Source organism: Pan paniscus, chromosome 13 (genome assembly GCF_029289425.2).
Source record: "Pan paniscus chromosome 13, NHGRI_mPanPan1-v2.0_pri, whole genome shotgun sequence".
NCBI classification, from domain to species: domain Eukaryota; kingdom Metazoa; phylum Chordata; class Mammalia; order Primates; family Hominidae; genus Pan; species Pan paniscus.
In genome coordinates this window covers 85,781,583-85,925,761 of record NC_073262.2, presented here as the reverse complement: position 1 = coordinate 85,925,761, position 144,179 = coordinate 85,781,583, and the positions used below count along the sequence as shown (strand labels likewise).

General features: G+C 37.7%; 2 protein-coding genes and 1 long non-coding RNA gene across 5 annotated transcripts; all 3 read right to left on the bottom strand.

Annotated features, from left to right (window-relative positions):
• Nucleotides 1-5,656: 5,656 nt before the first annotated feature.
• Nucleotides 5,657-6,977, bottom strand: LOC100972075 (protein lin-28 homolog A-like). The gene is given in 3 exon segments (XM_034953879.2): nucleotides 5,657-5,890; nucleotides 5,892-6,392; nucleotides 6,912-6,977. Coding segments are annotated over 3 exon segments (801 nt in total).
• A 56,407-nt stretch (nucleotides 6,978-63,384) lies between these two features.
• Nucleotides 63,385-100,188, bottom strand: LOC129397289 (uncharacterized). 2 transcript variants are annotated; one of them, XR_010109402.1, is made up of 3 exons: nucleotides 99,677-100,188; nucleotides 88,135-88,235; nucleotides 63,385-87,817 (listed from the first exon to the last, which is right to left on the bottom strand). It is a non-coding gene; the product is annotated as an uncharacterized LOC129397289 (long non-coding RNA). The 2 variants fall into 2 exon arrangements; XR_008624552.2 differs by having other exon boundaries at nucleotides 63,385-88,235.
• A 5,188-nt stretch (nucleotides 100,189-105,376) lies between these two features.
• NUP35 (nucleoporin 35) lies at nucleotides 105,377-143,425 on the bottom strand. 2 transcript variants are annotated; one of them, XM_034954616.3, is made up of 9 exons: nucleotides 143,164-143,425; nucleotides 138,540-138,710; nucleotides 136,458-136,585; nucleotides 133,380-133,437; nucleotides 115,370-115,511; nucleotides 109,538-109,607; nucleotides 108,638-108,766; nucleotides 107,401-107,565; nucleotides 105,377-106,003 (listed from the first exon to the last, which is right to left on the bottom strand). In XM_034954616.3, exons 1-9 carry the CDS (start codon nucleotides 143,210-143,212, stop codon nucleotides 105,926-105,928), a joined length of 990 nt encoding a protein of 329 aa, XP_034810507.2. In that variant the 5' UTR covers nucleotides 143,213-143,425; the 3' UTR covers nucleotides 105,377-105,925. The 2 variants fall into 2 exon arrangements, with proteins under 2 accessions (XP_034810507.2, XP_003823570.3); XM_003823522.5 differs by lacking the exon at nucleotides 143,164-143,425 and adding an exon at nucleotides 142,493-142,689.
• Nucleotides 143,426-144,179: the final 754 nt, after the last annotated feature.

Genomic DNA, 144,179 nt, shown 5'->3' with positions numbered 1-144,179 from the left:
CTGTTCATTCATTGAACCTAAATATAAAAATAAAGGTTTTCCCTGGGTTTAAAAAAAAAAAAAAGAAAAGAAAAGAAAACATGGTATGTACATACTATGGAATACTACACAATAATAAAAAATAATGAAATCAATCATGTCCTTTGTGGTAGTGGATGCAGCTGGAGGCCATTATCCTAAGCAAATTAATGCAGAAACAGAAAACCAAATACCGCATGTTCTCACTTATAAGAGGGAGCTAAGTATTGGGTACACATGGACATAAAGATGGAAACAATAGATACTGGAGACTACTAGAGCAAGGAGGGAAGTGGGGTAAGGGATGAGAAACTACCTACTGGATACTATGCTCACTATCTGGATAACGGGTTCAGTTGTTCCCCAAGTCTCAGCACCATGAAGTATACCCTTATAACAATCTTGTACATGTATACCCTAAATCAAAAACAAAAGTTGAAAGTTTTTTTTAAATGAATACAGTTTTTACTGTATTGTTAGCTGAACACTTTAATAATTTTCATGTGTCTGTTTTAAATGTATCTAGTTTTTAGTGTTTTGGGAATTTTTTCTTTTTTTTAGAGAGTACAAGTGCAGGTTTCACATTCATTGTGTCGTGGTGAAGTCTGGGCTTTTAGCATACCCATCTTCTGAATAGCAAACGTTGTACCCAACAGGTAATTTTTTTGAGCCTGACCCTCCTTTTACCCTCCCACCTTCTGTAATCGCCAGTGTCTATTATTTCACTCTGTAGGACCACATGTACCCATTGTTTAGCTCCCACTTATAAGTGGAAACATGAAGTATTTGACTTTCTGTTTCTGAGATATTTCAGTTAGGATAATGGCCTCCAGTTCCATTAACTAAAATATTTGTACATATGTTCATATGTTTGACCTTGCTAACTCCTTGGGGGAAAATTTGACTGTTTTATAATATATTAGAAGTTTTTTAACATCTGAATTTTTTTTTACAGTATGAGTACCAATAAGCCTTTATTTATTCATTGTATTTTCCCAGGGAAAGGAGAAGGAAATGGAAGCGTCAGCATGTGTTAAAAAAAATGACTAGAAAATGGGAAAGGAAATACCCAGTACAGCAAAATCAACCATCAAATAAACACACCCCAGTGATGGGGTCACCAAAGCCCAAAGGGGCTCAGTCTCCTGCAGTTCAGGAACGAGGGAAAGGGATCAGGAAAAGAACAGACAGCTACAGGCTTTCCTACCCTCCCTCCCCATAAATTCAAGATTTTACACAAAGCTTTGGTTTCTAGCAGTAAACATAGAGTTACATTCATTTGTCTCCTATTAAACAATCTTGTGGCCACTTTGACATAAGTTTCTGTATAAAAGTTCCTGAGTGACTTGTATATACATTCATATTCTCTTTCTTGGCCTGCTGACCTCAATTTCTACATGGAAGGCCCCCAGTTGCATCTCTCTACTTTAGGAGTAAAAATTAAGTAGGTTTGAGCCATCCAAAATACAGCAGTGTCTTTTTTTTTTTTTTTTTGAGACGGAATCCCGCTCTGTTGCCAAGCTGGAGTGCGGTGGCGCGAACTCAGCCCACTGCAACCTCCATGCGCCTACCCTCCACCGCCTGGCCCAAGCGATTCCCCTGCCCCAGCCTCCCTCCCGAGCAGCTGAGACCACAGGCATGCGCCACCACACCTGGCTAATCTGCTGTATTTTAGCAGAGATGGGGTTTCACCATGCTGGCCAGGATGGTCCCGAACTCCTGAACACATGATCCGCCCACCTCAGCCTGCGAAAGTGCTGGGACCACAGGTGTGAGCCACCATGCCCGGGCTATAGCAGTGTCTTAAGTGTTTGGCATGAATACATCAAGAAATGGTCAGCCCGGCACGGTGGCTCACACCTGCAATCCCAGCACCCCGGGAGGCTGAGGCGGGCAGATCACTTGAGGTCAGGAGCTCAAGACCAGCCTGGACAACACGATGAAACCCCATCTCCACTAAAAATACAAAAATTAGCTGGGTGTGGCGGGTGCGTGTAATCCCAGCCACTCAGGAGGCTGAGGCAGGAGAACCACCTGAACCCAAGAGGCGGAGGCTGCAGTGAGCCAAGAGCATGCCACTGCACTCCAGCCTGGGCAACAGAGCAAGATGAAGGGAAGGGAAGGGGAAGGGGAAAGGGAAGGGAAAGGATGGGTAATGGTCTTGACTCAGGAAGTTGGGAACAAGGGATGGAGGGTTTTCTTAGCTTCTTCAGGATTTTTGCATACATCGTTTAAGAGTTGTGGAGACACTCCAAGCATTAAATGTGTATGTGTGTGGGTGTGTACGTTTTCTTTTGGGGATGAAGAGAAAAGAGGGCAGGATAGAAGACAAGTTTTTAGGACAGAAGATCTGGTCTAATAGGTAATAGGGGAAGGGGAATACAAAACAAAGGACAGTTCAAGATCCCCACTTTAAGAAGAGGGCCCCCCCAAACTAATGTTTCAGATCTTTTTGCCTGGTATAGAACCTTCTGTCAAAGATGCTTTAGCTATTTTTCTTTCAATACAAAAAGAAGTTTGTAAACAAAACCCCCAAAGAACACGGAGAAAGACTTATACATTATACTTATACAAACTAGGCCACCTAGCAATCACCAATTTAGTGAAATCCTATAAAGCCCAGACAAATACAATAACTGGGGGGGGCAGCATTTAGGGGAGACAAGAACCCAGGATCAGACACACACCACCCAATGCGTTCTATTGCATTTGTCCTGTTTCAACACAGTGAGGTAGGTTTGCGGTGATCTCACAGCATATAAACGAAATCCCCTTTTTCTCCTTTAGCTACCGTGACAATATTAATCACTACTGCAGCAGGGCGGGACGCAGGTCCCAGGCACCACAAAGCCCTTGCTTATGTGTCTACCTGGAACCCATGAATTTTGAAAGGTTAAGGATACCTTACTTCATATATCCATCCCTTGACAGCACAGGATTAAGTATAAGGGTATTGGTCTTAAAACTTATCCTTACCAACTCCAGTTTTATGAGCACACATACCCTGTTGTGCATGGAAGGCCTAGCCTAATCTGGTGAAGAATGGAACTGGGGTGTAAAGCATGTCCTGTGCCCTAGGATTAGTCAACCCTCACCTAATCGTGGCTTCCTCTCTGGGCCTTTCACCTGGCCCAGTCTCTCCTAGCCTCTCTGTACCACCATTTACTGTTTAGACTAATTCCCAATCTTCCAGTAGGAGGCAATCAAGTCATGGGGCAACCCAGTTAAAACCTAGTCTCCCATAAAACATTTTCAAGGCAGAGGGGGTTTCAAGAGGACACTATGGCAGAAAAGCCAGCTCTCATTGGTAGAAATGAGGTAGTTCAATAGGCTGTGCACTCCAAATAATCAATCTCCACAGTGGCAAAAACAACAAAAAGTATAGTTTTAGTCTCTGGTGTATGATGTTCCCCTTCCTGTATCCAAGTGTTCTCATTGTTCAATTCCCACCTATGAGTGAGAATACGTGGTGTTTGGTTTTTTGTCCTTGTGATAGTTTGCTGAGAATGATGGTTTCCAGCTTCATCCATGTCCCTACAAAGGACATGAACTCATCATTTTTTATGGCTGCATAGTATACCATGGAGTATATATGCCACATTTTCTTAATCCAGTCTATCATTTTTGGGCATTTGGGTTGATTCCAAGTCTTTGCTATTGTAAATACTGCCACAATAAACATACGTGTACATGTGTCTTTATAGTAGCATGATTTATAATCCTTTGGGTATATACCCAGTAATGGGATGGCTGGGTCAAATGGTATTTCTAGTTCTAGATCCTTGAGGAATTGCCACACTGACTTCCACAATGGTTGAACTAGTCTACAGTCCCACCAACGGTGTAAAAGTGTTCCTATTTCTCCACATCCTCTCCAGTACCTGTTGTTTCCTGACTTTTTAATGGCCATTCTAACTGGTATGAGATGGTATCTCATTGTGGTTTTGATTTGCATTTCTCTGATGGCCAGTGATGATGAGCATTTTTTCATGTGTCTGTTGGCTTCATAAATGTCTTCTTTTGAGACGTGTCTGTTCATACCCTTCGCCCACTTGTTGATGAGGTTGTTTGATTTTTTCTTGTAAATGTTTTTAAGTTCTTTGTAGATTCTGGATATTAGCCATTTGTCAGATGGGTAGACTGCAAAAATTTTCTCCCATTCTGTAGGTTGCCTGTTCACTCTGATGGTAGTTTCTTTTGCTGTGCAGAAGCTCTTTAGTTTAATTAGATCCCATTTGTCAATTTTGGCTTTTGCTGCCATTGCTTTTGGTGTTTTAGACATGAAGTCCTTGCCCATGCCTATGTCCTGAATGGTATTGCCTAGGTTTTCTTCTAGGGTTTTTATGGTTGTAGGTCTAATATTTAAGTCTTTAATCCTGAATTAATTTTTGTATCAGGTGTAAGGAAGGGATCCAGTTTCAGCTTTCTACATATGGCTAGCCAGTTTTCCCAGCACCATTTATTAAATAGGGAATCCTTTCCCCATTTCTTGTTTTTGTCAGGTTTGTCCAAGATCAGATGGTTGTAGATGTGTGGTATTATTTCTGAGGGCTCTGTTCTGTTCCATTGGTCATATTATCTCTGTTTTGGTACCAGAAGCATGCTGTTTTGGTTACTGTAGCCTTGTAGTATAGTTGGGTCAGGAGAGGGGCAAGGGATAGCATTAGGAGATATACCTAATGTAAATGACAAGTTAACAGGTGCAGCACACCAACATGGCACATGTATACATATGTAACAAACCTGCACGTTGTGCATATGTACCCTAGAACTTAAAGTATAATAATAAGTATTCCTGCTGTGCAGAACTCAAGCTGCTGCCGACTTATCCCTGAGATTGCTCATGCACCTGAGAATACAGTGCAGGAAATGATGGCCTCAGACTAAAATATACAAAAATACAAAACCAGAATATTTATATTAAGGAAAAAAAAGTTAAACTGCACAAGATACATCATTTGCACACAGCTAGTTCAGTTGGCATCCTGGAGAAAGTGGGACTCAAGGTGCAGTATCAAAGGGAGCAAATAAATAAAATCACATTGGCCTAGAATGGGGCAGGGGTAAGCATAGGAGCAGCAGGTCTGCAGCTGTTCCCCCAAACATCCTTTCTGCCATCATCACTACCCATTGCTTGGGACAGTTGCCAGCACCCTATCCCAAAAGTGGGTATATGGATACAAGATGTTAAAAAAACACTGCCTTACTCCTGATAGATTTCCTTCCACAGGATGCAGTGGCTTGGCTCCATCAATCTGGTCTTATACTTAATCATTTCACTCTGGCATGGGAATTATTACATATCCTTCTTTAAAGGAAAACAACTTCCCTATCCAGGCCACTTTCAAAAGCTGGAAATTCTGGGGATGGAGCCTCAGATAAAGCATGCAGATTGTAGGGTGGTTCCCACCTCCTGGTTGCCCCCAGAACCCTCACTTGTATTTGGACAGAGCACGGTTGGAGTTCCTTTGACTCACCCTTTCCCCCAACAGAGGGAAGAAAGGGTGATGGTGTGAACCCCAGCCTGAGAAACATGGCAGTGCCAACTAGCCCCAATGTACCCTATTCCCACTTTCTCCACTCTGCCTGCTCCTCAAAACTTCCTGATAGCAAAAGAATAGCCCCCACCCATTGTGGCTCAATTCTGCGCCTCCGGGAGCAGGGCAGGGCTGTGGATTTCTTCTTCCTCCCGAAAGTAGGTTGGCTTTCCCTGTGCGCTAGGGCCCTGCTGGGCCTTCAGTGGACATGAAGCTACCATATGACTGATGCTCTGGCAGAAGTGGCACTTCTTGGCCTGGGGTGGCATCTTGCATTCCTTGGCATGATGGTCTAGACCTCCACAGTTGTAGCACCTGTCTTTTGATCTGCGCTTCTTGCATGTTCTTCCCCTTTGGCTACCTCTCACTCCCAATACGGAACGCCCCACCAGGTCCGGTGACACGGATGGATTCCAGACCCTTGGCTGACTTCTTAAAGGTGAATTCCACTGCTTCACCCTCCTTCAAGCTCCGGAAGCCTTCCATGGGCAGCTTACTCTGGTGCACAAAGACGTCCACTGGCGGGTCGAGCGCGACCACGGCGCGGGCGGTCACGGACAGTAAGCCGAATCCCATGTGCAAGTTGAACCACTTACAGATGCCCTCACCGTGCAGCAGCTGAGCCTCGTCCGCCGCCCGGGCCGCATCCTCCGGCGCCTCCTCGGGTGCCTCTTCTGCCGCCTTGGCGCAGCCACCTGCAAACTGCTGGGTGGACACGGAGCCTATGGTCGTCGGCTGAGCCCGTGGCCCCGGGCCCCTGGTCAGGCAGCTGCTGGCCCCGGAGAACTCCGAAGACCAACATCTGAATTTACTAGAATCCTGATTGTTAAGTATATACTGTCAGGAACAAATTTTTTATTACAGAGTTCATAGAACAATGCTGAATTTACCAAACTTAGTATTTTGCTGCAACTAGAAGCTCCAAGGGTTAAGAGGAGGCACGGTTGATCTAGCTAATCTCAGATTTAAAAGGTAAGAATGTCCTATTTAGGAGACCCTTCCTTATACACCTATCACTCATTAATTTTCCCAAATAATTTTTGATTTATTAAATAGACATTTTCTTACTTTTATACACAGTTCCCATAAAGTATACACAAAAGTCAAAAAATAAATTTTCTTGTCACAAATGGTTAGGTATAATATTAATCATATCTCATGTTACACAAAATCTGTGAATTTTGCTTGTTCCCTTTACAACTGAACCTACAGACAACTGATTAAGTCCTGTGGGCACCAAGTTGTGGTTAGTTTCTATTCTTCATTCCTAATCTTTTTACACCTTTGAGTCAATTGTGTTATATTTATAAGACATGAGCTTTCATCACTTCTATCAGTACCTTTAATTTTCCTCACTTTCACTCTCCTTCTTGTACTTGTCCATTCTTGTCCAGAAGGTTCAAAGCGGTTGTTTATAGCCATGGCTTCTTTGGGGCCACCAGCTTTAAAGATCACACAAGCTTGGATCTGTCAGGGCCCACCATCCCAACAGATAGAGAATGACTAAAAGTGAAGATAATGTGGGGAAGGTCAATGGACAGAGTCAAACAATTATGAGAAAAAGACTTCATCCTAGTGTGATCATTTGAACCCCGGAATTCAGACAATTCTATGACCTACTCCTGGAATATTTGGATATATAGTACATAAAAAAAATCCCTTTTTTGCTTAAATCTTAACCTTTTTATTTTAAAATAAAACAGATACAGAGAGTCACACAAAATACCACTCTTGAAATCACCCGCGAAGTCAAGAAATAAAAATTTGCCAATTGTCTCAGAAGCCCCTTGTATTAGTCTGTTTTCACTCTGCTAATAAAAACACACCCGAGACTGGCCAATTTATAAAGAAAAATAGGTTTAATGGACTCACTGTTCCACATGGCTGGGGAGGCCTCACAATCATGGTGGAAGGAGAAAAGTTTGTCTTACATGGTAGCAGACGAGAGACAATGAGAGCCAAGTGAAAGCAGAAAACTCTTATAAAACCATCAGATCTCAAGAGACTTATTCACTACCAGGAGAACAGTATGGGGGAAACTACCCCCATGATTCAATTATCTCCCACTGGGTCCTCCCCACATGTGGGAATTATGGGAGCTACAATTCAAGATGAGATTTGGGTGGGGACACAGCCAAACTGCATCACCCCTCTATGTGCCCTTCCTCTATCTCAAAAAAGTAATCACTATCTTGACTTTTATAGCAATAATTTCCTCATTTCTTTATAGTTTTGCCACCCAAATGTGCATCCCAAGCCACTATAGTTTATTGTTGTCCATTAAATTTTATTATCATTTAAATCCCTTTCATCTATGTGTTCTCCCCACCCTCTTTCTTTACATTTGATCTGTATTCGACCTGTCTGCTTTCCCAGTGAAGTTTGCCAATTACATATTCATGACACAGTTCAGCATGTTCCTCTGTACTCTGTTTTCTGTCTTCTGTTTCCAATTTCCAGCAAATTGGCAGCTAGAGTGAAAGGCTTGATCAGACTCAGGTTCAATGCCTTTAGCAAGACCACAGGTGGTATGGATCTTTAGTGAAATATAATGTCTAGTGGTCTCTTTCAATTGTGATACAAGCAGCTATTGTGGTTCAGTCTCATGTTGTAAGCAGACAATTTCTCCAAAGAAACCCTGGTTTCAAGACGACATATTTGACATTAGGAATACACATTACTACTGAGCTGGTCATTGTTTCTAGAATTCATCTCAGTCTTTCTCTCCATATTCATGAGTTCATGCTGACACTTCGAATTCAAATTCAAAGCTACAGAGTTTTTATTGTTGTTGTTTTAACTCAATCTTTTCTCAAACTTCTCTTTTCTAGTCTCAGATGTCTCTATTTTGCTTGACTTGCTCTGACTCTATTCCAAGCTGTTTCATCTTAGAGTGGGGCACTGTCCTGGAAAAGAATCCTTGCAAGTCTGTTTCAGTGGTGAATCGAGAAGCTAAACGATTCCAGATCCTTCAGCACACACTGTCATTCCCTTGCAGTCACCCAATACCAGATTGAACAAAACCCTCTCAGTATTCATTGCTGTTCTCAAATTGGTCTGCTCACTTTATGGTGAACTTCTGTGACTATTTGGTTCTCCTCTTCTCCACTGATTCCTCTGCTCTGTCTCACTGTACAGGTCTTGGGTCAAGTGGTTTGTCTTCATATACTGACTGTCTTTGGTTTGTGGGGATAGCCTGTCTCCCGGTTTTGTGGTAAATATTGTCAATAGGTTTTTAGTGTTGCTATCTAGCTGTCTACTTTTATGTAGGCATTTGGAGACACAACAACGCCTTCACTGCTGCCATATTCCCGGGATCACCCAAACTATTTTAAGTAGATTTTTGCCATTGTAAGTCAAGAGCATATTGACTAACACAGCCCCCAGTTCTTTTTTTTTTTTTTTTTTTTTTTTTTTTTTGAGACGGAGTCTCACTCTGTCGCCCAGGCTGGAGTGCAGTGGCGCGATCTCGGCTCACTGCAGGCTCCGCCTCCCGGGTTCACGCCATTCTCCTGCCTCAGCCTCCGGAGTAGCTGGGACTACAGGCGCCCGCCACCACGGCCGGCTAATTTTTTTTGTATTCTTAGTAGAGACAGGGTTTCACCATGTTAGCCAGGATGGTCTCGATCTCCTGACCTTGTGATCCACCCTCCTCGGCCTCCCAAAGTGCTGGGATTACAGGCGTGAGCCACCGCGCCCGGCCTCACAGCCCCCAATCATTTATCTCATTAAAAGCTACCTTACATACACTAACATCAAACCATTAAATTAAAAGAAAATAGCATAATGATAATTTTAAATGTTTATAGTAAATATAGACTCTAAATGAATGGCTAAAAGTGAACAATATACTTTGAAATAAACCTTTTTGTTAGCTATTTTTTTATGGTCTTTAGTCCTTTAGTGGGTGCTCCTAACATTTTAAAGAAAAATGTCCAGCAGCAGATTTGCAAGTTTTCTTTAGCATAAGGCCCATGCCCTAGTTCTGTTAATCAATAGATTTGAGAACACAAACTCAAATCATGTTAAATTATTTCCCTAACACAACGTTTACAGCAGTTATCTCATCTATTGATTAAAGAAATAAACTGAAAACTTACTCTACTGTGATCCGTAGAGTCAATGCTGCAGGTGAAACAACTTTATAAGGAAGTATTCAGGAAGAGAACCTCCTCAGACATGGTTCAAAATCGCTGGCTTTATATTAAGCTATGGTAAGTTTTTAGTACAAAATATGAACTAATTTTGAAAATTATCAGTGTTATTAATGAGGAAATGAGTAACCCACTGGTTCTATTTTATTAAATAGTAATTTAAAGTAACTTGAAATAAATCCAATGATCCTAAAGTCAAGTGCTACTGCCTAGGCTTATCTTTTTTCATTGGGCCAAAAATGGCCACCACTGCTGTTTACAAACAAAAACAGGTTATATTGTGAAAGCTTATAAGCCTCTATCGTCTTAAAATCAATAACATTTAAATAATATTGTTGGGTGAAATTGAGAGAAAAGCCCTGCAGTTAACTCACCATCTCTGCTTTAATTTGTGAAGGAAGTTTCATGCTTGTAGGAATTCAATTGCAACAATCATGAGATTATTACTCTCCATTAATATATTCTTCAGAGCTTCTCATAGGCTTTAGTTAAAAGGAGCTACACAGATGTAGGAAATGACAAGATACTGCTTGGTCTCCATCACAACAGAATACTCCAAAGACCTCTCAAACGACACATGTCCCATTACATTATCCCTCGCACCCTTCCACGTTTATTTGTGGTGTTGAGACACTATATAGCTTCTTGTTGACTTTGCCCTTTTTGCTCAGGGCAAACCTCACCTTTTTTAAGATCTCTGCAGCAACTGCTGCAATAAACTGCTGCCTGCTGGGCCATCAAATCGAGATGCCTTGTGAAAAAGAAATGTTTTTTTCTTTTTCAGCTCTTCATTCACATTCCATTATGTGCCATACACAAGACAATTTTTATTTTTAGGCTCGCCCATTATATTAAAAGTAAAGGGCTAATGGTGGAGAGAAAGAACTGAAACAATAGGAACTTTGTAAGAGTGGCTTTTTCTAATTGTTGGTTATAAGAAAATGAAATATAAAAATCGTAACTCTTTTTAAGAAAAGTGCAGAAGGAAATGGGGCTTAATAGCAAGAAAATGATGTTTTAAACACTTGACTTATTTTCTGCCATTTTAATGTACTGAATTATGTCAAAGACCTTGTAGAAAACTTTAAAAAATCATTTTCTGATGTTACTAAATGAAAACTAATTTCTGCCTATGCATTTGGAACTGTGCCTCGCACACAGTAAGCAGTCAGTAAATATTAGCTATTATTATTTATATTATTATGACAAACTTAGTTGTATTTTTTTGTTTTTGTGCCTCTAATCTCAGAAGCAGCAGCAGTCCAATCAATTTTGTATTCCGTGTCATCTCACCAACTCAGGCCCTTGCATTCTCCCCCTCTTTTCTCTGCTGGCTATCTCCTCTCTGCTGTAATCCTAATTAGTTCTAATTTCAAGCCCTACTCTTTATCTCCATTCTATCTACCACCCAACTTCTCATCTTCTTTTCAAGACCAAGCTGGTTCTAATTTCTCACCACCTATACACTCCATAGACCACCAAAATAAACAGTTGGTCATAGAAAGAGGAGCTAGCAGTGCCTGAGATGCAATTGTGAAGTTGGATCACTTTCCAGCCAGATGGCAACTAGGACACCCTCTCTAGTGTGAAATGAGTATTGAAGGCCTCTGGCACGCTGCAGCACGGCAATTACCAAGAATTTCACCTGTGGTGACTTGGAATGGATGACAGGTTGAAGGGATGCAATGGCTTCTGTGATATCTTTGGCATTGTGAAGTATGATAGAAATAGTAATTATAAGGGCTGGGGGATCTGTTTGGTTGTTGCTAAGTGTTACTGATGCACCGAAGAGAGAAAATAACAAGCTCCATTCAGCCAATTAGCCACGTAAGGCAAAATGTGAAAGTTAGAAGGCTCCCAGGGCAGTGTTTACAGACACCTTCCTCTCTTACGACCAAAAAACAGACCATGCTAGAGACAAGGCCTTCATCCTAATTGTTAGAGAAGTAAGAGTTGAGATAATCCTGAATTCAGAGCCCCAACAAGTCTCCTACATTATCAGGGAAGGAGTGGGACCCCAAGGCTAGGGGTAGAGATATCCAGGTGGATACACTCAAGAACATTGAACTCTCAGACTCTCCAGAACACTCTGGGCTTGCAGAGGCAGCCCCCTCCCGCTTGTTAGACGACGGTAGACCTTACTGCATTGCGTAGACTACGCAGAGACCTCAACTTAGGCAGATGCTACATAAGACAATATCAGCTCTCCTCAAGAACCGTCCATTTTTTTCCTTCTGACCAAGATGAATAGCTAGAGTCACAGATCACTATGGCTCTGGCTAAAGGAATAAAAGGGATTATTCACTGAAAGTGCTGAAGGATGTGGTTAATATGTAGCAGGAGAATCCAGAAAAGCCATTTGTAAGTGCAGCTTCTGGAGGACCCAATATGAGGCAAATATAGACATTTTGCAGATCCCCCAAATCAAATGTGGGCATAATAACTAAGCATATGAGAAGAATCATTGAACTTGGAAATGGAATGATTCAAATCTAACCTTGACTTCCACTGTCGGTTTTGTTTCGTTTTTTTCTTTTGAGACAGACTCTCTGTCACCCAGGCTGGAGTGCAGTGACACGATCTCAGCTCACTGCAACCTCCGCCTCCCGGGTTCAAGCTATTCATGTACCTCAGCCACCGGAGTAGCTGGGATTACAGGCATGTGCCATCACACCTGGCTAATTTTTTGTACTTTTAGTACAGACAAGGTTTTGCCATGTTGGCGAGGTTAGTCTCGAACTCCTGGCCTCATGTGATCTGCCCACCTTGACCTCCCAAAGTTCTGGGATTACAGGCATGAGCCACCACGCCTGGCCCCTACTGCCTTTTTTGTTTTGTTAACAAGAAACAATTTGGCAAGTAGTACATACTTAATAAATGTTTGTTGAAAGAAATAAAGAATAAACATACATCATTTTAAATCATAAAATATTCCCCAAATCAGTCATTAAGGCAATACCTGCTTTTTATAAATTCATATTTTCATGTTCAATTATATGCAGACTAAATATCCTAATTAATGAAAACTAAGAAGGACAGATGCGTCAGGCTCTTCTGACTGCAAGTTTGGTAGGCAGAAAATCACTCGGGCTACCTCAAGAAAGATGGATTTGTTCTCGGGAAACACATGGAAGCAGAGGAAATCGGAATCGCACGGAAACCCTGCTCAGCGTTCAACTGAGCCTCACAGAGGGGGAAATGCAGCGGTAAAATGAAATGCTCTGATACATTTCCAGGCCTGAATTATCTTGCTGCCCCCTCAGCAGCAAGAGGCGGGAGAACATATGCCATGATGACTCAGTCCTCTTTGCCCCTGCTTCTGCTACTCTCCCAACTGACCAACTTCCTCTACATGTATAGCATCTGCTTATTCGTAACTTTGTCTCCTACCTCAGGTCCGTCTCGCCGTGTCTCTTTTTACTTCTGCTCCCGCAGCCAAATGTCAGCTTTCCATATATATCTCTCACATCCAAATCCTCAATAAAGTAGAATGTTGTTGGTCAGAAAAACTCTCTCTTTGAGCAGCCTTTTGTACTCGGCACCTTAATGCTGATTGGATAGTTCTGTGACAGATGACCCTTGTCTGATTAGCCACGGGAAAGAAGACAGCTGCTTGATTGGTGGTTGATAACTGATGAGTGCATGGATGCCCCTGGATGCAAAAGGGCCTAAGAAAAGCAGCACCTGGCTGGGAAGCTGACCCCCAGCAATAACCCCAGGCCAGGAAATGAGAAAATGAGTTTTCAGTGTATAGTTGATCGTCTCTGCCCGTTTGTTTCAGCTTGTTTGTGTTGCTGTCCGTTCATTAATTTGTTCATTTGTTTTTAAGTGTAGAAGATGAGAGCAGGGGAGCTCCCAGAACAGAGTTTAAGTAAATTAAAGGAAGTTTCTATCTGGAACTAATAAGGATTATGGAGATGAAGATGAATTGTCAGGGCAAAGCAAAATAATTAGGAAAAGACTAGACTAAAACTGGCAGGAGTTTTTGCATCAAACCCTGGTTTTGTCTTCAACTAGTTATATGTTTTGGGGGCATTCTGGGGGGTAGGTACCTATCAGAATAATTGCTAAAGTAGTTTAGCAAACAACCCAGGTGCTCACTCACCTCCCGTCCCCCCTCACTCCCACTGCCACTGTAACATGGTTGCCATACCAGAATTCTTCCAGAAGATAGGGAGGCTGTTATTGGAAAAGTGCTTCAGAAGTGATTTAGATAAATCCACTACCACTCCACCATCCTGGTTTACAGTCATTGAACTAGCTGACATCTCAGATAATGCTTTGATTCTTTTATAACTTACGAGTTTCAGAAGTAATAAAAAATTAAAAACTCTTTGGAAGATAATCATGAGACTGTACAGGCCGGGGATGGTGACTCATGCCTGTAATCCTAGGACTCTAGGAGGCCGAGGCAGGTGGATCACCTGAAGTCAGGGGTTCGAGACCAGCCTGGCCAACATGGCAAACCTGTCTCTACTAAAAATACAAAAATTAGCCAGGAATGGTGGTGGGTGCCTATAATCCCAGCTACTTGGGAGACTGAGGCAAGAGAATCACTTGAACCCAGGGGACAGAGGTTGCAGTGAGCTGAGATTGCACCACTACACTCCAGCCTGGGCAAAAGAGCAAAACTCTTCTTTTAAAAATGTGTAATATAAATTATAAACATAATTTTATAATAGTAAGAAGTTTAGAAACCATCTGAATGTCTATCATAACAATATAGCTGGATCTCTATGATACATTAAATGAGAGAAAAAATAAACACTATAATACTTAAGCAAATATTTATTAAATATGCAAAACAATAATTTAGAGTTCCAACATTTTCTATATATACATATCTAAATATATTAACAAAGCCTGGAAGGATCTTTGAGGAGTGGAAAGGAGGAAACAAAGATGGGGAAGTGGCCCAAAGGAACTCTATTCTCTCTAGATCAGAGCTTTATGTTTTTAAAAAGGAGAATGTACTCATGCAGTGTATGTATAATTTAGTTAATTTGTAAAGGAAACAGATTAAAATAAGTTATTTGGAGGCTCCTGCCTGACTGGCACACCTGAGCTTCTTAGAGGATATGTCACACCCACAGCCCCTGCTGAAAATTTTCATTCACTATTCCACCCATATTTAGTGAGCACCTGCCATGTACTAGGCTTTGTTCAATCTGGGCAGTGGTGGTGCTGCTGCGAGCAACTGCTCGGTGTTCTTCCCCATAAACTTGCTTCTTCTGCTAACTCATCATTCTGCCTCTCCTACTCCATAACTTTGAGTTGCGTGTGGCTTTGGTTTGCTATAGAACCAGCTCCCCACTCTAACACTTTGAAGACAGTGTCATATAGTGGCTAGGCACAGGCTCTGGAGTCAGACTGACTGGGTTCCAGTACCAGCTCTACTACATCTTTTGTCAACTTGTATAAGCTATTTTACTTTTTAGTCATGCCTCCATTTCTTTATTTGTAAAAGGGAATCACACTGATCCATATCATACAGTTGTGACGATTAATGCATTAAAACATGAAAAAAGCCTAGGACAAGAGCTGACGCACAGTAAGCTCTTGACAAATATTAAATGTTATTACCAGTATTTTAAGAGCCAGTCACAAATAACCAATGTCTCAGGTCAATTTTTTTAGAGAAAATCCAATCAGCTCAGTTCATTTGAGGGCTTTACTTCTCCTTCTCATGTTGTTCACATATGGCCACAAGATTATCCCTGACCATAACCTCAAGACCTTATATGATCCAGCTTTGGCTGGTGTGATGGTTAATACTGAGTGCCAACTTGATTGGACTGAAGGATGCGAAGTATTGATCCTGGGTGTGTCTGTGAGGGTGTTGCCAAAGGAGATTCACATTTGAGTCAGTGGGCTGGGGAAGGCAGACCCACCCTCAGTCTGGGTGGACACCATCTAATCAGCTGCCAGCACAGCCAGAATATAAAGCAGAAAAACGTGAAAAGGCTAGACTGGCTTAGCCTCCCAGCCTACATCTTTCTCCCATAGTGGATGCTTCCTGCCCTCGAACATTGGACTCCAAGTTCTTCAGCTTTGGGATTCAGACTGGCTTCCTTGCTCCTCAGCCTGCATAAGGCCTATATTGTGGGACCTTGTGATCATGTGAATTAATACTACTTAATAAACTCATAAATATATATAATATCATATATATATATATATATATATCTCCATCCTATTAGTTCTGTACCTCTAGAGAATCCTGACTAATACAGCTGGCCCCGCCTGACCTCCTCAAGTTCACCTGGGACCATTTGTTTAAAGTAACTTACAAAATAAAAAGAGAAAGAAAATAGCATTCTGACATTCATTATAAAACCTGACTATTGTTCTTGTATTTTCTATTCATGAATTTCTCTCTTTTTTAAATAATCACTTTTTTCTTGAACCATTTGAGTGGGTTCCTGTTCCTTGCAACCAAAGAGCCTAGAATAGAACAATTCCTTCAAGTAAATGGGTCACACACAAAATATCCTCATACTCATTGCTTATGCACAAGTGTTGTACAAGTGACTTATTATATAGGAATGATGTTCGAGAGAAGTAAAAGCAGAAAGCCAAGTCTTTTTTGTGGTTCAAGAAGAGAAAAGATGCTCTGGGTGGTAACAGCAGAGTGTCATTCAGATGCAAAATCTAACTAACCCTTTGTGTGAGAATCTGTTTTATTACCTTAAGTTCTATTCTGTCTTCATTAAATTGAACCCTGAAGGGACTTCGATTTTGCAATATTTCATTAGTTACAATGCTAACCTGAAAGTCAAAACTATATTTTGTTTCAGAGTATTCTATAATTCTAATTTCTCAGAAATTTAAACTGTGTTTCTTTGCAGTCTGATAAAGTGAAATTTTTATCTGTTTACTAGGATGATAGGAATGATGTGGGCATCCCCTACCTGTTCAAACCTGCACATAACCTGCGCCATGGCAACTTTGCCCATACTGAAGAAATAAAAACACTTCTCCCTGGAGTCAGCAATTGGCAGCTGCTTTGCCTCAAGGACAAGGTCTATGTCTTTTTTAACTCAATCAGCTCAGCACCACGCCAGTGCCCTGCACAGACAGATGCTCCATAAATGCTTTTGAATCGACTAAGATGGCCAGAAAATGTAGTGTCTTCTCTCCTTTCTTCACCTGCTGCCTAAAGTGAGCTGAGAATTGGTAGGAACATGTTGGGAGAGAGAATGATAAAGGCAGAACTTAGATGCTGAGCCTAGCATTTAGAATAATAATGAAATTTTCTGAGAAGATTCTTCCTAAAATCCACATGTATTCAGATAATCCCACCAGGAAATATTACAGGTGATAAATTCAGCACAATCGCATTTTCCCCAGGTTCCCAGGAACATTTTATCCATCTCAGTGTGGTAGCCAGAAATCAAAAGAAGAGAGTGCAGAATTAACACCTGCACATTTTTAAGGATTTAATGAAATATTTATAGACTATTTCAGGCTTCTAATAAAAGTTATTACCCTTTGGTTGGTAAGTGTGACCTCCAGGGGACAATAACATTCTATTACATCTTAAAATTCTATAAAGTTATTAGTTATCTCCTATGGAAAACAATCCTTTATTGACGAGATAGGATGGATAGTCTAATAACTGAAATGATTCCATAAATAAATTTCAACTTGAAAGCTCTGTTGGATACACTTACCAAATCAGAACTTTAACATTTGTTATTACAGGACTCTGAAAATTATAGCTAAGTATTGCTGAATTACATGGGCACATCAGAACCAGCTTTACTCTTGTCTTGCAGGACATGTGATTATGAATTGTGTAAGAAAACTGATGAAAAAGAAATTATATATTTCCTGTCATGACTAATAGTCTCCTCTCATGTCTTCCTTTTAGGTCTATAAAGCTAATAAAATATAAGTCTGAATCATTAACAAAACTCTAAAAAATGAACACTGCTTTTCTAAAAGGAGATAAATTATGTTAAATAGGTTGTTTCCGAATAGATAAAAAGTTTTGAAACATACACTTAAATTTGTACATATGAATGAGATTGAAACATATTATGTGTGTGTATGTATATAAAATAGTCTAATGCTTTTTCATTTGAGATGGAGTATAAATAAAGTAAATTGCACCATCTGCTGGCTATATTTGGAAACAGACTCTAATTCTAAGCTCCAAGGAAAGGAGGTAAGAATTGAGAGTTACCTCCAAATATCAGGAAAAAGGCTACATCGAGCAAACAATGAAAAACATCAGTGCACTTCCATTCAAAGCCTTGAGGGTTCACTAGAAAGCCACTCAATATTGCAGAATCAGTTGCCATCTCAGTCCTACCAAGTGTTTCTGCCCTGGTGCTGGCATTATCAAAACAGTGAAATTCATGTCAGTATTTCTCATCATACACTGCAGACCCAACAATAAATACTAAACTTTAATGTTGGGAAATCCAAAGCCCATTCACACAAACAGAATTGCCAGGCTCACAGCATTTGGAGCTCACATTTTGGTAAAAGAAGTTCGCAACTCATCAAATTTATAAATCTTTTAGCCAGCCAAATTCTGAGTAATGTAGTACATTTGAATACACTTTAATAAAAAGAAGAGAGTCTCCAAATTTGGAACTGGAGGCCTGTTGAGTCCTACCTATGAGCTGAGATTTATAGTTATATTTCCTAAGTTTTAATCCAGCACTCTTAAAAAAAATACATCCATACCACAGCTTTCAGCGACTTCACTAAGTTTATCATTCCAAAGGTAAAATATTGTCCTATATTCTCCTTGCTCACTAGTCCTCTTACTCAGCCTGGTATTATTTTCTCTTTCACTGTTAAATTAGGGGAGTGAGGAGCTTTCCTATCTCAAGATGTCTGAACACTACCCCGTATTAATATTCACTCCCTACTAATTTTTCTAACTTGTTCAATCACTGTTGCATTTGAAACATTTTATCCTTGTTCCATCTACTACACTAAATCACATCTTGAAAAATTCAATTACAAGTTCAGGTGAATGATTTGAACTTGGGTTTTGTTGTTTATGATGCCACTGGAACACATCAACTGTGCTGCATTCAATACAGGGAGCACATTACTCTTTACACAGTAATAGCTTCTTGTGAGGCTCTGGCTTACTGTAGACCTGGAGCTTATCTGTAAAATCTTTTTCTTTCCTAGTGTATTTTTCATGTTGTGAACCGGAATCATTTTTCTATTCTATTATGAAGTACTAAAGTAACTTGTATCTTGTTGTAAAGAGGAAAATCAACTTATCTTTTGAAGGAGTCCAAGTTTTATATTGAATGTAAACTATTAAATGCAGTTTTCCAACTGGATATGACAATGTAGGACAAACGTTCTTGCCAATGATTATTTTCAAGGTGATTTAATCTTTCTCAAAAAGCAAGTTATATTTAGCCATTACTTTGGGGGAAAGGTAATTTTTTCAGTTAACATTTCCTCAACCCTGACATTTTCTTGCTTTTATGTATTTATTATTTGAAATCTCTCCATTATTTCAACAGTTCTTTGAATACACAATTCAACCCAACAATTTAATAAATGTTACTAAAGTCTTCTTGGCAGGAGCTTGTAATCTAATAGGGAAAAAATACAAAAACAGCTATTACAGCACAATGTGGTAAGAACAATAGTGGAGATATACTGTGTGCAAAGGCCCTTGTCGCATCCTTTACAGACTGAGAAAGACATCAGGCAAGAAGTGACTTGAGCTGAGCTGGCCCCTGAAGGATGGACAAGAATTTACCACCTGGCAAGGGACAGATGGGGAAGAGATTTCAGGCAAAGAAAAAGCATGTGAAAAACTCAAGATGTGAAAGAATGTGTAAAGTTTCCTTTTTTCAATTCCCAGTTCCTGTGACATTTTAGATGAAAAGTTCCACATGGAGAACTGATTTTCTAATAATGTCAAATATAAACTAAGGAAAGTTTAATTTTTTATAAATGAAATACCTTTTAGTAAACATGTCTTCAAATATAAAATCTTTATTACCAAAAAATATATATTCAACTGTATTTTATAAATGTTTTCAGATTTCTATACATGGTCAGTGGCAGGGAAGGAGGGGTTCCTGAAGGAATAATTAGGTGCCATGGAGTCAAGTTTAGCGTGATTACAAAATAACCTGAGAAAGATCAGTATAGGTATATCCTTGTAGAGTTCGCTGGCAAGAAAAAAAAAACTAGCTTTGCTTTGTACTCAGAATAATCCATAGTCAGGTTGGATAGCAGGGCTATGACCTTGTCAATGACTTTATTTTCTAAAATAAGATAGGTAATTAGTTGTTCCTTTTGCTTTTATTAGGATAGACACAATTGGGAATTTCTGCATTTATTTTCATAGGAAGTTTCACCTGATTCTTAGCTTGTGGCACCCTGTGCTATTGAAATTGAGATTTAATGATGAGGAAATGAATAGAAACATGGGCTAAATACTCCTGGAAATAAATGCATGCACTTTAGTGCCACTGAGCGATTGGAAGTTTTGACAACATAGGGCTTGAGGGTCACACGTTTACACTGCAGGAGATCTGCATTTTATTTCCACCAATTTTCCCTATGAGTGTGGGGGCAGAGGACAGAAGTATATGTGTTTCAAACATATGGGTATTTTTTAATTAGGAAAATTTCAAATGTATACAGAAAAATTAAGATTATTATCAACATAATCAAGTTTGTTTCATCTATAACTTCCCTCCTCTTGCCCAGATCATTTTTGAACCAGTCCCAAACGTCAGATTATTTTCTCTGTAAACATATTAGTATGTATCTCTAAAATATAACTCTTTGAAAACAAGACCACAATACTCTCAAGAGATATTTTTACAGTATTAGAGATTAAACTTTATATAACTTCTATATCCAATTTATGTTATGTAATTACTAAATAACCTCTAGAAACATATATTTTGTCTTTTTCATGAATGAAAAGAAACTTACTAGCTAAACAGATCTTCAATAACAAAGTATTTTTAGACTACATATAGAGTATATATTTATAGGAAGAGAAAGTGTAGTATAACATATATGTGCGTGTATACATATTCATTATACATGTATATACACATATGTGTGTACATACATGTATATTCATTTACTCTTTACTTAAAATATATCCTAAATGACAAATAGTAACTCTTTAAGAATTTTCCTCAGTGGGACTTAGAATAAATTGGCAGAGTTTATGGGTCACTCATAGAGCAGAAACCAGAACCGTGCTCCCAGAGTGCCAGGAGAATTAGCAGAACCTTAGACGAAAGTGAACCTTCTGAGAAGGTTCTGAGAAGATGGAACACAAGAGGCCCAGAGTTTCAGCCCTAGCAAAAATTCCCACTCTGAGCTTAGTACAAAATGTATAGAGCTACTCTCTTTAAGGAATCAAATGGGATTGGACTGAAGAGCAAAGGATTGCCCCCCAAAAGCTATGAATGCATTAATTCAAGTACTGTGGACAAAATTTATACCTGCTGCAGGTATTCCCATATTTATTTGGCTAAAGCTGGAATGGCCGTCTACAACAGAAGGAAGCTTCCCTACTGTCTGAAGTCAGTCTACTGTAGAAGTAGAAGTAGAAGTCTGTCTACTGTACCCTGCAAGCTTACACAGTCTATTAAAAAGGGCTGAGAAACACTGGCCTGACATATAAATTCTCCCCTCCCAAAAGAGTTATGAATATGTGTGGATGATAAATTTATATATCATACCCAATTATAATAAATTGAATTGTACTTTGACCATTTAATTCAATATTAAGTTGGCTAATTTTGAGAAGTGGAGTATTCTCACCTTATAAATTAATATTTAGAACAGATGAAACTGATTGAGCATTAAAGTAATAGTCCTCTCAGCCCTGCTTTGAGGACACCAGGAAGCTATATAGAAAGTTTATCAATCTGTGAATTGCTTTTTATATAAATTCAGCTTTGTAACTATAGATTATTCAGTAAATCTATAGATGAAACCATAATAATGATTAAATTGTCCTATAGATTCAAAATCTGTGCATATGGGAAAAGAAAGTAGGTGACACCATTTAAAATATCCACTTATGAAAAGTAGTTTTTGAAATAACTGTTACAGAAAAGTAGGAGTCATATATTGCAGAAGTTAGTTAAATGAATCTTGATGGGATGGGAGTCAGTCACTAAACAGGATAAGGATAGCAAGAGGAGAGGGAAGAGAGCTCTGTGTGCTATTAATCTCCCTAACCAGATGTCTTCATCTCATTGGAAAACAGGTACCATGGTGTTTTATGTCAAAAAAAAAAAAAAAGTGTGGTTCTTTCTCCATCTTTCTTTATTATGAGCTAAAAAGGGAAAAATTAAAATACCAAAAATGAAATTTTGGAAATGTAACCAAAAAGTCATTGTAGTGTGGTGGAATACATTTTAGATAAAGAATCAAGAGACCTGAGCTCAGCCCTGACACAGATCCTTCCCTTAAAACAGTCAATTTTCCCTGGTGAAAGAATTTCACTCAGCTGTCAGTAACTATGTGGGAACCTAGCTCTCTGGCCTGGCCTGCTTGCTCCACTGAGCCTCCTGCTGGGCCTTTCCATCTGCTTTCTCTATCAGCAGGGCTATACCAAATTAGCGAATTTTATATGTATCTGAATCTCCTCCTTGCAAAGAACCAGGTGAGCCATTAAGGGTGCCATCTGTTTGGGTCTTCATGTACTCATTCATCAATATTTACTCAATTGAGCATCTACTATGTGCCAGGAACTCTGTTAGGTGCTGGGAATACAGAAGTAAACAAGACAGACACAGTCTCTGCTTTAATGTGGTTTACAGTTTAACAAGGGAGGCTATTATAATTGTGATATCTGCTACAAAGAAAACTACAAAAATATAACAGAAGTGCCAACTGTAATTATAAGAGCTACAAAGGAAAACAATATAAAGACCAGTGCTTTTGAAACTAAAGTTGCAAATCATTAGTGAATCATGAAATCAATTATGTTAGCCAAGACCACCACACTTTTATTTAATGGAATGAATTGAGATAGAAATAAATAAAAAAAGGAAATATGAGAGTGTATCACATGTAATAAGGGAAAGTACTGTTTCAAGAATTTATACATAGATGAATGCTGGAATGGGATTTAAAAACGTATTTATTCCTCTGGGTTGTGGTGGAAAAAGTTTTAAGGCCATGGATTTAGACACAGCATAGGGACTGTAATAGACACAAGTATGAATGTCTACTCAAACCACAACTACTTCAATAGAGACTACCTCATTCAAGTCTGCATGACCATACTTGTTAATCCTTGAACACGTCGGAGTAGTCAGGGAGGGGCTCCTGAGCTAAGCTCAGCTGCATATTGCTAACAATTAATAACATTTATCTGTAAGGATTTTAGAATTGAGGCACTGGAAGTCTGAGTCCATCTGACACAAGGATTTAAGCTAAAAGATCATGTATCGTCAATGTTGAGATGGCCGTATAGCCTTCTGTGCAAGAGGAATATACTCAGGAAACTAACTGTGAGAAAGAAGAATGGAGAAAACACTGAAAAAGAAGGAGCAAGGAAACTCAGTTCTTGACTTCAGTTATAAAAGCCCAAATCTTCATTTGCTCTTCTCAGATTCATAAGATCTTAGCATTTTTCAGTAAATACCATCCCCCCTTCAGTTGAGCTATTTGAATAGGTTAATTTTCGTACAACTAAGAATCTCCTCTAGGAAAAAACAATTGGCAAAAAGTTTATGTTACCTTATTTCTAATGTCGGTAACAATGTGTCCAGAAAAAACAAAGCAAGCCGCATAACATTCGTTTAAAGACATCAAGGAAAGAATATTAGTCCTTTAGCCAAGAATGCTCTGCAAATAAGTCCTCAGTCATTTACAGTCTAATGTCTAGATTGAGAATTTTTCAGCCTAAAGACTGTACCTTTCCAAAAGAAGTGATTTTCTACATTGGCTTCACAGTATTCTCAGCGGTACAGTCATCCATTTTTAGATAGAGCAGAGAATCTGGCTCTCTTCCAGGTCACTCTCATGTTAATGACACATCAACAATATCTGAACGAACTAAACTGAGAGATTCAGTGTTCACTTATAACAGAGTCTGTCTGTTGCCTTTATTTTGAATGGCATAATAACTCAAATATGGAGATGCCACTGATAGATGACACCCTTGTGTTCATTCACATTGAGCTTTGTTTGCTACTTGAACTTGATTACAACAGACATCCATTGAGGAATATAAAAACATCCATGCTCCCTTTAGTCATTCAGGCACATAATGAGTTTCAATGAAACACAGAGGAATCCAAGAATCTGCATCGCCCAGACAGTGCCCTTGAAACGAAGCCTTACCTTTCATTAGAACAAAATGTTATCCACATTAAGAGGAAAGCTGGAAATGCGTATGCAGCAGTTGAGGTTTTAATTAGACTTGTCCTATTTTTCCTGTGCCTATAAAATGTAAATCAAAGACATCAAAATTATTAAGTAAAATACAGAGAATGTTGTTTCTTAAGGGTAAAGGATGAGATGGAGTGGGGTATGAATTAGTCCCAAATTTAAAAAGACAAATTTTTCAAGCTGACTTCAGAAAATAATTTCTTTTCAACCTAAAAGAAGCAAAGGAATGTAAGGACACAAAATAAAGAATAGAAAGCCTGAAATCCCAGCACTTTGGGAAGCCAAAGTGGGCCAATCTCTTGAGCCCAGGAGTTCAAGACCAGCCTGGGCAACATGGTGAAAACCTGTCTCTGCCAAAAAAAAAAAAAAAAAAAAAAAATATATATATATATATATATACATATATATATATATATACAAAAATTAACTAGCATGGTGGCATGCACCTGCAGTCCCAGTTACTGGGGAAGTTGAGGTGGGAGGATTGCTTGAATCCAGGAGGGATTGGCTGCAGTAAGCCGAGATCATGCCACTGCACTCCAGCATGGGTGGCAGAGCAAGACACTTTCTCAAAAAATAAATAAATAAATAATAGAAAAGTGTAAGAAAGAAAAAGAAATATCAATCTAGAAAAACATATATGTCCAGATGGACTAGCAACTAGTTGCATTAGAGAGACAGCCACAGACTGTGTAGACCCTGATGCTAATATGCTAATATGACCAAGACTGGAGAAGTCCACATTCTCAGACAAAATCTCAACCCATACTAGCCATCCTCCAACCACATGTAAGGATATAAAAATAAATGAAAACCTTAATGCTGTTATCAAAAAATAATTAAACTTACCCCATCATCAGGGCCCCAAAGCAATATCTTAGTGTATAATAAAAGCCAATTATGGTTAGAGCAAAATAAAGCTTTATAATCTTATTTGTCACTTATTAAGCATCAAGAAGAACCTGAGAAATATCCATAATTGCATATTATTTTGATGCCCCTTGTTTTTTTCTAATTGATGTATTCTGAAGAAGCAATGGGGAAACCAAGTGCCTAATTACCCTGGTGCAGGACTAATAGTTCAACTAGGCAATGTGGTTCTGCGGAGCCTCAGTTTAAACGGAGGAAAGATCTTATTAGCCCGGAGTCTCTTTCAACCCATTTCCTTTTTCTCTTATTCTCAGGATTTATTCTAAGCCTGGTCTGAATGTTATACTATACTCAGAAAAGAATTAAAGGTCTTTGGATTCCTAGTTGATTATAATGAACTCAGTATCCAGTATCAATCATGTTTGATCAATGCTACTACTCAGACCTACTAAAGGCCATTTAACTAAGTCAGGGAAGGGTCTGTGAAACTCAGGCTTGGGCTTTCTTTTCTAGCAGTAGACCTCTTAAGTTGGGTCCGGAAGTGAAACGAAAGCTGAGAAATATCCAATGTCAATCAGATATCATTTTAATATTTATAAGGGGATTAAAAAGAAAATGGAGATTCTAAGCTTTCATCAGGTTCAAACGCCTTAAAATTTACTTGGAAAAACATTTTATACCTTAGAATTTCGTTAAGTTCAAAAGTCTTTAGAGTTGAAATGATATATACAAGTAATCATCCTGATTAGAGTTTGTAGATTTCTCTAACACACCAAAGAATTAAGCAATGTATAAAACTCAAACAACTCAAATCCAGGGTGGTGGGCTATGTGATCACCTGTTGGAATTATTGATACAGAAACTACAAATGTGGTTCACTGTGCCCCTCAGCGTCTCCAACAAGAATCTGGACAGTGAGCAGACACAAGTATCTAGTCATAAATAAATTCAATGCTATGAACTAAATGTTCGTGTCTCCCAAGATTATATGTTGAAATCCTAACTTCCGATGTGATGATATTATAAGGTAAGGCTTCAGGGAGGTGATTAGGTCATGAGACCAGAGCCATACAATTAGTGCCTTATAAAACAGATCCCAGAGAGCACCCTCATCCTTTTCTTCATGTGAGAACATGAACCAGAATGTGGCCCCTGACCAAACACCTAAATCTGACAGCAACTTGATTTTGACCTTTGCAGACTTCCAGAACTGTGAGAAATAAAATTCTGTTGTTTAAGCCACCTAGTCTATGATAGTTTGTTACTGCAGCCCCAAATTGACTGAGACACTCAGTTAACTGGGGTGATAACCACCTGACTTAAGGAGTTCACATTTTTCAGCTCCAAGAAGATTTAAAAGTATAGAAAGTTATTTAAGAAAATCAAAACCATAATATTAATATTTTTATGTTAGAAAGTAGTCTAAACATATTTGCCATTTTCTGTGCTTGTTTAAAAATGGCCTATTAGAGTGACAGCCTCATGATTCTAATTTAAAATGTATAACTGAATGATTGACTTAGATTAATAATTTTCAGTCAATGCTTTATACAAAGCATTGAACATATATGTTTACCATATTTTTAAGTTTAATTAGAGAGTTTTTAAAAAACAGTGCTTTGGAAGACTTTATTAAGTCAAAGAATTATTTTTAAAGGAAATAAAGTATATCAAATATATAAAAACACTTGGAAATAAATATGTTTAAATTGAACTAAATATTATTCAAAGGGTCTTTAAATATATGTAACCTTTTCTAGACTTATAAACAAAATAATAAGATATGGAAGCTAAACTTAAGAGGCTAAGAACTAGGTATTACTAATTTTTTAAACTAAAAGTAAACTCTGAATAGTCTTCTCTGAACACAAAAAGTCACACTGAATAACACAAAAAATCACATATCCACATTTTATTCAGGGCTGTAAGTATAGACATTGGGAGGTGCTTATAACCCCGACAACTATTTATATCAGAGTTTAAGAGTGAGCCTCTCATACCAAAGAATGGACAGGGTGATTATGCATGCTTATTTAATATCTCACGTGTAAAACCAATGCTTTCTCTTTATGGGAGTTCAGTCTAATATTCACAAACTGAGGGAAATGAAGCAAACTGAAATTGCATAGAACATAGTGACTTCTGAGAACGCTAAGTAGCTTAGTGAGGCTGACCATAAAGTACAGTGCAGCACAACTTTAAATCTCATAACATATTTGAACACAGAGATCAGAAATCGAGGAACACAGTTTGTTTTTTGTTTTGGGAGAGGTTTTCTTAGAGCTAGAAGCAACTCTAGAGAGATTACCTGTTTCATTTTACCAATAGCAGAACTGCCTATGTCCAGTCTAACAGCCAATTAAATGCAAAGCCCAAATAAGCTATAGCTCTGTTATATGTTGTTAAAAATTTTTTCAGTGACTGGAATAACTTTCCCATGTGACTGGAATAACTTTCCCATAGAACACTTGACAATTCTTGATTGGAAGGCAAATACAATTACAGTATCATGATTAACAAATAAAAACAAAGGAACAGCAAAAGATGCTTGAAAAGATGTTGAGAATAACTAGTTGAGTCCTCCAAGTAGAATGAAAAAGAGCCCTCAGATCTGCCGAACATTAGTGAAAGCAGCTGGAAATTTAAAGAATATTTTCTTTCTCTTTTTCTTTTTCTTTTTTTTTTTTTTTTTGAGACAGAGTCTCGCTCTGTCGCCCAGGCTGGAGTGCAGTGGTGCGATCTCGGTTCACTGCAGGCTCCGCCTCCCGGGTTCACGCCATTCTCCTGCCTCAGCCTCCCGAGTAGCTGGGACTACAGGCGCCCGCCACCGAGCCCAGCTAAGAATATTTTCAAACTGGAATAATCTACATAAAGAAACTAAGTACTTGCCACTTGGTAGAAATGTAAATTAATAGAGTCATTATGGAAAACAGTATAGAGATTCCTCAAAAAATTAAAAACAGAACTACCATATGATCCGGCATGCTCACTATTGGGTAAACATCCTAAGGAGATAAAAATCAGTATGTCAAAGAGATCTTTGCACTCCCATGTTCATTGCAGCATTATTCACAGTAGCCAAGATATCTAATCAAACTAACTGTCCATCAGTGAATCAATGGATAAAAGAAACACAATGGAATACTATTCAGCCTTTAAAAGGAAGGAAACCCTGCCATTTAAGACAATATGGATGGACCTAGAGGACATTATATTGAGTGAAATAAACCAGTCAAAAGACAACTAATGCATTATCTTATTTAAATGTGGAATCTGAAAAAGCCTAAGTTATAGAAGCAGAGAATAGTCTAACAGCTAATTAAATGCAAAGCCTAAATAAGAAGCTATAGCGCTGTTATATGTTGTTTAAAAAATTTTTAACAAAAAAACAGGGAATGGGAATGGGGAGTGCGGATTGAAGAGATTTTGGTCAAAGGTTTAAAAATTTCAGTTAGACAGGAGGAATAAATTCAGGAGATATATTGTACAACATGGTAACAATAGTTAATAACAATGTATGGTATACTTGAAAATGTCAAGAGAATAGATTTTAAATGTTCCCACCACAAAACAAGGTTACGTACGTGAAGTAATTAGCTGTTAATTAGCTTCTTTTATCCATTCCACAATGTACACATATATTAAAACATTATGAGCTGTGCGTGGTGGCTCATGCCTATAATCCCAGCACGTTGGGAGGCCGAGGCAGGTGGATCACTTGCGCTAGGAGTTCAAGACCAGTCTGTGCAACATGGAGAAACCCTGTCTCTACATAAAAAATTAAAAATTAGCCAGGCATGGTGGTGCATGCCTGTAACCCTAGCTACTTGGGAGGCTGAGATGGAAGGATCACTTGAGCCCAGAAGGTCAAGGCTGCATTGAACAGTATTTGCCTCACTGTATTCCAGCGCTGGGTAACAAAGCAAGACCTCGTCTCAAAAAAAACCACAAAACATTATGTTGTACACCATAAATATATATATATATAATTTCATCAACTAACAATTTAAAAATAAAAAGTAATTTTTAAAAAGAAATTAAGTACTTGCTTCTACATGAAAGGAAGTAAGAAAAAAGGTAGAAAAGGTACTGACACCCCTTGCCCATTCCAGGAAATCTGACAAAGTTGTGTTTTCAAACCTTTGTCATTCAGGTTCAACTTCTACAGTGTTTGATGTATCCTAATAACATTTGTCTCATTATTTACTTAATCTTTTTCTTTACATTGAATTTGGCCTTTTTCTATACAGTAATATTCTTGGGATCACAACTCTGATGTGTTAGTTATATTATTTTTACTAATACACATTAAAATAAATACATTTCTATTAGTTTGTCCTATTTTATCCATGCCTCAGCTGAAATCACCATACATGCCTCTAGTGATAATTATACATTACCACACACAGGAAAACACTAGCAAGTAGAAAAATGGTGCCTTTGATCAGGAATTTCCAAATACACAGAAGTTTTCTCTAGCTCCCAGCAAGAAAAATTTTCTGCATTTGGCCTTCCTCTAAAAGAATTATTCATCCTAAAAGTGTAGTTCAACAAGCATGAGCATTTACTCCATGTCAAGTCCAATACTGTGCCCTGGTGGTACCAGACTCATCCTTGCCCTCCAGGAACCTAGAATTTAATGCCAAGGGAACAAATGCCACCCCTACCACTGAAAAAATTACTTATCATATCCTAACAAATATTCCTATCATGACCCAACCTTAGCAACTACTTCCTCTTGTGACCACTTAAAGTACCATTTGAACAAAACTAATTCCTGACAAAACAGACTGGGGAGCATAGAATCAAATGTTCCCCAAAAGGAGCCAGGTCAGATCAATCCTGTTTTTTTTATTTTTTGGGTTTCTTATTTTTATTAAATAAAATAGAGACAAGGTCTCACTATATTGCCCAGGCTGGTCTCAAACTCCTGGACTTAAGCAATCCGCCTGCCTCAGCCTCCCAAAGTGCTGGAATTACAGGTGTGAGTCACTGCACCCAGCCTGGATCAATCCTGTTTGACACATTAAATTCTAAAACAGACCATAAAATAATATGTACAATAGGAGCATCATAGTATGAATGTGTGTATATTTATGTGTAAAATGAAAGTTAGAAGGAAGTACACCAAAATCAAAATATTAACAGTAACTATCTCTGCATGTTGGAATTGCAATGGTTTTATTTTCTTATAATTGTTGTATTGTGCAAATTTTCTTCGATGGGCTTATAATTTTTTGGATATCAGAAATAAAATCTCTCTGTAGTTTAATATTTGATTCCCATTTACTTAAGACTTTTTAATCACAGAGATGTGTTTCTTATAAAGGCTACTTTGGAAAAGAAAAATTAGAAAAGCTTTTAAAAAGTGTAATCACTTGTTCTTTGTAAAGGCTTCATCATATATCTTTATGTCTTTGCAGTTCCCTCTGATCCAAATGCATTTCCCCTAATTTCCACATGTGAAATTCATACCTATGAATTTCCATGAAATTCAAAGTTAGAAGCAATTTCTTCTTCTGAAATGCTGTAGCACCTTATGTATAACATACATATGACAATCACTTTCTAACATTTTGAACATGAAACGCAGAATCACAGAATTTTAGAACTCAAAGAGATCATCAAGATTAACTCATTCAACCTACTTTGCAAGTGGAGAAATTGAGGCTCAATTAAATTATATGATATACTCCAATTTTCACAGTGAGTTAAATGTAGCATCAGGACCAGACTCTTGGTTCCATCCAGGAACCTAGAACCCTATTCTTTCTGTTTACACTGAGTTGTACCTTTTTGGAGCCACTGGTAAACTTTTTTTTTTCTAAGTTGAATGGAAACTTTGTCAACTAAGAGTCTTACACTTCTTGTCCCCCGGTGAGTTTACCAAATATTTGATGATTATGTCTGGCACAAAATGAGGCAGCTGTGAATTCACTGGGGTTTCCCTTTGTCTTTCTTCTTGCTCTTGTGTGCCCACTGTTGTGTCTCATGAAAAGGAGAAAAATAGTCCATAAAGTTGATGACATAAATTTGAGTATCAAACATAGGTGAGCACTCCATTTTGAGCAATAAGATAGTTTTTAAATCTGATATTGTCAGCATTGACTTTTTCTGTAGTTTCCTAGTAAGATACGTAAATCTCTTCTCCACCCATCCATTCCCAATTATTTCATTTAAATGTTAATATACTGGAAATACTTCACTTTATTGGCTGCCAAACAATGCTGATTTTCAAATCTAGCAAGCAATTCACTCAAGCATTTTGTAGGAAGTTATCTTACAAATCATTAGGGATCCTCTTAAAGGGATTCCTTCACTTTCATTCAACCCATAATTCCTTACATCATATTTTTACCTCTCTAAAACACCTTCCACACATAAAATCCAGATTTTTTGGCAATATTTAGATGAACATTTCAAGTTAGCTAATGGTGGTGCAAATTTTCAAACAATAGTTCTGTTTCTTTATAATTGTGCAATCATTTAAAGATTGTATTACATTTCCTTTCGTACAGTATGGAAAATGAGAAAATAAAAACACACACATAACTCTAGTATTATTAATGCAATTGAGGGGGAAAAACAGCAATTTCTAGGTATACTGAAAATAACATATTTTAGCCTCAGTCAGACACTCTTTAGACTTACAGGAGACCTCCTGTGTTTATAATTGTGAAGGAAAAGAAGGAAATCAAAGAATATGTTCAAAAGATTGCAGATATGTTATCAAATATTTTCTGAAAGGCAATATTTTATAACATTGTTTCAACTATCTGGAAAAAGAAACCTCTTTAGAATATGTAAATCTTTCTCAGATACCACTCAGGTTCCAGTAAATCGTTTATTAATTCTCTTTGCCTTTTTGTTCTTGGATAAAGGAACTTCCTTCTGCACCAGCTCTGTAGGCTTTCTTCTCTTTCTAAAATATTGGTTCTTTCCCCGTTTTGTTCAGAAGCCAGATGATTAGCTTCAGGCTCATGACTGATTTCCCATTGTTCCATTCACTTTAACCTCTCTCATTGCGCCAACAATCTGGACCCCAGAGGGATTTGTCACAGTTCTCCAATTCTCTTTCTCCCTTGGCAGCAATTTTTTATTTGATTTTCCTTTTTCTTTACTTTCATAAAAAGGAAAATTCTCACTTTAACCCTTTCTTTTAAATTATCCTTTGGTTATGAGAGGCAGAAAGGGCCTTAATTTCTTGAAACTCATGCAACGTTCACAGTGAACACTGGTGCTCATTTCTTTTTGTTATGACCCAGAGAAGTGAAAATGATATTCTTAAAAATGGTGTCACCCTTCAGTCTATATTTGAATCTATTCATCATAATGACACACTTTAGTCTGATTCCATCATAGAATAATCTATCTTTTAAATCACCTACAAAGTAAGAACAATCAACAATTAAAGGAAGGCAAAACCTATACCTTCATCTCAAAGAAATATTAATAGTATGGCTTTCAACTAACAAAGTACATTCAATGATAAGACAAACATAGCCATTGAAGTCATTCTGAATAGAGAAATGTATTGTTATTGTTAGTGGTAGCAACAATAAAAATAACAACAGCTACTATTTGTTGAGACCTTTCCATCATCCATACAGTATACACTGGAGATATTTAATCTTCAAGACACTCTAGAGGCATATAGTTCTTATCCTCCTTTTATATATATACACCTCAGGAAACAGCCTCAGAGAGGTTGCTTAATGCTCAGTATCACATAGCAGAGCCCAAATTCAAACTCATATATAACTGGAAGGCCAGGATACAAGACACAAGTCAGACAAATGAATTTTGCATGGGATTCCATATGATTTGGAATCTGTAAGTTTTCACCAAAGATAAGAAACAAAATCAAATATCTTACTTCACTGAAATCACATCAGTACTTCTGGTGCAGTTTCTGAGCCTGTGTTTTGTAAGACAAGACAAGTGGAAATATTTACCAATAACACTGATTTTTGTGAATTGTGAATACAATTATACACAAAAACTGGTTCAGTTAAGGAGAAAACTCCAAGGTATTATAAGAAACATCTGATCAATAGTTATCAACACTATTAAGAACTTTATTAGGTTTAAAGTTTACTTATAAACTTTATTTATAACTTTATTTATTAATTATTTATTACTTTTGCCATTAGAAGTAATGGCAAAACCCGCAATTACCTTTGCACCAATCTAACATTTTTATATTTGAAAATGTTTATATATATATTTGTTTATTCCATAATTCAATCCATATAAACAATTTTTGTTTTATTTAACTCATTCACATGTATTATCACACTATTTGAAAATTTTTTTTAATATTTGTATATAAGAAAGGTATCAAGGGTGGACTAAACTTAAAGTAGAAATTGGAAAGCTATTAGTTGTCTGAAGTTCTAATTCTGATTTTCTTTACATAAATTGGCAGTAAGATGAAATGGATATGAGAGTATTGTTTTGGAAGCAATCCCAATGACTACAGGATAGTTTTTAATCCATAACTAATTCTTTTATTTTACATCACAGAACACAAAGGGTGGGTGGGCATTCACATTATTGCAAACCAACTCTGAAATATAAAATATTATTCTTAATTTTCACCATGATTTTTAAGTTCCTTCTGCACTGTTTACAATTATTAAATAAGAGACTCCTTCTCTGGAGTAAGAGACACATCCCTACAAATTGAGAATATATACCATGGAATACTATGCAGCCATAAAAAAGAATGAGTTCATGTCCTTTGCAGGGACATGGATGAAGCTGGAAACCATCATTCTCAGCAAACTAACACAGGAACAGAAAACCAAACACTGCATGTCCTCACTCGTAAATGGGAGTTGAACGATGAGAACATATGGGCACAGGGAGGGGAAGAAACATCACACACTGGGGCCTGTTGAGGGTTGGGGGGCAATGGGAGGGATCGCATTGGGAGAAATACCTAATGTAGATGATGGGTTGATGGGTGCAGCAAACCACCATGGCACATGTATATCTATGTAACAAACCTGTATGTTCTGCACATGTATGCCAGAACATAAGTAAAAATAAATTATTAACCTCTTCATTTAAAAAAAGCATAATTTAAAAACTTTTTTCTTCTTTCCCCTGAGGATCTCCAAGTCAACATAGTAGTGCCACTACTCCCTCCCTCTATCTCCTTTCTTACTTATATGCCTGTAACATCAGTCCTTTTTTAATAATATGAAAACAAATTTGTGTCTTAAATCTCTTGATTTGGAGAACGATTAGAAACAGCTAAATGTTGAGAAACAGAGGGCTTAGATGGCAGACAGAGCCTCTTTTACTTGCCAAAACGTGATTTCCTGTTGCACAAGCAAATGAGGAGGCTTTAAAAGGTTTAACTGATGTCCTGGGCACCTCTGAGCTTAACATGACATTTTGATAAGAAAAGTTTGTAAATAAATGAGATACATAAGGACTATGTTTCCCTGGAAATTCTCAGGGTTTTAAAATCTAACAGATAATGTGTTTTGAGCTTTCATCTAATTCTCCATTCTTGTGAAATGCAGTGACCCTGAACACTGAAGATCTCTCCCTCACCTAGGATTACGAATCTGTCTGGAAACACTAGCCACATATTGCCGCAGATCAGTAACTGGGACACATAAACAGATCTGATGCACCAGATCCACACTGTACATTCAGACTTGTAATCCAAGCCCATGAGACACATGAGAAAGCAAAAGGAGTAAAGTATCAAAAGAGGCCAATGAAACAAAGATGGCACAAGAGCATTGTAAGAACTTTATTGCACTAACAGTGAGTTGACAATTCTCCATCTTGAAAAATCCCCGCACATTAATACTATAAGAATCAATCTCATTAGCCTACGAAACAACATTAAAAGAGAGAATTTTTTTCCTATATTCATTGGCCACAAATAACACATTTAATCAGCTGAAAGGGATGTATCTCTATAGAGAAAAAAAATCCTTCAAGCATATCATTCTATTAAACAGTGTCATGCAGAAACTAATCTCAAGATTTTAATAATTTTTTAATGTAAGAGAATCCTTAGGAGAGGAATTTTACAAACCAGTGACCTAAAAATAAGCTGGTGGCATAGGGAGCTATATACAAAAGCACTTCAGGAAGCGGGGGGCGGCTAAGTGGGCATTGCAGTCACCGTAATAGTGAACTATGCTAAGCGCATAGTTGCCAGAGACCTAAAAATGCTATAGGACTTAGCACTGGACAAAAACAAATGAATATTTTCAGAGCATCTACTATATTCTAGGTGCTATAGTTGCATTACATATTTGGTCTCTTTTTATCTTAAAAAGCTGTGATATAAGGAGTAGCAGCGGCATCTCTAATGTATAAATGAAAGGCCCAGGATTCAGAAAAGACAAGGCAAGTCACATCTAAGTGTCAAGATTGTTCAAAAGACTCAGAAACAACATATACAATGTTTCTTTACAAATATAAACCACATATAGAAATGCAGATATATAGTACTTTAAGATTTTATAGTTAGCTTCTGGTTCAATAATGCCATACAAAGCATACATATTCCTCTTCTCCCTTCCAAAATCCCTTTGAAACAACAGTGAAGGGAGACAAAAAAGAATAAATTCATGGCACTGTGAAATCAAGAGAGGATGCCTTCTACAGATATGACATTCAGATATTTTCACAAACTTCTGGTAGATAAAGAATTATATTTATACAGTCAGCCTTACAAAACTAAAACAGTTCAGCTTACATATATGAGAAGGCTGTAATAGAGAATGCCATTCATTCTGTTGGAACAGATGCACATTCAGGAGGGCTGTAGCATTCATCTCCAGCTGGAGCCCCAAGAACTTTCAATGAAAAAAACAGCGAAATATTTATTTGGTAAGGACTATTAGTGTAAGTGTTTGGCTGAAGACTTAGAGAAAGCCTGCAAGAACTCCAAAATACTTCAATGAACCTGAAAAGTAAAACAAGAATGACTTCCTCCAAGAAGTAAAATTCCCTAGAGGTCACCGTTATAGGTGGCTTTTGTCCTCCCTCAAATTCGTATGTTAAGTTTCTAACTCCCCAAACCTCATAATGTTCCTATAGTGTTTGCAGATGAGGTCTCTAAAGTGGTAAGTTAAAATGAAGCCATTTGTGTGGGACCTAATCCAATATAGTTGGCCTCTTTACAAGAAGAGATTAGGAGGCAGATAGGCACACAGGGAAAAACATGTGAAGACAAAGGAAAAAGATGGCCATCTATAAGCCAAGGACAGGGGCCTCAGAAGAAAGCAACCCTGACAAAAACTTGGTCATGGACTTCCTGCCTCTAGAGTTATGAGAAAATTATTTTTTGTTGTTTAAGCCACCCAGTCTGTGACATTTTGCAATGACAGCCCTGGCAAACTAATACAATCTCATATCACCCACAGTAAAACCTTACTTGAAAAATAGTGGGAGTTCCAGGATAGCCTACCAATCTCCACTGATGGACCCTAAAGGGAAGTCTATAGTCAATCACGCCATTCAAGACAGACCTTCTGCAAAGATCCTATACCAGCTATTTCCCTGAATCTTTAAAAATTCTCATTTTAAAGATATGATAGTTCAACAAAAACTCAACAGACATCTAAGGAAAACAGGATGAAATAGAAAAATGTGACCCTGGATGGATTAAAAATAATACATCGCAGAGATGCAATCTCAAAAGTAAAAATTCTAATTAGTATTTTTGGAGTGCTTCAAGCTATTATGAAATGGAAAGCCAGTCTCAGAACAGAGAGCTATTTCATTTGGAATTTAGAAAATCCTTTCTGAGGCTGAGCATCATGGCTCACTCCCGCAACCCCAGCACTTTGGGAGTCCAAGGCGGGCAGATTGCTTGAGGTCTGGAGTTTGAGACCAGCTTGGGCAACATGATGAAACCCCACCTCTACAAAAAATACAAAAATTAGCCTGAAGTGGTGCTGCATACCTGTAATCCCAGCTACTCAGGAGGCTGAGGTGAAAGAATCGCTTGAGACAGGGAGACAGAGGTTACAGTGAGCCAAGATTGTGCCACTGCACTCCAGTCTAGGTGACAGAGCAAGACTGTCTTATAAAAAAAAAAAAAAAAAAAAAATCCTTTCTCAAGACAACAGCCTGCTTTTAAAATCTGCAAAATCTTAATTTTGAACATGGGCAGTTAAATATTGTCTTTGTTCTTTTTGCATTTTTTTCTTATTCTTCCCAAACCAAACCCAGACCAATGGATGCTCAGGGACAACTGAGGTCATCAGGTATTTAAAAAAAAAAAAAAAAGAAGAAAGAAAGAAAGAAAAAAGAAAACCACTCTTCCTAAATAACTGATTTACTTATAAATGTTTTTTAAATGCTTTAGTCATATTTCACAGTAGTGATTCATTCACTGTGGTCTTTGCATGCCAACTAGGGCTTCCCTGCATCTAAAGATGTACATAAATACCACTGAAACTTTTGTGAATGATTTGTGGAATTTCCAGTGCCTTCCCTACAAGTGTAATAAAGTCTCAAGACTTTACTGGGTTGTCTCTGATTAACTTCCTACTTCTTCTGAAATTTTGTTCTCTTCTCTGCTTTCTGTGATTCCTGTAAGTCTTGTTCACTGGTGTCAACCCAAACATGGAACATGGCCCCATCTCCTGGATTTCTTCCTCATTCTCTCAACAAATTTACATGTCAGCTGTCAGTGGCTGAATTCAGTAGAGATTCGGAGGTAAGAGCAAGGGAGACAGCATATCAATACTATAGAAAGTTTACAATTGAGTATTAGACATTTGTTTTCTTTAAAAAAAATCATTGACTTTTTACAACTCAGATTCAATTTTCCACTCTTTTGCTCAACCATTTTACTCTCTCTCTCTCTGTTCAAGCTGCAGCACAACTTTAAAAATGTTGCTTCCATTTTATTACAAAGTCCAGCACTTACCTCCAATTTCATCAACTGATAGACTTTTAAAATGTGATATATTCATACAACAGACTATTATTAGGCAATAAAAAGGAATGAAGGGCCGGGCACAGTGGCTCACACCTGTAATCCCAACACTTTAGAAGGCCGAGGTGGGCCAGATCACCTGAGATCAGAAGTTCAAGACCAGCCTGGCCAATGTGGCAAAACCCCATCTCTATTAAAAAAAGAAAAAAAAATTAGCCGGGCATGGTGCCGGGCACCTGTAATCCCAGCTACTCTATTCAGGAGGCTGAGGCAGGAGAATCACTTGAACCTGGGAGGCGGAGGTCGCAGTGAGCCAAGATCGTGCCACTGCACTCCAGGCTAGACAAAAACAGTGAGACTCCATCAAAAAAAAAAAAAAAAAAAGGAATGAAGTACTGACATATACTACAACATGTATGAACCTTGAAAACATTATGTCAAGTAAAAGAAGCCAATCCCAGAACACCACATATTCTATGATACCATTTATGTGGAAAGTCAAAAATAGGGAAATCTATAGAGACAGAAAATAGATTAACGGTTGCCTAGGAGTGGGAAAATTGAAAGGAAATGGGAAGTGACTGCTCTATGGACATTGAATTTTGCTTATAAATGATAAAACATTCTAAAATTGATTGTGCTAATGGCTGCAGGACTCTATAAGAATATTAAAAGTGATTGAATTGTACACTTTAAGTGGGTAAAATTTATGGCTTGTAAATTAATCTGAATAAAGCTATTATAAAATGAACAAACAAAATGTACTCGCACCTAGCAGTCCCTGCTGACAATTGCAATCAATATTTTGTGGCCAGAGGGGGTGCAGCAGGTGAGCAACAACCTTTAAAAAAGAGTGTCTTAAAAGGGTTTTTTCCTGTCCAGGAGTATGATATGCAATGATGGCTTCCACATTGATTGATATCTGTGATTTAGTAACATCACCAACCTTCTTTTGGCATACTGATTGTAGTTCATTGCCACCTGTTCTCCACTTATCTCTTGCTGTGATTCCTATTGTTCTGTTCACTCTATTACTAAATAAATCTGTTTCATTTTGTAAGGCTGTGTTTTGGCTCATACTACACAACAATAAGCCCTTGGAAACTTGGCTCTTCACACTTACTTCTGATATCATTTTAATGGATTTTGGCACACACAGGCAAACTACAGGTAGTCCATTTTCTAAAGGATTATTTTTTCAGAATTGATGAGAAGATATTAAAATCTTAGATAAGGTTTTTTCTTAAAGTTTCTTTTCGAGCTCTTCAAAACTGTAAGATGATGAGTAAAAAAAAAATAAAATTAGTAAAGCCAAAGTACCTCCTCCCATGAGCAGTTATTTCAAGTGAACTAATATTTGAACTGGTCATTTTCTTAGTCATAAAAAGTATGAACAAATATATTTTCAAATTTATGTCCATCAATGTAGGCTTATTTTTGGCTTATATGGGTCCAGGAGGACAAGGAGTAGACCCAGGTCTTTGTCCTAGATCAGGATTGCCAGAAAAATTAAAATCTGAGTCCATGTGAAGGTGCTCTCAGGACATAGAGGACAATACTAGGTTGCAGAAGGGAAAAGAACTGCATCTGAAGCAAGGAATCTGCAAAGGACACTCAAAGCAGATGATTGGGTCCCTGCGGCAGAGCCTTGAGAGATTCCCTAAGGTAATTAGATACATGAAGTGAGATGTAGTGGGACAGAGCTTTCCAGGAGCTGCTGCAGCCAGCCTATAAATAGGAAAGTGTTGTGAAGGATACTGGCATTCTGATTCCTTAAGCTTCATTTTTTCTTGCATACTTAAAATGTAGTAGATTCTATGCCCATGCATATTTCCCAAAATTGTAAGTGAGAATTGGAAATGCAACTCCCAAATCTTCAAATCTGAAAATTATTCAATCTCAAAACTCATATTCATACTATATATAATAACTTATACCTCTTCCCTCCTGTGACTCACATATCAGCTGGAGTTCGGGGAGAGGAGACTAAAGCACCCTCCAGGCACAATTTACCACAAGTTCCCAAATAAACCTTTCACCAACTCACTATGAGAAAGCATAGATGAGAGAAATAACAGCATGCCAGGTTCAACCGAGTCCATAGGTGAGTGTAGCTGCTCAGTAAGTGTTTGTTGATTAAAATTAAGGATGACTAAATCCATGCCCAAACTGAGTCCTTACAAAATGCCACCATAAAATATAAATTTTAGAAGAGTTAGTAAAAGACTTCTGAATACTAACTGCAATGGAGATACTACACAAAACCAGTCATATTAATTCCTACAACCCTTCAGAACAAAGAGCCCAACTGAAAGTAAGATACGCTGTAATTATGTTGATCCTGGCTTTTGCAAATTCCCAAAGCACAGATTACTATCCACTAGGGCCACTTAAACCATTTACTCATTCAGTTACTCTGAGGCTTCCAGAATGAATAGGCAACCAGTCATGGTAATTCCATGAACACTTTATGATAGTCCACAAAAATAAAAATAAAAATAAAAATGTGGGACTCTTTTTGAAGATGTCAAAGAACATAGAAATCTCATTATGTTAGTAATTATGCATGACATCTCTGGAAGAATTTATTTAGAAAAGAGAGTTTCAGTGTTCTCTCAGTAAATTAATAAAAAAAGATTTATCAAATTAATATGAAATGCAAATTTCCTGAATAAAGTCTTAATTCTATTGACAGTATTAACCATTTATGCACAATTAATTATTCTCACACAAAGTTCATTTGTGACATTGTTCCATATTTGTAAAATATAAGGAATTTTGGCTGATAAGTTTTCATGGGGATGTATTCAATAAACCTGCTACTTTTCTAACAGGTACTGATATGGTTTGGCTCTGTGTTCCCACCCAAGTCTCATCTTGAATTGTAATCATGTGTCAAGGGAAGGACCTGTAATCCCAACATGTCAAGGGAAGGAGGTGTTTGGATCATGGAGGCGGTTTCTTCCATACTGTTCTCTTGATAGTAAGTGAGTTCTCACAAGACCTGATGGTTTTATAAGTGTTTGGTAGTTCCTCTCTTGTCCATTCTCTCTTCTGCTGCTCTGTGAAGAGGTGCCTGCTTCTTCTTCACCTTGCATCATGACTGTAAGTTTCCTGAGGCCTCTTAAGCCATGCAGAACTGTGAGTCAATTAAACCTCTTTTGTTTACAAATCACCCAGTCTTGGGTAGTAGTATCTTTATAATGATTTGAGAATGAACTAATACAGGTACTTATTGATTATAGGCATTGAACTATCACATATTCCAATAAATAATCATGCATTCTGCAAGCTTAGTGAGTATAGGGCAAGATAATGAGAAACAAGATGGGAAAGCTTTTAAGCAGAGAAGGAAATAAAAATGTGTAACTGTGAGGTGAGTATTTCAAAATCAGGCCAATATTTAAGATTAATCCCAACACAAATACAGTAAAATAATTTTTTAATCACAAAAAAGATCAAGTTCAATGTTTGTAATTAATAAAGACAACTACAACTATTGAAGGTGCCAATTTTTTAACTATAGCTAACATAATTGACCTATAAGAGTTATTTGAACAGTTTCTGACACTTTTTAAAAAATCTAATTTTATTAGCTGCTGCTGCCAAGGAAGGCACCAAGTTAAAATGAAAATGTCATACAAAGTGCCCTTCAGCATAAAATCACCAAAATGTTCCATGCTATTAACAAAAAGCACCTTGATTATTCACAGAGAACTTCATTTCAGTGCCTTTGACTGAAAAGGGGTTAACTTAGTGAACAGTGTCCTCCATTTATTGCATACTTTCTCTAAAGCCCTGGACATTTCCAGCTGACAAATACAGACACAGTTTTCATTTTCAGAAACAACATTAGTTTGCTGCACCATTGGGTGAAATCCAAGCATTTAGTCAGGCTTGTTTCCCTTGCTGCCTGGCTTAGCACATGTAATGAGAATTAGGTCTTTCACTTCCATGCCAACTTGAATACATTAGAAGCAAGAATAACAGAGTCAGCACTATATCCAGATAGACATGCCCACAGAAAATAATCTAATGTGTCCTTACTCAGGTGGCATTCAACTTCTAAACACTGTAACTAATGGACCACAAAAAGCTAATGACAAACTACAGTTTTACATTAGCCTCAGAAAATTTCATAATTTAAACTATTAAACCCATTTGTCCTCTTTTTTAACCCATTTGTTCTTTTAAGCAGAATAACCTTAAGATTGCCCAATAATATACTCAATTATTTTTTGCCATTTTGAAAATAAGTTATAAAAGTAACATAGAAAGAAGATTAGACTTTATTTGAAATGTTAAAAGGGTAAAATATCACAACAAACAGAATATAATTTTCTAAAGAACAGTTAGGATCATGAAAAGTAAATCTGGATACCCATAATTTTTCACTTAGTTTATATATAAATTTTGGACTTCTTTTCAGTAAAGTGCTAGGATGTAGACTATATTATTTTGCATATGTTTTCTAATTTTAGTTTTATAGTCCTAAATGAAGTAGATACTTCATTATCTTAAAATAAGGATTTTAAAAACTGAGCCTTAGAGAAATTAAGTAACTTACATGGATGGTCTAGAATCCAAATTTTCTGCTGAGTTATTTAATCACTAGGCTGTATGACCTCCCTAGGAAGTTTTGTCCTTTACAAACAATGACCACATGCTTCTATCATTTTCATTCTATTATATTAATTTTATTTTATATTATTCTGTTTCATTTGTTATAATTTTTCATTGTATTTGATTCCTAGTGCTTATACTCTCCAAAGATAAGATTTTTCTTATAGGAGTTAATATTGATAAACCCAAATTTACACCGTTTCTTGCATTTTGTTTTTCTGAGACAGAGTCTTGCTCTGTTGCCCAGTCTGGAGTGCAGTGGCATGATCTTGGCGCACTGCAACCTTCCCCTCCTGAGTTCAAGCAATTCTCCCACCTCAGCCTCTGAGTAGCTGGGATTACAGGCACGTGTCACCAAGCCCGGCTAATTTTTGCATTTTTTTTTAGTAGAGACGGGCCTTTGCCATGCTGGCCAGGCTGGTCTGCAACTCCTGACCTCACGTGATCCATTTGCCTCAGCCTCCCAAAGTGCTGGGATTACAGGTGTGAGCCACCACACCTGGCCTCTTGCATTCTTGAGCTAACACAACTCTTGCTGTTAGATTAATATTCATTTATTAATTCAGCAATTTTTTTTTTTTTTTTTTTTTTTTTTTGGCTACTGTGATAGATACTAGCTATCCCAATGGCCACTCACATGCCCCTTCCCCTTGGCTCACCTCTGCTTTAGAATTTAGATATTTTCAATATTCACTTTCCAGAATTCCTTTCCAGTAGGGGTGGCTATATGACACGGTTCTATTCAATGAGAGGTAAGTACCAGTCAGCTGAGGAGTTTAGAGAAACATCTCTGCTGCCTCATAAAAGTGATAAATATTGCTAGTACCACCCCTTACCTTCTCTTTCTGCTTCACTTGTAAACATAATGCCTGAAACTGAGGCAGCCATCTTATGTCCATGAGTCAAAAACATAAGGACAAAGAACAACACACCAAAGCTGGCAGTGCGGATATAGAAAAAAAGTCTTGAGACTTTTCCTTAACCATGTGACAACTGACAACTGAGATTCTTCTAAAGTATCAGTGAAGATTATCTAGTTAAAGTCTCTCTTGGTTGTATTTTCTGTATCCCAGAATCAAAAAGCAATTCTTTTTTTTTTTAATTATTATTACACTTTAAGTTTTAGGGTACATGTGCACAATGTGCAGTTTAGTTACATATGTATACATGTGCCATGCTGGTGTGCTGCACCCCTTAACTCGTCAATTCTAACTCACCCCGGTGCTGACCATATTCCAGAGGATACAGCAGACGTTCTCAGGAAGCTCACATTCTGGAAAAGGCATTCGACAATAAACAAGTAAAGAACGTTAAGCACCATGGAGAACAATAAGTATTCAGGATAAGGAAGTAAAGAGTGACAAGAAGAGCCTAAGTGAAGTTTCTCTAAGGAGGTGGCATTGAGCTGAATAAATACGGGACCAAAAAACATGCTTTGGAGAAAATTATTGCAAGCTGAGGAAACAACATCTACAAAGGCTATGAGACAAAGAAATGCCTTACATATTTGAGGACACACAAATGGTCAGTATGTCTAAAGCCCAGTGAATTAGAAAGAACAAAACGTTGCCACAAAAGTAAGCAATTCAGTTAATATCCATGTAAATTTATTTGAAAGCCTTTTGTTTATCTGGAAGCATTAAACTTCTTAAATCGTCATTCACTTGACTTTTGGCAATTTGCTTCCCTGCACTAAAAGTTTTTTGTAGAACATTATTTTATCTCAAATGTCATTTATCCATGACAACCTTGCAACAGTTTCAAACACACAAACATTCACCTGTTTTTAAGGACAATAATGATACCAAAAACTTTCTTCAAAGTTTGACTTTAGAGATGCAGGAGATGAATAATGGTGCTGGCTGGTACCATAAAATCAGCTCTCTGAACAGAGGTCTGGCATTTTTTTCACACTTATTTCTCTAAGACACTGTCGATACTAACCTACAGCACTTCTTCTTGGTTTTTCTTTTTAACTGAGTTAGCACCAAAGAAGAGAAAAAATTAAACAATTTCCTCACAGCATGTTCAGAAATTTTGACATCCACATTTAATGATGAACTATGGGATTCCTTCAAGCCACCATCTGTGAGCAGAGCTGCTTTAGGAGCAGCAGTGCAAAGATGTTGGATATTTCACTCCGTGAAGAGACAGCTGGTAGGATTAAAAAAAAGAGAGAGAGAGATGAACTAATCTAATCAATTAATCTGGTTCCCATATTCCTTTGTATTTGCATTATGGAAATAAGCTAAGGATGATTGCCTTTCACCTTGCCTCTAAGAGGGAAAAAATGATAGACTTGCAAAAGAATGTAACAGTTCTACAAATGGAATCGGAGGGAAACAATGTATCAAGTGGCGAGATGGGATTCTCTTTTAAGTATTCTCTTTTCATGCGGTTTGAAATTTTAATATTAATGTGCAGGTGATCAAATAAGTCTTCAGTAAAAGCATCATAAGGCTAAATGTTGAATCAGAGGATAAACAAAGACACATCCATAGAAATAAAAAATATCATATTATGTTTTCCCTTACATTGGATTGAAATATTTATGAAAGTTTCATTCCATCGTAGGAGAAAGTTTTTCTTTACAGAGGAATTTCAACTAATAAATGAAGGAATTGTAATATTAGAATATGACCATTTTGCAACGCAAATGAAAGCATTGATTCAAGCAATAACCATCAATATATAAAACCATTAGGTAACAGGTCGATGGCAAACTTTTCAATGGGAGGCATCAGGCTGTCACCACCAGAAATCACTGATCAATTTGTGTTACAACTAGTGGGGCCACCTGGCATAGTACCTCCCAATGTGATGAATAGAAAGCATGTAGACCCACCTAAGCAATATTCTGACCAAGAAGTTGAATCTGAATCTAATCAAACTCCCAGAACTTTCATTTACAGGAAATAGGTGGAAAGGAGGAAAAATGATAACATCGAAAGAAAGCAGGCGGGGCACAGTGGCTCCACCCTGTAATTCCAGCACTTTGGGAGGCCGAGGAAGATGGATTACCTGAGGTCAGGAGTTCGAGACCAGCCTGACCAACATGGTGTAAACCCCGTCTCTACTAAAAATACAAAAAATTAGCCAGGCATGGTGGCACGCACCTGTAAACCCAGTTACTTGGGAGGCTGAGGCAAGAGAATCGCTTGAACCCGGAAGGCGGACGTTACGGTGAGCGGAGATCTTGCCATTGCACTCCAGCCTGGGGGACAGAGCGAGACTCTAAAAAAACAGAAACAAAAACGCCAAATCCAGAGCATGAGCATTTTATAGAACATCTATAGCAAGTCAATAGCCTGGAGAAAAAGCTAACGAGAAGAGTGCTTTTCGTGAAAAGAGACTTCCGAGGTATGACCCCTCCAAACGTGTCGACTTCTTTGAATCCTTATTCTGAAAAATCATTTCTAAGAGACTTTTTAAAATTAGGGAAGGGTAATTCTGAGCTGCGTATAAGGTGATAGCAAATAATTATTTTTAATGTTCATTGTGCTAGTAGCACTATGGGAAAATAGTTTTGGGTTTTTTTTTCCCCTTTAGAAAGGCATACTGAAGTTTACAGGGAATAATTGATATTAGGTTTGGAATTTGCCTTAAACTAAATCAGCAAAGAAGTAGGGGGTAGATGCAGCAAACACAGCAAAATCCTCATAATCGAGTGATGGGTATAGCTTATTGAATTATTTGTCCTATTTTTTCCTATTTGAAAGTTTTCATAATGATTTTTAATGCTTATTAATCAGAGCTTCATTAGGTACTTTGTATGAAAATGTCTTTCTAGGACAAATGATATTAGCAAAAGGCAATTAAAAAGAAAATATATGGCTGTTGAAAATGCAGTAATAAATACAAGCTGTCCTGTATCCATGGCGCACCACAGGTAAAAAGCCATTTGCATTTATATATGACATCTTTTCATTAACTATGTATGAAATGTATCTATTATCAATCCTGCTTAATAAAAGAAATAAAACATTAAAAAAATTAAAGAAGGGCTCAGAACTGATCCTCAGTTCATATCATTTTTAAGAAAAAAAGTCATATCATCGCATTAACATGCAAATAAGTTTTACCCATTTAGAATTTCTTACAGAGCCATATAGCCAACTATCTACAGACTTCCACAGATTTAAACATCAGTCCTTTTTTAATAGCTCTGGAATTTTGTCTGTTTAAAAGGGATCGTTGTAAATCATTGCAGTCTTTTTAGAGAGAAATCTGGCAGTGTATGGCAAAATATTAAAATATTCAAATGCTTACATTTTGAAATCCTACTCCTGGCTCTACATCCCAAGAGGAAATTGTTCAAAAGAATTTTTAAAATAGCTGCGTCATAGCCAAGTATTTATGATAGCAAAACTTGGAAATAATGTCTAACCATTAGAAATACTTAAGTGAACCAACTCATTGAAATACTATGGAAAATATGAAGATTATATAGATATATACAGTAGTGTATATTCATACTATTAAGTTGATGGAAAGTATAACTGTAAATTCACTATGCTTAAAGTGATGTTGTTCTAACACCATTTTAGTTGTGACTGAATATGCGAAGGTCGTGCTATGCAACACTGTAGCTTAGTTTCCTTCAGAGGGTTATCATCAAATTTTATCAAAAGCAATAGATAAATATTAGCTCTTATTCTGATTACTATCATTATTTATCTTATTAGAAGGGGTCAAAAAGAAATGTAAAGAATACTATGTTTGAGACAAAGGAAAAATAGGTATCACTTTTATAAATATTTTTTTTAATCCTATATTGTTTAAAATTTAAACTCAAAGGTTAAAGCTGAATCATACACTTCTCAAATTTAGGATGACTTCCTTCTCTAGATGTATTTGATTTACCCAGGCAGTGTCTGTGTCTGACACTTCTGTCAATCAAAATCTGGTAATTAAATTTAACAATACAGTTAATGTGATAAATTATAGTCAAAGATTTTCTGTTAACCCATTCCTATATTTCTAGGGGAAATAATTGTCTGTGATTTATTTATATATTGCTTTATTTTTGCAAATATTAAATTTATATGTTTGTCTTCGTGTTCATGAAGTGTGTTATCCTGCAACATTTCTTTCTCATATATTTCTTTTCAATTTTTTTAATGTTTATTTTTTGTAGAGATGAAGTCTCACTTTTTTGCCCAAGCTGGCCTCAAATCCTCTTGCCTTGGCCTCCCATAGTTCTAGGATGACAGGTCTGAGCCACTGTACCCGGGTCTTTTCATTGTTTTTAATCAAGGTATATTAGCATCATAAAGTGACCTAGAGAGCATTAAATTTTGAAAAGTTTAGAAAAGTTTCCACAAATTAAAGATCATTTGTACTTTTTTCTTTTTTTCCAGTTTTATGATTATTAGTTTTTTGAAGGATTGTTATAACTCATCTGTAAAACCATCTGGGTCTGGATGAGTGTATGTGTGTGTGTATATCATAGTGTGTGTGTGTATATCATATGGTGTGTGTATTTCATAGTATGTATGTCTGTGTTGTGTAGACTTTTAACTACTGATTCAGTTTCTTTTTACATATTTATACTTATATATTTATACTATAGTTAGATTTTCTATATCTTCATAAACCAATTTTCTAGAAAAGTGTCTATGTTTTCTAACTATTCTAGTTTACCAGCATATATTTGTTTATGCTATTCTCTTATGATGTTTAAATCTCTGTCGTATCTGTAGTTCTACCCACTTTTGTTCCTAATATTAATTATACATGGCTTCTCTCTATCATTCTTGTCAAAGACTGTCTATTTAATTCATCTTTTAATATAATCAGCTTTTGGCTTTTTGAAGTTCTCTATAATTTGTTTTCTAATTCACCAATTCTGCTCTTTTCTTTACCGTTTCCTTCTTTCACTCCTTTATGTTTGCTCCATTGTTCTGACTTAAGTTGAATACTTGGCTTATTAATTAGTCTCTTTTTTTCTATGATAAGCAGTTAAGCTATAAGATTGAAAATAGCTTCAAGGCAAAACTTGTTACTGATTAAATATGTGTTCAATTATAGAAAACAAAGACTTATGGTTAATAATTTAAAATGGAGAAATAATAGAAGAATATCAACCATCTAAATTATTTCATAAATATTAGTGAATTGGTGTGATAAATAATGTTAAGTTAGCAAAGTCAGGTGATGTTGCTAACTTGTTCCTCTTGTTAAATAAAGCCCATGAGAAGTGGCAGATAGAAAAGGAGAGTCGAAAATTTGACAGCTATATTGCAAAAGAACTCAATTTAGATAAAAGTCAGGTAAGAAACAATAACAAAATTGCCAAGACTTCTAATTTACAGTGATGGCTTCTCAAACTGCAGGATATTCCACACAGAGCTTCGTTAGTACTCATTAAGTGTCTCAAGCGAAGTTGTTTTTCAAGCACACCTCTCCCTTGCTTAATGACTTTCATTAGTACCTGAAAACCCTACCATTAAGTAAAGAGCTTTCAAATGAAAAAAAAAAGTTTTCATTAAATTTAATGGAAAAATTATGATATGTTTCATCTCAACACAAGATACCCAAACAATTTTCACAGCTAGAAAAATATATCAATTGAATAAAAATCTGTTTTTATTAGTAATAAACAGCAATTTGGGAGTAAACAAATACAGCTTATATATAAATGGCAATGTTGTACTTCCTTTATTTTCCTTATTTCCGAAACATTTTTTTCACTAATATTTCAAACTTGGGGGGCTCATGATTATTTTGCACTTAAAGTAAAATTATCCCAGAAAAACCCCTTTGGGTAAAATACAGATTAAGTATATAGAGGCATAACAGACAGAAGACTCCTAGAAGATACTGCATCTTCATCTCTTGCTTAGAGATGAAGAGAATAGCAGGCAGAAGTACTTTAGGGTATGTACAGAGAGCTTTGGATTCATCCATACATGGAAGGCAATTCAAATGTGATCCATATATTTGGATCTGACTAAAAACTGTTATGTCAAGTAAATTGTCAAATGTGTCATTGCCTGAAATCACAATGTTGAAATGCCCATTTTTATATTATGTTTTTTGGTGGAAAGGTTGTTAGACAATTTTTCAAGTCATTGTCCAAAATATTAGCATTTTGCCAGAGTCATTCTAGCAAAAAGTTGTTCACTGAACAGTCATTATAGAGGGTAAGTCTGAAGAAAGTTACAAATGGGAAACAGATTATTTACTCAATAAGAATGTATTCAATGGCGATTCCTCAGGGATCTAGAACTAGAAATACCATTTGACCCAGCCATCCCATTACTGGGTATATACCCAAATGACTATAAATCATGCTGCTATAAAGACACATGCACACGTATGTTTATTGCGGCATTATTCACCATAGCAAAGACTTGGAACCAACCCAAATGTCCAAAAATGATAGACTGGATTAAGAAAATGTGGCACATATACACCATGGAATACTATGCAGCCATAAAAAATGATGAGTTCATGTCCTTTGTAGGGACATGGATGAAACTGGAAACCATCATTCTCAGTAAACTATCGCAAGAACAAAAAACCAAACACCGCATATTCTCACTCATAGGTGGGAATTGAACAATGAGATCACATGGACACAGGAAGGGGAATATCACACTCTGGGGACTGTGGTGGGGAGGGGAGAGGGGGGAGGGATAGCATTGGGAGATATACCTAATGCTAGATGACGAGTTAGTGGGTGCAGCGCACCAGCATGGCACATGTATACATATGTAACTAACCTGCACAATGTGCACATGTACCCTAAAACTTAAAGTATAATAATAAAAAAAAAGAATGTATTCAATGCTTACTTGAAACAAGTTGGACTGCTCATGTAATCTAACCCTTAGGATTATTTAACTACCTAGTTCATCTTTTATTGCGATTTTGCTAAAGGAAATGCCATAGGCTTAACTGCTTTAACCTGAACTATGGCTTTCCTTTGGGAGATTTCTGCAAAACAAAAGGTATATCATTTTGCTACAATTTAGCCTCACTTTTTAGAACAGAGTAACAGCAACTAACACTATTAACCATACAGTATCGAGTTAAATCTCATATATTGAAAAATTATTGCTACAAACCAAGAGAGTCTCTCTAAAATAAAATTATATTCATTCAGGAATAGGACATTGCTAAGAGAATATGAATGTCATAGTAAACTATGTGTATACTGACAGAGATAAAATAAGAGAATTTTTTAAAGGAAAAATGAGGGGGATTACACAATTGTTTTGAGATAATTTTCTTTGGCTACGAGGATCAATAACAAGGGTGACAGTAGCCCAGGCAGTTGAACCAGCAGTTGCTGGGCAGATGTCCTTACAGAAGTATTTTTTCTTGCAAGAACTCAGTCACTGTTATGGAGACAGCATCAAGCCATGAAGGGTCTGCTCCCAGGACCCAAACACCTCCCACCAGACCCCACCTCCCGCACTGGGGATTACAATTCAACATAAGATTTGGATGGGGACAAAGAACCAAACTACATCACATTCTAAAATAACGGTTCTGGCAGCTGTATAATAGAGAGCAAAATAGAGAGAACGAGCATGGATGCAGAAAGAGCCTTCAGAAGATTAGAAAGTGGCCCTGCGAGTGCTAATAAATGGCTGCAAAGAGTAGTTCCTACAGCAATCTATAATAATAGCTGTTGTGTAGGAACCATTTTTTGAAACCCAGAAGTCAATCACTAGGTTAAGAGAGCAGATGCTGAAATTTCTTCACAAATCAACTCAAGTCCTCAGACTGATGCCTGAAATTCACTAAACTAAGAGACTATGATATATGGTCATTCAGGCATAAATGGAGATAACCCAGGCAAAAACAAGAAAGAACAATCCAAGGAAATGATGAAATTATAGCACTTGGTGACAGGACTACAGGACATGAGAAGGAATTATGAACTATAACTCTGAAATGGTCACAGGACTCAGAACAGAGGCCACATAGCTACTAAGCAGCACGTGTCCATTTGGAGGTCTAGATTGTACTTGTTTGAGTTTCCTTATCTGTAAAATGGTCAAAAACAAAAGTTTCCACCTCATGATATTGTGAAGATTAAGTGAGCTAAGAAATATAAGCACTTAGAATAGTGCCTCAAAAATTGTAGGTGGCTCAGAACATATACAAACTTTGTTTAAATAAATTTAAGTGAAATGTCAGGTACCTCCCACATTTTGTTTTGTCTTCCAATAATAGCAATTCCATATGGCAAGCTAGAAAAACTGAAGCAATGTCTTTTCAATATAAATATTGTTGACAGATGACTTAGCTGCCCCATTTTCTTAACTTTTATTTTTCATCAGTTATTTTATATACACTCAGTTACCTCCTTTAGAAATCTTATCTATTTTGTGGCTCCCTATTGAGTTTAATAAGATATTTACTCTTAATAATGTAATAACTCTAGGTAAAACAGTATATGAATAGTTGAAATTTATTTTCTAAGTTAATACTATATTTAAATCTCTAAATAGGGCTCCTTTGCAAGACTAAGGTCAAGTTACAAAATAATCACCTTTGAGATGATGAGTAAAGATATGTAGACCTGAGAGAAAAGGAAACAGCATTCTTACACTCAAAACATTTGGGAAAAATGATAAAAAGAAGTATTTTTATTTGAAGTATGATTCATACTACTCTTCCAGCGATTGCAAATACAATAGAAGTATTTCATTACATTTCAATACCAAAATTATAAATCAAATAGCTATTTGGAGCCATAAGTATTTACCATATATAATCAATTTTTCAGTCACAAGTGCTGGTAGACATCAATGTTAACGTTTTTATTCTCTTCCTTTTAAAAATGGCTAAATGATGAATATAGTTATCACAAAGAGATTAAGGGATTGAAAACCTTTGAATTGTTACTAAATCCTGAATCCTGTTCTGAACTTGAATTTGCTTTTACGGAAATTTAAAGCACTAGCAGTTTGAACCCAGTCTCCTTTTTATATAAATGCCATTTATTTCTTGAAACTTGCTTTTAATAATTGCTTAAGTCATTTAAATGCAAGCCGACTTCTTAGCAGGTGCTGAAACTGTGTACCAGGACTGAGGGTAAAATTAAATGACTCATTTCCATTATGATCAAAGCTGAAAACCTTTTCTTGTTATTATGTTGTGAATTCCACCAAATAACTACATAGTCATTTATTGAATTTTTCTTCTTTCAGACATTCACATTCTAAGCTATTGTATAGTAAGTGAACTGGTAACTTTTTTCAATGTACTTCAAAATTTTACCGTAAAATGCCCTGCAGCGAAGACAATACTAGCTATTACCTAGCAGTGGGGTGAGCTAGTTTACCCTTTCTAGAGTTTGACATTTAAACGAAGTCCAGAAACATAAATTAAGAACATCTTAAATGATACTATAGATTAATATTCAGCAAAGAACACATTTGCCATTAACTAATTTTGTAAAAAAGACTGCTTGCAAGAAAAAAATTAACCATCTTTCCTAAACAAGGTATTCTCTTGTGAGTAACCTTCAAATATAATTCCCAAGGTCACAAAGCATCTTTGCTCTTTTTTTGCAAATATAACAGTTTCTATTCCTTTACTTATATCATTCTAATGAAAGAAAAGCAGAAACTCTACAACCACAAAAGTAAAACCATGCAATTGCTAAATGGCAAGTGTCAAAGGTCAAGAACAAAATATCTGTAATAAACTCTAAGAATTCTGGTAATTGTTTGCAAAAATATCTACGAAAGATTGTTGTGACTATATAATGGTGGTTTGTTAAAGTGAATTTTCTAATCTCCTTTAAAATCTTTCTCAAGATCAGCCTGGTTTTAGATGAAGAAGTATTTTAAGTTATCAAAAACTAGTAAAAACATATTCTTCATATGCTTGGCAAATTGCATTTCTGGTTTCTGGTCCTGAAAAAGAAGACAGCAAGACATCAATCAATTGATATGACAACCCACAGACTGGCATACTCGGGAGCTGCTACTCGGGAGTCCCAGCTACTCGGGAGGCTGAGGCAGGAGAATGGCATGAACCTGGGAGGTGGAGCTTGAAGTGAGCCGAGATTACGCCACTGCACTCCAGCCTGGGAGACAGAGCGAGACTCCGTCTCAAAAAACAAAACAAAACAAAACAAACAAACAAAAAACGATACGAGATCATAGTATAATTTTTGCAAGTAGCTTTCACTTTCTTCTTCTACTTTCTATATTCAATCTCTTGCCATGGGCTATCATTCTTCCATCCTCTCCCTTCCTTCTCTTATTCTTTCTTCTTCTTTCCCAGGTTTTCATTATGTTATGCCTGAGTAATTATGGTATTCTCTTAGCTCAGTGGATCTCAGCTATCATTCTGAGTATCTGTGCAGCTATATCACAGAGTTACAGGTAGAGGAGAAAGTGAGAAAACAGAGGCAATGTGGTAGGTCTCTAAGAACATCAAGTTTATTCATCTTAGTGTTGTGTCCTTTACTCTGGGAGTATGTCCCAGAGTAAGCCCCTGCTGATTTGATGTTAAAATTTCATTCCTGTATGAAACAGTGAAGACAGTATGTGGTAATTTACTGTTTATATTTTGTTGTTGGGGTTTTTAAAATATTCTTTCCTTCAAGATAAATAATTGACAACCATATGTTAGTCCTTAAGAATTTTCTAGGAGCTTTATTGGCTTATGAAATTCAAAATTCTACAAAACAGTATAGCTGATCTCCCTGAGTCTAGTTGCTTCCAAATTCACCATTTGTTAAGGTTGTAGGACGCTCTGCCTAAAACCCAGGATTAGGCCAATCTATTAACATTCAAGAAATTTTAATACCTCTTTGTTGCATTCAACATGTATTTCAACACCCACTGCAGCCACTACAATCTAGCTTTATTGTACATAGGTGTTCACCTGCTCTGGTCAGGCAAGTGTCCTCACTGTCTCCCATACATATTATCCTTCTTTCAGCTCCAGGCTTTTGATCATATTCTTAACCCTTCGGAGAAAGAAAAGATCACTCTTTCTCAAATTTAAATACACTATTCCAAAATAAGTGGTTGTTCATCCTGTTTGCTTGTTCTAGATCTCTACGAGAATCAAATTTCCTGAATTCATTTTCTTGGTAAGTAAGCCAGTTAATCTTCTTATTATTACTGTCTTCACTATTTCCAGTAGCCTGTGCACCTTCTCAAGGAGACCACCTTCAAGAAGAATTTGTACTAATATAAATTGAACTATGAAAGGTAAAGCCTGGTTTTTTTTAAATCTGAGTAGTCATGTTTCCATTACTTTCATTTCAAAAGCTACCTAGAAAACTAAGATTTTTGCTTATCGCATACATTATCCCATACATATCAGTCTTACAAATAGAGCAGTGTTTTGCAGGTTCATAGGTATTAATAAATGAGCCAGAGATGCCCAAAAAATTTTGTTATGAATATGTTGAATATGTTAGGACTAACTGAAGCTTAAATCAACAGACTGTGGCTATATTTAAGGTAACAATCATATTCAATTATTTCTCTCACTATTTTAACTCAAACTCCTTTAACTTCTTCCCATTGCAAAAGAGTATTAAACACCCATCTCTGTATTAAAGACAACACAACTGTGGTATGAAATAGTATCTATTAAAGTATATGGTGGTTCCTTATTGCCAACCTAAACTCATTTAATGCAAAAACTTATTCAATATACAACATTTTGATAAGCATCAAAATTGCTTAAAATTGTTGGAAATGTATAATCCTATAATGTTTGAAGAAAAATGTCAATTAGAACAATAAACCTACTTTGAAGAATCACTATGTCGTGTTGTCACTTTTGTACACATACTACATCCAAGTGGCTGGGGCATAGTAGAAACTGCTCTATGTTTAGAGTCAGAAAACACACAAACACACACACACACCCTGTGGCAGGATGAATGTGGCAATTTGTCTCTTTTGAGTTTCAGTTTCTTAATCTGTAAATAGGGGGAAATCAAATACCCTTCAAAAGTTGTTTGATCCTGTCTACAGATATCGTGATGAAAAAAAAAAGACAAAACTTGTTTGAGAATTAAGTGAGGAAATGCCTATGAAAAAAATTTGCAATATTGTTGTGTCACTACAGGGAAGTCTCAATTAAACAATGCTCCATTAAATTTGTGCTCAAGTACTGTGACTATAAGCCAAAAAAACAAAAGAGGCAAGCTGCCTGCAGTCAGTATCTCTACTGAAAAAAAAAGTGAACGTGAAAGAAGACACTTTTTACATCTTTAAAACTTGCAACCAATGGTAATATTTCAAGTGACACAAAAATATTTTTATTGTGCAAGTTTCCATTTACTGCTAATTTTAAAATATTATTTCTTATTCCACCCAGTTTAACTGACAGGTTCAACTTTCTCGTTGGCTAATACAAAATTAACGGCTCAACAAATAATCATGCACTGTATTATCACATAAAATTAAAGAGATTTATGCAGAAAATAAAAAATCTAAATTATATGTGATTTTTATAAAAAGTCTCTTTGCATGAGCCATTTCAGTAGATTAAAGAGGTCAAAAGTCAATTTGCAGTAGGCTGAAGAGTGGATAAAGAGGTGAGGAAGTGCAAATGGCAATTATATGCTTTTCTTTTAAGATGTTCCCCAATGAGATACCATCTCACACCAGTTAGAATGGCGATCATTAAAAAGTCAGGAAACAATAGGTGCTGGAGAGGATGTGGAGAAATAGGAACACTTTTACACTGTTGGTGGGACTGTAAACTAGTTCAACCATTGTGGAAGTCAGTGTGGCAATTCCTCAAGGATCTAGAACTAGAAATACCATTTGACCCAGCCATCCCATTACTGGGTATATACCCAAAGGATTATAAATCATGCTGCCATAAAGGCACATGCGTATGTCTATTGCTGCACTATTCACAACAGCAAAGACTTGGAACCAACCCAAATGTCCATCAATGATAGACTGGATTAAGAAAATGTGGCACATATACACCATGGAATACTATGCAGCCATAAAAAAAGATGAGTTCATGTCCTTTGTAGGGACATGGATGAAGCTGGAAACCATCATTCTCAGCAAACTATCGCAAGGACAAAAAACCAAGCACCGCATGTTCTCACTCATAGGTGGGAATGGAACAATGAGAACACATGGACACAGGAAGGGGAACATCAAACACTGGGGCCTGTTGTGCGGTGGAGGGAGGGATAGCATTAGGAGATATACCTAATGTAAATGACGAGTTAATGGGTGCAGCACACCAACATGGCACATGTATACATATGTAACAAACCTGCACGTTGTGCACATGTACCCTAGAACTTAAAGTATAATTTTAAAAAAAAAGGACGGAGGAAGCTATGATGGAATCTACAGGGAGGCAAGGAGATAAGAGGGAGGGAGGGGTAAAGAGGTTCTTCAGTTCAAAGTGAGCAGGGAAAAGGGAGCAGAGAAATTTGTGGGATCAGAATTCAGATTTCTGTCAGACAATGACAACAATAAGAGCCTCACTGTTGCTACAGCCCACACTTATGACTTTTTTTCTTTAATTGCTTGCCATTTGAAAGAAACTGTATATTTTTTCACATTGCATAATTTACCAAAATCACAAATGACCCACAAAATGCCAAATTAAAGGAACACTTTCCAATCTATATTTTGCAGTGAGGCATTTGACATCTTCTTCTTCTTGAATCTTCTTTCTCCATTCTTTTTAAATCTTCTTGAAAGTCTCCTTTTCCTCAGAGAGCAGCAGCCTCAGCTCCCAGTTCCTGGTTCCTAATTTCTGATGCATGCCTGCTCTCAGATTTCATGCCCTGCCTTTTATACCCTGCTCCTTTGACAAAAAAAAAAAAAAAAAAAATAGTACCTTTCCAGTGCAGAAACCTGGCAGACAGCACCTTAACCAAGCGATCAGAGTTAATGTCACCTGTATGAGGACACATCCACATGATGAAATACTCAGGACACAGCATCACTCCATGGGGGTCCTGCCAAGAATGCAGAACCTCCAACTAATCCTAAGAAACCATCAGGGAAACCCAAAAGGAGAGATGTGCCACAAAGCCACTGGCCTGAGTTCTTCCAAAGCATCACAGTAATGACAGACAGAAAAAGACTGGGGACCATCCCAGACTGGGGAAGACAAACAAGACATGACACCTAAATGTGAGTAAGATCTAGACAAGGAAAAAACACGAGTGGAGCAACTGGTGAGATTTTAGTGCAGTCTATTAATAGGACAGGATCATTGTTAATTTCCAGGTTTTTATCATCAGCCCGTGGTTTTGTGGAAGCTGGGTGAGGGGTATATATTGGAAACTACTGTGCTGTTTTTGCAACTTTTCAAAAATCTAAAATTACTTCTGAATAAAACAAGAGTCCCCTTCTTGTTTCAAAAAAAAATAAAATAAAATAAAAAATAAAGTCTTCTTTTCCTAAGACTCTCCTTGAATCCTTAGGATAGACTTGGTTATGGTGTGGTAACAAATAGGTCAGTGGCCTAACCCAACAAAAGTGTATGTCTCACCCACACTACAAGACCAAGACAGGTCTTGAGGAGTTTCACTATTGATAATCACTAAGGAAAACAGGTTGACAGAGGCTCCATGTCAACATGTTACAGAATGGGGTCCCGATCCAGACCTCAAGAGAGGGTTCTTAAATCTCGTGCAAGAAAGAATTCAGAGCAAGTCCATAAAGTGAAAGCAAGCTTATTAAGAAAGTAAAGGAATAAAGAATAGCTACTCCACAAAACAACCCTGAGGGCTATTGGTTACCTGTTTTTATAGTTATTTCTTGATGATATGCCAAATAAGGGGTGGATTATTCATGCCTCTTCTTTTTAGACCATATGGGGTAACTTCCTGACATTGCCATGGCATTTGAACTGTCATGGCGCTGATGGGAAGTAGCAGTGAGGATGACCAGAGGTCACTCTCATCACCATCTTGGTTTTGGTGTGTTTTGGCTGGCTTCTTTACTGCAAACTGTTTTATCAGCAAGGTCTTTATGATCAGTATCTTGTGCCGACCTCCTATCTCATCCTGTGACTTAGAATGCCCTAACCATCTGGGAATGCAGCCCAGTAGGTCTCAGCCTCATTTTATCCAGTCCCCATTCAAGATGGAGTTGCTCTGGTTCCAGTGCCTCTGACAAATGCATTTCAAATCATCAAGCCAAGGAGAAGGGAACCAGCTGACTGGTGTATTGCCTGTGCCGAGAAGTTACACACATCATTTCTGGTAACATTCCATTGGCCAAAGCTAGCAATGTGGTTATAACTTCACGGTGACCAGAGAAATGCAATCCTACCCCATGCCCAAAAGGAAAAGAACAGAAATATTTTTAACTGCCTCTGTAACTACATCCTCTCCTTCTCACTGCAAATATTTCTCAAAATTTGATTCTTGACCTATTTCCATTGTGTATATTCTTCCTGAGTGACTTCATTCACTTCCTATATGACAATGACAACCAAATATACGTCTTGCCCAAACCTCTCCCATAAACTCTATAGACAAATATATCTCTACTTAGGTATCCCCAAAGCATCTTTAACTTACCACCCTTTCCCATTTCCTGTAATGAACTGTTTGCTTTTTCTTCCTATTAAACTATAACTTTCTTTAGATCATAACTGTGTTTTATTTGTTTGTATCCTCAGTACCAAGCAAAATGCCTGTAATCTAAAAAGCATTCAAGAAAAAATATTTATTGAGTGAATGAATGAATGATGGCCATATTTATGGTGTTTGCATATATTCTTCAAAAGCCTCAGATGGATCATACAAGCCTTAGGATTCAGTGCCTTAAACTGAATGAGTGCCTGCTATTGAGGGATGTGCTTTGAAAGTGAGGTGCTGGGAATGAGAAAATCAGTCAACAAACATATATTGAGCACCTACTATCTGCCATGCACGATTTTAGGCAAGTTTTTGTTTATATCAATAAACAAAGTAACAAAAATTCCTGCGATTTGGGAGAAGAAAACAGTAAAAAATAAGCATTATATAATATAAACATTAAAAAGGAAATTATATAATATGTTAGTGTGAATTAAAGCATGACAAATGGCATGAGAGGTCCCAAAGCAAGAAATAGCAGTGCTATTTTAAATATAATAAATAGAGTGATCAGAGTATATACATCATTGGAACAGTAACATTTAAGCTGATTTGAAGGAAATGAGGAAGTTAGCTGTGTGGCTATCTGGGATTTTGGTTGGCAGGAACCACAAGTACAACAGTTCTAAAGTGAGAGCATTCCTGGGATGTTTGAGGAACATCAAAGAGAAGAGGGTGGCTGAAGCTGAGTGAGAGAGAAAGGAGGAGCTGAGATCACTGAGGAAACAGTGAGAGAAGGGGCCAGATCTTGAAGGCCATTAAAGACTCTGGATTTTGCTCTGAGGGAAATGGAGAGCCATAGGACAGTTGTGAGAAGTCCATGATCTGACTTTTTCTCTTTGATGAAAAAAAACTGGACAAAATGATCTGACATATTTTTAAAACATGGTTTGGTTGCTGTTATGAGAATAGATTAAAACAGGTTGTATTAATTACCTATTCCCACATAACCAAAATTTTCAAAAATATAGCAGCTTAAAACAATATATATTTATTGTTAATTCCTGTAGGTCAGGAATTTGGAAGCAGCTAAACTGGGTCATCGTGGCTCAGTCTCTCAGAAGGTTCACATGTCAACTGAGGCTACAGTCTCCTCCAGGCTGAAATGAGGCCACAGGACTCATTTCTGAAATGGCTGACCCATGTAGCTGTGGGCAAGAGGCTTCAGTTCTTTGCTGTATGTTCTCTCCATTGAATTGCTTGAGTGTCCTCAAAGCATGGCAGCTGGTTTCCCACAGAGCAAGAGATCCAAAAGAAAGAAGTCACACTATCTTTGCAACCCGGTCCTCAGAAGACATACACTCTCATTTTGCCTTATTCTGTTTGTCGGAAGCAAGTCTTTCTATTCCCCCCAACCCCAGCTTTTTCCCCAATTTTCTTCTTTCCTGAGCTTCATTTCTGAGAGAAGTGCTTAAAAAGTGATACTCAATTTTGTTTTTTTTTTTTTAAGAGTTGGTGTCTCGCTAGATTGTCTAGGCTGGAGTGCAGTGACTATTCACAGGCATGATCATAGTGCACTACAGCCTTGAACTCCTGGGCTGAAGGGATCCTCTTGCCTCAGCCTCCTGAGTAGCCGAAACTACAGGCATGCATAACCAAATGATTGCTGCTTCTATTCAATCTATTTTTATCACAATTTTGACTTGTATTCATCCTCAATTATTTAAAGAATTAAAAAGTAAATGTAATTGTCTTCAAAGTGTTCAAATATGGATATATTTGCACCAAAAATATAAATTAAGTGCTAAAAAACTGAAAAATTAAATTATTCCTCATTGTATTAGGCTTCTCTGGAGGGACAGGACTAATAGGATAAGTGTATACATGAAGGAGAGTTTATGAAGGAGTATTGACTCACACGATCAGAAGGTAAAGTCCCACTATAGGCCGTCTGCAAGCTGAGGAGCAAGGAAGGCAGTCCCAAAATCCCAAAAGTAGGGAAACAGACAGTGCAACTTTCTGTCTGTGGCCGAAGGCCTCAGAGTCCCAGGCAGATGACTAGTGCAAGTCCAAGAGTCCAAAACCTGAAGAACTTGGAGCCTGACATTTGAGGGCAGGAAGCATCCAGCATGGGAGAAAGATGAAGGCCAAAAGACCCAGCAAGTCTAGTCCTTCCAACTTCTTCTGCCTGCTTTATTATAGCCCGCTGGCAGTTGATTAGATGGTGCCCACTCAGATTGAGGTTGGGTCTGCCTCTCCCAGTCCACTGACTCAAATGTTAATCTCCTTTGGCAACACCCTCACAGACACACCCAGGAACAATACTTTGCATCCTTCAATCCAACCAAGTTGACACTCGATATTAACCATTTGGCTCATGTTTTCAAATAGTTTATTTCTCTCTTAAAATATTCAAAACTATTTCTTAAAATTAAAAGGTACACATATTAACAGAATCAATTTTTAAATCACAGTTATTTAAAATTAATTTTTGCCTAACTTTTTGAAAATTTAATTAATATTATTAAATACTTAGAAAAATAGCAGTGCCTGTAATCCCAGAACTACTTGGAAGACTGAGGCAAGAGGATTGCTTTAGCCCAAGAGTTCAAGTCCAGCCTGGGCAGCATAAAGTGACCCCCATTTCTTTAAAAAAAAAAAAAAGTTTTTAATAAAATAAATACTTTAGAAAATAAAAGCATCTATAATTCTAATATTCAATGCTAATGTGCTAGCTGCCAATGTGTTATGCTTAAAGCATATTACATTTAAGATTGTTTAATTTTTAATAAAAATTTAAGAATACATACATGCAGATAAATATAATACCTACATTCATACATACCTAAATACACACACATTGAAAAATAAAATAAATTGCTCACCATTGCAAAATATTTCTCACCAACCATGTGCAACCATTAAGAATACCTTACTAACACATAAGGACTTCCAAAATCTCATGCTGGACACCAAGTGAAACAAGAAAAGGACACTAGGCACTGTGGGGATCAGCATTCATGCCCTCCAATTGGAAGAATTTGGAAAGTCAATCTGTCTTTTCTCTCACTTAAGTGTTTGCTCTGCTCACATTCTCCCCATGCTTTGAAGCAGTGTCCTTCTCCGATGTGAACACCACCACCACACACAAATTTCACAGCATAAGGATGCAGCTGCATTTTGTTTCAAGGACTTAGGTCAAGAGATATAGGGAAGTCTTCCCTGGGGTTTGAAAAATGAGTTGTGAGAGTGAATGTATTGCAACTGCATTTCACTGTAGGCACTTTATCTCTCTCCTCCCCCATGAAAGAAGAGTAATACAAAGGATCAGAAAGGCCCTGCTTCATTGCAGCCATAACCCTGTACCCACAACAGGCTGCTGAATGAAAACTAGGCACTCTCACCTGTGCCCAATCAGCAGTGAGTAACAGGAACTTTGGGACCCAGGACCTTCTGGAACAGCTGAAGACTGTCACCTTCAGGTAGAGGGCTGAAAGCAGTATGATTAATAGTATTACACTATTATGGGGAGTATTGTATTTGAAAGAGAATAAAGGGCATGCTAAAGCCTTTGAATAATCTGTCTCCCTTAGTGTCCTAAAATTTCTGTCTCATTGTAATTAAAAGAATCAAAGGAAGGTCTAGCATAAGAAAGAAAATCACCTCTAGTTTTGGCATACTATTTTCTATTTTAAGGTCTTTTTTATTTTTAAGCCCTCTGTCCTACTTCCTTCGATCTTAATTTCCTTTAGTCTCTAGAGATGGGTTAATTTATGTAATTACAGCATATCTTCCATTACTCATCATTCATAGGGGAAAAATCCATAGTTTTGTGTATATCCTGATTTGTGGATATAATCATGCAGAATTTTTATGGCAGTTCAGATCTAAAATTTAGCACTTTCGGGGAAAAACAATCTCTTCCAAGAAGGTGGTATACTTCATACTTAGTCCTCCATTGGGCACATGATAAAACTGATCCCAGATGCAGTTTTTATTTCACTAAACACAAACTGAAAATGAACATGCTCTTTCATTTGGGAACAAAATTCAATTATAAAGAAACAGAAAATGCAATCTGAGATCAATAGCCTATTACAGTGCCAGCATGTGGGATAATTTCAACTGAGTTTAATCTACTGAAATATGTGGCTATACACCGTTCATTTGCTTGTGCATTCCTACATAAGAAGTGACATACATTTAGTTTAGTTTTATTGGCTTACAAAGGGCATATGTAAAATTGAGTAGTATTCAAAAGCATGATATAAAATTCAAAATCAACAAGCTAACAACCTGAGGCAAAAAAAGAAGTGTCTCAATGTGATATATAGATCCTCCTTAAAAATACAATTGGAATTTTAATATTCAATAGTCTGATTTTAATGAACGTTTTATTTTTTAAAAGTTGATTGGCAAGAGTACAAAAATGCAGTAGGTCTCTGAGCTGGAAATTAAATTTAAAGATACATGTTTCAATGTTATACATTTGTTTTAAAGGTAGGAAACTTGTATAGATTATGTAATCCACTTCTACACTTTCATGGATGAGCAAACAGAGGTCCAGAGAGATTGAGTGACTTGCTTAAGGTCAATCAGTCAGTTCCTTGGAATAAGAAGTGTGTTCTTACAGCTGGTCAGTTGGGATAGGAAGCTCGCCGATTTGGAATGTCTCTAAGAGCACAGGCTGTGTAACTAGAACCTCAGTTTCTCCACTTACTAGCTAAGTGATCTTTTAAGGTTACCGAATCTCTTTGTCCTCAATGCCCATACTTGTAAAATAGGGATAATTATATTGCCTACCTTTTAGAGCTTCCGTGATGACTAAACAAGTTAATAGATGTAAAGCATTATGAACAGTGCCTGGCACAGCAATGTAAATGGCACCCCCAGAGTAGTGCAGTGTACAGCCTATGCAGCCCTTTACATCTATAAATACAGCCAATGTACCAAAAGTATTGTGAATTGGATCCTGAAAGAACAAAAGGACATTAGCGGGAAAACGGTGACATCCAAATAAAGTCTGGGGCTTAATTAATAACAATGCACCAATGTTGTTTTTTGTTTTGAGACAGGGTCTCATTCTGTTGCCCCAGCTGGAGTACGCAAACACAATTCACTGCAGCCTCAACCTCTGGGGCTCAAGTGATCCTCCCACCTCAGCCTCCTGAGTAGCTGGGACTACAGGCACATGCCACCATGACCAGCTAATGTTTGTATTTTTTGTAGATACATGGTCTCCCTATTTTGCCCAGGCTGGTCTTGAACCCCTGGACTCAAGCGATCCTCCTACCTCGTCCTCCCAAAGTGCTGGGATTACAGGTGTGAGCCACCATGGCTAGCTTATTTTCTTAGTTTTCAAAAATGTACTATGATGATATACAATGTTAACTTTAGGGGAGACTGGGCAAGGGACATAAGAGGAATCATTCTACAACATATACATATAAGTAAGCATCACATTGCACCATATAAATATATTGTTGTTATGTGTCAATTAAATCAAGAAAAAAAGAGAAAAAAATGAGGAAAATGAAAACTTTATACTGTCTTTGAAACATTTCTGTAAATCTCAGATTACTCCAAAAAAAAAAGTTTATTTTTAAAAATCTAATACAGATTCTAGTCAGCAAGGCATAGTGGTGCATGTCTACAGTCCCAGCTACTTGGGAGGCTGAGATGGGAAGATTGCTTGAACCCAGGATACCAGCCTGGATATTATAGACTCCGTCTCTAAAAAAATTAATTTATTAATTGAAAAGCTAATATAGATTGTTTATGATAGTGTTACTTTGACTTTTATTTTTAGATATCTGGATTCAATCTGAATTTAACTCAGTAGGAAATTTTAATGATCTCATGTTATTTATTTTTCACTTAGGATCACAGATGAGTCAAGACTGGACTCTTAAAGCAATGTAACAGTCAAGTAGATAATATGGTGTTCAGTAAAAGTTGATAAAGACTTTATCAGTTTTTTAAAATATTAATATCCAAATACTTGGTTTGCACAATAAAACATATATTGGTTAAGCACTAAATCCAATGGTCTCCTTTAAACGGTTACAAGACGCATGAAAAAAACCTGTGTCCATTTTCTTATCTGCGTATTCGTTTACATATTTTACCTAAAAGTATTTTGTTTGCTGTAAATAATTCAAACAACAGAGAGACCTAATATTTCACTATTTAATAAATATCCTCTTCATGCAGCTTCATTTTCTTGTAAACTAATATAACGCCAGTTTTACAGCCTTCTCAGGAAATTTCTCCCTCCATGTCAATATTCACTTTGATCAGGTGCTAGTTTCCTATCAAATACATTCTTTTGGTGTTTATAAAATAAATTTAGTCTGTTCTTAGGACTCCATTTTGATTTTATAAACAATGATAGAGGAAGTGAAATCTAGGTTTCTGATATCACCAATGTCCCTAGCTATTCAAATTTCTCTTACAAAAGATAAGATTTGAACAACAAAAAAATAAGAAAGCTATCTGGACCCCTAAATTCTTCAGTGATCTAAAATTCTGTTGAAATTTCTTCCAGATTTCTTCTATGTAATTTTCTTCTAGGATAATAAACATTGGTGCAGTGTTTCCCAAAGGAGGGGAGATGGACCACCTGTTCAGGATCACCAGAGGAGCATACTGAAACTGCAGATTACCAATTTAGGCCCCAAATCTATTGGTTCAGAATACCTTATGTTACAGCCAGGAAATGTGCATTTTTAACAAGTTTTCTTCAACTCCCAACCTACTCCAAGTGATTCTTACCCACCCTAAATTTTGAGAACCCCTGTGGTTTGGTAAGTCTTAGTTGCAATCGTCAGTGCCTCCCATGTCTTGGTATAGATACAGTAGGATATCGCTAATAACATCGAACAAAGGACTTCTTTGAAATCCTTCACTAGCACTTGGAATGGGACAATAAACCTAAATTTATAGCAAATATAAATTTAATTAGGAGGAATAAAGACATCTTGGGTGTTTTTATTTTTTAAATTTTATTGCATAGATTTTAGGGCTACAACATGTTTATGTGTGTGTGTGTGTGTATATATATATATATGAACACGCACATAGTAAATGGATTATTACAGTTTAGCAAATTATAATCTCATAGTTACCTTTCTTTTCTTTTTTTTTTTTGATGGTAAGAGTATCTAAAATTTATTCTTTTGGCAAATTACCAGTATATAATACAATATTATTAACTATAGTCCTCACGTTGTACACTTATTATTATTATTATTATTATTATTATTATTATTGAGACAGAGTCTCACTCTGTTGCCCAGGCTGGAGTCCAGCAGGGCAATCCTGGCTCACCGCAACCTCCGCCTTCTGGGTTCAAGCAATTCTCCTCTCTCAGCCCCCCAAGTAGGTGGGATTACAGGTGTCCACCACCACACCCAGCTAATTTTTGTATTTTTAGTAGAGACGGGGTTTCACCATGTTGTCCAGGCTGGTCATGAACTACTGATCTCAAGTGATTCGCCCACCTCAGCCTCCCAAAGTGCTGGGATTACAGGCATGGCCACTGTGCCTGGCCCTCATATTGTACATTAGACTCTAGATTTACTCGTTGGGCATAATTGTGACTTTGTATCCTTTGGCCTACACTTTCCTACCTCCCATCTCCCAACTCCTGATACCACTGTCCTACTCTGTTTCTACATATTTCATTTTTTTAAAAAATTCCACATATAAATGAGATCATGCACTATTTTTGTGTTCTGTTTATTTCACCTCACATAACGTCCTCTACATTCATTTATGCTGTCACAAATGGCAGCATCTCCTTTTTTAAGGCTGAATAATATTTCATTATATACCACAATTTCTTTATTCATCCATCAAAGGACACTTTAATTGTTTCCATATCTTGGCTATTGTGAATAATGCTGCAGTTAACATGAGACAGCAGCTAGCTACAGGAGCGGAGATTTTATTTCCTTGGGGGTATATTTCCAGAAGTGGGATTGCTGGATCATATTGTAGTTCTAGATTTAATTTCTGGAATTATAATAGTTCTATCATATTTTGGAGATATGGTAATTCTATATTTAGTTTTGGACTATGTAGGAAACCTCCATACTGTTTTCCACAGTGGCTGCACCAATCTACGTTCCCACCAACAGTGTACAAAGGTTCTCTTCTTTCCACTCCTTCCCCAACATTTGTTACCTCGTCTTTTTCATAATAGCCATCCTAACAGATGTGAAGTAATATCTCATTGCAGTTCTGATTTACATTTTCTTGATGATTAGTAATGTTGAGAACCTTTTCATATACCTGTTGCCATTTTTACGTCTCCTTTGGAAAAATTTATTAAGGTACTTTGCCCATTTTTTAATCAGGTTATTCATTTTTTTTGCTATTGAGTTGTGTGAGTTCCTTATATATTTTGGATATTAGCCCCTTATTAGATGTATGGTTTGCAAATATTTTCGCCCAATCTGTAGGCTACCTTTTCATTTTGATGATTGTTTCCTTTGCTGTGCAGAAGCTTTTTAGTTTGATGTAGTCCCTCTTGTTTATTTTCGCTTCTATTGCATGTGCTTTTGGAGCTATAACCAAAAAATCATTGCCAAGGCCAAAGTCAAGGAGCTCTGCACCTACGTTTTCTTGTCGGGGTTTTGTAGTTTCAGGTCTTATGTGCAGGTCTTTAAGCCATTTTGAGGTTTTTGTTTTTGTTTTTTTGCATTCCTTAATATAAGCGTCTGATTTTATTATTTTGCCTGTGGATATTTTCTCCCAGCACCATTTATTGAAGAGACTAACCTTTCCCCATGCCATCTCATTGGTGCCATTGTCAAAAATTAGTTGACTGTATGCGTTTGGGTTTACTTCTGGACTCTCTATTCTCCATTGATCTGTGTGTCTGTTTTTATGCCACTACCATACTATTTTAATTACCATAGCTTTGTAGTCAATATTGAGATCAGGTAATATAATGCCTCCCTCTTTTGTGGTTCCATATGAATTTTAGAATTTTTTTTTCTATTTCTATGAAAACTGTCATTGGATTTTGATAGGAATTGCATTATATCTACATATCACTTTGGGTAAATATGAACATTTTAACAACATTAATTCTTCCAATCCATGAACATGGAATATCTTTCCATTTATTTATGTTTCTTCCATTGTTATCAATGTTTTGTAGTTTTCTGTGTACAGATCTTTCACTTCTTTGTTTAAATTTATTTCTAAGTTTTTTATGCTATTGTAAATAAGACGGTTTTATCTCTTTTTCTGAGTTTATTATTAGTATTTAGAAATATCTCCTATGCCCTTGTCTAGACAGAGTACGGTTTCATAAGCTGGAGCATAGGAATTCTTTGAAAACATTCATTTTCTCCAATAACAGCAGAATACACTTATAAAATTTGCATTAAATAGAGATTTAATTAACCTAGGAAGAATAAAGATAGCATAGATTTTTGCATGAGTTCTTTCATTTTTCACTTTATATCCATACAGACCAACAGTATTCTTAGGTCCCCTGGAAATTTGTCTCTATAAATTGTCCAAAACACAAACTATGTTTCTTCACACTATCCCAAATTAGGGTGCCTTTTCACTCGTAGCCCTGTTCTTGTGTAGCTGTGAAATGAATGTTCTGTCTTTGGGAAATTACAGTCAATCTCTACTTCTTGGTAATTTACACAACATTAAAATAGAGCCTTATTATTAAAAAAAATCAATAACTTGTTCAGGATATCAGAAAGTCATAAAAGCTATGGAGAAAAACAAAGCAGGAAAAAAGGATAAGAAATGCCATATTAGGGGTGGAGATTGTAATTTTAAATAGGGTAGTCAAGGAAGGTCCTACTGAAAATGTGTCATTTGAGAAATAAAAACAAATACTGTGAGAGCTTGAATCATGCAGAAATTAGGGATGAGCTTTCCAGACAGAAAGGAGCAAAGGCAAAAGCCCTGAGATCAGAATGTACCCAGTGTGTTTGAAAGACAGAAAACTGGTGCAGCTATGCAGAGTAAGAATGAGAAGTAGTAAAAGATGAGATAAAGAGGTGGGGGAGAGGAGCCATGAAGACTGTAAGAACTTATAGATCAGGATACAAACTTTAGTTTTTACTCTGAGGGACGTAGGTAGCCATTTGAGGGTTTTAAGCCAAGGAGAGACGTGACATAACTTACATTCAAAGCATCACTCTGGTTGAGCTAAGAATAGACTCTAGGGAGACAAAGATGAGAGACTAAAAACTGACAGTGGTAGTGGAGGTAGTGAGACAGAGCTGGATTCTAGGATTTGCTGATGGCTTTCATATAGATTGTCAGAGAAAAGGAGGAATCAATGATGACTCCAAGGCTCTTTGGCCTGAGCAACCATAGGATGTAGCTATCATCAGCTGAGAAGGGGAAGGTTCTGTTTGTACATGTTACATTTGAGATATGTATTACATATCCAAGTGGAGTTGTTGAGTAGGCAATTCACTATAGGAGGTAAAAGTTCAGAAGACCCATTTTCAGGCTGGATATAAAAATTTGGGAGATGTCCACATAGAAATAATAAAATAATATTAAAAACCATGAAACTGAATGAGATCACAAAAGGAGTAAGTGTAGACAGAATAGAGAAAACATTCCAGGACTGAACTCTTAGAGCTTCCAATATTGAGAAGTTGGAAAGATGAGGAGGTGCCAATAACAGAGACTGGGAAGTGGAAGCCAGTCAAGGAAGAGAAAAAAGAAAAGCGATTGCCTGTGTTAAGTGCTGATGATGAGTCAAGACAGAGGAAGATGAAGAATTATCCATTGCATTTAGCAATATGGAAGTCATTAGTTACCTCATAAGAGTAGTTTCAGTGGAATGACTGGGGTGAAAGCCTATTGTAGTAAGTTTTAAAAGAACTTGAAGAATGATATTGGAGGTATTTGAGAAGTTTTGCTATAAAGAAAACACAGATATGGGAATGAAGAAGAATGAGATTGTATTGAGAGAACTTGTTTTCGATGGTCAGAGATAAGCCATGTTTGTTTTATGATGGAATAATTGATAACAAGAAAAAAATTGATTACTCAAAAGAGAGGTGAGAATCGTTGTAATAGGTAAGAGGAGATAGGATCTAAGGTCCTAGTAGAAGAGTTGCCTTTGGATGAATCAGACAGCTCCTCTAATGTCTCAGATGTGAAGACAGAGTATATGGTCACAGAAATTTATAAGTAAATAGATGTAGTGATGAAAACTTGTGGAAATTCCCTTCAGATTACTTCAATTTTCTTAGAGAAAAAGGAAGCCAGCTCAGCTGAGAGTGAGGACTTGGGGAGTGGGGATAAGTACAGCAGATTCACTAGCAAATTCTCAAATTTATACTATGAATGAAATGTGCAAAAAAAAGTCTATTTTATTTTCTATAACTCCATTTAATATCCTTCTCAATATTCTACCCTATTTGGAAGGAAGTGAGAGGACAAGGACTTATCTCAAAATGGCCAATTGATAGCTCCAGTTTAAACAACCTCTGTAATGTAAAATATTTAGTCAACTCAAAGTTTAGCTCAATTTCAGAGTTGTACTTTTCACCCTCCTCTTCCCAAGCTGACATCTGGGTATAGGGGAAAGCTTACAGATTCAAGGGATTTTCCCTTCCATGTAGCCTGCCATCCTTGTGCTGGTCTCCACTGTGAGGTGGCTGGTGCAATCCTTAGATATGCCATTGTTTTACAAAGGAATATAAGGTCTGTTATCTTTGCTCAGTAATGGCCTGCTGACACTTCACCTCCACCCCATCCAACTGTCACTGATTCAACCCCTAGTTAAATCTTACTTCCTGTGCAGCTATCTTCATGGAGTTTAGAGGTGACTCCCATTGAATGTCTGGCCTCACCCACTACTGCAGCAAACCACTTTGGGCAAATTCCCAGCAAGACCACCTCCAAACACAGCTGGACTCTCAGAGCCAGGTACGTTGCCTCAGATTCATCTTTGTAGCCACCTTCATCTACCATTGCCATGTATTACTTCACATGCTGACACAGAGCCACCCTAAGTGACAACTTCATATGAACATTCCAAAAGAAAAGTTCAACAAAAGCTACTCTATTTTTGGCTTTCTTGCAAACTTGTCAGCCTGGAGAAGGGAAGTCAGAAACCTATGTCTGATTAATTCTTTCTCATATATTCTGAGACCAGAAGGAACAGGCTTTTTAACTTTCCTTCTGTCAAGGTCTTCCAGAGTATCAAATCTTCCTTCTTTTGGGTGCTAAGCCTAACTGCTCAGCCTAAATGATAGAATGATATCTTTGCTATAATATAAAAGCAAATATGTGAGTCCTCTTGGCATGATTCTAAACACAGCCTTGGATCAACTTGGAACTAGGGATTACTAAAAATGAAATGTATTAGTTTAATAGTCCTAAGGTATTATCCTTTCCACACCAACAACTAGACACATAATCAGTGCTTTCTACTTTCTCTGTGTAATTTGGAGAATTGAAAATACCTAACTTTCCACCATAGCGTGACATTAAAAGGGTGATTTTTTTCAAACCAGTATTTCATTCTATGATAGTTTTAGTTATACATGTTTTGTTGTTATCATTGTCTTTTCACTTTAATTCTGCACTGAGGTGATTTCCCAAGGGGTACAATTTTAAAAAATCAAACGAATCAATAAACATGCTTTTACTGCTATCTAAACTCTAAACCCAAAATATTATACCAAGTGATTATCTTGGGGTTATTTATGCAATCCCTTTTAAAGGTCACTTCTCTAAATTGAAGGCTTTCTATCACACTGGCATTGCCTGTGTTTTGCTCATCATTGTTTAACCTGTTATAACCTGTTTTCCTCTTGGGAGAGGAAAAGCTCATTAATTCACATTAATACACACAGATTTGACAGCCAGTGCTGTTAGGCCTTCAATGCTTATTAATACTTATATATCACAACCTTACTGAGAACTTGTCTTCTTGTCTAATAGTGCATTGAAAGCAATATATGAAAGCATAGCTTCACCAAACATGCTTGAGAGTTAACATTATATGTAATGCATCAAAAATGTTTACTTTATTGATTGTTCCTCTTCAAGGTTTAGTAATTTCTTAATCACATAGAGTTGATTATGATAGAGGAAGTCAATTCACTTGAGCTAAATGTTTTTTTGTGACATGAGAACATAGATGTTTTTGGCCTAAACTACAAATATATTGAAGATTAGATAAAATTGTAAGGTAGTAATATTCATGTTTTACAATGGACAAACAAGTATTAAATTCTATAGCAGGAGAAACTTAATGATATTTAGTCGATAACATCCCAAAATTGTATATTTCATTGTAGTTTTATGTTACATTAGTAGAACTTTTCTGCTAATAAAATTATTTTGTGTTTTTATTTCATGCTGAACACACAAAAACTTTGGAAAACATTTTCTAATCACCAATTGAAGATAAACACATGATAATTAAAATTTTATTAAGTTTCCATCTTCTTCAAAATGCTCTAAAAAAACATTAAAATAACTGGTAGTCTTTGTCCTCAGATGCTAACAATTTCTTGTTTTCTGGAACCAGTGATTCCTACTCAATGAAAGTACATCTTTCACTGTTCTGGATTCTACTTAATCTGAGCAGATATTCGGTGAATACATACTAAATACAACCACTACCACACTGGGTGATGAAAGGGATAGGCTTTTTAAAATTTCCTTTCAGTTCTCTAAGAAGCTTATGGCTCAACTACAGAGAAGCTGACACACATTTAACAGTTAAATAATAATCTAATGAATTTCCATTTGAGTGCCCTAGCTGTCCTAATAGAACTCATAAAATGGTTTTAAAAATATTTAAGCTGTATTTAAAAGTGACCTGTGGGAAAGCCCTAGCATATAAACACAGAAAACCAGGTAGGTTTTAGTTAAGCAGCTGCCTACAGAGCCAACTTGAAAGCTACCACTGGGAGGAGCACGTCAAACCTAGACCTAGATTTGAATCAAACTCTACTCCTTACTACTTGTACGGCTTAGGGCAAGCTGCTTAACTGCACTAAGTCTCAATGTCCTTGGTTGTAAAATGGGAACAATTATACCTAGGTTGCTTAATGGATAGTAAAAATTTTCCATGAAGTGTCTGACATAAATGGTAGGTGCTCACTAATACATATCTTAAAAGAGTCCATAAAGAAGAAGGGCTTGAAGGATGGATGCAAAAAAAAAAAAATAAGGCATTCTGAATAAAGGGGTTATAAACAAATTCTCAGAAGCAATTTGATCGTGGCATATCTAGAGTGACTGTTAGAGTGAGCAAAAGATTATATTAGAACTAGTGAAAAATAAACTGGAATATACAAGGTACGGCCATATGTTAAAGGGTTTTGAATTTTAGGTTGAATTTTATCCTTTCCAGTAGTTCTCAAATGTTAGTGTGCATCGGAATCACTTATGCTGCCTTCTAAAAATGCTGATTCCCAGAATCCATGCCCAGAGATTTGATTTAGGTGATGTGGGATGGCCACCTCTGGCAAATATCACAAGTGATTCTGATGCTGCAATTCATGCATGACGTACTACACTTTGCCAAGTGAAATACTAAACTAGGTTTATTCTTTATTGAATAACATATAGGAAAAAAAAAGTTATAATTTAAGATCTGCCTTCCAGCTATGTCTAGAATGAATTAAGCATATAGAAAATAAGTTAAACAGCATTATATTAATCTATTCATAAAATTATCAGGAACTGCAAGACAGTCAAAATCATAGTGGAACATGAATGGCAGATATGAAACATATTTCTAGACTAGAACTAGAAGGACTCTGATTAATTAAGAAAATGAAGGCAATACAAAATCCTAAAAACAACCCCAAAATTTCAAACCTAGAAGACTGGATAAACAGAATGAAAGAAATTGGTAAGAGACACTGATTTGCAAAGAAAAGATGATTGAGTTCCATTCCCAGTATGTGTAGCTTAGGATGGCAGCAGGACTGCCCAAAAGACATAAATGTTCATTAGGAGTACTAGAATTCTGAGTCTTGAGTGAGAATATGAGACTATAATAAAAGATTTAAACATCAACACAAAAAGAAATGTTTAAAGCCCTTAGAATGGATCGTTTCTTCAAGGAGGAAAATAAAAATGAGAAAAGCAGAGGGTCAAAGGAAAAGAAAAATTGTTAAGGAGACCAACAAGCAATTTAAAGAATGTGAATGAAACATGTTCAAATTGACTAATTTTGTATTTATTCTCTCTAAAAACTTTTTAAAAAATAAATTTAGAAAAAAATTGTGATTTTTTTTTTAAAGAATCCGCGTATATTTTATTCAGCACAAATGCAGGTGATACTTCCCCATAAAACTTATAAATTAACAACTGGGACTCTAAACTCATAATTTTCTGAATCATCCACAACTAGCTACTGTATGGAATCCATTCTACAACAGCAGAGGAGAAATTTAATTTGAAGCAGCAAGTTTCCATGCATTACTACAAATGTCCTCTTTTCATTCTCTAATACATACAGTCAAACTGCCTATGAAGCAAATTTCAATTCACCTTATGCTTTAATTGCTAAGAACAGCACTTGGGAAACCAACATTATTCTTAAGACTGTAAATGATCCTATCTCTTTATTATATTTTCTCCCACGAAATTTTAAACTCTTAATGTAGTTATATTTAACATGAGTATAAATTGAGTTTTGAAATTACTGTCTTTCAGATTCATCCAGCAGTTTAGAATGTTCATACTTGTCTTATGTCTTGAGGAAAACAAAAACCTAATCTCTAATCTAGAATATTCTGGCAATCTGTATTAAAAGTTAAATTTATAATTTTATAACAAAGTAATATGGTAAAACATGTAATGTCCAAATATAGCAAAGTAATATGGTAAAATATGTAAGTCCAAACATTACATTTTTTAAAAATTCCCCAATGTATGTAAATACAAAGTTTATTCCCAATATACATTTTATAGAGGTGTGTTTTCATTTTTTGAAGCAGAGTTCAATGGGCATTTAAAGCCGGCAGTATCGCATCTTCAAATCTCTCTCTGAATCTGATCTGACTCCCCTGCCTTCCCCTTTCCCATATTAGGACCGTTGTGATCACACTGGGACAACCCAGATAATCCAGAATAATCTCTCCACCTCAAGATCCTTAATTTGATCACACCTACAAAGTCCCTTGTGCCAAGATAACATATACATATTCTTAGGTTCCATTGTTCTGCCTACCACACTGACTAGCTGTCTACAGACCTTTTCACAGACATTTCCAGGAGATGCATTTTTTATCAGAAGTTTTAGAATCTGATTGCATATGGAGGGTGCAATATCTAGAGACCTAAAGATAGCTAGCGATATAAGTCAAAAAAAAAAAAAAAAAAAAGCTTTTGTTAAAACAGCCAACAGGAGCCTATTACTTGTGGACCTCATATGTTCAATTGATAGATGTGTTATTCTTTCCATTAACACTGTAACAGTTAAACCTCAAGGAAATGTAGGAGAGCAATATTTTCAACAGAGGTGAAAATGGTGGGAAACTTTTTTAGTTGTCAAAATAATTGGGAGGAATACTAGTGGCATTTAAAGGGTGGGGGCCAGACATGCCAGATATACTGCAATATGATCACTAGGACTATACACTTAAAAATGAAATGGCAATTTGCCTGATTTCTGCAAGTGAAAACTTATTTATAATTACTTGGGCCTGGAACCTAACTCCACTTCACATGTAAATACAAAGTATGTCTGGCATTCTTTATGCAGTAACCATATATGTGGTACCATGTAATCAAGGGAAAAATGTATTTGTTCTACCCAGAACTTAGCAAAGAGTTTCTCAATATTTTGGAAAAAAGGTCACCGTCAATTATGCTCCTTCAATGTATAATACAATACAATGTGCATTATTAACTATTGCATTCAACATGCTTTCTATGTATAGATACCCATCATTTGGCCAGGCACGGTGGCTCACGCCTGTAATCCCAGCACTTTGGGAGGCCAAGGTTGGGCAGATCACCTGAGGTAGGGAGTTTGACACCAGCCTGACCAACGTGGAGAAACCCTCTCTCTACTAAAAATACAAAATTAGCTAGGCGTGGTGGCACATGCCTGTAATCCCAGCTACTTGGGAGGCTGAGGCAGGAGAATCGCTTGAAACCAGGAGGTGGAGGTTGTGGTGAGCCGAGATCATGCCATTGCACTCCAGCCTCGGCAACGAGAGAGAAACTCCATCTCAAAAAAAAAAGATACACATCATTATGTCTTCAAGTGTAATTGTGCTCATGGATTTACACACTGGAATGTATTTATTGTTTTATTTTTATTTCTTTTTTATTTTACAACTAGGGCATTACATTTATTTTCCTAAATTTTTGCATGTAGGTAGGTTAAATTATCTAAGAATTCCGTGTTAAGATTATAAAGGAGAAATAATAACATATTTGTTATACAAAGGGAGGCTTGGGACTGTGCTGGATTTTCAGGGCTATAGCTAGCCTTGATCCTCTCTGTGGTATTGATTTTACGTGGTCTTTGAAAATTACAGATGCTACTTACTGCAGTCACCAAATAAATATGAAGATTGCATTTGCCACTTTTATACTTCAAACAATTTAGTTGGCTGCTTAGAGCTTTAGACTGTTAGACCATGTCTAACAGTCCACAACTTGTCCCTCTACTAGGCCCCAGGGACTTTCCTCCAACACTACTCAGTCTATAATTAAAGGATATGAGAACATTAAGTGATATTATTTTATTACACTAGTAATATAGGGTAATAACAAAATAGGTCCCAATTTTAAAAAAACAGAAACAGAAGTATTATGATGCCAGTTATATCTAGAAAACTAAAAGAATTATTTGGTTTGTGTAAAAAGTGTATTTAATCTCAATAAGATATACGGTATGGCCATACAAAGGGGGTTAGATGTGGAATGTTATGCAGTAGGTGACAGTAAAAGAAACAATGATTTACTCTCTTTTTTAAAAAAGTGAATTAATATTTTATATTCTTATCTCCAAATGTGAGGAAATAATTTTCAACCTCTCAGAGAATTTCTGAATTATGTATTCAGTGTTTAGAGGGAAAGATGTTTCCTTTAAAAGGAAATATACTGGATAACCCTAGGTAAGAGAAGATACACAAATAATCTAAATATATGTGGGCTTTTATATAGCCTATTTCTCCTTATCAAACTTATCAAAAAATGGTAATTCAGAAGCCTTGAAAAACAGATATTTACTGTAGTTTTCCTGACAAGTACAGCACAGACTAAGTTGTTTTTTTGTTTGTTTGTTTGTTTGAGACGGAGTCTAGCTTTGTCGCCCAGGCTGGAGGGCAGTGGCATGATCTTGGCTCTTGCAACCTCCGCCTCCCAGGTTCAAGCGATTCTCCTGCCTCAGATTCCCAGGTAGCTGGGATTACAGGCAACCGCCACCACACCTGACTAATTTTTGTATTTTTTAGTAGAGACAGGGTTTCACTATGTTGGTCAAGCTGGTCTCAAACTCCTGACCTCAAGTGATCAGCCTCCCAAAGTTCTGGGATTACAGGCATGAGCCACCGCACCCAGCCAGACTAAGTTGTATATAGCACACATCATATAGAAAGTTGCCTAAAATGCCTCTTGACATTTCTCTCTCCTCCCAAAATGTCACACTTATAGCATTGTTAGGTTTTCTTCATTAGTCTCTGTATCTTTTCAAATTATTACCGTTCTTACCAGGCTCTTAGGATAAGGTTTTTGCACCTGAGGATGACTGCTTTTCTTAAGAGACCAGCTTACCAAGAATTCTGCCAAATAAAATGCATCTCAAATTTCAAAATTAAGCTTTATTTATCACACACCCCAGTTGGTCTGAAAGTCTTTTGCTTCTACTCCTCAACTGTGTCTCATGAACCATCCTACTCAGATGCTCTGGGCCCTTCTGTACCTAATCAGTTTATAATACAACTTGTATCATCTCAAATCAGGAGCCAGACCAGAAGTTCCTAAATCTGAGATTTTCTATGGTGTCTGAGTCATTAGAGTTATTACCAGAGTCTATTTGCATAGGCTATTCTGTGCGTGTTTTCTTCATCTTCAAGCAGTTTTTTTTCTTTTTCCTATGAACCCTAGACCTAATTTACCACTTCTAAAATCCTTCCAAGATGGACTTTTAACTTCTTCAGGAGCTAGCTACATTGAAACAAGTTAGGAAGCTTTCATTTTAACATTTCCTTTTCATAAGACATTATCTTTTTATTCCTTCACTTTAGACTATTTCAATACTCACTTTTTCTTTGTGTTTTGTTATTGTTGTTGTTGTTGACAGGATCTCACTGTGTCACTCAGGCTGGAGTGCAGTGGTGTGACTATGGCTCACTGCAGCCTTGAACTCCTGGGTTCAAGCCATCCTCTGCCTCAGCCTTCCCAGTAGCTGTGACTACAGGCACATGCCACCATGCCTAATTTATTTTATTTTATTTTTTGTAGAGACAGGGTATTGTTATATTAAGTAGGCTTTCTTCATCCTGGCCTCAAGTGATCCTCCTACCTTTCTTTAAAAAAAAAAAACAAAAAAAACAAATCTATTAAAAACAACTACAGCTACTAATTTGTCAAGGGACACAAACCATAAAATATACAAAACATGTCAACAAAACAAACTGAGAGGGGGGAGTAAAAGAGTTGAGTTTGTGCAAGGGATCAAAGTTAAGTTATTATCAGCTTAAAACAGCCTGTTATTAGTATAAAATGTTTTATGCAAGCCTAATGATAACTACAAAGCAAAAACCTATAGTAGATATACACAGGATAAAAATAAAGAATTCAAAGCACACCATTACCAGTGTAAGGTATCCTAGTTACCATGGGCAAAATCTGTACAGGTCTGCAGCAACCTCAATTCCTGCCTCCTCAGGAAAGAATTTGACTGAGGGGCATAAGACAGAAAAAGAGACTGAGGGCCGGGCACGGTGGCTCACGCCTGTAATACCAGGACTTTGGGAGTCTGGGGTGGGTTGATCACAAAGTCAGGAGTTCGAGACCAGCCTGGCCAACATGGTGAAACCCCATCTCTACTAAAAAAAAAAAAAGAAATACAAAGCTGGGCATGGTGGTGCATGCCTGTAATCCCAGCTACTCAGAAAGCTGAAGCAGGAAAATCACTTGCACCCAGGAGGTAGAGGTTGCAGTGAGCTGAGATCATGCCACTGCACTCCAGCCTGGGCAACAGAGCAAGACTCCATCTCAAAAAAAAAAAAAAGAAAAAGAGACTGAGGCAAGTTTCAGAACAGGAGTGGAAGTTTATTTAAAAAGCTTTAGAGCAGGAAAGAAAGGAAAGTACACTTGGAAGAGACCCAAGCAGGCACCGAGAAGGTCAAATGCAGCATTTAACCTTGATCCTAGGAGTTTACAGGCTGGCCCACCTCCGGCATCTTGCAACCTTTTTCCTTGATTCTTCCCTTAGGGTGGGCTGCCTGCATGCACAGTGCCCTCCTTATGCTTGGGAAGTGTGCATGCACAGTGTGTTCAGGAAGTTGTACACATGCTCATCTGAGGCTTTCTTCCCTTTTCCAGTGGAGTGACCCTGGAAGGTCACACTCAGCCATTTTGTCACTGAATGCATGTGCCCAGGCTCACTAGCCCAATACCTGAGATTTTATTGGAAGCCCTTTTTGCTTCTCCCTGGTGTCTACATTCAATTAACACTTTAATGTTAACAGCTTGTGGACCATTAGGAGATTGTCTGTTCCTGGTGCCAGCTGCCAAATTATCATTGTGATAACTGTCAGTCGAACCATCACCTGACATTCCTAGTGGGTGGGGGAGAGCCCTCTTCTGCCCCACTCATGCCTGTCTAACTTGTAATAATACCACTACGGAAAATTATCAAACCACAAAGGATGACAGCAACAGAGGAAGAGAGAAACAAAGGGTCTACAAATTAACTAGAAAACAATTAACAAAATGGCAATAGTAAGACCTCACCTATGAATAATTACTTTGAATGTAAATGGATTAAATTTTCCAATTAAAAGACACAGAGTGGCTGAACGAATTAAAAAACAAGACTTATCTATATGTTGCCTACAAGTGACTCACTTCACCTTTAAGGACTCACAAAGACTGAAAGTAAAGGGATGGAAAAAAGATATTTCACACAAATAAAAACCAAAAGAGAATGTGGACAAAATAGACTTTAAATCAAAACTGTAAAACAGACAAAGAAGATCATTATAGGGTCAATTCATCAAGCAGATATAACAATTATAAATATACATGCATCCAACATTACAGCACCTAAATATATAAAGCAAATATTACAATATCTGCAGAAAGAGGCAGACAAGAAAATATTGGACTTGAATTACAATTTATACCAAATGGACCTAACAGACATTTACAGAACGTTTTATCCAACAATTGCAGAATATTCTTCTCATCACCACATAGAACATTCTCCAGGATAGATCATTAGTTAGGTCACAGAACAAGTCTTAACAAATGTATAAAGACTGAAATCATATCAAATATCTTTTCTAGCCACAATGGCATGAAACTAGATAATAACAACAGGAGGAATCTTGGAGAATTCACAAGTATATGAAAATTAAACAGCATGCTCCTTAACTACCAATGAGTCAAAGAAGAAATTAAAAGGGAAATTTAAAAATATCTTGAGACAAACAAAAATGGAAATACAACATACCAAAGCTTACAAAATGCAGCAAAAGCAGTCCTGAGAGGAAAGTTTATAGCAATAAAAACCTACGCCAAAATAGTAGAAATATCTCAAACAACCTAATGGGAGAGGCTTCAAGATGTCTGATCAGAGGCATCTACTCGACTCCTCCACTAAGAAGAACAAAACTAGTCGGTAGTCACACTTCAAATAGATCATCCAGGAAAGAACACTGGAATTCAACAGAGAAGTGACAGGAAACACCTAAAGCAAGGAAAAAGAGGGAAGCACGACAGCCTCCTTGGTGGAGACTGAGATTGGCTATGAGCCAGGAGAGACTCCCCAAGCTTGGAAAAAGATAAGTGAGGGAGCCCCAGCAACCCACATTCCCAAAAGGATTCCTATAATCCTAGCCTCAGGAGAGCCCCTCAACATTCACTAGCCCTGAGGCTACAAAAGAAGCTCCCTAGAAACTGCATAAAGGCAGAGCTCCAGAGAGCACACACTGGATCCCACAAAACTCTGAATCCTAAGCAGTAGCAGCACAGCACCACTTTAAGAGCCTACTCCACACTGGACTGCATACTATCCTACAGCTGGGGTGAGGAGAGAGTCACCAGCAGCAAACCTACCCCACTGCAGAGGGTTTGCCAAGCATTCTCACACACCCTCAAGGACAAATTCCACTGTCTGCAACTGCCACAGCTGCACCAGCATAGCCCATGCCTCCTAGCTGCCTGCCTAAGTCCTCCCCAGTAGCAGGGGCACAGCACAGCCACTGTGACTTCCAATTGAGCATTCTGCTGGGGGTCTAGGGTCCATTCCACCACTGCATACCACCGCTAGCATCTATATGCACTACTTGATGATCTAAGAGCAGAGCCCAGCCTGGATCCAACCCCCGACTCCAGTACCTGAGCACACTGTCCAAAGCCCTGGGGAATGCCCAGCCAAGTCCACTACCAGTGGCACACCTGAGCACCCCTCATGGGATCTGAGGTCAGGTCCACTCAACCTGCCACTACCACCAAACACACACACCACCCAGATTCATAAAGAAAACATTATGAGATCTAAAGTGATAAACTCCAATATAATAATAGTGGGGACTATCAGCATTAGACAGACAATTTAGATAGAAACTAAGCAAATTAACATTGGATTTAAAGTAGACTTTAGACAAAATGAACCTAATAGACATTTACAGAACATTTTTTTCTAACAACTGCAAAATAAATATTCTTCTAATCAGAACATGAAACATTCTCCAGAACAGACCATATGTTAGGCCACAAAACAAGCCTCAACAAATTTTAGAAAGTCAAAATCATATTAGGTATCTTCTCAGACTACAGTGGAATAAAACTTGGAATCAATACCAAGAGGGACTTTGAAAGCTATCCAAATTCATGGAAATTAAACAACATGGTCCTGAGAAACGATGGGGTCAATGATGAAATTAAGATAAATATTTTAAAATTTCTTGAAACAGAAATTTTTTGAAAAAGAGAATATAGCATACCAAAACTTGTATTTTACAGAAAAACAGTGCCAAGAGGGAAGTTTATAGTAATAAATGCCTACACCAAAAAAACAGAAAGATTTTAAATAAATAACAATGCACTGCAAGGAACCAGAAAATCAGAAACGAGCCAATCCCGAAGTCAGCAGCAAAAGAGAAATAATAAAGATCAGATCTGAACTAAACAAAATGAAGACTAAAAAAGCAATACAAAGCATCAATGAAATGAAAAGTTTGTTTTTGGAAAAGTTAAGTAAAATTGATAAATCACTAGTTAGACGAACCAAAAAAACAAGACAGTAGATCCACATAAACAAAATCAGAAATGAAAAAGGAGTCATTACAACTGATACTACAGAAATACGGAACATCATCCTAGACTATTAAGAATAACTATATGCTAACAAATTGAAAAATCTAAAGAAAATGGATATTTTCTGGAAGCATACAACCTACCAAGCATTAATTAGGAAGAAATAAAAAACCTGAACAGACAATAATGAGTAGCAAGATTGAATCAGTAATAAAAGGTCTCTCAACAAAGAAAAGCCCAGGACCAGGTGGATTCACTACTGAATTAAAGAAAAATTAATACCAATCCTCTTCAAACTATTTCAAAAAATTGAAGATGAGGAAATCTCCCTAACTCATTCCATGAGACCAGCATTACCTGATACCAAATCAAAGACACAGCAAAGAAAACTATACACTAATATCCCTGATGAACAGACACAAAAATCCTCAACAGTACATCAAAAAGATCATTCAGTATGATCAAGTGAAAATTCTATCAGGGATGCAAGGATGGTTCAACATATGCAAATAAATGTGATACATCAAACCAACAGAATGAAGCACAAAAACCACATGATCATTTCAATAGATGCAAAAAAAAAAAGCATTTGACAAAGTTCAACATCCATTAATATTGAAAACTCTCACAAAAAACAAAAGGTATGGAAGGAATATACCTCAACACAATAAAGGCCATGTATGACAAGCCCACAGCTAACATCATACTCAATGGTGAAAAGTTGAAAGCTTTTCCTCCAAGATCAGAAACAAAACAAGGAAGCCTATTCTCACCATTTCTATTCAACAAAGTACTGGAAGTCCTAGCCAGAGCAATTAGGCAAGAAAAAGAAATAAAAGGCATCCATATAGGAAAGGAGTGATATCGTCTCCATTGATGACATGATTTAATATTAAGAAAGCCCTATAGATTCCACCAATAAACTGCTAGAACTGATAAGTTCAGTAAAGTTGCACATTACAAATTCAACATACAAACATCAGTAGCATTTCTATACACTAACAGTGAACTATCTTAAAAAGGAAATCAAGATAACAATCCCATTTATAAGAGCATCAAAAAAAGAACTTAGGAATAAATTAACAGTCAGTTGATTTTTCACAAAAGGACCAAGAACACATAATGGAAAAGGACGGTCTCTTCAACAAATAGTGTTGGGAAAACTGCATAATCACAAGCAGAAGAATGAAATTGGAACCTTATCTCATACCATATATAAAAATCAACTAAAAACATTTAAGATTTCAACTTTAAACCTACTAGAAGAAACACAGGGTCTCAACACATGAAAATCAATTAGTATGATATACCACATTACCAGAATAAAATATTTTTACCATATGATCATCTCAAAAGATGCGGAAAAAGCATTTAACTAAGTTCAACATGGTTTCAGAGACACACTCTCAACAAACTAGAAATAAAAGAAAAATACCTAAACACAATAAAGGCTGTGTATGAAAAGCCCACAGCTAACATCATACACAACTGTGAAAAAAATAAAAGCTTTTCCTCTAAAATCAGGAACAAAACAAGAATGCCCACTCTCACCACTTCTATTTAACATAATACTGAAAGTCCTAGACAGTGCAATTCAAAAACAAAACAAAATATAAAAGGCATCTGAATTGGAAAGAAGTAAAAATATCCCTGTTTGCTAACAACATGATCTTATATAGAAAACCCCAGGCTGGACACAGTGGTTCACATCTGTAATCTCAGCACTTGGGAGGCCAAGATGGGAGGATCACTTGAGTTTAAGAGTTCAAAATCAGCCTTGTCAACATAGTGAGACCTTGCCTCTACAAAAGAAAAATTTTTAAATTAGCCAGGTATGGTGGCACATACCTGTGGTCCCAGCTGCTTGAAACGCTGAGGCAGGAGGATCACTTGAGCTCAAGAGTTCAAGGTTTCAGTGAGCTATGATCGCACCACTGCACTCCAACTCAGGTGAGAGAACAAGATCCTATCTCTAAAATAAAAAAGAAAACCACAAATACTTAAAAATATATATTATAAATAATAAATGAATTCAGTTAAGTTGCAGGATACAAAACCAACATACAAAAATAAGTTGCCTTTCTATACACTAACAACAAACTACCTGAAAAGGAAATTATGAAAGCAATCTCATTTACAAAAGTACTGAAAAGAATAAAATACTTTGAAATAGGAATAAACCTAGGGAAAAAAGAGGTGAAAGATTTATATACTAAAAACTACAAAACGTTGCTGAAAGAAATTAAACAAGAGACAACAAATGTAAATACATCCTGTGTTGCTGAATTGGAAAACTTACTATTGTTCAAATGTCTATAGTACTCAAAGCAATTTTCAGATTCAATGCAATCCCTTCAAAATTTCAAAGACATGTTTTACAGAAATAGAAAAAAGGTTATATACTTCATATAGAACAAAAGATTATGAACCAAATCAATCCTGACAAAGAACAAAGCTAGAGGCATTGCATTTCCTGATTTCAAAATATTTTATGAAGCTACAGTAATCAAAAAACAGTATGGTACATGGTACTGGCATAAGGACAGCCATATAGACCAATGGAAAAATAGAGAACTCCAAAGTAAACCTACACATATATGGTCACTGACCTTTGGCAAGGATGCAAAGAATACATGTTGGAACAATGATAGTCTTTTTCAACAAATGTGGTGAGGAAAACTGAATATTCACATGTACAAGAATAAAATTGAGCCCTTATCTTACCCTGTATACAAAATCAACTCAAAATTGATTAAAGACTTAAACCTAAGACCTGAAACTATAAAACTCCTAGAAGAAAACATGGGATCAGGACTCCTTGACTTTGGTCTTGGTGGTGATTTTATGGATGTGACCCCAAAAGCAAAATAAATAAGTAGGACTATATCAAACTAAAAATCTTCTGCACAGCAAAAGAAACATTGACAGAGTGAAAACGCAACCTACACAATGGGAGAAAATATTTGTGAAAACAACATATCTGATAAGTGGCTAATCCCCAGAATGTACAAGGAATTAATAGAGCTCAAAGCAAAAAAACTAATATAAGCCAACAACTACAACAAAAAAATGGGCTAAGGGCTTGACTAGACATTTCTCCTGAGAAGACTTCAGCTCTTCCAGTTTAGAAAGGATAGCGGAAGTAGCGTATCTATTGTAGCTAACATTTGAGCACAAAGAGCAGAGGAATGGGAGATTTTCCTTAAGAATGCTTATATATTATATTTCCATCACTGAAGAGCGATTTTTGAAGCTAGTGGTCTTCTAGTATACAGTAAGGTCAACTTATTTTGAAACACAAAAGCACAATAGAGAATTAGCTTCCACCAATGTACGTACTATACTGAATACAGCTGGCTTCAGGAAACTTCTTTTTAAGAACATTCTATGAGTGACTGCTAAATCCTATTTCTGATCTTTCTACATGTTGGCCCAAAAGTTTTCCTTTGTCATATTCTCCTATAGCTATAATTTAACCATCACTGATTGGAGCAGTTCTATTGTTCCAAGCTGAAATTCATTGCCTCAGATGGAGGTAGGTCTTATTGAGACACTATTTCATACAAATTTAGAAGACAGTTATGTACTGATGATCAATTAATAAATCTCATGTGCTGTTACTGCTTGAGGCAGCCAAATTGGAATGCTGTAAAAAAACACCCATATTTTTTAAAATACTGAAACATGGGCTTAGAGACAATTATCTTTTTATTCTTCACTAAATTTTCAGCAACGTTAGTTTTAACAAGGACTTGGTTTGTGGGAAGAAAGAGGAAAAAAGAGAAAAATGTAAATGGAGGGTTAGGATTTGCTTCAGAGAAAATTTAGGCTTGGCTTTGCTACAAATAATGTATCATTTTTCCATAAACGAATTAAATAACTTTAAATTTATTTAATTGGTCCAGATCACATTAATCTTGATTTCCTGGGAAAAATACATACATATTAATGCTGAAATATAGTATAAAAGTCTTCTTGAACTGTCAAAATTCAGTGTCTGATATTAAGGATATAAATTACTCAGCTCTACTGCCATGAGGTCAGGAGATCAAGACCATCCTGGCTAACACGGTGAAACCCCACATCTACTAAAAATACAAAAAAAAATTAGCCAGGTGTGGTGGCAGGCACCTGTAGTCCCAGCTACTCGGGAGGCTGAGGCAGGAGAATGGCGTGAACCCAGGAGGCGGAGCTTGCAGTGAGCCAAGATTGCACCACTGCACTCCAGCCTGGGCGACAGAGCGAGGCTCTGTCTCAAAAAAAAAAAAAAAAAAAAAAAAAAAAAAAAAAACTTTGAAAAAGAAAAATATTTTTAGAAAAATGTTTTAAGAAAAATGTTTTAAGAAAAATGTTTTGAAAAAGTATTTATGCCTGTTCATTACACTCAAAAAACATTTCTGATCCTTTCTGATAAAAGTAAATATGTATAATAGGGCTGAAACCAAGCCTTAAGAAAGGTGGAAAGGAAAACAAAAAGTAAAGGAAAAGCTGTCAATCTTCCTAAAATCTTAAATACAGCAACTGATTTTTATATCAGATTTTCCAGCTTCTGTATTTAAATTTAACTCTAGGAGTTCCTGGGCAAGATGACTGAATAGCAACAGCTCCCGTCTGCAGCTCCCTGTGAGAACAACACAGAAGGCGGGTGATTTCTGCATTTCCAACTGAGGTACCCGGTTCATCTCACTGGGACTGGTTAGTGGGTGCAGCCCATGGAGGGCAAGCAGAAACAGGGTGGGGCGTCACCTCACCCGGGAAGTGCAAGGGTCCAGGGACCTCCCTCACCTAGTCAAGGGACTGTGCTATCCAACCCAGATACTACAGTTTTCCCATAGTTTTTACAAACTGCAGACCAGGAGATTCCCTCATATGTCTATACCACCAGGGCCCTGGGTCTCAAGCACAAAACTGGGTGCCTGTTTGGGCAGACACTGAGCTAGCTGCAGGAGTTTATTTTTCGTACCCCAGGAGCGCCTGAAACCCCAGCAAGACAGAATCGTTCACACCCCCGGAAAGGGGGCTGAAGCCAAGGAGCCAAGTGGTCTCACTCAGCAGGTCCCACTCCCACTCTTAGCTTGCTGGGTTCCAGCAAGCTAAGAACCACTGGCTTGAAATTGTGGCTGCCAGCTCAGCAGTCTGAAACTGACCTGAGACGCTTGAGCTTGGTGGGGGTTGGGAAGTCTGCCATTAAGAGGCTTGAGTAGGCAGTTTTCCCCACACAGTGTTAAGGAAGCAACCGGGAAGTTCAGACTGTGTGGAATTCACCCCAGCACAGAAAAACGACTGTGGCCAGACTTCCTCTTTAGATTCCTCCTCACCGGGCAGGGCATCTCTGAAAGAAAGCCAGCAGCCCCAGTCAGGGACTTATAGTAAAACTCCCATTTCCCTGGGACAGAGCACCTGGGAGAAGAGGCAGCTGTGGGCACAGCTTCAGCAGACTTAAATGTTCCTGCCTGCTGGCTCTGAAGAGAGCAGTGGATCTCCCAGCACAGCACTCCAGTTCTGCTAAGGAACAGACTGCCTCCTCAGGTGGGTCCCTGACCCCCATGCCTCCTGACTGAGAGACATCTCCCAGCAGGGGTTAACAGACAACTCATACAGGAGAGGTCTGGCTGGCATCAGGGGGATGACCGCTAGGATGAAGCTTACAGAGGAAGAAGCAGGCAGCAATCTTTGATGTTCTGAGGCCTCTGCTGTTGATACCCAGGCAAACAGGGTCTGGAGTGGACCTCCAGCAAACTCCAGCAGACCTGCAGAAGAGGGGACCAACTGTTAAAAGGAAAACCAACAAACAGAAAGCAATGACATCAACATCAACAAAAAGGACACCCACACAAAAACCGCATCCAAAGGTCATCAACATCAAAGACTAAAGGTAGATAAATCCATGAAGATGAGGAAAAACCAGGGCAAAATGCTGAAAATTCCAAAAATCAGAATGTCTCTTTTCCAAATGATCACAACTCCTCTCCAGCAAGGGCACAAAACGGAACAGAGAATGAGTTTGACGAATTGACAGAAGTAGGCTTCAGAAGGTAGGCAATAACAAACTCCTCTGAGCTAAAGGAGCATGTTCTAACCCATGCAAGGAAGCTAAGAACCTGGATAAAAGGTTACAGGAACTTCTAACTAGAATAACCAGTTTAGAGAAGAACATAAATGACCTGATGGAGCTGAAAACCACAGCAGAACTTCACGAAACATACACAAGTATCAATAGCTGAATCGATCAAGCGGAAGAAAGGATATCAGAAATTGAAGATCAACTAAATAAAGTGTGAAGACAAGACTAGAGAAAAAAGAATGAAAAGGAATGAACAAAGACTCCAAGAAATATGGGACTATGAGAAAAGACCAAACCTACGATTGATTGGTGTACCTGAAAGTGACAGGGAGAATGGAACCAAGTTAAAAAAACACACTTCAAGATATTATCCAGGAAAACTTCCCCAACCTAGCAAGACAGGCCAACATTCAAATTCAGGAAATACAAAGAACACCACTAAGATACTCCTCGAGAAGAGCAACCCCAAGACACATAATTGTCAGATTCTCCAAGGTTGAAACGAAGGAGAAAATGTTAAGGGTAGCCAGAGAGAAAGGTCAGGTTACCTACAAAGGGAAGCCCATCAGACTAACAGTGGATCTGTCTGCAGAAACCCTACAAGCCAGAAGAAAGTGGGGGCCAATATTCAACATTCTTAAAGAAAAGAATTCTCAAACCAGAATTTCATATCCAGCCAAACTAAGCTTCATAAGCAAAGGAGAAATAAAATCCTTTACAGACAAGCAAATGCTGAGAGATTTTGTCACCACCAGGCCTGCCTTACAAGAGCTCCTGAAGGAAGCACTAAATCTGGAAAGGAAAAACCAGCGCAATCAAATTAGAACTCAGGATTAAGAAACTCACTCAAAACTGCACAACTATGTGGAAACTGAACAACCTGCTCCTTAATAACTACTGGGTAAATAAGAAAATTAAGGCAGAAATAAATTCTTTGAAACCAATGAGAACAAAGACATAATGTACCAGAATCTCTAACACAGCTAAAGCAGTCTTTAGAGGAAAATTTATAGCACTAAATGCCCACACCGGAAAGCAGAAAAGATCTAAAACTGACACCCTAACATCACAATTAAAAGAACTAGAAAAGCAAGAACAAACAAATTAAAAAGCTAGCAGAAGACAAGAAATAACTAAGATCAAAGCAGAACTGAAGGAGATAGAGACATGAAAAACCCTTCAAAAATTCCATGAATCCAGGAGCTGGTTTTTTGAAAAGATTAGCAAAGTAGATACACAGCTAGCCAGGCTAACAAAGAAGAAAAGGGAGAAGAATCAAATAGACACAGTAAAAAATGATAAAGGAATATCACCACTGATCCCACATAAATACAAACTACCATCACCTCTATGCAAATAAACTAGAAAATCTAGAAGAAATGCATAAAATCCTGGACACATACACTCTCCCAAGACTAAATGAGAAAGAAGTCGAATCCCTGAAAAGACCAATAACAAGTTCTGAAATTGAGGCAGTAATTTATAGCCTACCACCCAAAAAAAGCCCAGGACCAGACGGATTCACAGCTGAATTCTACCAGAGGGACAAAAAGGAGCTCATCCCATTCCTTCTGAAACTATTCCAAACAACAGAAAAACAAGGACTCCTCCCTAACTCATTTTATGAGACCAGCATCATCCTGATACCAAAACCTGGCAGAGACACAACAAAAAAAGAAAATTTCAGGCCAATATCCCTGATGAACATCAATGTGAGAATCCTCAATAAAATATGGCAAACTGAATCCAGCAGCACATCAAAAAGCTTGTCCACCATGATCAAGTCGGCTTCATCCCTGGGATGCAAGGCTGGTTCAACATATGAAAATCAATAAACATAATCCATCACATAAACAGAACCAATGACAAAAACCATGACTATCTCAATAAATGCAGAAAGGGCCTTCGATAAAATTCAACACCACTTCATGCTAAAAACACTCAATTAACTAGGTATTTATGGAACATATCTCAAAATAATAAGAGCTATTTACGGCAAACCCATAGCCAGTATCATACTGAACAGGCAAAAGCTGGAAGCATTCCCTTTGGAAAGTGGCATGAGACAAGGATGTCCTCTCTCACCACTCCTATTCAACATAGTATTGGAAGTTCTGGCCAGGGCAATCAGGCAAGATAAATAAATAAAGTGTATTCAAATAGGAAGAGAGGAAGTCAAATTGTCTCAGTTTGCAGATGACATGATTGTATATTTAGAAAACCCCATCATCTCAGCCAAAAAACTCCTTGAGCTGATAAGCAACTTCAACAAAGTCTCAGGATACAAAATCAATGTGCAAAAATCACAAGCATTCCTATATACCGATAATAGACAAACAGCCAAATCATGAGTGAACTCCCATTAACAACAGCTACAAAGAAAATGAAATATCTAGGAAAACAATTTAGAAGGGATGTGAAGGACCTCTTCAAGGAGAACTACAAACCACTGCTCAAGGAAATAAGAGAGGACACAAACAAATGGAAAAGCATTCCATGCTCACGGATAGGAAGAATTAATATCATGAAAATGGCCATACTGCCCAAAGTAATTTACAGATTCAATGCTATTCCCATCAAGCTACCATTGACTTTCTTCACAGAATTAGAAAAAACTAATTTAAATTTCATATGGAAACAAAAAAAGAGCCCGTATAGCCAAGACAATCCTAAGCAAAAAATAACAAAGCTGGAGGCATCACACTACCTGACTGCAAACTATGCTACAAGGCTACAGTAAACAAAACAGCATGGTACTGGTACCAAAACAGATACATAGACCAATGGAACAGAACAGAGGCCTCAGAAATAATGCCACACACCTACAACCATCTGATCTTTGACAAACCTGACAAAAACAAGCAATACGGAAAGGATTCCCTATGTAATAAATGGTGTTGGGAAAACTGGCCAGCCATATGCAAAAAACTGAAACTGGATCCCCTTCCTTACACCTTATACAAAAATTAACTCAAGATGGATTAAAGATGTAAGCGTAAAACCTAAAACCATAAAAAGCCTAGAAGAAAACCTAGGCAACACCATTCAGGACATAAGCATGGGCAAAGACTTCATGACTAAAACACCAAAACCAATGGCAATGAAAGCCAAAATTGACAAATGGGATCTAATTAAACTAAAGAGCTTCTGGATAGCAAAAGAAACTAACATCAGAGTGAGGAGGCAACCTACAGAATGGGAGAAAATTTTTGCAATCTATCCATCTGACAAAGGTCTAATATCCAGAATCTACAAGGAATTTAAACAAATTACAAGAAAAAAACAAACCCCATCAAAAAGTGGGCAAAGGATATGAACAGACACTTCTCAAAAGAAGACATTTATGTGGCCAAAAAACATGAAAGAAAAGCTCATCATCACTGGTCATTACAGAAATGCAAATCGAAACCACAATGAGATACCATCTCATGCCAGTTAGAATGGCAATCATAAAAATGTCAGGAAACAACCGATGCTGGAGAGGATGTGGAGATATAGGAATGCTTTTACACCATTGGTGGGAGTGTAAATTAGTTCAACTATTGTGGAAGATAGTGTGGCAATTCCTCAAGGATCTAGAACCAGAAATACCATTTGACCCAGCAATTCCATTAATGGGTATATACCCAAAGGATTATAAATCATTCTACTATAAAGACACATGGACACTTAAGTTTATTGCAGCACTATTTACAATAGCAAAGACTTGGAACCAATCCAAATGTCCATCAATGATAGACTAGGTAAAGAAAAAGTGGCATGCATATATATATATATATATCATGGAATACTATGAAGTTATAAAAAACAATGAGTTCATGTCCTTTGCAGGGACATGGATGACGCTGGAAACCATCATTCTCAGCAAACTAACACAAGAACAGAAAAACAAACACCGCATGTTCTCACTCATAAGTGGGAGTTGAACAATGAGAACACACGGACACAGGGAGGGGAACATCACATACTGGGGCCTGTCGGGGGTTGGGAGACAAGGGGAGGGAGAGCATGAGGACAAATACCTAAGGCATGCAGGACTTAAAACCTAGATGACAGGTTGATGGGTGCAGCAAACCACCATGGCACATATATACCTATGTAACAAACATGCAAGTACTGCACATGTATCCCAGAACTTAAAGTATAAAAAAGCAAAAAAAAAAAAGAAAAAAAGGAAAAAACATTTTTACTCTAAAACTTTTTCATGTTGAACACTTCTGACAAGTCGCCACAAGATGGAGGTACATCTGAAGTTTGAGTTAGATAAGTTTTTAAAGTTTTGAGTACATGAAAGCTGTTTTCAATAATAGACAATTGCCCGGGCCCAGTGGCTCACGCCTGTAATCCCAGCACTTTGGGAGGCCGAGGCAGGTGGATCACCTGAGGTCAGGAGTTCAAGACCAGCCTGGCCAACATGGTAAAACCCCATCTCTACTAAAAACACAAAAAATTAGCATGGCGTGGTGGCGGGTGCCTGTAATCCCAGCCACCCAGGAGGCTGAGGCAGGACAATTGCTTGAACCTGGGAGGCAGAGGTTGCAGTGAACTGAGATTGCGCCATTGCACTCCAGCCTGGGCAACAAGAGCGAAAACACCATCTCAAAAAAATAAAATAAATAAAATAAAATAGACAATCTATTTAAATGCCACTTGAAATTGTGCTTTAAAACCTGCTGCAAGACTTTACTACATATAAAAAAAAAAAACCAACCGGGAAGAGATAGATGATTTAAATTTATAAAATATCTTCTCTGATGAGCCAAGAAATAACCTGATAACTTAACACATGACCCAAAGGCTCCAGAGAAACCTTTTTCACCAACCCTCCTGAGACCAGCCTGGCCAACATGGTGAAATCCCATCTCTACTAAAAATACAAAAATTAGGCAGGTGTAGTGGCGTGTCCCTGTAATTCCAGCTACCTGGGAGGCTGAGGTAGGACAATCACTGGAACCCAGGAGGCAGAGGCTGCAGTGAGACGAGATCGTGCCACTGCACTCCAGCCTGGGTGACAGAGCAAGACTCCGTCTCAATAAAAAAGAAAGAAAAAAGTTTGGAGTCCCTTCCCTGTGTCTTTGCCTCTACCCCAGCACACATTGCCCTGATGTTTCTCCCAGTTGGCAAAACTTGGAGATCTTGGAGCTAAAGGATGCATATGTGTCCTCTGGGTCAGAGATGCTTTTTTGTCCCAAGAATGTCCCTATGCCTCAGCCTAGAAAATAAGTGCTAGCACAAACAAAATACATGAAGAATTCAGCACTTTGATACTATTTAAATATTCATAGTTAACAAATGTGTCCAAATGTGTCCAGTGATTTACATTGAGATCATCCTTTGCATGTTGTAAAGTTTTAAGTATACTTTTTTATATGACCAAAAAGAAATATTTTATTTGGCTTCATGTTTTTAAAATAGTCTTTTCAAATATTCTTTAATTAGTAGTTAATTAAGGAGCTGTGATTAGAACCCAGGAGATTCATGTAAAATATTTCTCAAGTTCACCTAAGTGGTTTAAAAATCAAATAACCTTGGGGGTTGGGTCAAGATGGAAGACTAAAAGCAGCTCACGCGTGCCATTCTCATGGAGAGGAAACAAAACGGCTAGTGAACACTGACCCTGCAGGCCAATCATCTGAGAAACCACATCAGGATGCATCAAGGAAGCAGGGGAACAGAGAGAGCAGAGAGGAGCGAAGCTGGGCACCAGCCTGTCTGAGCTCAGGGCGGAGGCAGGAGAATCTCTCCAACACAGAAAAGGATCAAAAAGTGAGAGCCCCCTGGAGGACGCACACTCTCCACAGGGACCTGTGCAAGACTGGGAACAGGAGAATCCTCCTGGCTCCCCTGCACCTCCCCCACTGTGCTTTGAGGACTGAGGTTGAGAGACACCAGGACATTTTGTAGGGGCAACACTCAAGTCCAAGGGGACCTCGACAAGCCTTGAGCCCCAGAGCAGACCAGCACTGGTGCCACAGACCCAATAGAGGCTATAGTTATGGTGCCTGGGAGCAGTAAGATTACTCCACACCCCCTCGCTGGACAAGGCTTGGTGCCAGCCTCCAGCCCTGTGGAACCACTTCTGCCTGGACTCAGCCAGTGGCTGCAGCCTCTTGTCCTGGAAACACCCAGACAGGAGGGTGGGTGACCCCACCCACCCCTACTACTAGTAGCCTGGTGGGCAGTGCTTGCCAGAGCTTTCAGCTCAGGGGTCCCACTTCTGTGTGAACTCAGCCAGAGTTTGCAGCCCCCTATTGCCCAGGAAGCACCTGGATAACAGGGTGAGTGGCCCCACCCAACCCCACCACTAGAAGCCAGGTAGGCAATACCTGCTATAGATTCTAGCCCAGTGGTCCCTCTTCTGTGTAGACTTAACCTGGTGGGCACAGCCTCCTGTTGTCCCAGGAAACACCTAACAGGGTGGATGACCCCACTCACCCCTGCGGCTGGCAGCCAGGCAAGCAATGCCTGCTAGAGCTTCCAGCCCAGTTGTCCCACTTCTGATTGTAGCACCCTGTTGTCCTGGAAAATACCCAGAGGGCAGGGTGGGTGACTCCAGGAGAACCACACCTGCTAGAGCTTCCAGTCCACAGGTCCTGCCTCTGCCTGAATTTGCTAAGGGGCACAGCCTCCTGTTGCCCTGAAAATGCCTGGATGGCAGGGCAGGCAACTCCACCCACTCTCATAAGAAAGGCCATATCCACTAAAGCTTCTAGTCCAGGGGTCCTGCTTATGCCTGGGCAGGCACAACCCTGTGTCCCCCCAGGAAGCACTCAGAGAGCAGATTAGGGCTGACCCAGCAAGTATATGGCCTGTCTACAACTGTGACACCTGCCTGAGGGAGCTCCACGGACAAGAACACTGAACAAAAGAAAAGCAGGGGCCAGGCACGGTGGCTCACACCTTTAATCCCAGCACTTTGGGAGGCCAAGGCATGCGTATTACTTGAGGTCACAGGTTCGAGACCAGCCTGGCCAACATGATGAAACCCTGTCTCTGCTAAAAATACAAAAATTAGCCAGGCATGGTGGCAGGCACCTGTAGTCCCAGCTACTCAGGAGGCCAAGGCAGGAGAATCACTGGAATCCGGGAGGCAGAGGTTGCAGTGAGTCAAGATCATACCACTGCACTCCAGCCTGGGCAACAGAGTAAGACTATGCCTCAAACAGAAAGAAAGAAAGGAAGAAAGGGAAGAAAGGGAAGAAAGGGAAGGAAGGAAGGAAGGAAGGAAGGAAGGAAGGAAGGAAGGAAGGAAAAAAGAAGGCACAGAGACAGTAATTGAGGGGGGATCCTCCAAGACCCAGGAGCAGACTAGAATTAAGGCCAGTTGACTGAACTCACTTTATACCACAGTGAAACCACAAAGAAGATTAAAGGGGGGGAAAAAACATCCAAAAGACAGCAACTTCAAAGACTGAAGGAACATCAGCCCACACAGATGAGCAAAAACCAACACAATAACTCTGGTAACTCAAAAATCCAGAATGTCTTCTCATCTCCAGCCACGCTAGTTCCCCAGCAATGGTTCTTAACCAAGCTTAAATGGCTTAATGTCAGAAATAGAATTCAGAACATGAATAGAACGAAGATCATCAACATTCAGGAGAAAGCCAAAACCCAATCCAAGGACTCTAAGGACTACAATAAAATGATAAAGCAGATAAAAGATAAAATGATCCTTTTAAGAAAGAACTACTGAATTGACAGAGCTCAAAAACTCACTTCAAGAATTTCATAATACAACCACAAGTATTAACAGCAGAATTCACCAAGATGAGGAAACAATCTCAGAACCTGAAGACTGCTTCTCCAAAATAACTCTGTCAGACAAAAATACAAATGGTCGGGCGCAGTGGCTCACGCCTGTAATCCCAGCACTTTGGGAGGCCAAGGAGGGTAGATCACGAGGTCAGGAGATCGAGACTATCCCGGCTAACACTGTGAAACCCCGTCTCTACTAAAAATACAGAAAGAAATTAGCCGGGCGCAGTGGTGGGCGCCTGTAGTCCCAGTTACTCGGGAGGCTGAGGCAGGAGAATGGCCAGGAGAATGAACCCAGGAGGCGGAGCTTGCAGTTAGCCAAGATCGCACCACTGCACTTTAGCCTGGGTGACAGAGCCAGACTCTGTCTCAAAAACAAACAAACAAAAAAACAGCAAACAGAAAAAAGCAGGGGTTGCTATTCCAATTTCAGACAAAACAGACTTTCGACCAACAATGATCAGAAAAGATAAAGAAGGGCATTATTACACAATGGTAAAGTGTTCCACAAGAAGACCAAACTATCCTTATATTAATATATGCACCCAACACAGGAGCATCCAAATTCATAAAGCAAGTTCTTAGAGACTGACACAAGAGACCTAGATAACCACACAATAATAGTGGGAGACTTCAACACCCCACTGACAATATTAGACAGATCACTGAGGCAGAAAACTAACAAAGATATTCCGGACATGAACTCAACATTTGACCCAGGGGCCTAACAGAACTCTCCACCCCAAAACAAGAGAATATATATTCTTATCTGCACATGGCACACACTCTAAAATCAACCACATAATCAGCCATAAGACAATCCTCACCAAATTCAAAAAAATTTAAATCATACCAAACACACTCTCGGACCACAGCACAATAAAAATGGAAATCAAAACTAAGAAAATCACTCAGAATCATGTAATTAAATGGAAATTAAACAACTGCTCCTGAATAACATTTGTATAAACAGGAAATTAAGATAGAAATAAAGAAATTAATTGAATAAAACAACATATCAGAATCTCTAGCACACAGCTAAAGAAGTGTTAAGAGGGAAAAGTTGGCTAGGCCCAGTGGCTCACACCTGTAAACCTAGTACTGTGGGAGACTGAAGCGGGCAGATTACTTGAGGTCAGGAGTTTGAGACCAGCCTGGCCACACGGTGAAACCCTGTCTCTACTAAAAATACAAAAATTAGCTGGGCTACTGTAGTCCCAGCTACTCGGGAAGGTAAGGAAGAAGAATCACTTGAATACTTGAATGAACAGATTTAGGAGCTTTCTTGAATGAACCCAGGAGGCAGAGGTTGCAATGAGCCGAGATTGCGACACTGCACTCCAGCCTAGGCAACAGAGTGAGACTGTCTGAAAAGACAGGACAGGACAGGACAGGACAAGACAAGACAAGACAAGGAAACTAAACTTCAGGTCAATATCCTTGATGAGCATAGATGCAAAAATCCTCAACAAAATACTAGCAAACTAAAATCAGCAGCATAGTAAAAAGGTAATCTATAAAATCAAGCAGAGTTTATCCCTGGGATACAAGGTTGCTTCAACATATACAAATCAGTAAATATGATTCACCACATAAACCAGAAGTAAGTACAAAAACCATCTCAATAGATGCAGAAAAGGCTTTCAATAAAATTCAACATCCCTTCACGTCAGAAACTCTCAACAAACTAGTCACTGAAGGAAAGCACCTCAAAATAATAAGAGCCATCTATGACAAACCTACAGCCAACATCATACTGAACGGGCAAAAGCTGGAAGCATTTCCCTTGAGAACCGTATCAAGACAAGGATGCCCACTCTCACCACTCCTATTCAATGCAGTAGTAGAATTCCTGGCTAGAGCACTCAGTCAAGGGAAAGAAATGAAAGGCATCCAAATAGAGAGAAAGTCAGTCTATCTCTGTTTGCAGACAATATGATTCTATACCTAAAAAACTCCATAAGCTCTGCCCAAAAGTTCCTAAATCTGATATACAACTTCAGCAAAGTTTCAGGACATAAAATCAGTGTACAAAAATCAGTAGCATTTCTAAACACCAAGAACGTCCAAGCCAAAAGCCTAATAAAGAATGCAATACCATTCACAATAGCCACAAAAGTTATAAAATACCTAGAAATACAGCTAACAAGGGAGGTGAAAGATCTCTACAACAAGAATCATAAAACACTGCTGAAAGAAATCAGAGATAATACAACCAATGGAAAAATAATCCACGCTCGTGGACAGGAATAATCAATATTGTTAAAATGGTCATAATGTCCAAAGTAATTTATAGATTCAATGCTATTCCCATTAAGTTACCATTGACATTCTTCACAGAATTAGAAAAAAACTATTTTAAAATTCATGGAACCAAAAAAGAGCCCAAATAGCTAAGGCAATCCTAAGCAAAATGAACAAAGCTGGAGGCATCACATTATCCAACTTCAAACTATACTACAGGGCTACTGTAACCAAAACAGCATGGTACTGGTACAAAAACAGACACAGAGACAAATAAAGAAATCAGGCAGGAGGATCACCTGAGGTCAGGAGTTCCGAGACCAGCCTGACCAACATGGTGAAACCTCATCTCTACTAAAAATACAAAATTAGCCAGGCGTGGTGGCACATGCCTGTAATCCCAGCTACTCAGGAGGCTGAGGCAGGAGAATCACTTGAACCCAGGAGATGGAGGTTGCAGTGACTAAAGATCATGCCATTGCACGCCAGCCTGGGCAACAAGAGTGAAACTCCATCTCAAAACACAAAACAAAACAAACAAACGAAAAAGCTCAGAAATAAAACTGCACACCTACAACCATCTGATCTTCGACAGAGTTGACAGAAATAAGCAATGGGGAAAGGACTCCCTATTCAATAAATGGTGCTGGGGTAACTGGCTAGACATATGCAGACTATTTAAACTGGACTCCTTCCTTATACCATATACAAAAATCACCTTGAGATGGATTAAGGAGTTAAATGCAAAACCTAAAACTATAAAAACCCTGAAAGAAAACCTAGGCAATACCATTCTGGATACTGGCCCTGGCAAAGACTTCATGACGAAGGCGCCAAAAGCAATTGCAACAAAAACAAAACTTGACAAATGGGACCTAATTAAACTAAAGAGCTCCTGCACAGCAAAACAAAACAAAACAACCTATAAACAGATTGTATTAGTCAGGGTTATCTTAGAGGGACAGAACTAATAGGAGATATATATATATCCTATATATATATCCTATATAACCACACAATAATAGTGGGAGACTTCAACACCCCACTGACAATATTAGACATATAAATATATAAATATATATACATATATAAAAATAAAGGGGAGTATATTAAGTATTAACTTACAAGATCACAACGTCCCAAAATAGGCTGTCTGCAAGCTGAGGAGCAAGGAGAGACAGTCGGAGTCCCAAAACTGAAAAACTTGGAGTCCGATGTTCGAGGGCAGGAAGCATCCAACACAAGAGAAAGATGAAAGATGTAGGCTGCGAGGCTAGGCCTGTCTCTCTCCTTTTCTGCCTGCTTTGTATTTGCTGGCAGCTGATTAGATTGTGCCCACCAGATTAAGGGTGGATCTACCTTCCCCAGTCAACTGACTCAAATGTTAATCTCTTTTGGCAACACCCTCACACACACACACCCAGGATTAATACTTTGTATCCCTCAATCCAATCAAGTTGACACTCAGTATTAACCATTACACAGATTAAATAGATAACCTACAGAACTAAAGAAAATATTCGCAAACTGTACATCCCACAAAGGTCTAATATCCAGAATCTATAAGGAACTTAAATTAACAAGCAAAAACAATCCCATTAAAAAGTGGGCAAAGGATATGAACGGGCACCTTTCAAAAGAAGACATATATACAGCCAACAAGCATATGAAAAAATGTTCAACATCACGAATCACAAAAATTCAAATCAAAACCACAGTGAGATATCATCTCACACCAGTTTGAATGGCTATTAAAAAGTCAACAAAAATGTTGGCAAGGTTGCAGAGAAGAGGGAACACTTACACACTGATGGTAGGAAGGTAAATTGGTTCAGCCATTGTGGAAAGCAATGTGGCAATTCCTCAGAGAACTTAAAACAGAATTACCATTCAACCCAGAAACCTCACTGTTGGGTATATACCCAGAGGAATATAAATCATCCTACCATAAAAATACATGCATACATATATTCATCACAGCACTATTCACAACAGCAAAGACATGGAATCAACGTAAATACCCAACAACAGTAATAGACTGGATAAAGAAAATATGGTACATATATTCCATGGAATACTACGCAGCCATAAAAAAGAAGAAAATGATGTCCCTTGCAGCAACATGCATGGAGAGGCAGGCCATTATACTAAGCAATCTAACACAGGAACAGAAAACCAAATACTGCATGTTCTCATTCCGTGTGTACTCAATGTGGAAGCTAAACATTGACTACACATGGACACAAAGAAGGGAACAACAGAAGTTGGGAGGGTGGGAGAAGGGAGAGGACTGAAAAACTACCTATCATGTACCATGCTTATTACCCGAGTGACAAAACAATCTGTACACTAAATCCCTGTAACACACAATTAACATATGTAACAACACTGTATATGTACTCCTGGACCTAAAATAGAAACTAAAAACACCTAAATCTCAAAATATTACAGTTTCACAAAACTGCATTCTAAAAAAAAAAAAAAAAGTTTTTATCCTATTGCTGTTACTACTTATCTATGTGATCTTAGACAAGGTATTAATGTGTTCTGTGTTCTTACCCTCTGTTCTAGTTGCTGTGTACAACAAATCAAAAAATGGATAATCAAATATGATAATATACATACAAGAGAATATTATTCAGCCTTAAAAAGGAAGGAAATTCTGACATATGCTGTAACATATATGAATCTTGAAGATACCATGCTAAATGAAATAAGTCACAAAAATACAAATACAGCAAGATTCCACTTATATGAGGAAGCATAGTCAAAATTTTGGAGCCAGAAAGAATAGTGGTTGCTAGGGCCTGGGAGAAGGGGAGGGGTATTACTTAATGGATAAAGTTTCATTTGTGCAAGATTGAAAGAATTATGGCAATGGATGGTGATGATGGTTGCATATTATGAATGTATGTAATATCACTGAACATCTCTTTAAAATTGTTTTAAGATGAGATGGGTATGGTGGCCCTCACTGGTAATCACTGCACTTTGGGAGGCCGAGGTAGGCAGATCACTTGAGCCCAGGAGTTCAAGACCAGGCTGGGCAACGTGGCAAACTCTACTAAAAAATACAAATTAGACAGGCATGGTGGTATACGCCTGTTGTCCCAGCTACTCGGGAGGCTGAGGTAGGAGGATCACTTTAGCCCAGGAGGTTGAGGCTGCAGTGAGCTGTGATAGCACCACTGCACTCCAGCCCAGGTGAGAGACGCTGTCTCCAAAAAAAAAGAAAAGGTGGGGGGGAAGTTAAGATGGTAATTTTAATGTAATATGTATTGTACCACAACAAAAATTATTTTTTTAAAGAAATAACTGGCCGGGTGCGATGGCTCATGCCTATAATCCCAGCACTTTGGGAAGCTGAGGCGGGTGGATCATCTGAGGTCAGGAGTTCGAGACCAGTCTGGCCAACATGGGAAACCCTGTCTCTACTAAAAATACAAAAAATTAGCCGTGCATGGTGGTGGGCGCCTGTAATCCCAGCTACTCAGAGAATCACTTGAACCTGGGAGGCAGAGGTTGCAGTGAGCCAAGATCCCGCCATTGCACTCCAGCCCACGCAACAAGAGCGAAACTCAGTCTCAAAAATAAATAAATAAATAAATAAATAAACAAACTGGAAGTACTCAGGATGCCCTAAGTCACATGCATTCCAGAAGGTTAAAGATAAACCACAAAAATTCAAAGGACAACCACATTGGTGAAGTTATGAGGGGTCCATTGGTCTGGAGCATGCTAGGACTGCCCGTCACTAAAGGATAATTTATTTCACCTTGATCCTCCTACCATTAAAAAGAGATACAGCACTTTAAAAGCTTCTGGATTTTAGAAACACAAATTGTAGATAGGAAAACTCCTTTGACCCATTTCTTATGTGGCTTCGATTTTAGTGGGGCCCAGAGTGAGGGAGTTCTGGAGCAAGTTCCAGCTTATAGTACAAATAACTTGACATTTAGGCCATATGACCTGGCAAATCCCATGATGCCAGAGACATTCCTGGTAGACAAGGATGCTACAGAGTCTCTGGCAAGCCCTGATTGCATTAAGTCGTAACACAGACCTTTAGGTTTCTGGAGTTCAGTCTTTCCGCAGCAGATAACTAGTCACTATTTAGAGAGTAGCTCCTCACATCAGAGCACATCAAATATGTGACCAGAGCTATCCATCACGAGCTGGGTATTGTCAGATCCACCAAACCCAAAGAATAGACCAGCATAGTAATAACTCATGTTACATTCAGGATGGTGCCCAAGCAGTTCCTAGGGCTCCCACTTCCATGAAAAGGTGGCCCATGTAACTTACCTCCAAGACACCAGCACCTTTCCCTCAGCTCATAGCTTCGTTGGGGTTCACCACTACTATCAGGTGACAGAGGAGGAAAAAACCCCAGGCTTGGTTCACAGATAAATCAGCTTGGTATTTTACTGTAAACCAAAGACTGACTCCTGTCATATTAGCCTGAGTAGACTTGAAAGACAGTGATAAGGGAAAAGCTATCTAGTGGCCTGAGCTTCAATTCAAGCAATAAACGTGGTCAGCACTTTGCTCATGATGTAACATAAAATTAAATGCTCACCAGCCTTTATGTCATCTTTCTAGGCATTTAGCTTGCTGGAGGTGCATTTTCTAGTCCATTCCTCAGGACACACTCAACGGAAACACGTTTCCTGAATTCTTGCACATTGATAGTGTCTGAGGAGTTATTTTTATACTTAATCAGTTTTGGTAGATACAAAATCTTTTACTCACATTTTCTTTCTACAGATATCTTAAAGAGGCTATTCTTTTTCCTCCTGACATAGTGCTGCTGTTTTAACTCTTGCTCTTGTAAGTCATTTGCTGTTTTTGTCTAGTCAAACCCAAAGTTTGTATATTGCCATTGGTTGTCCCAGTATAATAATCTCAGGTAGGCAGGTTACTCTTCCAATGTGTAGTTCCAAATTTTTTTCATCAAAGTAGTCATTTGATTTTGTTCTGTATGTTGCATTTTTTCTGTCTCTAGAGTTTGTCATACCCCTACTAATCCTTTTTATCTCTTTTCTTTCTGATTTCTAAAAGTCCTCCATTTTTATCTTTCATTTCTTTCAGGGCATATCTGTTGTTCATCAGCTGTTGTTTATTCTAGTCTTAATTTATGAGTGATTTTCCTCTATTACTAATATTTTCCCAAGTTCTTCAATTTTATTTTTGTTGTTCTTTCATATCTTGTATCATTTTCTAAATGTCTTAAAACTCAATTTTAAGTACTACTCTATAGCTTCTACCCATTTATGGGCATGCCTTTCTGGTGTGCTTTCAATGTCTACAGGGATGTTATTTTCTTCCTTATACTCTTTTTTTTTTTTTTTTAAACAACCTTGCATGATTATAGTTTCACGTTATTTTTGTTTGAAGTCAGCTTCTCTGAGCTTTTAAAAGGAGGCTTAGTTCAGGGTAACTTTCCTAACATCACAGATATTCCACTTCTGTTGTTTTTATATAGTGTTCAAAAATAGGACAGCTCGCTTTCTGAAATTTTCCTGGATCTTTTAAAATAAATGACAGATACAAAGATGGGTAACATATGATACCAAGAGAAATAACAAAATATAGCAAACAAATATTTTTAGCCCAAAAGCAAACTTCACAGTCCATGAAGGCCTATGCAAATAAATAAAACACCCCCTCCAATAAACAACCCTTTTAATAAAATGTGTATTAATTCAAATACAAATGCACGACTTTTAAAATGGAATTTAGTAGCCAGTTCTACATTGAATAATTGAGTTCTGCACATTATGAAATAGGATATAAAATATAATCCTAAACTGGAAGAAAAAGACTTCAATGTAAAAGTTTTCAGATGAAAATATACTTTATAAATGAATCTTCATTCATGCCAGTACATTCCTTAGTATTACTTAGTAATACTTCCCAGCTCTTTAGGAGGCCGTGGTGGGTGAATCACTTGAGTTCAAGAGTTCAATATCAACCTGGCCAACATGGTGAAATCCTGTCTCTACTAAAAATACAAAAATTAGCCAGGCATGGTGGCACACGCCTGTAGTCCCAGCTAATTGGGAAGCTGAGGCACAAGAATCACTTGAGCCCAGGAAGTAGAGGCTGCAGGGAGCCAAGATCGCACCACTGCACTCCAGTATGGGTGACAGAGCAAGACTCTGTCTCAAAAAAAAAAAAAAGATATTAATTATGTTCAGTGGGATACTGACATTGTAATTCCATGTAGAAATATTCTTTTTTGATATATCCTCACGTATTTAGAGTAAAATGACATCTTATCTGGGATGTGCTTTAAACAAAATAAAAGGGGAAGAAAAGAAACAAGTATGGCAAAATTTAATGGTAATTAAAGCTGGTATATAGTGGTTCATACATATTTTCTCTTTCAATGAATACTTAAAGCTTTTTATAATAAATCACCCGTTCAAAAAATGTTCAATACATATTGATATCATTTGGATATCTGTCCCCTCCAAATCTCATGTTGAAATATGGTCCCCGATGTTGGAAGTGGGGACTAGTGGGAGATGTTTAGATCATGGGGGCAGATCCCTCATGAATGGCTTGGTGTCCTCCCTGCAGTAATGAGTTCATGTGAGATCTGGTTATTAAAAAGAGTCTAGAACTTCCTTCTTCCTGCTCTCTTCCTCTCTTTCACCATGTGATACACTCACTCTTCTTTACTTTCCTCCACAAGTAAAGCATCATGCTTCTTGTACAGCTACAAGCCAATTAAACCCTGAGCCAAATAAACCTCTTATTTTTAATAAATTATCCAGCCTCAGGTACTCCTTTATAGCAATGCAAACAGACTAATACACATATCATTGACAATGTTTATTATCAAGAAACTTTAGGTTTTTTAAAAGAATGCTCGTTTTAGAATACACCAAGAGGACACTCTGTGACAGGACATATACAAACAAGGATAATTAAAATATTAAATACTATCTAAATTAAAAGACCATAATTCAAATTGCTAATTATAATATTTGTGTCGGTAGAAATAACTATAGTTCCCCTTCATGAAATTCACCCCCACGTTCTCATGAAGACTATGACGTCTCACCACAATTTCAGTTATTTAATTTACAATAATCAATGCTGAGTTTTCTGTGCTGAAGCATGCACTGTTACAGAAAGCACAAAATCCTATTTACAGGGATTTTTAGTTTTCTTTAAAATGTATCTCAAGCATCTTTTAAAGTGCGAGCTACAAATAGGCTGTATCCTTAATGAAAAAGGCTTCTTTCTAAAAGAAGTATGAGATAGCTATCCAATACTGCAGGAACAGTTATATAACTAACCGAAGGAACCAGCAGCACTCTGCTAACTCTGTTTTAGTGTAGCAACCTCCTTCTTGGTGTTCTACTACCAGCCAAACATGTACTCCATTGCTTTGGATACAAGACTTTCATCTTTTTTTGGCGTTTGTCTGTCAGAAATAACCTATTAAAAAACACACACAAAAAAAACGGTTAGGTTATTGTTACTTCAGTGTCACAGTCAATTCTAGAATTGCTCATTTAAAAGAGAAACACCAAAATGCATTTATAGCACTAAATTGTATATTTTTGTATTTTTAGTAGAGACGGGGTTTCACCGTGTTAGCCAGGATGGTCTCGATCTCCTGACCTTGTGATCCGCCCGCCTCGGCCTGCCAAAGTGCTGGGATTACAGGCATGAGCCCCTGCGCCCGGCCTGAATTGTATATTTTTAAAATTAAAATATGGACTTAGAATATCCTTATGCTTTTAAGAATGCCAAAATTTTATTCCTTTGGCAAAGCAAATAACATCTGTTTCTTAAATTAGAAAATTGAATAGCTGGGCGCAGTGGCTCAGGTCTGTAATCCCAGCACTTTGGGAGGCCAAGGTGGGCAGATTACTTGAGGTCAAAAGTTTGATACCACCCTGGCCAACATCGCCCCATCTCTACTAAAAATACAAAAAATTAGCTGGGCGTGGTGGCATGTGCCTGTAATCTACTCAGGAGGCTGAGGCAGGAGAATCACCTGAACCCAGGAGGCAGAGGTTGCAGTGAGCTGGGATAGCGCCACTGTACTCCAGCCTAGGTAACAGAGAGACATTCCGTCTCAAAACAAAAGAAAGAAAAATTGAATAACAAAAGCTGCACAGAATGGGAAATTTAAAATAACAGTAATAGAACCTAAAGAAAAAACAGTTCTAGAATAATCTCCAAATTTCAGAGGAAGTCAAAAAACTGAACTACCACTATCTGCCCTACTAAAGCACAAGTGTTTCATGTACTGTGTGTTTCAGGACCTGTTTCTGCAGCTGGTTAAGTTCGAACACTTGGCTAGTCAGTAGGAGACAATAATATACTGAATGAGGTCATAATACTTCTACCATTCTTCAAAGAACATAATTAACTTCTTTAAGCTTTTTTGAAGTGAGAAATTTTTTTCTGTCTGGAGGTTGGTCAATGTCTTCATTTAAATAACCAAAGCTACTCCAACCTAAGGTTCTGCACTTTGGATACCATCAATTTAGTCATCAATTTAATAGAGTTTTAATGCGCCCTCATGTCAAAGATGCACACAGGATACATTTCATATGTATGCAAATATAACTTAGAAAAAGCTAAAACAACTCTCAAAAAATTTAAAGGAATGGCAAATAAATTTTTTTTTAATTCATGATAACTTTCCAATTGGCCAAGATGTTAACTTTAAAGCAGAAAACTTTTAAGCGTAAAGGTTTCATCAAGGTAATAGCCTCCTCAGGAAACATTTAATGGCATACAAATCAATACAATGAAAAAGTTAAGCATGCTATGCACTCAGCCATTAAAGTACATCTTTTTTTATCCAATCCTTAAAATACCTGATAATCACTAGTAGAGGCTTTGTATGCTGTAGCAAGAGGTCTCATGGTAGAAATCCTAGGAGTACTTCCAGGTTGTGTTGGTGTACCTAGAGTTTTGATTGGTGGTGTAAAGGCTAAAGATGGAGATGATAAAGCACATCTGTCACTGCTTTCCATAACACTCTGGAGAAACAAAGAAATAACTCCTTTGTTTATAAACATAATACATATCATCCAGTATTACATCCTACTTAGAAAATTTAATTAAAAGACAAAGATGAAATACTTTATTTGCTCTAATTAAACTTGCAAATAATTTTAGGCTTGAGAAAATATTTGCTTCTTAGGTAGCATTTGAGATTGAATGCTCAGCCAGAAATCTCACTTCAGTGACCTCAAACAATCTCAATACAACTATAGTCCACAAAAATAAGAATTTCCTAAAACACTATGAAAAATCAGCAAGGACAAAAAAATTCTTAGGGAAACCTGGATTGGAAAGAATCAAACTCCAATGCTATTTAGCACTTAGTTACCCCAAATATTCTTCTGGCCTCTGCAAACATTTGTTACAGCACAGTATTATAACTATATAACTACACTGATATAACAGATTTTAAGAATAGGAACCACATCTTGCTTTGTTCATTAATGTGTGTATACTAGCACCAAGCACAATGCCTGGAATGTAGTACAAGTTCACATATACTTAAAGAATGTTCACAATGATTTAACAAGCCACAAAGAACAGTTTAAATTGTACTCTGTACTATTTAATGAGTATATATAGAATAATTTTAAAATAGTTTTAAACAGAAATATTTTGAAACGAAAACCTTTGACATTTAAAAGTTAACTATCAGTTAACATTAATATGAACTAATTCATTCTGAAATAGTACCATTCCATTTAAGAACTTTAAAGAATCTGGTATCGCTTTGCACAAGAAAGAGAATGGATTAGTAGTCAAGAGACCTAAAATCTAGGCCTCACCTTTAACAACTCTGGACAAGTTACTTAAGCCCTCTCAGTTTATCTGAAAAATGAAGAGGTGAGGACAGATTACCTCTAAATTCTAAACTCTATGATTAAATACCTTCGGCTTACCACAAAGAGTACTATAAACATCATCACATTTTACAAACTAAGAAAAACAGACACAGTGAAACCAAGTGACACAACCACCAATTTCAATCCTTGGTCTTGTGCTCTTCATATAGATTAAGCTACTTTGCTTACATCACCAATAACTTACTTTGTCAATACATGGTTTTACACCAATCATGATGGATTCTCCAAAAATCCTCCCATCTTTGCTTAAGGCCTTCCGAGCCTGCAGTTTAGATTGATAACGAATATGCATCCAATTTCCTGTATTAGACATCTGCAAAGAATAAAACTGTCTCTTAAAATAGAAAATATATAAAATCTACATCTAATGAATTCTACTAGAAAATAGGAACATGTTAAGATAAATTTACTTCCATTCCGTATTTGATGCCTTGTAAAAAGCTGTAAAGTTCAACAAAAATTGTATTTAGAACAGCTTCAACAATCTCTCAATTCTCTACAATCAACATGTACATATTCTCTGAAAGTAAGATACTTCTCAAAATATAATGTTTATTGTAAAGAGATCAAAGCAACACTTGCCATAAAGTTATTTAAAACTACTCAATTTGATTTTGTATAGGAGTTAAGTCAATCTCTAGCAACAAAAAAGGATTTGTTACTTATAACTTGTAGCACAAGGTAAGATAATTTTTTAAATTTTAGAGCTATAAAGCTCTAAAAACTCTAAAAGCTCAGGAACTGCCTCCTACTTCTTTTATCCCCAATAAAAGCAGCTCAAATTGGAAAACAGTAATATAATACTTGGTATAATCTATCTTTTTTAAGACTGTAAACTATTTAAGAAAGGAGGTGAGAGGAGGTGGATTTTCAAACTCTCACTTCTCCATATCTTCTCACTATATCTCTTTTTGTCAAAAACTATGCAACTTCCAGCCTTCCAGACTTCAAAGGATGTATTATATCAAAACTTAAAAAAAATTTAAGTTTAAAAAAAACCCACAAAATTCAGAAGCAGTTTCTCTCAATTCACAACTTATCCCTCTTTAGTCAAAACTCTGAACTGAAAAAAATTAAGCCTTACCACATGTTTTAAGATATTCCCATACTGTGCAAATTGTAGTAATATGTAGGAAGCAGATGCTTGAGGAAACCTGAAAAAAAGAGTTGTCCAAAGAAAACAGTCAGCTTCTACTATCAATGTGAATGCAAATTACTACAAGATAATGTTTCAAGATAAATGGCCCCCAACTGTCTAGAACGTTAACAGGAGAGTGCTGATCATCCTGTTTTCCCCGATATGGGCTAATTCTGTCAGTGACTAGTCACTCAAAAGCAAATACCTTAAAGTTAGTCTTATCCTGCCATTCTTCTCCATCCTCAGATTCTACCTCTGAAATCTCTAAAAATGCTACTCTCATTGCCATTATCCAGGTCTTAGAAAAAAAACTATAAAGTTGCAGTTCTATATATAATTTATTTCAATATGTGTACGTTAATATGTAATATATTTAGGCATACTATGGTTATGAAAAGATAAAGAATTTTAAATTATAAACGAATCATTATACATTGAGCATCACTTAAAAATTCTGAAATTTAGTTTCATAACAAAGAGAAAATTCTGCATCAATATTTATGGTATAGAATCACTTAAAAGGACAGTTACCAAAATTTGATTAGCCATATCTCTGCATGAGAAAATTCTAAGTAATTTTTACTTTCTTCTTTATAAAGTTCTGTATGGTTTGGATATTTTACAATGACATATTATTCTTTTATAGTCTTAACAATAAAGCTGTTTTCAATTTGAAAACAATAACCACTACCAATAGCATAAAAATGGCTATCTAACTTCAGTTATCTGAAGACTGAATTAGAACCCTAAAGAAAAAAAAAATTCGAGTCTCAAAAATAAATCAGAAACCAAACACATTAAAAATCTATGTGAGGCTGGGCACAATGGCTCACACCTGTAATACCAACCAGCACTTTGGGAGGCTGAGGTGGGTGGATCACTTGAGGTCAGGAGTTCGAGACCAGCCTGGCCAACCTGGTGAAACCCCGCCTCTACTAAAAATACAAAAAATCAGCTGGGCATGGTGGCGGGCGCCTGTAGTCCCAGCTACTCAGGCGGCTGAGGCAGAAGTATCACTTGAACCTGGGAAGGAAAGGTTGCAATGCGCCGAGATCGTGCCACTGCACTCCAGCCGGGTGACAGAGTAAGACCTCATCTCAAAATAAATTAATTAATTAAATAAAATCTATATGAGTAAAATATTCACTGCAACCAGAACTGAAAATTCATTTGTATAAAATCTGGACATGAAATTTCTAACCACAAAGAAAAACAACAAATAGGTTGGGTGCCTACAGGGCAGAGATAAAACAAAAATGAAAAGAAGAAAGAATGGCTGCAAGTGAGGGAAGTACTTAAGAAATAAAACATAATTCTAAAACTCTTGGACCACTTTGAGTAGAAACTTACATTCTAGTACTCTATAGCAGAATCACCCAAAACAATGAATATTTCATAACCCTAAGTCAGTAGGAAAAAGTTAAACTACCAAAGAAAGAACATATATAATGCATCCTTTAGAGGTACTTCCCCATAAATGATCAAAATAAAATACTTTATCCCTTAACGGAGAATGCTTCAGTTCTTGAAATTAAAGTCATAGAGGGTTATTAAAACACGAAAGTAAAAAAATAAACAGCTGGGAGAGTTAATGTCTGAATACGAAAAAATACTAGGAGTGCTTCAAGTAATTTATCTAATTACTGGAAATCTTAAAAGTTAAACCACTACTACTGAGCCTGAAAAACAGATTTAAGAGTGGGTACCTATTTTCAAAAACATGCAGCCAAGCTGGCTCATGCCTGTTATCCCAACTACTCATGAGGCTGAGGTAGAAGGATTGTTTGAGGCCAGGAATTGGAGGCTGCAGTGAGCTATGATCATGCCACTGCACTCCAGCCTAGATAACAGAGAGATTGTCTCAAAAAAAAAAAAAAAGCCATTTTATGAGAGACTATAAAAATGTAAATGTAAAAGAAGAAGAAGAAAAAAAACACACCAGCCCAATTGCTATGGATATAGGACTGAGTATGGACTTTCTAGAGAACAACGGAATGCAATGACCCGCTTTTTACCCAAATAGAAATCAATAACACATAAAATCTCTCTGGAAACATACACAAAAAACAGATGGCAATCACTGCCTTAAAGAGGAGGAAAACTAGCTTGGGACAAAAGCAAAAGGGAAAACTTCATTGTACATTCTTACATACCTTTTGAATTTTTAATTTTAAATAAATTCAATACATAAAATCCACTAAACATTTACTACGCACCTTTCTTCCTTCAAGGAGCTCGTGTTATTTTTATGTTTTTTAATCCCAAAAAATATATAATAAATACATTCCAGTATCAGCATGTGATACAGTTTGGCTGTGTCTCCAACCAAATCTCAACTTGAATTGTATCTCCCAGAATTCCCATGTGTTGTGAGAGGGACCTGAGAGAGGTAATTGAATCATGGTGGCTGGTCTTTCCTATGCTATTCTCATGATAGTAAGTCTCACAAGATCTGACGGGTTTATCAGGGGCTTCCGCTTTTGCTTCCTCATTTTCTCTTGATGTCACTATGTAAGTACCTTTTGCCTCCCGCCATGATTCTGAGGCCTCCCCAGCCATGTGGAACTGTAAGTCCAATTAAACCTTTTTTTCTTCCCTGTCTCAGGTATGTCTTTATCAGCAGCATGAAAATGGACTAATATAGTAATTGGTATCAGTAGAGTGGGGCATTGCTGAAAAGATACCCAAAAATGTGGAAGTGACATCGGAACTGGGTAATAGGCAGAGGTTGGAACAGTTTGGAAAGCTCACAAGAAAATGTGGGAAGTTTGGAACCTCCCAGAGACTTGTTCAATGGCTTTGACAAAAATGCTGATAGTGATATGAACAATAAGTTCCAAGCTGAGGTGGTCTCAGATGGAGATGAGGAACTTGTTGGCGACTGGAGCAAAGGTGACTCTTGTTATGTTTTAGCAAAGAGACTGGTGGCATTTTGCCCCACCCTAGAGATTTGTGGAACTTTGAACTTGAAAGAGATGATTTAAGGTATCTGGTGGAAGAAATTTCTAAGCAGCAAAGCATTCAAAAGGTGACTTGAGTGCTATTAAAAGCCTTCCATTTTAAAGGGGAAACACAGCATAAAAGTTCAGAAAATTTGCAGCCTGACAATGCAGTAGAAAAGGAAAACTCATTTTCTGAGGAGAAATTCAAGCTAGCTGCAGAAATTTGCATAGCTAGAAAGGAGCCTAATGTTAATGCCCAAGAGCATGGGGAAAATGTCTCTAGGGCATGTCAGAGCCCTTCAAGACAGCCAATCCCATCACAGGCCTGGAGGCCCAGGAGGAAAAAGCGGTTTTGTGGTCCAGGCCCAGGGTCCCCGTGCTGTGTGCAGCCTAGGGACTTGGTGCCCTGTGTTCCAGCCCCTCCAGCCGTGGCTGAAAGGGGACACTGTAGAGCCTGGGCTGTGGCTTCAGAGAGTGGAAGCCCCAAGCCTTGGCAGCTTCCACATGGTATTGAGCCTGTGGGTGCACAGAAGTCAAGAATTGAGGTTTGGGAACCTTCACCTAGATTTCAGAAGATGTATGGAAATACCTGGATGCCTAGGCAAAATTGTGCTCCAGGGGTGGGGCCCTCATGGAGAACCTCTGCTAGGGCAGTGCAGAAGGGAACTGTGGGGTCAAAGCTCCCACACAGGGTCCCTACTGGGGCACTGCCTAGTGGGGCTGTGAGAAGAGGGCCACCATCCTCCAGTCCCCAGAATGATAGATCCACTGACAGCTTGCACTCTGTGCCTGGAAAACCCACACACTCAATGCCAGCACGGGAAAACAGCCAGGAGGGAGGCTGTACCCTGCAAAGCCACAGGGGCGGAGCTGCCCAAGACCATGGGAACCCACCTCTTGCATCACCGTGACCTGGATGTGAGACGAGGAAGTCAAAGGAGATCATTTTGGAGCTTTAAAATTTGACTGCCCCTCTGGATTTTGAACTTGCATGGGGCCTATAACCCCTCTGTTTTGGCCAATTTCTCCCATTTGGAATGGCTGTATTTACCCAATTCCTATAACCCCACTGTATCCAGGAAATAACTATCTTGCTTTTGATTTTACAGGCTCATAGGTGGAAGGGACTTGCCTTAACTCAGATGAGACTTGGGACTGTGGACTTTTGGGTTAATGCTGAAATAAGACTTTCAGGGGTGTGTTGGGAAACCATGATTGGTTTTGAAATGTGAGGACATGAGATTTAGAGGGGCCAAGGACGAAATGAAATGGTTTGGCTGTGTCTCCACCCACATCTCAACTCAAATTATATCTCCCGGAATTCCCATGTGTTGTGGGAGGAACCCAGGGAGAGGTAATTGATTCATGGGGGCCAGTCTTTCCTGTGCTATTCTCATTATAATGAATAAGTCTCACGAGATCTGATGGGTTTATCAGGGGTTTCCACTTTTGCTTCTTCCTCATTTTCTCTTGACACCGTCATGTAAGAAGTGTCTTTCACCTTCCACCATGATTCTGAGGCCTGTCCAGCCATGGAACCCTAAGTCCAATTGAACCTCTTTTTCTTTCCAGTTTCGGATATGTCTTTATCAGCACGAATACAGACTAATACAGTATGGCAAATCATACTTTCAGAAACAAACTTTATATTTTCGTAGAGTGTAAATATCAGCTTGAATATCAAAAGACCCAAGTTTTTGCTGGAGCTTTGCTAATAATAACTAGATGTGAACTGCTGAATAAATCACTTAATCTGCCTACACCTCAGTTTCCTCACCTGTAAAATAAAACATTATACAATATGATCTCTAAGGAGTTTTACTGTGACAGATATATATACATACAAAATGGAATACTCAGCAGTAAAAAGGAATTAATTAACGGCATTTGCAGCAACCTGAATGGGACTGCAAATTATTCTAAGTAAAGTAACTCATTTATTCTAAGTGAAGTAACTTAGGAATGGAAAACCAAACATCGTATGTTCTCACTCATAAGTGGGAGCTAAGCTATGATGATGCAAAAGCATAAGAATGATGCAATGGACTTTGGGGACTCGGGGGAAAGGGTGGGAAAGGGGTGACAGATAAAGACTACAAATTGGGTTCAGTGTATACTGCTCAGGAGATGGGTGCCCCAAAGTCTCACGAATCATGTAAAGAACTTACTCATGTAACCAAATACCACCTGTTCCCCAAAAACCTATGGAAATAAAAAAAAAATTTTTTTTTAAAAGGCATTTTAAAGTTTTTTTGGACCTAAAAATCTATTCAAAAATGTAACAAGGACTGTCATACTCTGTTTCTATTAATATTCAATATTTTGTGGACTAGAATCAACCCTGTGACATTGTGTGTGTGTGTGTGTGTGTGTGTGTGTTTGTAAATGTTCTGTTAATTCAAAACTGGTGAATTCCACTAGATGTAGAGAACCAGTCACTAGAAAAAGGGGAAGGAGTTCCCTAAGTCTAAAGGGACAACTGTGTTCCATCTAGCAAATATGCTTGAGAGAAAATAATTTGGGAAGAAATAAACAGACAAATGATTTAAAAAACTACAAACAAATATCAAACTCTAGTTAATGACATGCATGCTCAAGTGTCAGGGTAATATGTATTGATGTCTACAACTTATTATGAAATGTACCAACAAAAAGAATGAATTGATAGATGGATAAATGACAAAGCAAATGTAGCAAACTGTTAACGATAGAACCTAGGTGGTAGTAATATGGGTGTTTGCTATGCACTTCTTTCCATTTTACTGTATGTTTGATTATATTCATTATAAAATGTTAGGGTGGGGTTTTTAAAAGGCAAATGATCTGCAAACCTTACCCAAATACAGTCACCCAAGAGTCATCGAGGTGATCTTCTGAAGTCAAAGAATCTCCTTGAGTATAAAAAGGATCCAACTGGGCAGGAGATAATGTCGTCTTTCGTGGCTGACCGATACTTGCTGGACTAAACATACTTTGCCCTATATTAGTATATTTAGCAAGTTAGTTGCCAGTGTAAACACCTCGATTGATTCTAAATCAAAAATCTTAGTTTTAAATGATAAAGTCTAATAAAGTTGGCAATTACATAAACAGTTCAAAACATACAACTGTGGTCAAATAGCAATTTCATGCTACCATACAGTTAGAGGAAGTAATAATTGGGCATAGTTTATAATTCTGCAAATGTTTTATTATGTATGATAAATTATCTAAATGTTTTATTAAGCATGTCTGGTTAAGCTGACACCAGAAGGATATCCCAGGCAACCTCAAAGACTTCTGTTGGTTTCATCTTCCAAACCTACCACTTTCATCACAGCACCTCTGCCTTAAGAACATGTAAAAATGTATTACCCACAGAACAAAATCCGAATGCCATATAAAATATACAATATCTACCCTACCCCTTAAAATGTGAATGCAATTTTCTTTTATTCAGGTCATTTCTTTCTAAAATGTCTTATCCTTTTATTTCTTATTCTTCAGTAACAGCCATCAATTGAGTACTACTGTGTGTCCAACATGCCATGCTAAACACTTCATAAAGTTCATTTTATCTCAGAAGCAATGTCCAATTAAGGCTATACATTTGTGAGAAGCAAAGACTATTTCCCTTTCATCTTCACAGTAGCAATAATGATTTACTCATTCAAAACATATTTTTTCAGCACTTAAATATGCACCAAGCATCAACCTAGGTATTGAAGGTATAGCAGTAAAAACATTAGACAAATAAAAAATCCATCCCTATTGGAGCCTACATTCTAGAGAGAGAGAGGCAAATAAGTAAATACTTAATGTGCTACAAAACTAAAAATCCTACAGAGAAAAAAAAATAAAGCAGAGAAGGGAGACAGGGCCAATTTGTGTGGGTGGGTTAAATGAAAAAGGATTTCACTGAGGTGCGTTAAAGCAAAAACCTGAAGGACAAGGGAAGCAAAACAATATTTGAAGAAGTGAACATTTTGTGGAGAAAATAATAAAACAAAGGCCATGAGGAAAGATATGACTGGTCTTAGATGAACGCAAGAAGGCCACTGTTTGCACAGTGAGGGGGATGTGAGATGAGAACAAGGAGATGAGAGGAGAGAGGCAGCAATATGCCGGATCATGAAGAAAAACCTTATAAAGCCACTGTAAAAGCTAAAGCTCTGAGCGAGGTAGAAAACCAACAGAAAAATCTGAGCAAGCGTGACATAACAGGACTAAAACTTTGATAGTAAAAGGTAGCATTTTAAGGGCCAGGCCAGTGGCTCACGCCTGTCATCCCAACACTTTGGGAGGCCAAGGCGAGCGGATCATGACGTCAGGAGTTTGTGACCGGCTTGGCCAACATGGTGAAACCCCATCTCTACTAAAAACACAAAAATTAGCCAGGTGTGGTGGTGCATGCCTGTAATCCCAGCTCCTCTCAAGGCTGAGGCAGGAGAATCTTTTGAACCCGGGAGGCGGAGGTTGCAGTGAGCTGAGATAGCACCACTGCATTACAGCCTGGGTGACAGAGAGACTCTGTCTCAAAAAAATAATAAAAAAAAAAAGGTAGCATTTTATTAAGTGATTATTATACTTTACGAGTGTAATTTTATTTAATTCTAACAATCCTACAAAAGGTCCAATTAGTCCATTTAACAAATTAGGAAACAGGATAATATTAAATAACATCCAGAAGGTTAGTTGGAATTCCAATCCAGGCAATCGGAATCCAAAGCATGAGCTCTGAGGCAGTAATCTAGTTAACATGTTTATTTCCTGTGGCGGTACAACAAGTGTGGTCTGGAGATTCTTGGCTCCCCCAGGACTCTCTCATGAGATCAGCCAACTCAAAATTATTTTCACAAAAACATGAAGTTTCATTTGCCTTTTTCTCAGTCTCTTATTAGTGTACAATGGAGTTTTCCAGAGGCAACTTCATGTGATTCAACAGACTCAGGTTGAACAGAGAAGCAGATTCATGAGAATTCACAGGTATTTTATTAAGCCAGACACTAAAAAGATTTTTAAAACAAAAACAATGTCACTCTTCCTGCAAATCTTTTTTTCTTTAGAAAATAGTTACTGTTCACTTCAAAAAAGATTAAGTTTATATGAAATAGCTTTATTTTTAAATGAGTTAATACTTAAATTTTAAATTTTGTCTTAATTTTGAATGCAGTAAATATTGATAGCTATAATCTATATAAACAAAAGCTCTTTAATTTTTAAGAGTATAAACAAGGTAAAAACTACAAAACTAAGACGTTTGAGAACCACTGTTCTACAGGTCAATGCGCATGAGTCACGCTCCATTTTTATTGATTTTCTAGAGGCTACTTAACATATTCTAACTATTGTATGTATCTCCTGACTTGCCATTTATCCTTAATTCCCAAATGAGTTGAAAACCATTCTAACTCATTCCAAAGTGTTTATAGTCACATGGATTTCTCCAAGTATGTTCTTAAGAAACAAAAAAGATTATCTATAGAAGGTGGGGGGAAAAGCTACTGTGATAAAAAGCTTGGCTTTGCACTGTGGCTCATGACTGTAATCCCAGCGCTTTGGGAGGCCAAGTTAGGAGTTCAAGACCAGCCTGGGCAACATGGCAAAACCCTATCTCTACTAAAAATACAAAAAATTAGCTGCGCGTAGTGGTGTGTGCCTGTGGTCCCAGCTATTTGAGAGGCTGAGATGGAAGGATCACTTGAGCCTGGGAGGTGGAGGTTACAGTGAGTCAAGATCATGCCACTGCACTCCAACCTAAATGACAGAGTTTAAGACTCCATCTCAAAATATATCTATAGATATATTTGATAAAAATAACCTGTTAAAGAAGTGGGCAAAGAACATGAATAGACATTTTTCAAAAGACATACAAATGGCTAAGAGGTATATGAAAAAATGCTCAACATCACTAATCACCAGAGAAATGCAATTCAAAACTACATCATCACCTTACCCTAGTCAGAATGGCTATTGTTAAACAAAAAAACAAACAGATGCTGGCGAGGATGCAGAGAAAAGAGAACTCATACACTGTTGGTGAGAATGTAAATTAGTACAACCTCTATAGAAAGCCGTATGGAGATTTCTCAAAGAACTAAAAATAGAACTACCATTCAATCCAACAATTTCTCTTACTGGGTATCTAACCAAAGGAAAAGAAATAATATAACAAAAAGATAGCTGGACTCATAAGTTTATCACAGCACTATTCACAATAGCAAAGATATGGAATCAACTAAGGGTTCAACAATGGGTGAATGAATAAAGAAAATGTGGTGTATATATACAACGGAATATTATTCAGCCATTAAAAGGAAAGGAATCAATTTTGCAGCAACATGGATGGAACTGGAAGTCAGTATCTTCAGTGAAACAACCCAGGCACAGAAAGACAAACATCACATATGCTCACTCATAAGCGAGTGCTTAAAAAAGTACTCACAAAAATCAGTAGCATTTCTATACACCAATAACATTCAAGCTGAGAACCAAATCAAAAATGTAATCCCATTTACAATAGCCACATATCAAAAAAAAAAAAAAAATTAAAATACCTAGGAATACATCTAACCCAGGAGGTGAAAAATCTCTACAAGGAGAACTACAAAGCACTGATGAAAGAAATCACAGATGACACGAATGGAAAAACATTCCACGCTCATAGATTAGAAGAATCAGCATCATTAAAATGACCATATTGCCCAAAGGAATTCAATACAATTCCTATCAAATAACCAACATCATTTTTCACAGAATTATAAAAAACTATTCTAAAATTCACAGGGAAGCAAGAAGAGCCCAAATAGCCAAAGCAATCCTAAGCAAAAAGAACAAAGCCAGCAGCATCATATTACCTGACTTCAAACTATGGGACTACAGTAACCAAAACAGTATGGTACTGGTACAAAAATAGGTACACAGACCAATGAAACAGAATGGAGAACCCAGAAACAAAGTCACACACCTACAAACAATGGATCTTCGACAAAGTTGGCAAAAATAAAAAATGGATAAAGGATGCCTTATTCAATAGATGGTGCAAGGAAAACTAGCTAACCATATGCAGCCTGCCTCTCACCATATAAAAAAATTAACTCAAGATGAATTGAAGACTTAAATGTAAGACCTCCAACTACAAAAATTCTAAAAGAAAACCTTGAAAAACCTCTTCTGGACATTGGCCTAGGCAAAGACTTTACGACTCATATCGCAAAAGCAAATACAACAAAAACAAAGATTGACAAGTTGGACCTAATTAAACTAATGACTTCCTGCACACAAAAGAAACTATCAAAAGAATAAATCGACAACCTACAGAATAGGAGAAAACATGTGCAAAGTATGCATCCAACAAAGGCATCTGTAAGGAACTTAAATTAACAAGAAAAAAAACATTAAAAAGTGGGCAAAGGACATGAACAGGCACTTCTCAAAAGAAGACATGCAGGTGACCGACAAACACGAAAAAATGTTCAATGTCACTAATCATCAGAGAGACTGCAATTCAAAACCACAATGTGATACCATCTCACACCAATCAAAATGGCTACTATTAAAAAGTCAAAAAATAGGCCAAGCGCAGTGGCTCACATCTGAAATCCTAGCACTTTGGGAGGCCAAGGCGTTTGGATCACCTGAGGTCACGAGTTCGAGACAAGCCTGGACAACATGGCGAAACCCCATCTCTACTAAAAATACAAAAACTAGCCGGGCATGGTGGCGGGTGCCTGTAGTCCCAGCTACTCAGGAAGCTGAGACAAGAGAATCGCTCAAATCCGGGGAGTAGAGGTTGCAGTGAGCCAACATCGTGCCACTTCACTCCAGCCTGGGTGACAGTGAGACTCCAACTTAAAAAAAAAAAAGGTCAAAAAATAAGAATGTAAGAATGTTGATGAGGCTGCAGAGGGAACCCTTATATGCTGTTGGTGGGAGTGTAAATTAGTTCAGCCTCAACAGAAAGCGGTTTGGAGATTTGTAGAACTCAAAATAGCACTACTATTTGAACATCTTGTTGTCTAGTAAGGTCTAGAATAGTGTTCTGGATAAAATATATTCTTCAATAAGCTTAATAGATGTGAGGTGATCTGAAAAATATTTTTCCTAAAGGAAAGTGTACATTGATAGGTTAAATTAGATTAGTTCTAGTTTCTAAATTTGAATTCAAAGGAGTCTAGGAACTCAAATTGTTTAGCAACCCTAAAGAAGTAAGATTTTTGAAATACTTTTTTTTCTGAGACAGAGTCTCACTCTATTGCCCAGGCTGGAGTGCAGTGGCGCGATCTCAGCCCACTGCAACCTCCGCCTCCTGGGTTCAAGCGTTTCTCCTGTCTCAGCTTCTGGAGTAGTTGGGATTACAGGTGTGTGCCACCACACCCAGTTAATTTTTGTATTTTTAATAGAGACGAGGTTTCACCAGGTTGGCCAGGCTGGTCTCGAACTCCTGACCTCAGGTGATCCGCCTGCCTTGGCCTCCCAAAGTGCTGCAATTACAAGCGTGAGCTACCATGCACAGCAGATTTTTGAAATTCTTAAGTGATTATATTTTTTCTCTTCAGTTAGAATGATATTATTGCATTGTAGTTTTTACTTGATAACTCTTTTGATCCTGTCCAGGCTGTAGTTTTGTTTTGATATCATTTGGAGGCAAGACATGGACATCATTCCTAGAAGTCTGTTAGACTTGACTTTATAAATTAATATTTGTGCTGTAATTGAAGTTATGTATTACTAACAACAGTTAACTTTTTAAAGTTCTTGTCTATTGTCCCATTTTATTGTTGGAGTAACACCTAAGTCTTGTGTTAAGGTTCATTATAGATGTAATAACTAAGTAATATTTATTAAACTTTTTAAAATTCTCTTTCAGGTAATCTTCAACTATACTGGATAGCTTTTTATTTGTACAAATGTATGGGGTACATATGGAGGAATACTAAAGTACATCATCCTATAATACATTTAACAATTTACTTCCCTCATCACCACAGAAGCATTTAATACGTATAGGCTGAGTATCCCAAATCTGTAAATACAAAATCCAAAATGTTCCAAAACGTGTAACTTTTGGAGCACCAGCATAACACTCAAAGGAAATTTCAGATTTTCAATGCTCAACTGATAAGTATAATGCAAATATTCCAAAATCTGAAACTCTTCTGGTCCTAAGCAGTTCTGCTAAGGGATAGTCAACCTGTTCAATACATTTCTAAAATAAGTCTGATTTAAAATGAAACATCCCACTTTGACAAGTGCTGTTATATTTTTAAGAATCTACTTATCAACTAAGTTACCAACTATTGCTTTAGTAAGTGGAAGCATATATTTATACAAAAGATACTCTTAACTAATTTTAGTTACTACAAAGACATTCCATTAACAAACTGAAGACAGTAAAAGGCATTTAATCTGAAGCCAATCCAAATTTTCTACGGTCTACAAGTATTACCATTAAGAAGATAAAATTTAGTTATGCTACATCATGTAATAACCTTCAAGCAAGAAATTAAATGAAGGTTCGAATTGTGACAACCATTACAACCTTTAAAAATAAAACAAATCAAAAATAAGTCTCAAACGAATAAGCAATCTAATTTTTGCCCTGTCAACTACTCTGAAAAATATAATTACTTATACATAATCTAAAACTATTTACATAACTTTAGCATAATTGCCCCCCACCTAGTTAATGTTTAATTGCTCCACTGATTTTACTTCCTTTCAATCAGACTTCTGGTGCCCACATGCCATGCTTTGTAAGATGAAAATAAAGTGTGCAAGATGAAAATAAAGTGTGCCTATCAAACCACATCAAATCGGACTGCAATGTGTCTCCCTGAGTAAATCACTATTCAAACATTCTTCCTAAGACTGGATTAAAGCAGAGGGCAAAAGACCTTATTACCCTTTATGAAAATGTCTTCAATTAAAGAAAGATTCAATTATTTCAAAATAGACCACTAACCTAAATGAAAACAAAAGAGATTAAAAGACTAGTAAATTTTAAATAGATATGAGCCAAATGAAACTTGGAAAAAAGAGGTTCCTGGCAGTGTTAACTTCTTATCATGAAACAAAGTAGCACAATATGTAATAAGGGATTTGGTCTCTGCTCAACAAGAGGAGGAAGACTGGAGACTGAACTCAACCACCTGATTGGTAATTCAATCATGCCTATGTAATGAAACTCCAATAAAAACTGTGGACATAGATGCTCCAGTGAGCTTCCCTAGTTGGTAGTACTCCATGTATATTGCCATACATTGACACTGGGAGGATAACACATCTCCCTGAAGACAATGGAAAGGAAGCTTCACATTTGGAACCCTTTCCAACGTCACCCTATGTGTCTTCCTTTGGCTGGCTCTAATTTGTTTCTTTTTGCTGTAATAAAACTGTAACCATGAACACAGCACTTTCAGTGAGGTTGTGAGTCTTTCTAGTAAACTACCAAACATTACAAGCAGCCTTGGGAACCTCTTAATTTATAGACAGCTTGTCTAAAGTGATCGTCCCAAACTTAACAGCTAGTATCTGAAGTAAGGATAATCTTATAAGGACTATTTAATCAGACTTTGCAGTATGGCACACACATTATACCGAAAAAGCATATTGAATGGTACAATGTCCAATCAAGCATGGTGAACTGAACCCTGTATTCACTTATAATCCCTTGCAAACCCCTACTGACAGACACTCTAAAAAAGTGTCAGGTTTTGGGGACCAATGATACTGTGAAAAACTCCTGACTGAACTTAAGGAAAACTAGTGTAAAGTATATAATAAGGGCTTAGAGACCAGGCCTCTCCTTATCCCAAGCAGCCAGATAACTGTCACTTTCCCAATCCACCCTCAAAAGACCAAAGATTTTGTCTCTGGAGAAAAGGAACCTAAACAGCTCAAAACTCAATGAGTCTGACAGCAGAAGACAACTGTAAGCAGATTAAGTGAAAATCTGCACACTGAAAAGGAGATTTGCCCCTGCCCATATTCAGAACACCAGCTTAGGCATAAGGCTGAGTATTAAAAGATTCTTCTTTGGGAACACTTAAAAGTGAAGCCCAGTAAGATATAAAACAGCTCCTCTCCATCAATTCTACCCTGCTGCCAATACCGAACCCTATGCACACACTTATTCCAAATAGCTTTTAGTGCCTCATTTGATAAATATTTGCTCACCAGCAATGATAGAGGGGTGGAAAAAAAATACCAAGAACTAGAAGAGACGAGACAATAAGAGCAAGAATAAAAAAGACTGCTATTAACCTCACTGCTAGGACATTTTACCTATGAAAGAACAGAATGCTATATTTCTTTTCTTTTTTTTTTTTTGAGATGGAGTCTCGCTCTGTCACCCAGGCTGGAGGGCAGTGGCTCGATCTCAGCTCACTGCAAGCTCTGCCTCCCGGGTTCAGGCCATTCTCCTGCGTCAGCCTCCCGAGTAGCTGGGACTACAGGCGCCTGCAACCACGCCCAGCTAATTTTTTGTATTTTTAGTAGAGACGGTGTTTCACCTTGTTAGCTAGGACCGTCTCGATCTCCTGATCTCGTGATCCACCCGCCTCGGCCTCCCAAAGTCCTGGGATTACAAGCGTGAGCCACCGCGCCCAGCTGAGAGAAGAGAATGCTATATTTCTAAGTACATTCAAAGGACAACAACAAAAAGGTTCCTGGAATTAAAATGACAGAGAAAATAAAAAACTGAGATGGTGGGGCACAGTGGCTCACACCTGTAGTCCCAGCACTTTGGGAGGCTGATGCAGGTGGATCACTTGAGGTCAGGAGTTCGAGACCAGCCTGGCCAACATGGTGAAACGCTGTCTCTACCAAAAATACAAAAAATTAGCCCAGCATGTGGTGCACATCTGTATCCCAGCTACTTGGGAGGCTGAGGCAGAAGAATCACTTGAACCTGGGGAGGCAGGTTGCAGTGAGCCAAGATTGCGCCACTACACTCCAGCCTGGGCAACAAAGCAAAACTCCATCTCAAAATAAAAACAAAAGCGCCCACCACCCCCCACCAAAAAAAAAAAGAAAACACACAAAATTTGAGAAAATCTCTCAGAAAGTAGCATACAGATATAAATGATAACATAAAAGGGAAAAAATAATTAGAAATCTCTGCAGTAATGCAACACACAAACAAGCAATTCAAAAAAACGGAACAGAGAAAGCAGAGAGAAAGCAATTATCAAACAAATAATACAGGGAAGTTTCCCAGAACTGAAGAATATAAGCATCTTGATGCAAAGGATCCATCAATTCCCCAGCAAAACAAATGAAAAAGTTCCACACCAAGTCACATTTGCAAAATTGACAATACCAACCATAGAGATATCATAAATTCTGGAAAACAGGTCATAAATTCTGGAAAACGGGTCACGTAAAAATACTCAGGAATCATCATCACAAATGGCTTCCACAGAACACTGGAAGGCAGAAGACAATGGAATGATGCCTCCAAAATTCCAACCTAACCACCTACACTATCAATCAAGTGTGAAGACTAAAAAAAGCATTTCTGACATGAGGTTTTAAATTTTTACTTCCTAAGCAAGCTTTTTTAGAAAGCTACTTAAATATGTTCTTCACCAAAATCAGGACATAAAGAGGGAGGCATGCTTTCTAGGAAAAAGAACTCAACACTACAAACATGCAAGTCCTAGGATGACTGTCATACACCATGCCAAAACAAGAAATCAAGACAGAGGCTAAGAGAGAGAAATTCTCAATTTAAAACAAAGAAAAATGTGCTTGAAAAGTGAGTGTACTAAAATAGGTATGTACCATAGCAGCAGAATGTTTGCTTAAAATAAAGGGAACAAATGGCACATAGAAAACTAGACTAATAGAAAAAAAAATAATTATTAACTATTGGAGAATCAAGAGTTTTACAGAAAGAATAATCATTTAATTGGTTCAGCACTGAGCAGTATTTACATAGTCACAGTACAAACACTGACAAAGGAATAAAGTTAGATGTAACTATATTCAGATAATATGAGGGGAAAATATAATATCTTCAATTACTTTAAGAGAAATATAGCAAAATTAAAAACTGAAAATTAAGAATTAGCAATATGATGACGTGGCTGGCTAAATGACAGCCCTCCAAGATAACAACATTCTAATCCCTGAAATCTGCAAATGCTATCTATGTGGCAAAAGGGATCTTGCAGATGTGATTACAGATCCTCAGATGGGGAGATTATCCAGGTGGGCCCTATATGTAACCACAAGTATCCTTACAAGAGGGAAGTAGGAGATTTTACTTCAGGGAAGGCTATGTGATTATGGAAGCAGGGAATGGAATGATATGCTTTGAAGATGGAGGAAAAAGGCATAAAGGAGAATCCAGCTAGATGCTGAGGAAAAAAAAAAAAAAACAAGGAAGCTGATTGTCCATAGAATCTCCAGAGGTAATCCTATCAACTCCTTGACTTTAGCCCAGTGAAACTGACTTTGGGATAAATGAGAATAAATGTAAAGTGTTTTAAGCCAATACATTTGTGGTAATTTGTTACAATGGCAAGAGTAAACTAATATAGCATCTAATTTGGACATAGTAAATTCCAAAAAGAATAGCTCTAAGATCTGGACTGGCTAGTTCATAATAAGGTTAAAGATTATCGCATTTTGTTGTATTAAAGTTCTATTTAATTTTCCTTTTTTTTTTTTTTTTGAATGGAGTTTTGCTCTCGTTGCCCAGGCTGGAGTGCAGTGGTGCAATCTCGGCTCACTGCCACTTCCACCTCCCCAGTTCAAGTGATTCTCCTGCCTCAGCCTCCTGAGTAGCTGGGATTACAGGTGTCCACCACCATGCTTGGCTAATTTCTTGTAGTTTTTGTAGAGATGGGGTTTCACCATGTTGGCCAGGATGATCTGGAACTCCTGACCTCAGGTGATCTACCGGGTGCCTTGGCCTCCCAAATTGCTGGGATTACAGTAAGTTCTATTTAATTTTCTAAAACCATCTGAATTTATTATTTTGACTAAAACATAAACATTGCCACCACCATAACTAGAGACCACTCAATGGTAGCATAGTTAATCTGACATGAGAGTAAATGAAATTTTGGTGACTAATTAAAAATAAGATTATCCTAGATTATCCAAATAGGCCCAATATAACCAATAAGGTCCTTAAAAGGGGAAGAGGAAAGGAAAATAATAATGTAGAAACACTCACTGGACACTGGTGGTTCTGAAGATGGTAGGGGGACATAAACCAAAGAATGTGGACAGCCTCTACAACTTAGAAAAGAAAAAAAAAAATTCTCCTCTAGGGCCTCCAGAAAGGAATGCAGTCCTGCTAACATCTTGATTTTAGTCCACTGAGGCCTACTTCAGACTTCTGACCTCCATAACTGTAACACAATAAATTTGTGTTTTTTTAAGATATTAATTTGTGATAATATGGTTCAGCAGCAATAAGAAGCTACATAGTCTAGAATAAGGATAGTTTTTATTCAGTATTATTAAAGAAAAATCATGCCTTGCCAAGTTGGATGCAAATACACCAATCCTCTTATTTGGTAGTGGATACTGGTGTTGGAATGTCATTGTCTCAAAACAATATTTACATATATTAGTTACCTGTGGCTGCTGTAACAAATTACCACAAACTGGATGGCTTAAAACAGAAATTTATTCTCTCACAGATTCTGGAGGCCCGAAGTCCAAAATTATGTTGTTGGCAAGGTGGCATGCCTGCTGCAGACTCTAAGGAAGGATCCACTGCTTGCCGCTTGCCTCCTCCACCTTTTGGTGACTTATGGCATGCTTTGGAAACAACACTCTAATCTCTGCCCCCTTCTGAACATCACCTTCTCTCTCCTCTATATGTTTCTCTTCCTCTTCAGTTTCAAATTTCTTTCTGCCTCTTACCTACAAGGACCCTTGTGACTGGATTTAGGCGCCATCCAGGCAATCCAGGATTCTGTCCCCTTCCCTCCTTAACTCTTTAAACTCTCCTTCAGAGTCTCCCCTCTGAAAATCCTTAACTCAATCATATGTAAGTTAACAGTCACAGGTTCCAGTGATTAGGATGTGGACATATTGTATGGAGGCCACCATTCAACTCTCTACAGCTTATATCCATCAATATATTCAGTCAACAAACATTTACAAAGGACTGGGTATGGCATGGTGGCACATGCCTATAATTCCAGCACTATGGGAGGTCGAGGTGGGAGGACTGCTTGAGCCTGGGAGTTTAAGGCTGCAGGGAGCTATGACTGCACCACTGCACTCCAGCCTGGGTGACAGTGAGATCTTTTCTCAAAAAAAATAAAAAAGAAAGAAATGCAAAACCATAATGTTAAGTAAAGTTTTACATTTTAGTGGCTCTCTTAGTCTACTGAAAAGCATACATTTTAATTTTCTTATTGTTGTCAAGTGGAAAAGCACAGGATTAATGTTAGGTCCTTTGTACCCAGCTCTGAGATGGGTAAACACTGAAGACACAGGAAAAATCTCTGTCTTGAAGGAGTTCATAATCAAGTAATAAAGACAGATGAGAGCCAAGCAGAGAGAGCTTTAAAAGGAACACATGTAAGGAGTACCTAACCCAAACCAGAAAAAGAAGAGTCCCTTTTGGCCCCCACTTCCAGGAACACTATCAAAACTCTGAGGTCCTTGCATCAACAAAAGCAGCCATAAAGTGCTACTATCACTTAATATCACGCTTAACCTGTTAACAATATGCTAACACAAATAATGATTCTAGTTAATTAACAAGTGACCTACCATTTTGGAAGAGAGCTAATATATAAGTGAAAGAACTTCTCAAGAAAAAAAGTAATAAAAAATATAAAGGAAGAAGAAAAGCAGAAGAAAACTTAAATTGCAGCAGAAAAAAATATTGAGGGATGAGGATGGGGAAAGTAGAAAAAACACATTCAGTGTTCTTTACCAGGGGCAGTAATATACCATGACTAAGAGTTTCTTATATTCTTTAATCCAGATTTCCTATTTTGACTTGTGACCAATGTTTTCCTGCACCAGAAATAATATTCTAAAAAAGATCTTAACATCAGTTACAGAATGTTTAAAAAATAAACCCACCAACCTCTTTATTGGATGCAAAAAACAACCTAAGCATAAAGTGGCAGTCATGCCATTATATCCCATGACATCTCTTTATAAAAGTTGCCAATCTCAGAAAGCTAAGATTTACTAATCATCCAAAAAAACTTCACTTAAAAAAAAAAATATATATATATATATATATAGCTCTAAATGAAAAATCTAGGTTTTCCCCTCAATTTTCCTGTCAATTCTCTTTTTCTATTTCTTGCCTATCATTGGCCATGCATGATAGGTCTCCACACCTTGTCATCTTTTCAAAAATATTCTTTGTCACTTATACCCCATTAAGACTTTCTATGTGTAAATTCCTTAAACTCAAAGTAGAAGCAGCAGTGGCTCCCAGTGGCCAATTCATGATAGCTATTTTTCCTATCACAGCTCTTGTATTTTCATATATAGTTTCTACAATTACAAAACCTCACAGAAGTTACTATATTAGAAAAAAATAAGTTAACAAAAAGATATTTATTAACATTAATCATGCACTTTTCTACTTGACAACGGTAGGAAAATTAAAATGTATGCTTTTCAGTCAACTAAGAGAGCCGCTAAAATGTAAAACATTACTTAACATTATGTGTTTTTGCCTGTTTTTTTTTCTTTGAGGTCTCGCTGTCACCCAGGCTCGCGTGCAGTGGTGCAATCATAGCTGCCTACAGCCTTAAACTCCCCAGCTCAAGCGGTCTTCCCACCTTGACCTCCCATAGCGCTGGAATTACAGGCATGTGCCACCATGCCACACTCAGCCCTGTTTTTGGATTTTCAATGTCCCTGGGATCACTTACTGACTCAATTATTTCTTTGAAACAAGGTCTCACTCTGTTACCCAGGTTGGAATGCAGTGGTGTGATCACTGTTCACTACAGCCTTGACTTCCCAGGCTCAAGGGATCCTCCTAACCCCAGCATCCGAGGTGGCTGGGACTACAGGTGTGTGCCACCACGCCAGGCTAATTTTTAAAATTTTTTTTGTAGAGACAGGCATCTCACTATGTTGCCCAGGCTGGTCTCAAAACTCCTGGACTCAAGTGATCCACCTGCCTCGGGATTATAGGCATGAGCCAGTGGCACCTGGCATGACTCAAATAACTGAATAATCACTATTTCTGTGTGTAACAAAGCATCATCATCCACCTATTTGTTACAGTTTGATCAGCTTAAGGCTGTTCAGAACTAATTTTCCTAGACATTCAACCTCAGTTACATGGCTGAAAAGACTAGGGTGACATTCTAGATGTTTGATCATGACATACACAGTAGACAGACTTCTAAAAAGGCCTCCAAGATTTCTTTTTTTTGGAGACAAAGTCTCGCTCTGTCACCCAGGCTGGAGTGCAGTGGCTCGATCTCAGCTCACTCCAACCTCTGCCTCCCAGGTTCAAGTGATCCTCCCACCTCAGCCTCCCAAGTAGCTGGGATTACAAGCGTGCACCACCATGCCTGGCTAATTTTTATATTTTTACTAGAGACAGGGTTTCCCCATGTTGGCCAGCCTGGTCTCAAACTCCTGGCCTCAAGTGACCTGCACTCCTCAGCCTCCTAAAGTGCTGGGATTACTGGCATGAGCCACTGCGCCCAGCCTAAAGAGGCCTCCAAGATTTCTGTCCCCTGGTTTGACTGATTGGTAATCCAATCAACCAATCCAGGTACTGCCGTGAAGGAACTTTGCAGATGAACTTAGGGTTACTACTTAGCTGACTTTAGAATAAGGAACTATCTCAGATTATCCTCACGGGCCTGATAAAATCGAATGAGCTCTAATCACCAGCAGAAGGCAGAAAAGTAAAGTTAGAGATATATGAAGCATAACAAAGGACTTGATCTGCCATTGCTATATCTGAAGATGGAAGATGGAGAGCCATGAGCCAAGGAGTGAGGGCAGCCTCTAGAAGTTAACATCTTAAGGTAACAGCCAGCAAGGAGAGGGACCTCATTCATTCCTATAACCACACAGAACTAAATTCTGCCAACAACTTGAAGGAGCTTGGAAGCAGATTCATACCCAAGGCCTCCAGACAGAAACACAGCCCTGTTGACATCTGAGCTCTAACCAACAGCCCAGATATCTGACCTCTAGAAACCAGAAGATAATACGTGTATTGTTTTAAACCACTAAGTTTGTCGTAATTTGTTATGGCAACTACAGAAAACTAGTACAGATTTTGGAACAAGTCAGGTGCTGCTGTTAACACCCAAGTAAAAATGTGGAAATGGCTTTAGAAATCAGGCAGTGGGTAGAGGCTGGAAGAATTCTGAGCATCGTGATAGAAAATGACTAAGTTTCCTTGAAGAACATTTTACTAGAAATGTAGACTTTAAAGACACAGCCAATGAGTGCTCACAGACTGCCTCAAGACATTCAGACTTGGAGGATTCAAAGGATCCAATTTGTATTGGGTGTTCCTTTTGTTATCCATTCTGACAATACCTGCCTTAACCAGAGTGTTTAATACATTTTACATAATTGTTAATTTGGTTAGTTTTTTTTGCTTTTTTTTTTTTAATTTTTATTTACTTTTTTTTTTTGAGATAGGGTCTTGTTCTGTCACCCAAGCTGGAGTGCAGTGACAAAATCAGCTCACTGCAACCTCGAATTCCTGGGCTCAAGCAATCCTCCTGCCTCAGCCTTCCCAGTAGCTGGAACTATAGGCACATGCCTGATTTGCTTAGTTTAAAATCTACTGTCTTGCTATTGTTGCTTATGTTCCATCTTTCCCTGTTATTGTATTATTTCCCTTCTTGCCTGCCTTCTTTTTCTATCACTATCATCTCTCACCTAGATTGCTACAAGTAGCCTCCTAACTTGTCTCCTTGCTTCTAAGCTAATTTTTACTCCCAAACTAGTTGAACCCAGCAACAGTCTCATCCTTATTGTCTTCCACCTTTTCTGGGTAAAGACCAATTGTGACAATAACCTACAGGGCCATGTAATACATCTGCCCCCATTACCTCTCCTCTCTGACCTCATTTTCTACTATTCTCCCCCTCACTTACTCCATTTCAGTCACCGTCCCCTTATTCTTCCTTGAACATCCCAGACACACTGTTCCCTCCGTCTAGAATACTATTCCCTACCTCCCTAACTTACAGACTTTTGAGTAAAGTTTACTTGCCCCCTAACTTTCAGTGGTAGGTGGAATAAGCTGGGTAGGTCCCCAAATGATGTCCATGACCTAATCCCTGGAACCTGTGAATGTTACATTAAATGGCAAAGGGAATTAAGGTTGCAGGTGGAATTAACGCTGCTAATCAACTGACCTTAAAATACAAAGATTATCCTAGATTATCTAGAAGGGCCCAATGTATTCACAAGGGTCTTTAAAAGAGAGAGGGAGATATGACTACAGAAGAATGGTCAAAGAGTTACAAAGTTGCTGACTGTGAAGATGGAGGAAGGGAACCACAAGCCAAGAAACGTTAAGTAGCCTCTAGAAATGGAAAAGGCAAGAAAATAGATTATTGCCGGCCGGGTGCTGCCGGCCGGGTGCGGTGGCTCAAGCCTTTAATCCCAGCACTTTGGGAGGCCAAGGTGGGTAGATCACAAGGTCAGGAGTTCGAGACCAGCCTGGCCAAGATGGTGACACCCCACCTCTACCAAAAATACAAAAAAAAAAAAAAAAAATTAGCCAGGCGCAGTGGCCAGCACCTGTAATCCCAGCTACCCGGGAGGCTGAGGCAGGAGAATCACTTGAACCCAGGAGGTGGAGGTTGCAGTGAGCCGAGATGGTGCCACTGCACTCTAACCTGGGCGACAGACCAAGACTCCATCCATCTCAAAAAAAAAAAGAAAAATAGATTTTTGTCTAGAACCTCCATAAATGAACACAGCCCTACCAATGTCTAGATTTTAGCCCACCAAGACCCATTTCAAACTTCCGACCTCCAGAAATGAAAGATAATGAATGTGTATTGTTTAAGCCACTTTTATGTTTGTGGTAGTTTGTTATGGCAGCAACAGAAAACTAATACATTACTCTATTTAAAACTCTAAGTCTCTACCCCCTTCCCCTCTTTGCTGCTTAATTTTTTCCTCCACAAAATGCAATACCTTCTAACAAATGTTATAATTTACTTGTTTTGTTTATAAATGTAAATTCTGCAAATAAATGTAAGTTCCATAAAGGCAGGGAATATCTATTTTGTTTACTATTTCCCAGAGTACATAGTTAGGTGCTCAAATATTTGCTGAATAAACATTTGATGGGATTATACACATATGACTACATATGAAGAACTGTGCTAAGCATAATGATGATTATTAAAAAGCCATTAATCTTAAAGAAAAACTAGGTATATAATCAGTGGTTGCTTCTATTCAACGGCATTTAGATTTATAACTATGCATTAACATCTCTCAAAACACCTTTATTATTCAGTGTCTTAACTATTCCTTTTCATCCCAATTCCAATGGCTTTTTTATTGACAAGTTTTAATAACTAAGGAGACACTTCAAACATCTATTAAGTATACAATTTCTTAAAAAGACATTCTGAATATTCACCCCATCATACCTTCAGGGTGATTTGATTCAGAAAATAATCAATATACAAAGTATTTCCTTCCTGAAAGAAGTTATAGATTTCGGAAAATCTCCAAGTTTGAAATATAAAATAAAAAATTTTGGCAGTTACCAACAAACATTTTATATTAAATTCATTCGAAGAATAGAGAAGTATTTGGTGTCAGAGTTGTTTACTCCGTGATCACACGGATCCAGCGTGGGTAGCAGAGCCAGACCCTGTCTTTTAAAAAAAAAAAAGAAAGAAAGAATCACTTACCTGTTCCAGGAGTAGATGTAACTCCAACAAGAGGGCTCTGCATTACTGAAATGTTTGGCTACACAAAAACAGAAGAAAGTGTTATGGTAAAAATGCAAAACATAAATACAGTAAGTGTTAAAAGGCTTCATTCAATGGATAATTGAATTTTTATCATGTGCTAGAGATGCCTCTAATTAGCTCAAAGTACAAAGGCACTCTTTTTTCCCCATAAGTTAAACAGTATTAACCTAAAATTTACTAGATCCCTTAGTATTTGTTTAAAATAAGAAAAGTCACATTATGTTAAAAAAAAAAAAAGACTATCTTCTGTAAAAGGTGACATGTTAACTATTTGTTTTTAGTTTCTAATGTACAATATTTGAAATAACAGAGATAATGGTAATTTTTAAAATGACCAGGTTCATACAGAAAAACAGAAGGGTGACAAAATTTGATTTTCAACAGAAACTTAGAAACCATGAAACACTATAGATTCAAATCAGTCTAAACAATAAAAGACAGCATATCCCTACCACTACCAGTAGAAAGTTCCAAAACTGGTAAATTATCCACTTTAGTTCCTTTAAATATAAGAAAATTAAGGATTAAAATAGTTTAAAATCCTTCTAAAACAAAGACAATATCCAATCAATAAATGAGAACAGAATCTCTCTAGAACTCAATAAAGATTTTTTAAAACAGATTCTAATTAAACTAAGGAAATCTCAAATAGCTTCATTTAGCAACCAGAACTAAATGCTGAAAGAATGTTGGGAGAGATATAAAATTTATTCCTCAATTATTAATGCCAATTCTTTCATGATTAGAAAGCAAATTGAGCAAATTCCAGGGGGCATAACTAATTTGGGCTCTAATCTAGCAATAATATTCTTACCAACTTTCAAATCAAAAACATTCTCTATAAATTATGACCCACGAGTCTTTCAAACATTTTGAATACAGCAATATCTGTAAGCCTTTGTCTGTATCATCAGAGAAGTAATAAAACCTTGCACAAATTTAGAAGCCAGTGGTTCTTGCAACAAACAATTTTTTAATTTTTTAATTTTTATTATTTTATTTTTGAGACAGGGTCTCACCCTGTCACCCAGGCTGAGTGCAGTAACACGATCACAGCCCACTGTAGCCTGAGCTTCCCAGGCTCAAGCAATCGTCCCACCTCAGCCTTCTGAGTACCTGGGACTATAGGTACACACCACCACATCTAGCCAATTTTTTTTTTTTTTGTATTTTCAGTAGAGACAGAGTTTCGCCATGTAGCCCAAGCTGATCTCAAACTCATGGGTTCAAGCAATCTGCTCAAAGCCCAGCACAGTGGCTCACACCTGTAATCCCAGCACTTTTGAAGGCCAAGGAAGGTGGATTACTTGAGCTCAGGAGTTCAAGACCACCCTGGGCAACAGGACAAATCCGATCTCTACAAAAAATACAAGTTAGCCAGGCATGGTGGTCCACATCTGTAGTCCCTGCTACTAGGGAGAAGAGGTAGGAGGATCACTTGAGCCCAGGATGTCGAGGCTACAGTGGGGCATGAGCATTTCACTGCACTCTAGTCTGGGTGATAGAGCAAGACCCTGTCTCAAAAAATAATAATAATAAATAAAAATACATAAAAATCAAGCAATCAGCCCACCTCGGCCTCCCAAAGTGCTGGGATTACAGGCATGCACCAACACGCCCAGCCTTCATACCAAACTAATCATAAGCTTTACTTATCAACCTTTAGAAAACATCCCAGACCAGGATATCTACCCATTAGGAACAACAAATGCCATACGTGTAATTTTACCATTTCTAGTAGGCACATTTTAAAAGTACAAACAGGTGAAATTTAGTAATATTTAGCCAAACACATCCAAAACATCATTTCAATATGTAATCAACATAAAAAAATAAGATACCTTACATTCTTTCTAAGTCTTCAAACTCTGGTGTGTATTTTATACTTAAAGTGTATCTCAATAAAGACTAGCTATATCTTTAGTATCAATAGCCGCACTTAGCTAGTGGCTCCTGTTGGACAGGAAGGCAGGTCTAGAAGTGTTGGGAAGAAACAGTAATCTGTTTACCACAGTGAATGAATTTTGCTTTACTTGACAAGTAAGCCTAGTATGCCAGATATATCAAGCCTATAAATAGCACAAATCCACTGAAAAATGCTTTCTAATATTCTTGAACTCTCAACTTCACTAAATACAATTTAGGGAAAGGCATAAAACATATATCTAAAGCAAACAGCAGACATATCTTTATATAAAGAACTTATCAACTTAAGTGATAAACTTTGTTTATATGTCCTACTAAGCACAATAATAATAGGAAACAACACTTCTGTATATGAAGCTACTAAATTTTCTACTTAAAAGAAAAGTCGGCCAGGCACAGTGGCTCACATTTATAATCTAGCGCTTTGAAAGGTCAAGGTGCAAGGATCACCTGAATCCGGCAAGACCTCATCTCTACAAAAAAAAATACAATTAGCCAGGCATAGCAGCACGTGCCTATATCCCAATAGGACAGTTGAGGCAGGAGGATTGGTTGAACCCAGGAGTTCAAGGCTGCAGAGTTATGACTGTGCCGCTGCACTCTAGCCTGGGCAACTGAGCAGGACCCTGTTGGGGACCCTAAAAAAAGAAGAAAATAAAGACAAGTCCATACTACTTCTCAGCTGACGAGTGCCCTAGATCTAGATGAAACTCTAAATTTTCATTTGTTCTTTCACATAATTTTTAAATATTAAATATTAAACTTCTTAAACAATCAGAATGATTTAAACCATAGTCACATTCTACATGTATATTAAGTAGGTTGGAGGTATGGGCAGGTGGATAAGGCATACCTATAAACACCTGAGAATTACCTATGAGAGAAAATCTAGAGTTCTACACTGTTAAGTACAGTTCATCATCAACACAATTTAAGTAGATTCTATGATGTGTTTAATGTTTATTCTGTGCAACATAGTTACATTAAAATAGACTTCAGGGAAACATTTCAAAGTATTGACTCTCACTGAACAGCCACATAAAACCTTATGATGTTGTTCATTGGGGATCAAAAGGGTATTTATATTACCTGTCTTCTTGAAGTTAAAGGTGTTGATCCAAGTCCTGGGCTAGAAATGTCATCATATATACTTCTAACTGGTGGAGCGCCACTTTTATCTTTATGAGCTGGTACAACTGGTTGTGGTGGTGACCCACCTACAGTGTCCAAAAAAAAAAAAAAAAAGGGATTCTTCTTTTTGGTAAGATTTTTTAAATTTATATTTTCGAAATACTGACTTAAAATCTTGTCTGCTAGTTCTTTTCAAACTTTAATAGGCTGAACAGTCACCTGGGGACCGTGTTAAAATTCAGACTCTGATTCAGAAGGTGTAGGGTGAAGCCTGAGATTATACAGTTCTAATAAGCTCCCAGGTGATGCCAATGCTGCTGATCCACAGACTGCACTCTGAATAAAAGGATTCAGAGTAAGTAGTTAATAAAAATCTTAGTTTTCAGAAAACACATGTAACTTTTGCTCACTCTACAAAACGCTTAACATTTAAATACAAAACTTGATCCCATTTCTCACTTGAAAGTAGGTACTAAACAGCTCCAGTCTGTAGATTCCTGAATAAATACAATTCCCTATGTAGAGTTTGACTATCTAGATTAAGTAGATCCCATTCATGTTTCTCACAGTAGAAATATATTTAAGTACATAATAAAGATGTAGTAAAAGGACCAAGTTCTGTGACATAAAGATGTCTTTATCGATCAGAGAACATGCAATGTCAAATAGTGATGCAGCCCAGGCCATCGGTAAGACTAATGTCTGAGCCTGGACTGTACAGCTTAAGCTATTTAGGGCACAGTCTATGGAATAAGACTAACCTGAGGTTTATAGTGCTCTCTCACTTACTAGCAAGTGAGCTTCAGCAAATTAGTTATTGCATTTAGCCTCAGTTTTCTCTTTTTAAAGATGGGGATACTATTACCTACCCTTTAAGATTGACAAAATAATGATTAGCATACTGCCAGGCTCATAAGCAATCAATATACATTGGCTACCATAATAAAATAACACATTTGAAATTTAATGTTTAATGTTAAATGAATTACTTCAAATATAATTTATAATTCTCCCTGATAAATCCTAAATAATAAACCATTTTAAAGCAAAAATACTTTAAAGGGCAATTAAGGTAAAAAGAGTTTTCACCTGAACTACTACTAAAGGATATTAGCTCACAATTAGAATTCAACACTTCTGTATCTAATTCTCACTACTCAGTTAAAACTTCGAAGTCATTTTTTAAAATATTTCTTTGCTAAAGGAGTTCTGTAATAAATACAGGCTGCATTTACAATACTTTGCCCTGACAATCACAAATTCTGTGTATAAAACCTCCCCCCAAGTTTCCTTAAACACGCTATATGTGAGAATCTCAATTCACTAAGACTAAAGGCAGAATTCGTATCTACATCTTCAAGTTACACTTCTTTTGACCGATTATTTCCTATTCTTGTGTCTTAAGATGAATTACTTTAAATGAATTCAGATGAAGCTAAATGATGGTATTTCATCAACTCTATGAGGCACTCTTCCCCCACCACACTCTGACATCTCCAAAACAGAAATTTTACAAAAAATGGCATCTTAGCATTGTGTCATATTTAGGGTTATCTTTCCTAGTGGTACTTAAAAGCCAATTCAAAGGCATCTTAGAATGAAAAAAACATAGAATACATTTTAGTGGCTCTAGAAATTATAGCTTATACTTCTTACACCTCTATTCCAAGAGCCTTAAAAGCTTTGCTTTATAATAGACACACTGCTTAATTTTTTTTAATTAATGAATGTATTGATGAGGGTGAATGCTGCACCACTACACTTTTTAAAATTCTAGCACAAGCTTGTCCCACCCATGGCTTGAACACCGCATGAAGCCCAGGATGGCTTTGAATGTGGCCCAACACAAATTGGTAAACTTTCTTAAAACATTTTAAGATTTTTTTGCATTTTTTTTAAGCTCATCAGCTATTATTAGAGTTACTGTATTTTATGTGTGGCCCAAGTCAATTCTTCTTCCAATGTGGTTCAGGGAAGCCAAAAAATTGGACATCCCTGTATCTAGCATGTCTATAAAATTATTTTAAGCAATTCACCTACCTGCAAGTAAAGGTGATCTCATTTCCATTACTCCTACTGAAGGGCCACTAATTGATCGAGGTTGTGGAGTCACCGGAGCTGGCAAATCCCCCATTAAAAATCCAGGTAAGAACTGGGCATTAACTCCTGGCTTTGGAGATGTGGGTGAACCCAGCATCATTGGTTCAGATCCTACATGAATCAAAAAATAAATTAAGGACTTTTCTGTTACAGTTTCTGTTACATGTTGATGACAAAAACATGCAAGAATCTAACATAATTTTGCAAATTTAATCAAAACTTTTAGATATAATAGAACCATAGTTGAATTTATTATTTTAAAAGCCAACAAAAAACATTTCTAGAAAAATGTAAAGTTATCTTGTATTCACTTTTTTTTTTTTTTCTGAGTCCGAGTCTCACTCTGTCACCACGCTGGAGTGCAGTGGCGCAATCTCAGCTCACTGCAACCTTCACCTCCTAGGCTCAAGCGATCCTCCCTCCTCAGCCTCTCAGTAGCTAAGTCTACAGGCCTGCACCACCACGCCCAGCTAATTTTTGTATTTTTTTGTAGAAATGGGGTTTCACCATGCTGCCCAGGCTGCTCTGGAGCTCCTGAGCTCAGGTGATCCACCAGCCTTGGCCTCCCAAAGTGCTGAGATTAAAGGTGTGAAGCCACTACACCTGGCAGCACAATATTAATCTGTGACAGCTATTTTTGTTTACATTATTTCAGGGGCTTAAAAATCACACTAATAACTTCTTTCCATTTCCGAATCAGTTTGGACTATGTAACAACCGAAAACAAGGACAGGCTGCACTACTTATACATACAAAGCTTAGCATATCAAACACAATGGGTTTAGCTTGCTAAATTGTTTCTTTTTCTTCCCCATAAAAAGTTCATCATTATTGTGATAAAACCGTAACCATGCATATATTAGAGCACTTACAAAATAACAGTGATAACTAGCACCCTAACTCAGAAACATGTTGAAAAGAGTTGAAAACTTATTTTTGTATCTTTTTTCTTAATCATTAGTTTAAGTCAAGAATAATCACAGCTGGGCATGGTGACTCACGCCTGCAATCCTAGCACTTTGGGAGGCCAAGGCAGGAGGATCACTTGAGCTCAGGAGTTCAAGACCAGCCTGGGCAACACACTGAGATCTCATCTTTTTTATTTAAAAAAAAAAAAAAAATTAAAGAATCATCATTAAATATCCCCCAATATAAAGCCAACTTAGAGAACTGAAACCTCACAATTGATACAAAATAAATCCTCACAATCTATAGAGTAGATATTATTTCCCTTATGAAGATGAGTGAGCTATATAATTCTAATTTCAGAGCAAAATAGCAGAATAAGGAAAACAATGGGCTATGGAGTCAAAGATGTGGGTTCAAGTTCTCTCAGCAAAAGGGAATAAGCATAGCTAGCATCCACTAACAGAGCTTTTGTTAGAATTATAGCAAGTATAGCTTGACCTGGTACCTGATACACAGTTAGGTGCTCAATAAATACGAATTATTATTTTCTACAAATATTTTATAATAGCAAAAACTGAGTAAAGTATAAATGTAGAACTTGCAATCTCTGCTTATGAAAATAATTTTCAACTAGGTGACAAGCCTGAGTGTGACTCATTGCACTCAGAAGGGTCAAATGTTTGCTATGTTATTTGTATGGTTTTTTTATTAACTATTACTTAACTTCTAGATGGCCTTAACAATCTGTTTCTTAATATCCGAAAGCTGCCAACTATTTAGTCTTCCTCTTATTTCCCATTATATTAGGCCTAGATATTAACAATACAAGTGTATAAAAGACAAAAAAAAAAACAAATTCAATAAATGGATAAAGCAAATGCTAAAACATGGGTGTGAAAACTCTAATTACATTGTAATTATTTTATAAAGTGCTAGTTACTATGTTACATGGCACTATAGAAATATTTCGTAAGAAGATCCACTAAAATCAAACCAAAAGTCTAAACAAAAGCATATTCTTAACAGATATTCAGAATACCATACTAAACGCAAAGTTTTTGGTAACATTCACTACATTCACTCCCCCTCCCTAAAAGAAAAAAAAATTATAGCAAAATAAAGTAAGAATTGGCTTAAGAAAAGTTCTGATGTATCTGGATACATACAGACACAGTAGAAGGCTCAAGCCTCTAATCCCAGGATTTTGGGAGGCCGAGGCGGGTGGATCGCTCGAGCTCAGTTCGAGACCAGTCTGGACAAAATGGCGAAACCTTGTCTCTACCAAAAATACAATAAGTAGCTGGGCGTGGCGGCACACTGTGGTCCCAGCCCCTGGGAGGCTGAGGTGGGAGGATTGCTTGAGCCCGGAGGCGGAGGTTGCAGTGAGCTGAGATTGCACGACTGCACTCCAGCCCAGGTGACACGGCTGTGTCAAAAAAGAGGAAGGGAGGGAGGGAGAGAGGAAGGAAGGAAAAGAAAAAAAGAAAGCACCAGACAGGAAGGAGGGCACAATGGGCTCTTAATGAGGACTGTCACTAACCACCCCTCAGGCTAAATTTCACTTAAAGCAAACTTAAGGAAAAGATGCTGCATGTCCTCAATTCCATTTCATATTCTGTGCTCCTAAAAGATACGTACTCAGCTAGCAGTTTGTTGAAGTCAACCCTTAGTTTTACTACACCAGTGGGCACCTGGAATATCTGCAAAATGTGGACTTGAACATTAATACTGGCTAATGTCAGATTTCTGGCAAGGCAATATACAGGGATTGGTTTACTCACATTTGTAACCCCAATAAATATGCACTCCAAAATGTTTTTGTTGAATAGAAAAATTTGGAACTGGAAATGAAGAGTTTTTTATCTCTAAAATACATTAAAAATAAATACCAAGACGACATCTATATATAAATTTTAATGCAGAGTATCTGCATTATTGACATTATGCATTTAGTTTTTTTATGACAGACTAAAGCAGTTCAAGTTACTCTATTCTCAAAAAGAACTTATTTTACACCAAACATGGCAAGCATTACATACCCTTCAAATCTAAAGACTCTTTCTACACCATATATATTACATTTGCTCTCTTTTCCAAGCTCAGAAAGTTATAACCTAACTTTTCAGCTAAGTCTCTATGACAGTAAGACGGTTTATTTTCCGTTCTAAAATTTTCGACGATTCTCACAAGTCGCAAAACTCAGCAGGAAAAAAAGAAATCCGCGTGCTGTTAAAGTGGTAGATTTTTTTCAAAGACGACATATTTCAACGAGGCTCCGCAATGAATAATGGGAATGAATCTTTAAAAAAATTCTGATCGTGACTTACTAGAGAAAAACACCTCCTACAATACTTAAGAGTCACTTTCCCCAAATAAAGGCGGGAAATATCGTGCGAACTCCTAGCTTGCTGTTAAGGTCAATATCTCAATGATTACCAACCACACGGTTGATTAAATGTTGCACGATTCAAGCTTCCATTAATAACAAGATTCCTTTGGCAAAGCCCGGGAGAGAGGAGTCAAAACAGGAACTGGAAGCACAGGTGATCAAGAAGCAGTGGACTGCACCCACACACTTCAGGGCACCGCCCACCCACGTGTACCGCGGTCAGTTCCTCCCAGGGATGCTTCTGGGGACCGGGGAATCCAGCAACCAGCATCGCGTCTCGGGTATCAGAAAGAGGTTAAGGTATGGGCCAGTCTAACGTGGCTGGCGTGTGGGGGCACAAACACAGCTCAGTCACCGCCAGACGGCCTTTTCTTCACCCTCCCAGGGCCCTCAGCTTCCCGGCGCCACCTTTGTAGCAGTATGGAGGCGACGCGTCGAGTAGGGGACCGACTATGAACTTGGGGGCACCCAAGGATTCCCTCTCCGCGACTGAAACCAGCAGACGAGAGCCTGACGACTGCCTTTCAGTCTTGCCCGCCTCCAGGCCCAGAGCATGGATGGCAGTGCCAGCAAGGAAAAGCAATATTTCACTCACCTAACGCGGGCCCCTGAGGTTCCACTGCAAAGGCTGCCATTGCGTCGGCAACTACACTTAAAACCAGTACCTTCCCAATTAATTTTCAAATATGGCGGAAACGCTCCCCACGGGAAACGGCGTGCTACCTTATGGGGTTGCGTAACTTCCGGACCTGCGCTATGCTTAAGTTGTAGGCGCCGGAGCCATTTTGGAATAGGGCAAAGTCTTTGCGCTGAGAATTTCCGAGAAAAGGGTTTTTCCACTGGGAAGGTGGCGAACTAGCGTATGGTTCTGTGAATGCTTTTCATCCGGGAATGCTTCCTGATTTGTGGGTACTTAAGTTACATAGAAGCACAGATTATTTTACTCACGGTTTCATAATTAGCGTGAGTTGACCCAGTGCTCTATCATCGGTCAGCTTTCCTGAGTAACACCTGGAAAAGTCAGCTTGATGAAAACAGTTGGTGCCTCTTTGCAATGTCGATTTCTGGACTTAGTACATGACGCTTTTTCCTCAAAGCATGTTTTCTACTATCCGTATGCCATTTCTTTTAAATTTTGTGTTATGTAGACAATTTTACATTAAAGCATAACTCATACGCTGTTTTGTTGCATATTAAAACATACAAAAATATAGCTAACGAACGCATAAAGTACACATGTAAATAATGAAAGATAATTATACGCACCCACGAACCCTCCACACCGCGGAATCTTGCGTGCTTCTGCATGTGCCATCCCTGCCGTCCACCTCCCCTCACTTTGCTGCTTTTCTTTAGGGCATAGTCATACGTAAATCACATACACATATTCTGCGTATGTGTGTGTAAAAATATATTGTTTAGTTTTGCTCAAATACTAACTTTATAAAATAATGTGCTACATATGTATAACTGGGGACGTTCTCTGCTCCATACCATGAGGATTATTTCCAAAATATCCACCCATGCTCAGCTATTTCTTCTAGGACTTCCTAAAATCTCAAATGGAGGAAGAATTTAGTCTTTGGAATGAGGCAGTAACAATTCCAGAATTAAATGGTAGGTTCACAGAAATCAAATTTTAAAACCACTCACAGATCGAATTGACTTTTTGAAAATGGGTGTGTGAATTGAATTGTGTCCCTCAAAAATTTATGTTCAAGTCCTAACCCTCATACTTATGAATATGACCTTATTTGGAAATCGGGTCTTTGCAGATGTAATAAAGTTCAGATAAAGTCACATTGGAGTACCACAAGCTCGGTTAACTAAACCAGCACAAATGTATCTCTTACAGTTCTGGAGGCCAAAAATCCAAAATGAGTATTGTAGGGCTAAAATCAAGGTACCAGAAGGACTATTTTCTTCTGGAGGCTCCAGGGGAGAATCTATTACCTTGCTTTTTCAAGCTTCTAGAAGCCACTTATATTTCTTAGCTTGTGTCACCTTCCTGCTTTTTCAAAGCCAACGATGTAGCATCTTTGGTCTGTCTGACACTGCTTTGTTCAGCTTCTGCCATCACATAGCCTTGTGATGACATTTAGGACCCACCCAGGTAATCCAGGATAATCTTACTATTTCAATATTCAGTAGAGGTGATTAAGTTAATAATCACATCTTCAAAATACCTTTTGCCATATAAGGTAACATTCACAGATTCTAAAGCTTAGTGTATGGATATCTTTGGGGAGTAGTCAGCCCACAACACAGAGCAATCCACTTTT

What these genes read in the sequence shown, in the direction of transcription:
- NUP35 (XM_034954616.3), bottom strand. Translation starts at nt 143,212, where the DNA reads ATGGCACATGCAGAAGCACGCAAGATTCCGCGGTGTGGAGGGTTCGTG. An exon ending in GAGATCACCTTTACTTGCAG is followed by an intron (nt 136,586 to 138,539) that starts GTAGGTGAATTG and finishes TGGACACTGTAG; the next exon opens with GTGGGTCACCACCACAACCA. An exon ending in CTTTAACTTCAAGAAGACAG is followed by an intron (nt 133,438 to 136,457) that starts GTAATATAAATA and finishes GTTTTTGTGTAG; the next exon opens with CCAAACATTTCAGTAATGCA.